Source organism: Protopterus annectens, chromosome 5.part1, assembly GCF_019279795.1.
Source record: "Protopterus annectens isolate FY-2018-M chromosome 5.part1, PAN1.0, whole genome shotgun sequence".
Taxonomy (NCBI): domain Eukaryota; kingdom Metazoa; phylum Chordata; order Ceratodontiformes; family Protopteridae; genus Protopterus; species Protopterus annectens.
In genome coordinates, this window is record NC_056736.1 from 387,278,166 (window position 1) to 387,422,344 (window position 144,179).

The window sequence follows — 144,179 nt, forward strand, 5'->3', positions numbered from 1 at the left end:
TTTTTTAATGTTACTGTATCTGCATTCCAACTTACTATGTTCTGAATTTTGCTAGGTACTCATTTTGTATATACTATAGTTGATTGAAAGACCATGATGTATTTTGTAGTCATTGAGCTTGGGTCATAGCTGAAAAGGGTCAACAGACCAGTCCACTTGCCTGGAGAGCAAACAGTAAATGCATAAATAAAATAAATAATTTATAAGTAAAACATTGTAAATTCAAATGAATATTAAAACAGCAACAAACTATACAAAAATTACCACAGGAGCCACATTCAATAACAAGCATACTACCTGTCAAAGCATCTTGAGAAAAATTATTGGGGAAAGCATTAATGCTTGCATGTATTCTGATTTTCAGTTCTTGAATTTGCCACCAAACTGATTCCTCTTGTGATAATTTTTAATCCTGTGCTACCTGAAGCTGCCTCATGAGTGTCAAATTATTTTTTTAACCAGGGTCTACAGCTTATGTAGTCACAGTAAATTTAAATGTGAAAAAAAAATCTTTTAAGTTGAAAATGTAAAATAGCTTTTTTGTCTTTTTTTATATAAATCATCTTCTTATATAAAAAACAAGAAGGAAGCAACATAAAATGTAAGCAAAATAAATAAATTGCATATATATATATATATATATATATATATACTATATATATATATATATATATATATATATATATACTATATATTATTGACATTTGATTTCTAGGAAAGTCCAACTGTGCAGGTGCCCATTCTATTTTAAGAATAGTATTTTTACAGTCTTTAAAAATAATGCAATAAAAAAACAATAAAAATTGCATAAACTGTGTTTTTCTAACAAATCACAGAGGCTTTAAGTCATTAAATAATGACATACATGAGCTTCAAACTTCATATCCTTCAGAAATTGTATGCTAACACAATTGCTAAGTTTATAAGAGCAATAATTAAAATTTGTCCCTCTTTTTGGACCTTTGTCCCCTAACTAGTTTAGGCTTTGTCCACATTTCTTGTGCTAATAGAATGAGAGGTATGAATTACCTTTGCAGGGTCTATAAATGAAGACCTGATGAGAAAATCTATAAGTATCTGGCAGCTAGAGACCGTTGCAGGAAAATATTGTGAGCATCATGCAATAAGTATGAGAAATTACTTGTGTTTCATAAATTGTGACATCAAGAAAGCTTTTTTCAAGTACTTAAACAGTTTAGAAAGGTAAATTAGGAGGGTTTAAATATTGCAGTGAATGACTATGTTGGTTCAGAGCCAGTACATCAGCTAAGGATGTTTCCTTAAAAATTTTACTCCTGGTACATCCTCTAATGATGTCTCTATCCGTAATAAAACTTTTGGAAAACAAGATCCATGTCCTGAAAGTTCAGTTAGCATCTTAAATAAGGCTTTAAGGCTTATCAAACCTTTGATAGCAACAGACCCAGATGGTTTAAATGCCTTCTTTTTGTCAACCATCTTATAAAGTGTTTTCGGATGTTTATTTTTCCTACTCTAAGAATGCCTAAAACTAGTTTCTGTCCCAGCCATTTGGTGGATTGTTATTATTCTCCCTGTTTCTATCAGGGGAGACACTGCATCAATAGATAACTGCCAACCAATAAGACTTACCTGTATGCTTATTAAACATTTGTCAATAAATGTGGAAGGCTATGCACAGTTATAATATTTAAGGTCCTCTGCTTCCAAGCACAAGGTACAAGGTTTGTTCCTGACTTCAGCCAATGTCTGCCTGGAGTTTGCATGCTCTCCCTGTGTCTCTATAGGATTCCTTCCAAAAATGTGCTGGGCATCTCCACCTCAAACTCATCCTCAAAAAAAACTGAATGGAGTCACGGCCAACAGCACAAGAGATTCTTGATAATGCCTATCAGGGGAAGACTTGTATGTACCAACTGTTTTGGGCATCAGCTGTGATGCATAAAGAGAACACAGCTCACAGACTATCTGTTCTCTCAGTGCTAGCCACTCAATAGCATAAAACTGTATCTAGGTGATTTGGTTAAGTTGACCAATGTTGGCAATATGGGCATGATTACTTGCCGGTGATACGTGGTTTAAGGATATGGTTTATGGCAGGGACCCATGCTAACAGTGGGAGGGGTCTGTATGTCTCTCTTGGCCAGTATGTACTTGCCATAAAGCCCATCAACCCTGGCTCAATAACCTACTGGCTGGCTGCTGTCCAGTTGCAGATTGGGTTACCTGGGATAGTTTTGTTGAGTGAAAGCGTAACATAAAATCTGCCAAACATGAATTAAGGATTGCTAAACTCAATACAGGCTCACTCACAGGGTGCACCTCGGAAGTGGGTGAGGCAGTGCAGCAAAACCACTTGGCTTGGGTTCCAGAGTTTACTACTCAGGGAAGAATAAGCTACAAATGGTGTGGGAATAGCAGTAAGGGAAGAGTCTTCAGAAGACAATGAAAGATGTCATTAGAATTAGTGCTAGGCTCATTGTAGTCTGACTCCAGTGGAAGGATAGGGTATTATTCTTAATCTCAGTCTGTGTCCTACAGCAGTTTAATAATGTTAAAGAAAATAGTGCATTCATGCAGCAGTTGCATAATTTGCTAGATAAACCAGGATAACATAAATTAGTATTGATAACATGAAAGCTCATATAGGCTCATACATGCCCAACATAAAATCTGAGTAGACTTCCTCCTAGTATGAAAAGGGCAGAGTCAGATATTGTAAATTCATCCACAGTGAAGCAGTCAGCCTACATTATGAACCATTAGGGGCCATGTGATGACCCACGACTGGACCAGTAATCAAGGATCCTCAATCCTCACCACTGGCAACAGTGGGGGACATACACTGGTGTAATGACAGCCCAGGTCTGGTTTCTCCCTCTTTCTCCAGATCCCCAATAAGACTCCCTGCTGGCACAGCTGAAGAGTTGAGATCTCAACTGAGTGGCCAAGCCAAGACCTCCAGCACCCTCTCTGTTCAACCAGTGCTTCATGTCCCTGCACAAGTAGTTGACACATGCACTCTTTGAGGTTTGATTTATACACACACACATACACACACACACACACACACACACACACACACACACACACACACACACATACACACACCCGTGAGAGGCTAACACAGGTTTACTAGCTATGCCCCCTTTTGCCCAAACTATAAGGTAGTTATCACTGCCACCAACCAACTCATTATCAGCTACTTTAGGGCCCTTAACAAAGGGTGTCCAATCTTACTGTTTAATGTTACTATTAACACAAATGGTAGTTTGACCAACAGCAAGGCTATTAGGAGTGGCCTACATAGTGTCACCAAATAAATATGCAAATACTCTCAGAATATCTCTACATAGATCAGCCACAATGAAATGTTTAAATATATTTAATAATAAAAGAACAAGATAATATTGACTATATATTCTCAGTGACATCAGAGTTTAAAACCACAGGAAATATTTAAAACAACATTGCAGGACAGTCTCCAATAAATAAAGTAAAATATCTAAACTGAGCTTTGCTATATTGCTGACTATATCCAAGACAGTTATACTGTAATCTAAGAACTTACTACATAGCAAGGCAGATGTGTGTATGGATCTTCTAATTGTTGTCAGGTCAAAGACAGAATACAGAATGCTGTGTCTCTTTAAGAGAGTTCTTAAATTAATATCTAAAATATTACTGCTGGGATAACTTGTAAAATGGCATAATTTCTTGGTCATCTGACACCTAGTTCCCAGGTCCAAAAAACCATTGATGACAACTGGTAGCATTTAGTATCTACCTGTAAAAATACATACAGATAGGCTTTTCCTCAGATCTTTAGCAGATGCTGGAAGTCATAAAACAATAAAACACTTCCAAGACAATACAGAAAGTTCCCTAGTTTTAGGCATTTCCCCAGATTCACTAACCGTCCGTGCAGGACTAGCCTAGTCCTGCACAGAAGTGCCCGTGTATTAGCAGGATGGCAGCGTGCCATGCATAATAATGAAGGCACGCTGCCCGAACTCCTAGGCTTACACAGAGTGTGTACAAGTGCAGGGGGCATGTCTGAGAGCAGAGCTCTCAGAATAAACATGCCCCCTGCAATGTGGAACAGCAGAAGTTGTTAAGAAATGAGCGAGATTGCTCATAGGTGTCCTCATATCCCCACCAACAGTCCCTCATGTGTACAACAGCAACAGGACATATAAATTAAAAGAAGAAACCCTTTTATTTTTTTTTAAATCCGATTAAAGCTAACTGTAGGTGCGCAGGTATGCCCATCGCTTAGCTACGGGTAATGCAGCTTAAATGGCTGAAGAGGATAACAAGGAAGATATATGCAAATGAATCAGTATAGCAATAGTGTAGTGGGCAGAGCACGTGCTTTACGAGTAGGCATTCCCGGTTCAAGTCCCACTACAGCGCATTCCTTTTTTCATGTGAAATCTGTATATGAACATTTTTTTGGCTGTATAATCTACTAAATAACATTTAAATGTGAACTGGAGTACTGCAATAAATGCACATGTGAAGTGTCAGTGTCATAATGAACAAGGCACTAGTAAGCAGGGTTAAGCACAAATAAGCAGTAGTAAGCATATATAAGCATGAGTAAGCATGTTTAAGTGCTGCGCGGGGGTAAGCATTGCCTACACAGATTAAGCAAAGTAGAAGCTAACTAAATGTAAGAAACTGTGACTGGATGTAAGTACTGCTTAGCGCCGCACAAACCCACACAAACCCGCCTACAACTGCTCTAAATTACATTAATCACTCTGTATCCAATGGCCGTGTTCTGCCCAGCAACAAAATAAACAGCCTCTGCAAGTCTTGAACCCAAGACCGTGCACACTGCAGTCACAGTAGTTAATCACTATGTCATCATAGCAGTACATAAGATTGAGGTTTCAACAAATAAATCCTCACCATAGGAAATCAAACTGAGCATGTAAAAGGAATCTATGTACAGTGTGATGTTGTATAACCGGCTACATAACATAAATATGTGAACTGGAGTACTGCAGTAAGGCTAGATGTGAAGTGTTATTGTAATAAAGTGATGAAGTCCCCAGGACCCCATACAGTGTATATACACGTGAGTCACGGATACCAGACACATACATAACATGTAACAAATAATACATCAATGCCAAAAGGAAAATATAATGCAAACTAAATATTAAGCAATGCTAAGCATTGCACAGCTCAGCTTAGTTGGGGTAAGCAATGTGTAGGTCAGCTAACTCAATCTGCCCAATGGTATACCCCTTTAAGTAATGCCAAGATTAGGTAAGCAGATGTGCCCATAGGTTAGTCTTTTCAAAATCATCCAATAATGGGAAAGTGTGGGAAATCGGGTGTATTTAATCCTCACAGACACCAATAATTCTCATACCTGATTGCAGCTCCCTACTGTAGGCAGAATGACTGGCATTGGGGAAGGCACTTGATTTAGAGCACAGTGCTGGGGCACCCAGGAGTCCAGATTCATGGTATGGCTTCTGGTAAAATATGAGGAGAGACTACTGCAGGGCCAGTACCAGGGCTTTCAGTATAAAGTGCAGGCCTGGGACAGGCTCACCCATGACCTCACCAGTGCCACTGGTATCCCCTGGAATGGTGAGCAGGTCAGGCATCACCATGCTGACCTGAAGCAGTGGAGGGGTGATCTCTTGTACAGTGGATTCAAGAATCAAGGCAGATGGCCGATGCCCCAGCACTAAGTACCCATTCTACTACATAGATAATGATTGCTTAGCTTGTGTATACTATGGATAGGTAATGGCTAAATTTCAATGTATTTCTCTGACAGCTGCAGATGAGTGGGCTGTGAACCAGCAAGCCCATGCTGCTAGGCTGCAAAGGCTGTGTCACAAGGCAGGTTAGTAATATTCCTGCATGTACTGTCATAACAAATAAATATGTTCTGGAGAGTGTTGTACCAGTAAAGAAGTGTATTGTGTATGGGCTGTACTGAATAAACCAGACAATATGGCAGGATGACTGTCATATAGGTTGCATGGAAATAAAGGTGTAAGATCTTGTGAATAAAAGTATACCCCTGGAGTGCTTGTGTACATCCTGCTTTCATATGTTGTTGTAGTGTTGCATCTTATAACTAATACTGTTGTATTAAGCAGTGTTCCCACACTGTTGAACACAGTTAAAATGTGTAAAATATAACAATGTTGGAATTCCCAATAGGTCAGTCATATAGAACAACTAAGGGAGACTTAGACAGAGACCATTGGAATGCTTTTACACCAATTCCCTTATAGCACAGTGGACTGTGATGTCAACTATAATGTTTTTACCAAACACAGCAGAGGTTCGAATCCTGGGACTGGTAGTAAGTTGTAGGCATAATCGTACCCAACAACTGTACAAACATTGCTAGAATGTTCAGATAGTACACTGTAAACATAATCATAACCATCAACTGCACAGACTGTGACAGAATGTTCAGGTAGTAAGCTGTATGCATAGTCATACCCCTCAACTGGTCGATCTGTAAAGCATGTCCAGATAACTGGCCCAAATCTGCTGCCCAGTAACCTGTTCCCCTGACAAATCAGTGTGATGATCCAAAAAATGTAGGCAGCTTATACTACATACAATGGATAGTCAGACCTGAACATAAAAAGAGAATTATATGGAAACAAACCTGCCATTGTAGCATCTCACCCAAAGTGAATGACAGCAATTCTCAATATATGTCACATTAACACCTGCATCCTGTCATGCCTTGACCAGAGTGTGTGCAATAATAGATTGTAAGGTATATGTATAACAGCAACATGGAATCTGGGAGTATGTCTAGAACTTGTCAGGTAGTGTTAACAAAGATTTGCTCCAGAGCTATAATAGGTAAGAGGTGTAGACTGTAGGTACTACACAGGTCATGTATATGCTTGTCTACAAGCATGGAATCTGGAAGTATGTGTAAAAAGTGTCAGGTAGTGTTAACAATGATGTTCTCAACAGGTATAACAGGTAAGAGGTTTAGACTGTAGGTACTACACATGTCACATATATACTTGTCTACAAGCATGGAATCTGGGAGTATGTGTAGAAAGTGTCAGGTAGTGTTAACAATGATGTTCTCAACAGGTATAACAGGTAAGGTGTAGACTGTAGGTACTACACAGGTCACGTATATACTTGTCTACAAGCATGGAATCTGGGAGTATGTGCAGAAAGCGTCAGGTAGTGTTAACAGTGATGTTCTCAAAAGGTATAACAGGTAAGAGGTGTAGACTGTAGGTACTGCACAGGTCACATATATACTTGTCTACAAGCATGGAATCTGGGAGTATGTGTAGAAAGTGTCAGGTAGTGTTAACAATGATTTTCTCAACAGGTATAACAGGGAGGAGATGTAGACTATATGTAAGACACAGTCCATGCATATACTAATCTACAAACATACCATTGTACCAGGTAAGGACATTGGGTAGTGTAATAATACATGTAAGGGACAGATCACTGCAGTGACTAAGAAAGTTGTGAAAACTACAGGGATATATTAGTTGTTAATTGACCTCTGTCTCTCACTCCCTCCTTATGTGCAACAATAACCTTATTACACACCTCAATGGGAACGTGTACACTCCAAACTTTTGTTAGGACATATGTCCTATTGGTTTATAAATATTCACATTTGGTTCTATACATGTGCCATGTTAAAATACTCCTATACTGGTGACCGGTTGCCATCAATGAAACCTGCATGCTGTTGTAATGGCACTGTTGTCCCATATATGCATGTGTTCTGCTTGATCTGCATCTGTTGTAAACTGGTGTCTTGGGTTAATGGGAATATCCATGCATGCTGTTATAACTAATCCTGAATGCTGTTGGCTATGACTAACTGATATCTTTTTTAAAACTGCAACACCATAGCTCGTATGTGAAGGCTGACCAACCTGTCCCACCTCAGCTGGCCATGGCACCAGGCACCAGCACGTCTGGGGCCCAGCCTGGGACCTCCTCCTCCATTGGCCCTGCACCACCTTCGGGTGGAACCGTGGTGGGGGATGGGGCTCGCCAGGAGCGGGGGTGGAGAGGTACCTTGTCACCCGCTGTCAGGTCCTGGCCGTGGTGTATAGTGAGCTCGACAAGGAGATTCCAGACCAGCTACACCAGCTTGAGGGCCGCGTGGCACAATTAGTGGGTGAGCCTGCCCCTCCTACCCGGCCCCCAGCACAGCCACCTTTGGGACCATGAAGGTGCAGTTGTGAATGCCAGTGGTGGGGACCTCAGTCCCACTGTTTCCATTTGGGGGCTTATGGGCTTGTGACTTCCAAACACCCCTCTCCATCCAAGGTGTTTACCCCCCACATGTGTCATATACTGCACCTGTATACGTCTTGTTTCTCTTGTCTGTTAACCTACCCATCCTACTTCCTCAAATATTCCTACTACCCCTCCCCAACATCCCACTCTCACCTGAAAAAGAAAAAAAAGAACAATTTGTTCCCACAAAATAATCTCGCCCCATACATAGCTGTCCATTTCACACACATGCCCACTGGGCACATGTAATCTGGTCTAATTGGCATCACAACTTATTATTGTTGTCCTCACTCCCATCCAGGGGTTTGAGTGTCCAAATCTACCTCCAAATTCAGTGTATATGTACAGCTGTTGCTGTAAAAGAAATGGGCAGCTATGGATCTTTCCTTCAGCCTTCCTGCACATCCCTGGCTATTTTCCCTACTGTCTTTCCCTCTTTGTGCCCCTTTTTTCACCACTTTCCTATCAACCCCTTTTTCTTTTCTTTTAAAGAAATTAGCACAGGGGTAAGTGAGAGTAAGCACTTTTAAGCAGAAGTAAGTGGCTTTAAGCCTGTTTGCATGGCAGTAAGCAATGCCTACACTGGTTAAGCAATGTAGAAGCTAACTGAGTGTAAGAAGCTGTAACCGGAGGTTAGCATTGCTTACCTCCATGCAAACCCATATAAACCCGCTTACAATTGCTTAAAAGTGCCTTAGTCACTCTGTATCCAACAGCTCTCATCCTGCCCAGCAACAAAATAATTTGTACTCTCAAGTTGCAAACCCCAGGCCCTGCAGACTATAAGCAAAGCGATTGACCACTAAGCCATGGCAGATACGCATACAGCTGCTGTTATCACAAACATATCATTCAGCATAGTCATTCAACAGTGTAGGAAATGTATGTAATTATGTAGATTAATACAAGCAACCATCTGTACATTGCTCAAATACAGTATTTCGAGCAGTCTATGTATATCAAAAAAACAGTGCCTGTCCAATCATAATGTGAAAACAGTAGTCTTGCAAAAAACCTAAGAAAATAAAAAAAGGGGCACGTCGAGGGGGTGTGTGGGCATGCTTCATGCTCAGTATGTCACACCTGGGACGTCGGTTGCATGGAACCTGGAGATGAGGCTGGGCAGGTGTGTGAGCAAACTGCTGATTCTCAAACCCTGGCAGGATACTACAAGTGGGAGAAACAGTGTAGGCCAGCTAAGTCTAATCTTGACAATAAAGCAGGTCCTTCCTTGGTGGGATGAACCAAAAATTGTGAGTCAAACCATTGTCTAACATGTCTCGAGAGATGAACAAGGCAAGGCTCATATGTACATGGACTAAATGGATGAAGAGCCTGAAGAAGCTTGGGTCGAGACAGTATACTGGATGAGTAATGAGAAGTGGAGAGAGAGGGCAATGTGTGGAGGTGTATTATGGCTGGGCTAGCAACTGGAGAATGGATGGTTGATGTGTACATGGAGCTCGGGGGGCAGAGAAGGAACCATGGGTATGAAATTATGGAAGATATATGCAAATGAAGCAGCACAGCAATAGTGTAATGGGCAGAGCATCCGCCTAATGAGCATGCAATCCCGGTTCAAGTCCCATTACAGCATAGTCTAGTTTACATGCCAAAACACATAATAACCAATTTTGTTGTTGCAAAACCCACTAAATAACACATATTTATGAACTAGAGTACTGCAGGAAATGCACATGTGAAGTTTCAGTGTCATAATGAATAAGGCGCTAGTAAGCAGGGCTTAGTAATTATTAGTAAGATGGCAGACCTGTTTTGCTAGTTGGGGGGATGTCAATACGTGCAAGCCTTATGTTGCTTGAGCCACCTCACCCCCATTAACAGCGCCTGTGTTTATATATGTCTTTGTTATGTTCTCTATTATATCTCTATATATCTGTATATACATATCTCTGTATAGATCTGCCAGGCAACAAAATAAACAGCCTCTGCAAGGATCGAACCCAGGACCCTGCACACACTACACAAAGTGATGTACCACTAAGCCATGACAGATACACATAAATTTGATGTTTTCTGAAACATATCATTCTGCCCAGTCATGCAACAGTACAGAGAATGTATACCAACATCTAGATGTATGTGTGTGTGTTAATATATTAATATTTAAACAGATACAACATATCTATATATGTATATATATATATATATATATATATATATATATATATATATATTTAGAAATATTTACATAAGTATATATATATATATATATATATATATATATATATATAAACATATATACATGCAAATGCCTACATCGACACATATATATGCACCTATATGTCTCCATATACACAGCAAGGTACATATATGTACACAGATATATATATATGTAGGTATATACGGATATAGTCATACATATGTAAGCTGATATATATATCTATATAGGCATATGTGGCCATACATCTGTAAATAGCAATGGTAGATTAACAAAAATAGATATGGCCACATGCACCGTTAATGTAGTTGAAAGGCCCCAAACAATATACGACTTGTATGAATAGGCATAACCCCCCAGCCAAACACATCCGGCCTGCAATACACTACCAAGTGTTGCAGATCCCATTACTCCAAATGCAGTATAGCAGTACTTACAGTCTGTAGTCAGGTCAGGCACATCCCCCTCCTGTATGTGCCCTGTTTCCACAGTGTATGTTGTTAGAGGTAAATTCCCACTCCATCTGAGATGCTGTTTGCCATACAACAAAATTGTATTTATTACTACTTGGTAGTACCTTGATTAAAGTGTAGCTATCATTCTACATATTTTGGATTAAGCACTTGGGCTTCAGACCAGTTGTTTTACATTAGGAAGGTTTGTGGCCTGCACTGTGGTGGCAGGACAGGTAGCTTACATCCTTCTAAGTTGGGAACTGCTGATTGAGGGCTCAGTGTCTGTTATTCTAAAAGTGTATTAATTCTGGTTTAAGCACTTGGGCTTCAGGCCAGTTGTTTTACATTAAGAAGGTTTGTGGTCTGCACTGTAGTGGCAGAACAGGTAGCTTACATTCTTCTAAGTTGGGAATTGCTGATTGAGGGCTCAGTGTCTGTTATTCTAAAAGTGTATTAATTCTGGTTTAAGCACTTGGGCTTCAGGCCAGTTATTTTACATTAAAAGGGTTCATGGTCTGCACTCTTGTGGGAGGAGAGGCTTGACTCTGCCCTTCTGAGCTGGGAATTTCTGGTTAAAGGCTTATAGTGCCTGCATATTTGAACTGTTTCTTACTGAAATTGGTACACATTGTTTGCTGTAGCATAGACTAGATCCAGGCCTGATGAATCTAGCTTTGTTTGTATACTTGTTGTTTGTTTGCTTGTTATTTCCCTGAAACACTAATTCCACCTAAAACGTGGCTTTTCAGCGCTTCTGTGGATCCCTAGTGATATCTGCATTGCTTACTGTACTTATTTCCTTGTTTCACTTGAAAGAAAGTTACTGTTTGTCATTTTTGCATTTAAGTTACCCGTAACACATTGCATTTAAGTTACCTGGCACTTGCTCACTAAAGCAATTATATAAGTCAGCACTAAAAAATTAAAAGCACTACACCCTCACAAACTCCCCTTGAGTACCTTGTTCCCCATTGGCCCTTTTTTTCAATTATAAAGGAATTCCCAATACTATTCTAGCATGTCCAAAGGTCAGTTGTCAATCTCCTCTCCGGTCCAGCTGGTGAATCTGGGAATCTTGAGGCAATGTTATAACTGCCTCATGTACACAGACAACCCTCTCCTCCTCCCAACAAATTCCAACACATGTGAGAGATGCAACCATATAGCCATACTGGAAGCTAAGCTCTCTCAACTCAGTACTGGCGAAACCAGTCAGGAGGAGAAGGAAACCACACTCACTACAATTCCTGTCTCACATAGACTTACCACGACAGTAAACCAAACACATAAACACACAAAAACATACTCGGAGGCTCTAAATAAAAATCTGCCTAAGCAGCAGAGACCTCCAAAGCAGACACCCAAGCAACCGCTACCCCAAAACAAAACACGTGCAACACATAGCTCACAAAGCCAGTGTATCAAACAGTCACAGCCCTTAAGGCTAAACAACATACCTGATACACTTGTAATAGGTGACTCTATCGTCAGGCACACTGACATCCCGCTCACCAGGCTGAACAAGGAGAAGGTCACAGTGAACTGCCTGTCAGACGCTAGGTTCCGCCACATAACACAAGCACTCAGGTCACTCCAAGGCAAGTACAAATATGACTAGGTCATTGTCCATGCTGGTGTGAATGACCTGAGACGTACCTCCCTGGACTACATGAAAAGAGACATAGAAGAGCTCTCTGAGCATGTAGCCCAGGCCGGTATGACCCTGACCTTGAGTAGCATCTTACCCTCACCAAGAATGATGCCACAATATGAAGAAAAAAGGATCAATTTCAACAATTATCTTAAGTATTGGTGTCATTCAAAGGGGATCCAATGCCTGTCAGCCTGGGATGACATGCTCGACAAGCCACGATGCTTTGCTAGGGACGGCTTGCACCTGTCACCCCTGGGATTTCAGATATTGGCAAAGGCTCTTGCTACCCCCATAGTGCCTTTTTTAGGCAAGGCTCAAAAGACAAACCCACCTCCATAGGTATCACAAGGGATAAGAAACTAAGAGTAATGCTACTCAACGCCAGAAGTCTAAACCTCAAGATGCACACTCAAACTCTCCTTAGCATGGAGAACATCGATATCTGTGCAGTAACAGAAACTTGGTTCAAGGCTCCTGAGAGCACCCCAGCACTACCAGGTTATACCTCATACCATGCTTTTCGGCCCCAGAACTTGGACCGAACCACAAAAGGAGGGGGAGTATCAATATTCGTCAAAGATACCCACACTTCCAGGTTGGTGGCACAGCATGAAGCATCAGAGACTATCCATGTGCAACTAACAGTGGGTAAAACTGCCTTCCAGTTTATAGCCTGCTACAGACCACCCTCCCAAATCCAGAAACCCCACTTGGCCTTCCTGAGAACACTGGAAAATATGAAGGTCTCTCCAAACACCATTATATTGGGCGACTTCAACTACCCAAACATAGACTGGGAGCATTACTCTAGCTCCAACACCCTAGCCCAAAGGTTCCTAGAATTTATAAACTCAAATGCTATGGAACAACTTGTTACCACTCCCACAAGAGGGGAAAACATACTGGACCTGATCATCACCAACATGGGGACTCTATGCTCCAGACCAGAAGTGTATCCCTCACTGGTAAGATCAGACCATAAACTAATCTCACTGGATATTCACATCCCGACTCCACCCCCTGCCCTGAAAACCACAGTGAAAAACTTCTCTAAAGCAAATTTCACACTCCTCAAAACCGAGGTGGAATCCTTCAAAGCCCCCGGGCCTGTGGAAAATACGGCCCAGACCGCAGAATCCTTTATAAACGCATTCTATGAACACCTTCAGGAATGCATGGACCATGCAACCCCAAATAAAACCAAGATCCAATCCTCCAAAGGCAGGCATCCTGTCTAGTGGACCCCAGCCATAAACAAACTATACAATAGAAGGAGGAAGCTACTACATGATAGAGCAAAATCCCAAAAAGGGAAGGCATCTCTGATCAGTATTAGCAAAAAAACTACGGGCACTCATAAAATCGTCTAAGGCCAGCTTCGAGAGAAAAGTTGCACAGGACACTAAGGATAATCACAAGGCTTTCTTTAGTTATATTAGGAACCTGGGTAGGAATTCCCAGATATGCTCAGAATTAGTCCAAAATGACAAAAAATACACCGAACCCACAGACATTGCCAACATGCTAGCTGACAGGTTCAGCGCAAACCCCCCCCCCCTCCCCACCAAAAGGGCAAATATCTATCCCAGAAGAGTGCTGCCCCCCTGACATCTCAGATTCTCAGGTAAGAGCTGCCCTCTCCAAAGCAAAAAACACAGCATCAATGGGACCAGACGGTGTCCTGGGCTGCATCCTACATGAACTCCAAGAAGAGCTAAACCCAAACATAAAACTGCTGTTCAATCTCAGCCTTACTACAGGATATGTACCCAAAGAGTGGCATACAGCAACAGTGGTCCCTCTCCACAAAGGTGGTGCCTCAATGGATCCTGGAAACTATCGCCCCATAAGCCTGACTAGCTTGGTCTACAAAGCTATGGAAAGGATCATCATGGACCTCATAAATAAATATATTGGGGACCTACAGACACTGGATCCTACCCAGTTCGGCTTTGTTAAGGGCAGATCCTGTCTCTTAAACCTGGTTGATTTCTTTGAAACAGTCACCAAGGCCATTGACGAGGGGAACGTGGTCCACACAGCCTACCTGGACCTCGCAAAAGCCTTTGATACAATACCCCACTCAGTCATTATAGATAAGATCACCAGCTTAAATATAAACCCCTATGTCACTAGATGGGTTGCAAACTGGCTCAAGGACAGAATTCACGTGGTTTGAATTGCTGGAGCCATGTCAGACTCCAAACCAGTTACAAGTGGCATCCCACAAGGCTCAGTCCTGGGACCTCTCTTGTTCGGCATATATTTCTCGGAGGTACAGACCAACACGGAAGGACTGTGGCTGACCAAGTTCGCAGATGACTGCAAACTGGGTGCCATAATCGACTCTCCAGCCGACACAAGCATCCTCCAAAAGGGCCTCATAGAAACAGACAACTGGTGCCAGAGCCATGGCATCAAGCTAAATGCCAAAAAGTGTATAGTCATCCCCTTTGGCAAAAACAAAGTGTCCACAAATTACCACATAGGTGGTTATCCATTAAGTACAGAAGAAGTAATTAGGGACCTGGGGACCCAAGTTGATTGCAATCTCTCATTTGACAACCACGTGGCCAAAGTGGTTAGAAAAACATTTTATATAGCCCACCTAATCATGAAGGGATTCACATCTAGATCAGGGGAGGTCATCGTGCCTCTTTACTCATCCCTCATCAGGCCCATAATTGAGTACAATGCCCCTTTTGGGATGTACCTTACCAGACACCTGCAGCAACTGGAAAGACCCCAAAAGTACTTCACCAAGAGGATCAAAGGGCTCAAACAGATGCCATATGCTGCCCGGTTAAAGAAACTCCAGCTCTACCCAGTGGCATATCGCCTGCTCAGAGGCGATCTGCGCCTGACGTATAAAGCCATGTCCAACCTGGAATTAATGGACATGCTGCACCTCAAAAAATCCAAATCCCATCGAGCTATGCGCTCGAGAGACTTGAACCTCAGCACTGAAATAAATAGGACATGCTGGAGGGACATTCATAACCCAGAGGCTCCCTTCACTCTGGAATAAAATCCCAGTCCAGGTTAGGCAGAGTCCCTCACTGACTCTCTTCAAGAGGAATCTTGATGAGTGGATGGGAGATCGTAGGTTTACCCCGGGTATCACTTCTGTGTCACTGTTAGACAGAGGCACAGTATACTAACCTCGAAAAAGGGCATAGCAAAATTAATTTAAAATGGGTGGTGAAAGCAAAACACACTCTGGCTCGGCTTATAAATGCCCTAGGGCAGATAGCCTAGTATGAACCTATGAACAGATCTAGTTCCTGCTCACAGTGAATGAAAAGGGCCAACACCAACATGATGTTCCTAGATATTGGAGTGTGTTTCCATGCAATTGGCTATGGGAATGTTACCACAGCTGTTCCACATGTAATAAGCTAGGGGAGGCCTGCAATTCATGCAGAGGCCATCAGCTGATCATGAGCATCACTTAAAATACACATGCTGCTGCCTAAGCAAAGCAGGTGCAGGTCTACACATCCACCAGAGAGGGAGTGGGAGAGGCAGACAGAGGCAAAGACAAGTCAGGGAGGGGTGAGAGAGTAAAACCCAAGCATGTTTGTGTCACACACTTACCAGCACAGGGTATCAATCCCCTGATGACTATGTTGTGCTATCACAGTTCTATGCAGGGATGCACACACATTGACACACTTGGCAGGGCCAGGCATACAACTCATCAGTAGTGGGATTGCCACAACACATCATTGTGCAGGTATCACATGCACCACACGGGTCATACAGAGGTTGTATGGGCAAAGGGTATGAGGAGGTGTCTGACATCAGACAGTATGCTTCAGTATGCCAATGGGGGTTGTAGTGAGTTTGGATGTGAACATACGCACCATACAACATACACACAAACACACAGGGTGCCAGTACTGACATGCATGGGTGGATGTCTGCACGGGTGTGTGGTGGTCGACTGTGCCAGATGGCTATACAAGGCTATGCGATGGGTATACCTTGGCATCAGGCCACATGACAATGGTCTGCATTGTGGCTCAGGGCTGTAGTTTCTGCATTTGCCCACACAGGTGGGTATTGTATCCCCCATCCAGTCACCTGGATGACTATTGTGTGTGGTCAATGCTATGCATTACTTGCCATGTATGTGTTCCTTAGTCCATGACATGGACGGTGTCTGGGATATGCACATCTCCAACATGCATGTACAGTGACATATGGAACTGTACCTGGGGTGTCTGGCCCATGTTATGAACACACATTATCATCAAATGTGCCAATCATGCCCACCTGTGGCAGGAACTGGTAATGGGCAGCAGGTTTACCCTGCACCTACATTGATAGCATGCTAATGGCATTCCCTGGTGTCAGTGGCACCTGTCCATACAGGGCATGTTGTCAGGCATGGTATGTCCTTTGTTGGTCACATGTGATGGCACCACAGGTGTTTCAGGTGTCCATTGGGGAACATGAGGGAGGTGCACCGTCTGCATGTATATCCATATTGGCAAGATGGACAGGGTGCCATGCCCTCTGTAGCCAACTGCTATCACTCCATAGTTACTATCAATGGCCAATATGCAGTGTATTACCCACATACTGGCTGTTGCCTAGGCATGTGTGTGTGTATGAGACATCGGTTGAGAGTGTGCTCTGGGTAATACTGGGGTTGCTAACTGTGATTGCATGGTCTTAGGTTCATAGGTTCATAGGTTCATAGGTTTATACTAGGCTATCTGCCCTAAGGCATTTATAAGCCTAGCCCAAAGTTTTGTGGCTTACGCCACCCCTTATATGAAAAAATACTGTGCCCATTAGCTTGTTGTGCCTCTGTCCAGCAGTGACACAGAGATGATTCCCGGGGTAAACCTACGATCTCCCATCCACAGGTCAAGATTTCTCTTGAACAGAGCCAGCGAGGTGCTCTGCCTCACATGGACCGGGATTTTATTCCACAGCATAGGGAGTCTCTGAGTGATAAATCTATCCCTCCAGCACGTCCTATTTATATCCGTGCTAAGGTTTAAGTCGCTTGCTCTAGTGGTTCTGGTGGATTTGGATTTTTTGAGGTGGAGCATGCCCATTAATTCCGGGTTGGACATGGCCTTGTATGTCAGGCACATGTCACCTCTGAGCAGACGATATGCAACTGAATAGAGCTGGAGTTTCTTCAATCTGGCAGCATATGACAGATTTTGGAGTCCCTTTATCCTTTTGGTGAGGAACTTTTGGGGTTTCTCTAATTGCTGCAGATGTCGGGTGAGATACATCCCGAATGGGGCATTGTACTCGATCATTGGTCTGATAAGTGAAGAGTACAGGGGAACAATGACCTCACTAGATCTGGATGTGAATCCCTTCATGATCAGGTGGGCAATGTAGAAGGTCTTTCTAACCACATAAGCAACGTGAGTGTCAAAAGAAAGGCCACTGTCAACCTGGGTCCCCAGGTCCCTGATAACCTCTTCTGTGCTTAGTGGATTGCCACCTATATGGTAGCTTGGGGTTACCTTGTTTTTCCCGAAGGGTATGACTATACATTTTTTGGCGTTTAACTTCAGGCCATGGCTCTGGCACCAGCTATCTGTTTCCGTGAGTCCCCTCTGAAGGATATCCGTGTCCGATGCACTTTCCACTATGGCGCCCAGTTTGCAGTCGTCTGCAAACTTTGTCAGCCAAAGTCCTCCCATGTTGGCCTGTACTTCTCAGAAGTAGATGCCGAACAATAGGGGGCCAAGGACGGAGCCCTGTGGGACACCACTTGTGACCGGCTTGGAGTCTGACATAGCGCCAGCAACTCTAACCCTGTGGGTTCAGTCCTTAAGCCAGTTTGCAACCCATCTTGTGACATATGGGTTTACATTTAAGCTGGTAAGTTTTTCTACAATACCTGAGTGGGGTATTGTGTCGAAAGCCTTTGCAAGGTCTAGGTAGGCTGTATGGACTGCCTTTCCCTCATCAATGGCCTTGGTGACTATTTCGAAGAAGTCGACCAAGTTCAAAAGGCATGATCTGCCCTTGACGAAGCCAAACTGGGTCGGGTCCAATGTCTGCAAGTCCCCTATATCTTTGTTTATGAGCTCCATTTTGATCCTCTCCATAGCTTTGCAGACTAGACTTGTTAAGCTTATTGGACGGTAATTACCAGGGTCCGTAGAGGCACCGCCTTTGTGGAGTGGGACCACAGTTGCCGTACGCCACTCCTTGGGCATGTATCCTGTGGTAAGGCTGAGATTAAACAGCTGCCTTATGTGCGGGTTTAGTTCCTCATTGAGCTTGTGTAGCACACAGCCGGGGACACCATCCGGTCCCATTGATGCTGTGTTTTTAGCTTTAGAGAGAGCAGCTTTCACCTGCGCATTTGAGATGTCTGGGAGGCTACACTCCGCTGGGATAGTTATCTCTCCTTTTGGGGGGGGGGTGAAGTTTGCACTGAACCTGTCTGCCAGTATGTTGGCAATGTCTGTGGGTTCAGTGATTTTTGTATCATTTTGGACTAATTCTGAGCATATCTGGGAGTTTCCACCCAGGTTCCTAACATAGATGAAAAAGGCCTTATGATTGTCTTTTGAATCCATGGCAATTTTTCTCTCAAAATTGACCTTAGTTGATTTTATGAGTGCTCATATTTTTTTACTAATAATGATCAGGGGTGACTTCCCTTTTATGGATTTTGTTCTATCATGTAATAGCTTTCTCCTCTTATTGTAAAGTTTGTTAATGGCTGGGGTCCGCCAGACTGGACGTTTGCCCTTGGTGGAAAGAGTCTTGGTTTTATTTGGGATAGCCTGATCCATGCAGTCCTGGAGGTGTTCATAGAAGGCATTTGTAAGGGCTTCCACAGTTTGGGTTGTGGTTTCCACTGGCTCAGGGGCCTTGAAGGATACCACACCAGTCTTGAGTAGTGTGAAGTTTGCTTTAGAGAAGTTCTTCACTGTGGTCTTTTTTGTTTGGGGTGGGGGCGGGATGTGGATTTCCAGTGAGATTAGTTTATGATCAGATCTCACCAATGAGGGATATACTTCCGGTGTGGAGCATTTTGTCCCCATGTTTGTGATAATGAGATCTAGTATATTTTCTCCTCTCGTGGGAACAGTGACTAGTTGTTCCATGGCATTTGAATTTATTAACTCCAGGAACCGTTGGGCTAGAAAGTTAGGGCTTGAGTAATGTTCCCAGTCTATATTCAGGTAGTTGAAGTCACCCAATATGATGGTGTTTGGAGATACATTTATACCCTCCAGTGTCTTCAGGAAGGCTGTGCGGGGTTTCTGAGTTTGAGAGGGTGGCCTGTAGCATGCTACAAATTGTAGAGCAGTTTTACCTATGGTTAGTTGCACCTGGATGGTTTCCGAAGCTTCGTGCATTGCCACCAACCTGGAGGTGTGGGTATCCTTTATGAATATGGATACACCCCCTCCTTTTGTGGTGTGGTCCGGGTTTTGGGGGCGGAACACATGATATGAGGTAAAACCTGATAGTGCCGGGGTGCTCTCAGGAGCCTTGAACCAGGTTTCAGTTACAGCACAGACATCAATGTTCTCCATACTGAGAAGGGCCTCGAGTGTGTGCATTTTGAGATTTAGACTTCTGGCATTGAGCAGCATTACCCTCAGTTTCTTCCCATTTTTGTTTTCTAGGGTGGTAGGTTTAGAATTTGAGCCTTGCCTAAAAAGGCACTATGGGGGTGGCAAGAGCCTTAGCCAATATCCAGAATCCCAGGGGTGACAGGTGCAAGCCGTCCCTTGTGAAGCAGCGTGGCTTGTCAAGCATGTCATCCCAGGCAGACAGACACTGGATCCCCTTTGAATGACACCAGAAATTAAGCCAATTGTTAAAGCTGATCATCTTGTCTCTATATTGTGGCATCATTCTTGGTGAAAGAAGGATACTGCCAGGATCAGGGTCATACCTGCCTGGGCTACATAATCAGGGAGCTCCTCTATGTCTCTTTTCATGTAGTCCAGGGAGGTATGTCTCAGGTCGTTCACACCAGCATGGACAATGACTGTGTCATATTTGTACTTGCCGTGGAGTGACCAGAGTGCTTGTGTTATGTGGGGGATTCTAGCGCCCGATAGGCAGCTTACTGTGACCCTCTCCTTGTTCAGCCTGGTGAGTGGGACATCAGTGTGTCTGACTATGGAGTCACCTATGACAAGTATGTTTGGTGTTGTATTTGGCCTTAAGGGCTGTGACTGCTTTGCACACTGATTTTGTGGTTTATGTGTTGCTTGTGGGGTGTCTTGAGGTAGCAGTTGCTTGCGTGTCTGCTTTGGAGGCCTCTGCTGTTTAGGTAATTTTTTACTCAGAGCCTCCAAGTATGTCTTTGTGTGTTTATGTGTTTGATTCAGTGGTGTGGTAGCATTATGTGAGGCTGGTTTTCTGTTGTGTGTAGTTGTCTTCTCCTCCTGTCTGGTCTTGCCAGTCCTGAGTTGAGAGAGCTCAGCCCCCAGTTTGGCTAAATAGCTGCATCTCTCGCAAGTATTTGTGTTATGTGGGAGGAGGAGAGGGTTGTCTGTGTACATGAGGCAATTGTAACATTGCCTCAATATTCCCAGATTCACCAACTGGGCAGGAGAGGACGCCAGCATCTGGCCCTTCGACATGCTAGAAAAATTAAGAAGTTAGGTATGAGACTGAATAAGAGAGGACTTAGTAAGGAAGTGGGTACTCCTGGGGGGGTTTCGCAAGTGAGAGACTTTGTATAATATAGAAGTGCTTAACCTGCAAGGAAGATGCTTTTAAGACAAGTGCTGAGCTTTTTTTTTTTTTGAAAAAAAAATTTTTAGGAACAAGTGCTGCGCTTTTTAGTTAAGGGATATACTGTTTAGGTTACTAGTAGAGCAGTTCTAAGGGAAGCTGCAGTGCTGTCCTTTGTGTTGTACACCGACAGGTAGCATGCTGTCTCTGCAGGGTATCCATCGATCATTTGGCTTTGACTGTTACTACATTTCTGCATAGCTGGGGGTGGCACACCTGACTGTTTCGACATTTCTACACAGGAGTGAGGGGGGTACACCTGACTGTTATTACATTACTATGTAGGATAGGGGGGCACACCTGACTATTACTACATTTCTACACAGGATTGGGGGGGCACACCTGACTGTTATTGCATTGCTATGTAGGATGGGGGGCACACCTGACTATTTCTACATCTCTACACAGGGTTGGGGGCACACCTGACTGTTATTACATTAGTATGTAAGATATGGAGGGCACATGTGACACTTGTACACATTTGCTATGACTGCCCTGGTATGTCAGGTACTCCATTTCATTCTGTATTGCGAACTATCATGCTGACTAGAGGCATACCAGTGTACTACAGCTCGTGGCTTTGGTTGCCCTACATATTATTATTGTCTGACTTCCTACCCTTCAGAACTAACATCCCACTGCTTGCCCTGCTGTAGTCTGTCTGTGTAGGCCTGGGGGGGGGGGGGGGAGGTTAACCACAGCCATCACTCAGGGGCTATGGCACAGGCTCTGTTTGAGTTTGTCTACACCTGTCCTGCCGGCTGAGACTGTTGTTAGGTATGTGAACCATCCTGACTGGCATGTGTGGGTCATATGGATACACATTTCACTCAGCACATTTCCTGCGGTGGGTTTTGTCACTCTGTGTAGTACTGGCTACTATGGTAACTCCAGTAAGTGTTACAGATGTCATGGTGCCACTATGGGTGTCTACTTTCTGCTGCCATAATATTCTGCCACCCAATTCCCTTGCATGCTCACATACATACCATAGCTACAGGTAATGATACATTCTACTCCATTTGGCAATTGGTAGGTTGATTAACTTAACTTGAGGGTGTGCCAGACTTACGGATGGTGCTGGAGGGCTGTCTATGTTGGATGCATATAGTACACTCCCTATACATGGTTGAACACAGGTAGTGTCATGCTTGGCATCCCTTTTACTGTATGTGCAAGTCAGAGAGAGGTGTCATTGCCTGGGTCCCTACTGTGTCAGTGCATGTGCTATGCATTGTCTCTTTGCCGCAGCCATGGCATACTGGGCACTCCTCCATCTGCCTACTGGGGCAGGCTCAGGTTGTTCCTCCTCCGGGTCACTCTGTGCCTGTGCAGGCCTTGGCATGGGTGGGGAGCTGTGTGGCCCTGCCCCATGCTGTTCCTGCTGCAGCTGTTTCTGCAGGATCATATTGTGTAGCATAGCACATACCATAACAATTTGGGTACATGTAGCTGGTGAATACTGCAAGACTCCACTGGATGTGTCCAGACACTGGAACTGTGGCCTGAGCACCCCAAACACATGCTCCATTATATGTCTGGCCTGTGCGTGTGCCTCATTATGGCATTGTTGTTCAGGTGTGTGTGCATTTCTGATGGGTGTCATCAGCCATGGCTCCAGTGTGTACCCAGCATCCTCCACTAGGTGACCGTAGGGGATGTCCCTATTGGCAAATCTCTGGTACAGCTGCGTCAGATGCCATATGTGGGAATTGTCATAGCTTCCAGGGCAGCCAGCACACATATTCATTATAATGCCCTGGGCATCACATACAACCTGGCAGTTGATGGAGGGGATGCCCCTGCAGTTGATGTAGGTCCTACCCTGTTCACCGGGTGGTGCTTTGATGCATATGTGCGTGCAGTCTATGGCACCCACTACCCCAGGATATTCTGTTATTTGGGGGAAGAGATGTATATTGCTGGTCAACACCTCACGGGTGTTGAGGAAATATGCATGCTCACTGGTATGTGCTGACATAGCATCCAGGAACTGGTGGAATACTCTGGATGCTGATGCCTGTGAGATCCCCATGATATCCCCAGTTGTGCTTTGGGAGTTACCTGTGGCTAGTATACCTAGGCCTACACATACCTTGGTATCCACTGGGATGGGTTCATCTCGGTCAGTTTGGTGTGTCTGGCACAGCTCAACAACTTGCTGTAGGAAGCCTATGTCCACCCTATAGCGCTCCACTATCTCCAGCTCTTGTACCCCCTGGTAGGTTACCCTGGGTCTGTACACTCTTCTCCATCTCCTCAATGTGGGCTGTTCATCAGCATTCACATCCTCACCACCCTCAGCCTCTTGCACATGTTGTTCTATGTTGCCTGCTGCCTCATTTTGTAGGTTTGTTTGTTAAAATTTCCCCACTTGTATACACCAGTGGTGTAGAGTGTTGGAAAAACCAGAGTGGAAGGTGTTTGCTTAGTTTATAGTAGTGTTCTGGGCTGGGCTGGTCTGCTGCCTGTGTAATTGGATAAATCTGATACATTTCACCTGCTAGCTAAGCTAGTTCTCCTTCATTACCTTCCTACTGCTGTTTTTCCTTCCCATTGCCTCCCTGTTTAAGCCCATGTGTGCACCAGGCAAAGTGCTCAAATGTGCAGAGTGCTGCTATTTCCTGGTTTAACTTCTTTTTCTTCCTGTAAAACCTGGTGTGCCCACTTAGGCTTTGTAAAGAGTGCTAGGCAGGTTTAGACACACCCCCTAGCTTAGCTGTGTTAAGCTAGGAGCAAACACGAGCCACAGAACTCCAATCCACTTACAGTATGCCTGACACACACACACACACACACACACACACACACACACACACACACACACACACACACACACACACACACACACACACCCATGATGTCACCTACCTCCTAGGCTTGCACCAAGCTATTCCTACTCTTACACTGTTGGGACCTGATTCACATGCTGGGGAGAACTGGGATTCACTATCCTTCCCCTCATTTGCATAGGATTGCCTGCTAATGCATACTTACATGTCTCACACTGAGCCTCCCCCCTTAGCAACCACTACTCACTGGCCATGTTGTCCTCTGCCTGCCATTGACTTGCATGGCAGAATACTGATTTTAGTTAGAATGCTTATTTTAGGTTTATTTTATTATTTTCCCCCGATCCCATTTACATGCCACTGTCCTATGCTTAAACTGCCGAGATCGTCTACAAAGAAATAAAAGTTGATTTTTTATTTTTATTCACTGTTTGCAATGCCAGTGGCCTTATACTTGGCCATTGGCATGCTTACTACATGATATGCAGCCTTTATTTGGAGCTGTCATAGCTCCATTTTGGATTTTGCAGAAATGTACTCGGTTACAGATTGCACTAGTCTTGCATGGACTGTTGCGAGCTCCCTGGATTGCGAATTCACCTCATTTGCATGGATTTCACCTGAAAATGGGGTGATTTGTATACCAGGGCTTAGTCCGTGCAAGATTAGTGCAGGAGTGCACTTGCACTCCCCAGCAAGCTGTTCCTGGATCGCACAGCAGACATATTGCCTGCTTGAGCTCCTGCCCCGATCTTGCACTCCATGCAAGCTTTTGAGAATCCGGACGACTGTGTTTCCTTGCTGCATGAAACTGAAAGATATCATCTTTTATTGCATAGCCATAAAGTAATTTAATTCCAGCTATTTTTCTGAAGTTTTGCTGGACTGAAGTTAGTCTCCTGTGTTCCAGTTTCCACCGTTAAAATATATACATTTAAACAATTACAATAATGCGTGTACATTTCTGTTCTATTCCAGTAGGGCATACTGTGGTTACATCTTAAGCACAAGCACTTTATGAAATATCTTTTCAACACACGTCTGTACAAACCTAGTTTGATATATACATGACATACAGTTCTAATGCATTTGTAGCACATGCATCTTATATGAATCATGTTGATTTTCACAAGTGACATATAATTATTTACAAAATTCCAGATAGCTGGGCTGGCAATATCTCCTTTCATCACAGACCACAATAAGCTGCAATCAGCGGTCAAAAAGAAGGATCTAAGTTTATCAGAGATTAGACTGAAGACCTGTAAGTTGACTGCATTGAAAGCACAATAGTTTAAGGAAATACTTAAAGCTCTAGCACCTCTGGAAGAAGAAAAATAGGGAACTTAAAGAATAGCAGCACTTCAAAACAACATGTGTGTGGGGGCCACACAACAGATATGCTGTTGAAATAGGTATGGAAAAGGGTATATAAGGCAAGCTAGTAAAAGAATGCAGAAGTCCAGTGAGTTATCAAAAGAAATAAGGAGTTCAGGAAAAGGAGTGAGAGAAAAAATGGACCAGGCTAAGAATGAATACTGGTTTACTAACAAAGAGTCTAAGAGAACAGTCACAATAGCAAAGAATAAGGCATCAGGGACAGTCTATCAGCTTCTGGAAAGTGACTCAGCAGACTGCACAAACTCAATGAGGTTCCAAGGGAAAGATAGAATGATAAAGTAGATAGTCATTGAACACCTTTTTTAAGGGATGCCATCACTTACTCACTAGACACAGGACATCAAAGTCAGATGGAAGGAGCACCTCAAGCTGCTTCTGAATGAAGAAAATCCTGCCTATGCTGTACTGATCTAAACAAAGCCTACAAAAAAATGGAAAAAGAGCCCACCCTAGGAGAAGCAAAAACAGCATTAAGAAAAATGAAGTCGAGGAAGCCAGCAGGTTCAGTTGAGATGCCCAAGATCAAAATGTTGGGTGAATTAGGGGAGAAATGTCTCCAGATGGTTTTCATAGCATTATAGTGAAAAATATGTATCTCAGTGGGAATGGGTGTGCACCAGGGTTCAGCTCTGAGCCCACTGCTGTTCATACTGATGATGGGCTACATTAGCAAACAGGTTGGAGGGGGACAGATCAACAAAGTTGCTGTATGCAGACAATGTGGCATTATTGGTGGACCCTGAGCAAGAACTTCAGCAAAGGATAGGGAAATGGAATGCAAAAGTGAAGGCACATGGGATGTAACTAAGTACAGGTAAGACAATGGCAATGACAGCAAATTGGAGAAATCAGAAGAACCTGAGAATTGAGATAGAAGGGAAGATAGTGGAATAGGTTAATGTATCTGGGAGGGGTAGTTGACAAAAAGGGAAGTCTGAATGAAGAGGTCAAAATTAGATTCAGAGGGGTTGCAGTCAGCTGGCATAGAGTGTCAGGTATAGTGTATGACAGAAGAATGCCAAAGAAGCTGAAAAGTAAGGTGTACAAAACAGTATTGCGACCCGTACTATTTTATGGTACAGAAACCTGGTCAGTAAAGGCATAGCAGATGAGACAGCTAGAGGTGATGGAAATGAAGTGCCTGAGAAGGGTGGTAGGATGCACATTGTAGGACAGATGAAGAAATGAGGACATAAGAGCAAAAGTCAAAGTAGCTCCAATTGCAGAAAAGATCAAGGAGAACAGATTATGGTGGTTCGGGCACATGTGCAGAAAAGCAGAAGACAATCTGGTGAAGAAGATTTGGGACAGACTGGAAGAAGGTAAGAGGAAACAAAGACATCCAGCAAAGAGGTGGATATATTGTGAGAAAAGATCTGTGACAGTCAGGCATGAGTGTCGAAGAAGGCAGGAGTGTGGCATTGAATCATGAGAGATGGTGACAGTTAACATGACACCCCAACCCCACGTAGGTAAATGGGAATAAGGGCTTGATGATGATGATGATGATGATAATGTTAAGCAGAATTAATAAAGAAACTTAGGATATGAACAGCTAAAGGTAATACAAAACCTTTGGTAAATCACAATTCTCCTACTATTGTGAATCAGGATACAAATCTATGGTACTAGTCCAGACAGAGAAAACCAGTACTATATTTTAGGTAAAACTAAAGCAGTAGATGCTTGTATGTGAACATATACTCTTGTGAACCACAATATGGCATTTACTAGAAGTAAGACTACAAATCTATGGCACCAGAACAGGCAGGAATAACTAGTAAGAGTACTTTTAATCAAAAATACAGCATGCTTCTTTGTATGAGCACAGATCTTGTAGTTTAATCAAATGCTCTCACTTATTGCAACACAGCTATAAAATCTGTAGCACCAGACCAAGTAGAAATTCAAAATGTTACTCTGAATTGGGCTAAAAGTAAAAAAAATGCAAAATAGTATAGAAGACCTGTATCAGATCACAAATCATAATAAGTGCAACTGAAATAAGCAAGCAAAAATGAAATGTCCATGTTTCCTCCCTTTTGTGACAAAACACTGTTAGGAATGCATGGAAGACCTCAAAACCAACATAGCTATTTTCTCAGTGTTCAGGGCTTTCTTCTAAACTAGACAGGCCAGACCTTAAGATTTTGCTCATCCAGAAATTCACTTTAAATAAAAAAAATGCTAAGCTGAAATTGTGAAACCACAAAAGGCTTCCCTGGTTCATATTTTTGTTTGCAGTGGAAAATCAGCTGCCATGCTTACGAAGTGTACAAAACTGGCAGCAGTTGTGAAAAGTTTTCAGTGAAGAGTTAAAAATTCCTTCCACTATCTACAAAGGTAATTGATGTTTCACTCTGATGGACAGGGTACAGATCTCCATACAAAAGTCCTGGGTATTTCAAGGTAATGTTGTCTGCTGCAGTAAACTTACTTTTCCCTGTTAGTTAGCATTTTTCATTTGTTCTTAATACTGCAAAAAGTCACTTTATGCATTAATATGTCTGTATGCCTTCCATATTGCTTTGCACATATCAAGTCCTTGTGTTAACTCAGCAGATAACCAAGATAGAGGGCTTGGTGACTGGAACCTTCTGTTTTTGAAATCCTTTCTCCGTCCCCTTTGAGATAGCGGATATATGATTTTTTTTAAAGTAAGGCAAAAAGTGCACCTCCGATATTGAACTTCAACTACAGTACAGGTACTTCAGCTAACATATGGTATATTTAGGTCTCCCATCACCAGGGCCACCGTCATATCTATTATTGCTTTGTCCGGTTCTTCTACTAGAACAGGGAGTTTTTTTTCTGACACCTGTGCAAACTATAATGCCATCTCAGCCTTGAAGGTGATTTATGGTACCTTCTCCCATCCTTGTTTACCTGGTAATTCTGTTACACTGATCTATTCCCTTATGTAGGTAGGAAGTACGCCTCCAATGTAGTTTGTATACTTCACACAAAGGGTATAACCTTTTAGTATTCTGATGTCACAGCCATAGTTAGCTGCATATCAAGATCTTACTTTGGAGCGCTCTGTTGCAATATCAATTGTTTTGTAGCCAGAGGCATCAGATTCATCACAAGATTTCTAACTGCCCCATCTATCAGTGGCCCCAATATAATACTTATTATAGTAATAAAAAGGAGATCATCATGCCTTATTTGTTAGGTCTTTCCTACTGCACAAAAAACATAACCAAACCATTTTTATTGGAAAATATAATTATTTTTTTGTTTGATTTGATGCTTTTTTCACATTGCCAATGCTAGATTTCTCTGCACTGACTTTCACTGAATATCTGCCATTGTCATATCTCTCAACCTTCTTGTGCAAGAAATCTAGATAAAGCCAAAATAATGAGGGGACAAAGGCCCAAAATCAGGGTCATATTTCAAATATTGATCTTACAAACTTAGAAAGTTGGTAAAATAACAGGGTTTGCATTAGCATGGACATGTGTCTGAAACTGAAGTGTTTGCCATTATTTAGTGACTTTAATGATTTTCCAGAAAGTCACACATTTTATGAGAAAAAGACCAAAAATATGAGGCAAAAATATAGACATTCTGTGCAAATCTGAACAGCTGAGAGCTATGGTCAATATAGTTATCTAATACCTGTACAAGTTACACACATCTACAAGTTACACACAGCTACTGCCTTTCCGCATGAATCTACAACATCATATTTCCAATGACATGTTTCAAGTAAAACTTTCAGCTTCATGTCCTGCCAACACATAGCCAAGTTGTCAGAGAATCATCTGATACAGAAAGTGGTACAAACATGAATACTCTCCTTAGCACCATGCATCTGAATAGCCCCAAAACCCTGGAGGAAAATGGGTAAAAACCACACAAGAGCAACAAGAAAAATTTCTGGGCTCTTCTTCTAGAGAGAATGAGGAAAGAAAAAAGTAATATACTCTTAAGAATTTTTTTTCGATCGAAATGACTATCACTGATTGGACGAATTTCTCAGAAAAAAAAACAAGGTCTTTGATATGGTTTTCTTAGCACAAAAGGTGATGATGAGATGCTGAAAAATCTAAATCTGGACAAGTGTCACTCCCACATCAGTTAACAAGGCTGACAATTCAAATCTAGGTTCATTTTAATAGTGGCAATTGGCAATTAATTTGCTAACTTCAGAATGTTTCTCTGTATTCCAGATATTTACCTATTATCTCCACTCCACTGGAATATCTGTATCTCTGGTAGCCAGCATCCCCAGTCAGTCGAAAATAGTCAGCCCACCAGCACCTGTATCAGTCGGTGAGCCAAAGTCATTAGCAGTGCATCTGAAAGATATATGTGTATAATTGTCCAAGATTACTGAACTGTAACCCTCTGCAATCCCTGACATGAGAAAAGAAGCTGACACTGCTCCATTACTGACAAGGGCTGGTCATTTAAAGATTTCCATGTACTACTGTCATCATTAGATTTAATGGGTCTAACAGTTATCTCAATTACAAAACCTACCAGATCATAGGAAGTGGAATTTATAACTAAAGAAGTAGCATTGCAGTTCACAGTACCCCACTTCATACTGAACAGTTTCTTTCCTATCGAAATGCATAGTTGTATACAGCTAAATTCCTACGTACACTTATACATTTTGTGTACTACTCTTCACTGAAGTTACGTACCTAGTATGGATGCCAATGTCAGGATAGCAATCCAAAAAGTGGAGACTGAATAGCTGAAAGATCGACTTGTAATACAAGATGCCATTTATTGCAATATTCCCTTTTCTCCAAAGTACAGCAATCTTGGAGTTGGTATATATGAGGTTAGGGGTGAGGGTAGGGGGGCTTGCCCCCTCCTGCAAAAATAATTTTTCAAGAGAAGAGCAATTTTTGAGATTTGCTCTTTTCCTGTGTTTTCCGTCTTTTTTTTGGCTTTTCCTGCACTTGGCATTTCGAGTGCCAACATTTCAATAGGGAGGCATGGATGCCCATAAATTGCCATACTAGACAATTTCTTCTGCAGTACAAAGCCGAGCAGTGCATCAGAAGGATTTCTTTCATTAATCTAATGTGCACACGGTTAAAAAATCTAAGTTCTAAATTACATCAATATTTCTAATGTCAATGTATGCAGACGATCGACCTTGTATATATCAATTAGTTTTAGACGTAGAAGAATTTTGCTGGTAATATATGTGCTATGTTTAGCATAACTGTATAGCAGCAGAATATGTTGCACTGACTTTTCAGAATGCAGTGTAAGTCAATATATTATTTTTAGTTTCACTTACACTATAGTGATGCTCAGCAGTGCATTATGTGTCATGTGCAAGGTGACTTTTGGTGGGATAAGGAATTCAACTTTTTCTCCACTGCTGTGTGATGTCAGAGTTGGCATATTTAAAGTGGGGGGGGGGGTGAAGGGGGGCTTGCCTACTTTAAAAAAGGCTTTTTTTCTTCTTTTTTTTTTTTTTTTTGCTTTATTTCAGTGTTTGTTACATTATTGGCTTTGGTATACTGAACTGGTGATTTAATAAAGACCCCATTAGAATAGTAAAATACTTCATTAGCATATATCACACCTCTGCAATTGTATTTACAAATGCCGTTGAACCTTGGTGTCGCTCAGTAAAATAAGGCTGCACTACTGGCCAGTAGTGATTTGTCTAGTATGTAAAGTAACTTATATGGCTTTGCACACTGAGAGATGTGCCTATGAATGGAAGCCAAGGCCTTATTCAATATGGCTTTTTAGGCAGTATTTTCCATACCTACCATTCCATTACATTCCATATGCCTTCAATAATATTTTTAAATAACTCTGGTTAATTCTGGATACGTAGACTTTTTTTAAGTTACCTGAATAAATACACTAGCCACAAGTGCCTGTTTTCAGGTACACCCTAGAAGCACTGTCTGTTGAAAGAATACCCATTGTCACACAGAAGCCAAATGGACACTGAAAGAGTCAAACCCAGGACTACAGGATTAAGCCAGACAGTAACTTATCATCTTAATTCTTTGTAAGAAATTGATAATTTGAAGATGAAATAGTCCCCCTGAAATAGATAGATAGATAGATAGATAGATAGATAGATAGATAGATAGATAGATAGACAGATATGTATGTATATTTACACATGTGCACACACACACACACACACACACACACACACACACACACACACACACACACACACACACACATCACATATATACATACATTACACATTGTTTTTACAATGTAGTAAAAACACAGTAAATGCTGCTTATATTCCATCTTTCCTAATCCACTGGGCGGTGAGGTTTCCCATGTTCTCATTAATATTCAAGAAAAGGCAGAGTACAGGTAGTCTGAACACCATCTCTGAGGAGATAATTACTGTTTTATTCCATTGATTCAAAAATAGAAACTGGGTTTTACATCTTGTTAGTGCAGAAAGATAAGGTCAATGTTTGCAGTGACAAATGTACTCATCTGTAATGTTTTAATGCCTCTTCACTTCAGCAAACACAAAGAGCTCTGTGAGACCATTCCGGTCTCAGTGGTAAAGGTGTTCTGTTTTTCATATTCCCTTGCTTGGAAAGGTCACAGAATAGAAAAAGTTGCACATCTTCAGTGCTACAGAATTACTGTATGACAAATCATTGTTTATTAATGACTTTTCTACTCAAATGCCAGCACAAACTTTCCTCCTCGTCCACTGTTGCCAATTTCCAGCTTGTAAAGGTTTATTTTAAGGAGAATAATGAGGGTGCTGTCCATCTTGACCAAAGTGCCCTAGAAAAATTTGTTTTCTTTAGTCATGTCCCTGGTTTTAATGAAATTGAAAATATGGTGATATATGAACAGCACATTAATAAGCACTGTAAAGTGGGTAGAGTTTTTCATCTGTCCTATTCTGTGTCAGACATTTATGTGTGTCTGTGTGTTTTTTTTTTTTTTTTTGCAATGTTAATATTATTTACACGTTTTTTAAGGGGTGACACATCTACTTCTGTCTAGTTAATTAATTTGCTCACAATCACAAATTGTGCAAGTGTATCAGTAGAATTCAGTCCCCTATTTACAGAACCCAGCCCATTTCGAGATGACTGCCTTAACTTACAAATCTGTCAGCCAAAGCAAGACTGCATTGCTGCAACTAATAAATCAGTCAATCTCATCTTTTTAAGTAAATGTTCACAGTAGGCAAATGGAGTGTGAGAGACTCAACCCCAGGATTCAAGTATTTAGCTAGTTAGCAGCTCTTAGTTTTAATTATTTATACTGAGCTGAGATAATTTCTGGGCTCTTTTGATGTGCATTAGAAAAAGTTTATGTGACTGTGTGCCTTCCCTTTTGTGCATATAGCCTTTCTGCGGAGATTTAAAACTGAAGACAACAGAAGGAATGATAATACAGGATTACACAAGGTGTTGTGTGTGGGGGGGCTGCCAGGATACAAAAGGTCGGCGAGTATGTGCGGGAAAGAAAGAGAAGAGGGCAAACATTTTGATAAAGTAACAACTGGACGGTGAGACAAAATGAGCTTTAAGCTTCACAGCTGAACCATGTAACCATTGTGTGCATGTCTGTATGGGTCCTACAGGTGAAACTGGTGAGTAAGTGTCTACATGAACACTGTCAAGCTCTGTCCTAGCTCTATGTCTTGGTATATTGGACAGGTGTGACCCATGCATGGTAGAGGTGGCAGTTCATCATTGTCATACCCAACCATGAAAACTGGCTCTGCCAGGAGTTGCACTGGCATGTCCACACCTACAGTCAGATGCACTGCTGCTACCTGAATGTGACTGATGTCTGCTGGACGAGCTCTAATCACGAGGATTCCCAGGACCATGACCCCATGGCCTGCCATGTCTGGGTGTGGACACCTCAACCACTGATGGAGCAGTGGAAGTAGTGCCACTATTGTAGTGTGATCAGGTATGGCCACATTGACTAACAACAGATGATGTGGCTGACCTATCCCAACAAGGATGTCACCCCCCTCCCAGCAGAGGTTCTGTCACAGACACCGCCCATTCCAACATGTCATTCATCCAATCCATTGAATTGGCAACACGGTGGAGGCAGTCATGCATGTCAGCCTGTCCCACATCTATAACCCTAAACATTTCCCTAGAGGACCTATGAGAACAAACCTGTGCCTCCATGATGACCTTAAACGTAAGTTGAGTGGCACGGGAAGACACGCCTGGATCAGTTTGAGGACAGACAGCAGGCTGCCTCCGAGCACCCTTAACAACTCTCTTGTGTGTCACTCACCCATACTTTGTCTACAGCCAGCATCAACAGGTACTGAAGATGCAGTAGCCACACTTCCCTGATCGAGTGTCTCACCCGCCACCTGTCCAATAACTGAGGGCTCACTGGAATGGGTTTGCACAGGCCTGCTAGCTGTGTCTTAAGCAATTACAGAGGAGGGCTGAATGTCAACCTCAGTGTCAGATTCAACCTCTGCAACCCCCGACTGTGCCTCTGTTTGGCAACCATCATCATCAGAGTCTGCTGATACTCTGACATCAGGTGGTAAGAGTCCTACACTTCCACTGTCAGGATCACCTGTGATAATAAGCAACAAGCACAGAAATAAATTAATTGCTACAATACTATAGTCAAATGTATGCTAACTAACAGTGATGCCACTGCTACAGATAGTATAGCAATACCCACAACAGTCCTGACACCCACATCACACACATGGATAAAAGTTATATATTTCTTTGGACTGTTTATCACCACTGACAAAGAAGCTATTTAGCTTACCATGTACAGCTGATGCTATGCTTCCCATGGACAATGGTCCTGAAAGAAGTTAACCAAAAGTTAAGGACAGTATCATCACAATTAACAGTAACACAGGGGGTAAAACCTTTTGTCCATTATATGTCCATTAACTATATTTTCAACAAGAATTTGTTGACAAGTCCAACTTAAGACCATGTGTAATCAATCAAACTGTGTTGTTAACTATAACAATCTACAACCCACTTTTGCCACAGTGACTTGTCACACATCTTATTGGCCATACCTAAGTATTCTTTTGGTTAAATAAACATTACTGTCTAATGGTGAAGAACACCCAGCAAGTTGTTACACCAGATGCATGTGTGATACCTGTTCTGATGATGCACAAAGTACATACATATCTGTTTGACAACACTGATGGCATGGATAACATTTGTGACAGTGTGGATTGTGCCAAACACACACACACACACACACACACACACACACACATATATATATATATATATATATATATATATATATATATATATATGTGTGTGTGTGTGTGTGTGTGTATATGGGTCTACTTCAGAATGTCGACCATTCAGAATGCCGACTTTCATATGGTCGTCACCATATGATCGACATTCTGAAAGAGCAACATCCTGAAATAGCACCAGTTACCTACCTGTAAACACAGTAAAACTGTGTTATGCAGGGGGGCAAGCCCCCTGCACCCTCCACACCCCCTGCTACTTAAATATTCTCACTCTGAGATCACACTACATTAAAGGAAAGGGGAATCTCCCAGTCCCGCAGTGTAGCGGGATCTCCACTATCATTTGTCGGCCTTTCAAATGTTCGCTCATATGGTGTTGGCCATATGAGTTTCGAACATTTGAAAGTTGAAACAAATGAAGGGCTCCCATATATATATATATATATATATATATATATATATATATATATATATATATATATATATATATGCCATGCACACCAGTCACCTAGCTTTTATTGATCATAATGCCACATACAGGTATAGCAGTGTCTATCCTAACGCCTGAAGCAGATGTTACAGTGTAAGAATAGTGTGTGTGATTACCCTCATAGAGTGTGGATATGTCATAATAGTTGAACAAGTGTGTTTCTGCATAACCATCTCTGATTACTCAAAATCACACAAGTTATGTCAGAGACATGGGATTACTGATGGTATTATTCTGATATCATCCATGACTGTGCATGCTTATTTTACTGTTGTCCATGAACCTTTACCTGTGTCCTACTTGCTGGAGACCTCTGCTGAGATTACACTCATAGTCAGGCATATCAGTTTGTACAGCTTCACAATATGCACCCTGCCCCAATTGTATATAACATCCCTGATAGATGTTCATAGGTTCATAGGTTCATAGGTTTATACTAGGCTATCTGCCCCAAGGCATTTATAAGCCTAGCCCGAATTTTTGTGGCTTACGCCACCCCTTATATGAAAAAATACTGTACCCATTAGTTTGTTGTGCCTCTGTCCAGCAGTGACACAGAGATGATTCCCGGGGTAAACCTACAATCTCAGCATTGCTCATGTAAGGCTGCTTGTCTCACAAAAACTTCTTCCCCATTGTTATGTCACCTTATGTGACAGTCACATAATAGACATTTTCACTGTGTAGTCCGTACTGTACAATACTGATATGTGATTGGTGTTCTTGCTACTACTGTCTTCCATTGATATGCCCTTATCTGCTGTACATTAGGTCATTTCACCTGTCCTCTTTCACTGTGTTCATTCCTACAATTTATGTGTGTGTCCCTATTCAATACACACACTTCCCCTGACTGTTTATTTTGGGTCTATATCACTTTGTCAAATGACTATTTAGCGAATGCCTCTTTGTCAAACAACTATTCAGCAAAAACACTAACTGTCAAACTAACTTTTCAGCAAAAACTTTCCTAGGGCAAATTAACAGTAATCCACCATAGCAACTGTAAAAAAAAAAAAGTAACACCCATGCAGGGTGCCTATGCCCCTCATACTTTCAATGTGGGGGGCTGTTCCCCCTCACACCCCCCTAACTAAATATACTAACTCCGAGATTGCACTACAGTAGGGAAAAGGGCAAATTCCAGATGGTGGCCAACCATCGTTTTGCCCTAGGAATGTTTTCCCTGAAAAGTTAGTTCGACAATCAGTGTTTTCCCTAAATAGTTGTGTAACAAAGAGGCATTCATTAAATAGTGATTCGACAAACTGATAGGGGCCCATTTATTTTAGACTGCAGTCCATTTACCCTTTCAGATCATTTACACAACTTTTGTACAGAATGCTGGAATGGGATTTCACAATACTCTGCACTGTATAAACTGTCCTGTACTGTGTTTGAACCATATACATAACTATATGTTAAGCCCTGATAATCATTGTGGCATTCTGTGTAATCCCACTAACCTTGTTTGTTCTGAGGTAAACAGGTTTGCTATCTGTGTTGTTTTACGTGGTTTCCTGGCCAGCAACACTATTTATGTTTAAATGCAGAGAGTGGCATGAATATGTAATTAGCACTGCTGCAAACTGCGGAGACATGAAAACTCAGTGTAGGCTTCTCACAAAGTCTACACAGAGTTTAATATATTTATTTATTTATTTATTTATTTATTTTGTAGGTGATATTCTATATCTCTGTATCAATAAGTTCAGTACAGGGGGGTATACAGTAGATTTAAATACTTAGAAACATAATCTCAGAGATCTGACATTATGGATACCACTATTACAATCATAACCATTTAGCACAGAAATACTGCATTAGCTTTAGTATATCAGACTGCTTGGTGTAAGTTTTTTCAGAAGTTCCTCTTTTCAAAAAAAATGTAGTTTTCATAGGAAACAGGGTTTACTTTCTAAAGTCACAGAAGCATGTGCTCAATTACATTCTTGCATCAGAATGAATAAACTGTGGGTTCCTAGCTTAAGACTGGAAAAGCATATATCTTGTAAAAACAAGATCACTTAAAAAAGTGAACAACCCCTCATATTAGTCTCAGTGCGAAAAATTCTGAATTAAGCCAGTGTTCTGGGGATAAATCCAAAGCACATTCTTCCCACTGGAGTTATGACTTTCTGTAGTCTAGTGACTGACCAGTTGTGTCTTCTCACACAGGCATATAACTCTATATAGCCATGCAGAGCTTGTCTAAGTTCTGACATTACACATAATCATTATGCCTCTCCTCATGCCTTAAACAACAAAGCTCACTCTCATTCTTATTATGATCCTTAAGTCACAATACATAAGTCACCAGAGTGCAAGTAATACTTGAAACAATGCTGTACTCATTATAATGTATGTATGAGTGACCTTTGCAAAGTCATATGGCTTACTAGTAAGTGTCAGAAACTGTCAGGCTAACCAGATGCAAGATTTCACAGAAAACTGCAATTTTAAAATTAGATCGCCTACATAAACAAACTGAAAACTATAAACAAGCTAATCATCTACTAACTGTTTTACGTCAGTAATAAAATATCTGATGAGCAACTGTATTACACTGGTCATTGTAAACAAAACTTTAAAATTAAAAAAAAAATTAGTAAAATTTCACCAATTTAAAACCATCTATCTCCTTATGCAGAGCTTATCAATGAAGCAATTTTTGTGCATAAAAGAAGCATTACTGAAATCGCGAATATCAACATATATAGTGATAATAAGCTTTTTTAAAACATGTTAGGTGGTACGCTTCCAACTGTGGTTGATTCATAGGTAAATGCTAAGCTATTGGTCTGTAGACTATTACAAGCCTAGCCAGTAACCAGAGGTCAGAATTAAACCCTATTCCTTGTAACTGTGAGGTAAAGCCCTGAACCATTATGCTAACCCCCTCACCCTAAACTAAACTTATCCTGAGCTTGTCACTTGTTACAGTAAGCCTGAGATTAAATTGTAGTTTGGACATAGTTTTATAGGTGAGTACTAGGATAGCTGCCCATGTGGGCCATTTTAAGCCTACCGAATTTCCCCTAAGGTGAAACTCAAACTCTGTAGCTTGTGTCTGTGAGGTAAATATGTTCTTCATTATGCCAGTCACCTGATAATTTAAAAGAAAGATTATCAGGGAAGAGTGCTATATAAAGTCTACCTAAAATACTACCAACACTATAGTGTACATATTATCACAGGTATGTACAACACTTTGAATACACCAACAATATTTTCGAACAGCTTTCAAATTTATGTAGATGTACATAAAACAAAAAGTATGAAGTTTTTGCTGACATAGAAATGAGACTTTAGAACTGATTTCATCACAAACAAACTTGCCCAGAATTGAACTGCAAATGCATATAAAAATACACTCAGTTTATTCTGTACCCAGTTTATTTAATGTGATGTTTAACACATTTTCAAAATACATAACAAATTTTCAGCTGACATCCAAAAGGTGTAAAATTATTGAATTATAAATCAAGATGTTGATATTTACAGATCTGCCAATGCTGTGATTTCATGGCAGGTTCTCTGCAGTAAGAAATCAATCTCCATACTGAGCCTAATCCCAGGAGTACCTGGTACTACTGCTCCAGTTCCTGGATCTGAATGAGGGCATCCTGAAGTTGGACTACATGGTGAAGCAAACTGAATGGTTTCCAACTGCATAGGAGGCATTTTCAGTTTACTAAAATTAATACACTTCAATACGATCTGATGATAGTGGAACACAGCAGTTCTGCTAAAAGATCACACAAATGGCTTGATATAAAAAGCTGAATGTCTACATGCCTATTCCACTGATAGACGTGTTATAATTTGCTGACTCCGTGAAGAGGTGTAGATAAAAAAAAAAAAAAGTGCCTTACCATTACAGGTTAACCTCTACATCAAACCCGCCATGTTTACTGGTATTCAAAAAGAAGGGCAATACACCATTGCTTCAATAAATGTCATGCAGGAATTACATGATGTGACCCAATGAGGACTATGGATGCATAAGTGCTGATATAGCGTAGACCTGTCAGGCATACTGCAGCATAATGAAACCGTGCATTCATGAAAACCACAGTTACTGTGCAATTCAATAGACTGCCATATAAGAGGTCATATGACCTGGGTCCATCGGCATGCATGTGATGTGCTTCCCATAATGCGCACTCACACACTCGTTGAAGTGCCAATATGTGCAATACTGGCATGGCTGAGGACCCATACAAGGGCTAGATAGCAAAGCACCATCTTTCTTTACAGTATAAATTGGAAAGAAATGGGGTGATAAGTCAGGCAGAAACAGGGAAGAGCAAGCAGAGGAACACATAGAATGATAATGGTAAGAGAAAGGTGGAATGGGCAGGGAGGATAACTTTTTTTGTAGGATGGCCCTTTTTTAATTTTTAGAAAAGGGGTTGGGGGAGGGAAGCAGATGGATGATGATGTGAGTAGGATGGAGGGTACAGAGAAGGCAGTTGGTGTAGGCACACACACACATATAACAAAAACAAATACTTGTAGGGAAATGCTATTGCAGAAGGGGGGTACACAAAGAAAAAATGTAGAGATACAAAGGGTGAACAAATAATGATGTAAAGGAATGAACAACAAACAGAGGATGGTGAGTGACACAAAAGGAAGGGGATCTCTGTAATGAAGGATTGGGTGGTTTGACAGCCTGCCAAGCTGTTCCATATGAGAATCTGCCTACACGTCAGGCACCTCTGTGGCTGACATAATGGCTGGGCTCAGCCACTGGTGTTCCAACAGTGAAGGCCAAGCAGATATTCATCTCTGATAGCCACATGAAGATGTACTCTGGGATGCCAGTCCAAGTCTTGAGATGCTGGTCCACCTCAATCTTAACCAGATGCCACACTTCCCAACAGGTAACTCAAGGGGATCCCCTTGTTACCACTCTGTGGTGATAAGCCTGTGCCCCCACCAGAAATTTGACATCAGAGGCCACCAGTTTTCCATACAGATTACCTCCCACAGGATGACCTTTGCCACCCTGCAGATGGCCACTGCAGAATAAATTAATACAAACAGAGAGAAGGAAAACAACAAAGAAAAAAATAATAGAAAAGGAAATGACAAAGAGAGAAAAATCTGGATATATTCACATTGTAAGGAAGCAGGAACAACAATTTTAGGGCCTTTGAAAATAATGCCATCTTCCATCAATATCTCATCTCTGTAAGGAAAATAAGTTTGCGTTTCAGGTGGTACACTAGATTGCTTTGATGGCCATTAATGTAGTGGTTGAGCTTTTGCAAAATGGGATCAGTCTTTGTATGATCTCTCAGCTGATCAAGATTCATGGTAAAAAAATTACATACTCCCATGACATCAAAGTCAAAATTATCTGCATTAAAAAACACTAAAGGTGGAAGAGTGTCCACATTCACTAAGAATATTCACACCTCCAGGCTAGTTGCCCAACACAATGCATCTGAAATTCTCCAGGTGCAACTAACTCTAGGTAAGACTGCAATCCAAATTGTAGCTTGCTACAGATCCCCCACCATGCCCTAAGATTCTCACTACACCTTTCTAAACATACTAGAAAATATTAAGATACAACCAAACACCCTAATACTGGGTGATTTCAACTACCCTGCCATTAACTGGGAAAACTACTCAGGTACCAACACCTTTTCCCAACGGTTCTTGGAATTCATAAATTCCAATACGCTGGATCAACTAATCCATTGTCCCACCAGGGGCTCCATTATCCTAGACCTGGTCATTACCAACATGGGAGATAGATGCTCTACACCAGTGGTCACCCCCTCTCATTGGTCAGGTCTGACCATAAGCAAATCACCCTTGACATCCACATCCCACCGCCACTCACCCCGCCCCCCAGTAAGGAAACCTCTGTACAAAACTTCTCCAAAGCCAACTTCATGCCACTCAAGTCAGAAGTGATAAACCTCATGACACCCATGCAGACAGGAGCTGAAAGTTCAACTGCAAATCCTACACTAAGGCACTGTACGAGCACATCTACTCATGCATGAATTGTGCCATCCCAAATAGAACCAAGACATTTTCCTCCAAAAAAACGGAAGCCAATCTGGTGGTCCCCTGCCATAAACAAACTATACAACAGAAGAAAGAAACTGTTGCAGAAAAGAGGAAAATCCCAGGATGCAAAAAACTCCATTACCAGCCTCAGTAAGAAGCTGAGATCCCTCATAAAATCCTCCAAAGCTAGTTACGAAAATAAAATTGCCAAAGATTCCAAAGACAGCGACAAGGCATTCTATAGTTATGTCAAGAATCTAAATAGCAATGCTCAGATATGCTCTGAGCTACAACAGAATGGCATTAAATATACTGTTCTGAAGGATATTGCCAATATCCTGGCAGATCAATTTAGTGCCAACTTCACCACTCTCTCACCCCCTAAAGGGCCCATCTCAATACCAAAAGATTGCCAAATTCTGGTAATCACCCTGGGCTGTGTACTACATGAACTACAAAATGAACTGGCACCTCACCTGTCATGTTTAATCATAGCCTCACCTCAGGCTTCGTGCCCACTGAGTGGCACACAGCTACAGTTATCTCACTCCACAAGAGGGGATCCACCTTGGATCCTGGGAACTACCGTCCCATCAGTCTGATGAGCCTGATCTGCAAGGGCATGGAACACATTATTATGGAACTTATAAACAAAGACATTGGCAACCTTCAAACACTGGACTCCCACCCAGTTTGGGTTCATGAAGGGCTGATCTTGTCTCCTGAACCTGATTGACGTCTTCAAATCATTCTCCAGAGCTGTGGATGAGGGTAAGGTGGTCCACACAGCCTATCTGGACCTCGTCAAGGCCTTCAACACCATCCCCTACTCTAGAATCATAGATAAACTTTCTAAGCTGGGCATAAATCCCTACATCACTCGATGGGTTGCCAGCTGGCTTACTGACAGAACCCACACTGTAAAAGAAGCCGACTCCAAATCCAGCTCCAGACAAGTGACAGTGGATTACCTCAGGGTTCAGTCCTGGGACCGCTCTTGTTTGGCAGCTACTTCTCTGAAGTACAGGCCAACACTAAGGGACTCTGGCTAACAAAGCTCACAGATGACTGCAAACTGGGAGCCATTACTGAATCCCCAAATGATGTGGATAATCTGCAAAAGGGCCTTACAGAAACAGATGCTTGGTGCCAGAGCCATGGGCTCAAGCTCAATGCCAAGAAATGTATAGTTATCCCCTTTGGGAAAAAACATGTACCCATGAATTACCACATAGATGGCAGTACACTAAACACTGAAAGTGTGATGAGAGACTTAGGGACACAAGTGGACAGTGGTCTCACCTTCGATAATCACATTGCCACAACAGTCAGGAAATCCTTCTATGTGGCACACCTCATCACTAAGGGCTTTTCATCCAGAAAAAAGGAGGTCATTGTCCCACTGTACTCATCCCTCATTAGACCCATTATAGAGTACACTGCTCCATTTGATATGTATCTCACACAACATCTGCAAAAGCTGGAAAGGCCATAGAAATACCTCACTAAAAGAATCGCAGGCCTAAAGCAGATGCCCTATGCTGACCATCTAAAAAAACTCCAGCTATACTCTGTGGCATATCGTCTACTCAGAGGTGATCTCTGCTTAACATACAAGGCCATGTCAAACCCTGAGCTGTTGGACATGCTCCACTTAAAGAAATCCCAATCCCTCAGAGCCACATGCTCCAGGGATCTATACCTTGTCATCACAATGAACAAAACATGCCGGAGGGATAGGTTCCTGACCCAGAGACTCCCCAGACTCTGGAATAGACTGCCCATTCATGTCAAGCAATGTGCCTCCCTGGCCCTCTTCAAAAGGAACCTTGACGATTGGATGGGAGATAGGAAATTCACCCCGTGAATCACGTCAGTCACCCTGCTAGACAGGGGTACAGGGAAGTAAATATTGTGAAAAGAAATATGCAGCGAACTGTTATGGCTAGGCTTGTATAAGCCCAAGGGCCGATAGCCTAGTACAAACCTATGAACTTATAAGCTGTTCCATTGTATTTCTGGATGATCTGGAGGAGGTATCAGCCAGATAAAGTAGTTTGCCTTTTGTATAGACTATTTTGAAGTTGTTCTTTTGCAAGCTGAGCATCATTCTTTGTAATCTCGCTGAAGCTGAATGCATAGGCTTCTTTAAAATAGTGACTAGAGGTTGGTGATCAGTTTCAATCTGAACAGCTCGACCATAATGCTCTCTGGTACTACTCCAGCTAAGATCATGCAACATTTCTGCACATCAGCTCTCTCAAAGGCGCTGTCAGCTCACTGAAGTCTGGTATAAACTTGCCTAAATAGTTGACCATACCAAGAAAACATTGTAGAGCTTGAATATTATCTGGTGCTGGCATCTCAAGAATGGTTGCTTGCTTGGATGGGGTCTGGTCGCAAGCCAGTGCTGCTAAATAAATGACCTACATATGTAATTTCTGTCAGTCTGAATTTGCACTTCAGAGGATTGAGCTTTAAGTTCACTTCACATGCTCTATCTAGAACTTTCCTAAGGTTTCTGTCATGCTCTGCTTCACCATTGCCTCCAACCAATAAATCCTCTACTATTATGGCACAAGGATAACCTGAAAAACATGCTCCATTGGATGCTGAAAGACTTCACTAGCAGAATTTATTCCAAATGGCATCCTGAGAAATCTATATCTTCCAAATGGGGTACTGAAAGTAGTCAGTAGTGAAGATTTGCAATTAAGCATTACTTGCCAAAATGAACTTGTTGCATCCAGTACAGAAAAAACAGTGGCATTCGGTATTAGGGCTGTGACTTCCTTGAATGCACGCATGGGATGATGTGGTCTCTTTAATGTTTTGTTCAAATCTCTTGGATCAATGCATATTCTGATTTTGTCTGAGCCTTTTTTTGTGGGCTGCTACCATGGACAACACCCATTCAGTTGGTTCTGTAATTGGACAAATTACAACTTGCTGCACCATTTTGTCCAAATGAGCTTTGACTTAATTCTGCATAGCTATCGGAACTTTTCTTGCTGGTCTGACCACTGGACCGATCTCTGGGTCCAACTTCATAGAGTACACAACTGGAAGTTTGCCTAAATTGTCATCGAAAACATCAGCATACTCTGAGAAAATAGCTTCAGTAAAATTGGAACTAGGATATGTGCGTATATGATGAACTTCTTTGGTAAAGGAAAGCAGATTTATTCTCAAACTGTCTCTGAGACCCAATAATGACTGCACAGGTCTTCAAACTACATAAAATAAGGGTCTATATTACGTGATCGAATGCTTAGGTGAGCGAACACCTAAACATCGACCACATAATATCAAACCCCACAACAGTAAATGCCACCATGAAACAGAACTGTCAGCCACCAAAAAAAAATGTTTACAGCCAAACTAAGTGGGGATCTTTGCCCCTGACACCCCCCAACATGGGGGCTATGCCCCCCACACACCTCCTAACTAAATATACCAACTCTGAGATCACTCTACAGTGGAGAAAATGGCAAAACACAGCGAATGGTCAAGGGGAAATGTTTCCCTGTGCCAATCTGGCCATTCGCTGTTTTCCGCCTTTGATGTTATGTGGTCGATCTTTAGGTGTTCGCTCACCTAAGGATTCGATCACATAATATAGACCCCAAAATAGTAAGCTGTAACAGTTCCTAGCCAAATAACATGAAAGCACTACTGAGCCTTCGGTTTGAATCTCTTCACCTCCATATGCAACAAGTTTTGCACAACTGGCCACATTAAGTTGCTCACCAGCTCTCATGTTAGCAGATGTGTCTGCTGAGATAACATTACACTTTGAACCAGTGTCTACTTTAAGGTCGGTGGATTTACCATTGATCTGGACAGTACAAAACACGTCGTTCTTTGCCAGCAAATTTACTGTATCAACCTCTTCATCAATTACTGACACACCGTCTTCATAGAAAGTAGAGTCGGAGCTCTCTATATGATCAATTTGCTTTTTTAAGTGAACTTTCTTTATAACTGTGCAAGGTTTACTGGATTTGCAAAACATTTGAAAATGGTTCCATTTTTTTACACTTGTGGCATTCCTGACCAAATGCTAAGCATTTTTCTCTTTTAGACTCATGATTGGCACTACAATTGCAACAGTTAACAATAAAGCATGATTTGGGTTTTGCTGACTCACCCTTGTACTGCAATGAGCATGTCCTTTTCTTGGAACTTGCTGGAAAACTACAGGTTTTACCTGGGGAGCTTGCAGGGGTGGCGGGTGCCATGTGCTTAGGCCTGCTTCTGCTAACCACGTGTTGCATGCTGTCTGCGTTTGCTCTGGAGCCTGCTGAAACCATGCTCTTATCACAACATGTGGTTAGCAGAACCAGTCTCCAGAGCTATGGATGAGGGTAAGGCAGTCCACACAGCCTATCTGGACCTCGGCAAGGCCTTTGACACCATCCCCCACTCTGGAATCATAGATAAACTTACTAAGCTGGGCATTAATCCCTACGTCACCCAATGGGTTGCCAACTGGCTTACTGGCAGAACCCACACTGTAAAAGTAGCTGACTCCAAATCCAGCTCCAGACAAGTGACAAGTGGAGTACCTCAGGGTTCAGTCCTGGGACCTCTCTTGTTTGGCATCTACTTCTCTGAAGTACAGGCCAAAACTAAGGAACTCTGGCTAACAAAGTTTGCAGATGACTGCAAACTGGGAGCCATTATTGAATCCCCAAATGATGTGGATACTCTACAAAAGGGCCTTAGAAAAACATATGCTTGATGCCAGAGCCATGGGCTCAAGCTCAATGCCAAGAAATGTATAGGTATCCCCTTTGGGAAAAAACATGTACCCATGAATTACCACATAGGTGGCAGTACACTAAACACCAAACGTGTGATAAGAGACTTAGGGACACAAGTGGACAGTGGTCTCACCTTCAATAACCACATTGCCACAACAGTCAGGAAATCCGTCTATGTGGCACACCTCATCACTAAGGGCTTTTCATCCAGAAAAAAAGGAGGTTATTGTCCCATTGTACTCATGCCTCATTAGACCCATTATAGAATACAATGTCCCATTTAGTATGTACCTCTCAAAACATTTGCAACAACTGGAAAGGTCGCAGAAATACCTCACTGAAAGAATCACAGGCCTAAAGCAGATGCCCTATGCTGACCGCCTTAAAAAAACTCAAGCTATACTCTGTCACATATCATCTACTCCGAGGTGATCTCTGCTTAACATACAAGGCCATGTCAAACCCAGAGCTGTTGGACATGCTACACTTAAAGAAATCCCAATCCCTCAGAGCCACACGCTCCAGGGATCTAAACCTTGTCATCACAATAAACAAAACATGCTGGAGGGATAGGTTCCTGACCCAGAGACTCCCCAGACTCTGGAATAGACTGCCCATACATGTCAAGCAAAGTGCCTCTTTGGCCCTCTTCAAAAGGACCCTTGATGATTGGATGGGAGAAAGGAAATTCACCCCTGGGATCAGGTCAGTCACCCTCTAGACAGAGGTCCAGGGAAGTAAATAGTGTGGGAAGAAATGGCCAGGGAATTGTTATGGCTAGGCTTGTACAGGCCCTAGGGACAATAGCCTAATACCAACCTATGAACCTATGAACTTGCAAGCATACTTGTGTACCTTTCTGCAACTTCATGGATTTGACAAATCTCAATAGCTTTGCTCAGCATTAAATCACTGTAATGAAGCAAAATCTTTCGCACTGCAGCACTATTAATACCACATAAAGCCTGTCCTTTATTAACTCATATTTTAAATCACTAAACCTGCATGTTTTAGCTTTATTTCTCAGGTCAGTAATATAAACTGAAAAAGTTTCCCCTGGTTTTTGATTTCTTGTGCAAAACAAATGCCTCTCTAATGCAACATTTGTCTGGGGATTATACATTTCCCTGAATTTGTGTTTCAAACACTCGGGGTCTTCCCTTGATTCAGCCTGTACAACAATATAAAAGTTTTCACCTTCTCCCTCATATACTGCTGGTGCATACACAAATGAATGCTCTCTATCAATGGCCTCTGATGCAGCTAGGTTTAGCAAATGAATGCCCTAGTGCATTCATCTTTGTCAGAATAAGCTGCTTGTATAAAAATATTGTACTCTTGCTCAAATGTTTTCCAATTCTTTGCAATATTCCGATCAAATACAAGTGGTGATTGTTTACGAAATCCATCTGCCATGTTAACACATAGTAGTGAAGACTTTTGCAAGTATGCATGAAAACACACACATATATACATATGCTAGAAATTTATACCAGTATTTGTAACGATGTCCAATAGCACAAGCCTCTAAATAACTAAACTTTGCGAAATAAGTCTCCTGGGCACAAGAATACTCTTAAAATTACTGTCTTCTTCTTTTGGCTTTTTCCCAATTTGGGGTCGCCACAGTGGATCACCTGTCCACTCATGACTGGCAGTGGAGTTTTTACAGTGTCGAGATTCCAGCCCGGCACCCAACCTTCCACAGAAGGCACACACACACACACCTAGGGCCAATTTTAGAGTGTACAATCCACCTAAAGCATGTCTTTGGGATGTGGGAGGAAACCGGAGCACCCGGAGTAAACCCACGCGACGGCATGCAAACTCAGCATAGAAGGCATCCCAGCCAAGGATTAAACCAGAGAACCTCTTGCTGTGAGGCGACAACACTAACCGCTGCACCACCACGGCCACCCCACTCTTAAAATTACTGTACTATAAGAAATCACCTCTTGTCAGTGTAAGAGATATTTCAAAATGACTGCACTGTGCAAATGAACTGGGCAGAAGAACCTCAGAGTAGAAAACATCTAAAAGTAATTGCGCTTTGAGAATAAACAGTACACAGCACACTGAAACTTTCCCACAATGACTGTACATTGCTAAATAACTCTGTACAGTGCAAGAATCACTCTGTAATGGTGGCACTCTGCGAATAGACACACCCAGCACAAGAAACTTTTTGAAATGGCTGTATTTTGACTGCACTTTACAAAATAGTTGCACTTCGAACACAATAAACTCTTCAGAATAAATGCACAGTAATACACACACACTGTAAGCAATTTTACACACTTAACGGTACTTCAAATAACTAGTCATACCCTGAACAGCTTCAATCAATGCATAATAGTAGTTTATGCCAAAACACAGTACTTTGCCAAAAAACACGCCGCTGCCTTGCGTTATTAATGCTTATTGTGCCCTTTTTGCCCTTTATTATATTTCTTTTGCTTGTTTAATCTTTTTTTTCATGCCCATTATACTTTTCTTGTGCTCATTTTACTCTAAACATGCCCATTTTACTTTAAAAATGCTTGTTTTGCAATTCCGAGATAATTCCAAACTCCTTATGTGCTTTTCTGATAATTGTTTTAACAAATATCTTAATTTTAAATATCTTGTTTAATTAATAAACTTTTACATGCCTCTCACTTGTTTAATAATGTGTTTTGTGCACTTGTAATGCTCTGTTTTTTTCATTTTAATAAATAAATCATTTGTGCAAGTTCTCTTTACCTTTAGTATGTTTCTGGCCCTTTTTTGTACTCAGTTCTCTTAGTTTACCTTCACTGTTAACTCTGCACCTCGTAGCTCTGAAAAGCAGGCTCTGGAATCCCAGTTTTGACACCATGTCACTCGTCCAGTTGAGATAAAACAGACGAGAATTCATGGGTTCTGTTTAAGCAGCTTTATTATGTACAAACACATCAGGATTGAGGCTTAATAACTTTAATTTAGATAAACATATAAACAAACTAGCTATTACACTCATACATGCTCAGTCTCTGTCTGCACTCTCAAAATGGCACTGAAGATAGCACATGCTTGTTATTTATATGCACGTGCTGTCCTTCAAATGTTTCTTAAAAGTACAACACACACACATACACACACACACACACACACACACACACACACACACACACACACACACACACAAACACACACACACACACACACACACACACACACACACACACACACACACACACACACACACACACACACACACACACACACACACACACACACACACACACACACACACACACACACACACACACACACACACACACACACACACACACACACACTATTCTACAGTTCTGTATACACATACTCAGAGCTATAGCATGCTCATCTAACACCTGGTGTGTGTGTCCCACCTGGCTCCCCTCAATTGTAAAATGAGAAGACAAATCAGAAGCAAAAATAAATAAATAAATACATGTATACATATATACATACACACATTCTGGTCTTCCACATTAAATTGCAACAAGCCACATACTAAAATTGGTTTACATTTACAATTCCAAGGGAAGGTCCGGCGACCACAGGATGTTGAATTATGGTTGGCTGACCCATGTTGCCAAACCTGCAGTTGTGCGAGTCCTGGTTCAGAAAATGCACAGTGCATTCACACAGATGAGGGTGATCTTGTATCAGGAAATTTATCCTTTTCCCCACTGTAGTGCAATCTCGGAGTTGGAATATATAATGTGCCGGGGGTGTGGAGGGGGGTGCAGCCCCAGGGGGGGTGCAAGGGGGCTTTCCCCCCCTGCAAAATCATTATGTCACATGATGTGCACTGTTGGACTGCAGTCTACGGATGTCAAGAAAGGTCGAATTTGCAACAGGAAGTGTGTTTGCGACATACTGACTTTCGCAACATTCCGTGTTCAACTTTTTAGTCGACATTTAAGGCAGGAATGTCTTTTGAGTGTCGACTATATGATAGTAAACTGTTAAAAACACCAGAGTAAATTGTAATAAGTTGTAGCAAACAATTTGCTAAAATTACAATGCTACCTACTAAGCGCTTCACCCCTGACAGCAATAACAGTATCTGCATTCATTTCTTTTTTTTTTTTTTGGTTTTAAAACAATAAATAAACAAATCAATTGTAAAACAAATAACTATTTACATAGGTCCACAGCTGATCAATACATCAAAGTTGTACATAAGAACAACAATTAATATTTTTCAAGCAAGTCTTTAAGTTTAAGCCAAAATTAGTATGAATGTGTAATATTAGAAGTTCTCATCTTTATAGTATGCATTTCACTACTGCAAACAATTTTTTCCATACTATTAAATTCAGCACTAGAGGAGGTAACTTTACTTTTCCAGTTTTCAGTAATTAATTACTTTTCCAGCTATAGCAAGAATAGACCAAAGAAGAAGCACTTGGGTTTTTGGAATTATCTCAGGAATTGGAGCATTAAATAAAACTAATGATTTAGAAATAGTACCTCTATCTGACCATAGAACTTGAATGAAGTTATTAATTTCTTTCCAAAAAGGGGAAATGACCACATTCATATACAATATTTGTCCACTATATGCAGATTTTAATATTATTTTCCTATATTTTTCAGAGAAGTCTTCATTATTAATTTTTGAGGAATAGTTCCAATAGGAATTGTTTAAATATGTGAAATCTAACTTAAGAATTTTACAAATTTGTGACAAATACGATTTATTTTTCATTGCATAATTACTGATATTTATTAAGAATTCCAATAATCTGGGGAACAGTTTCTTATCTAGGTTAAATATTTCATTAATTTCTGTGTTCACAAAGTCTCTAAATATTTTTAAAACTAACTAGTTCTCAGAAACTTGATTGTATTTATTCAACTTTCAACTATATACATATATATATATATATATATATATATATATATATATATATATATATATCAGTACCATTTAAGAACTGATGCCAATAAATTAAGTTACTTTGTTGTTTCATTACTAGCATTCTGTTAAAGTTATGAGTTTCTAAGCAGTCATTTGTATATGCAATTGGAAGCATAGAAAATAATAAGTCTTTAATAAAATGATTAGAATATGTGAACTTTTGGAAAAAGGAAGCAATGTTAAACAGTATTATTTAAATAGGAAATTTGAAAAGTGGGTGTAATTCCATTTACCCAAAAGTCTTTTAATAACCAGATACAACTATAGGGACTATTTGATTATGACTGGTTGTGATATATTTATTATTTGCTAATAATATTTCTTGATGTATTTGTTTCCATTTTGAATCATAAGATAAGTTTATCCACAATGCTATAACCTTTACAGTTGATGAAGTAGCATACAGTTGAATATCAGGGAATCTTATTCCACCATTACCCCAACCTTTTCTGTTCCAATCAAAGGAAACTCTTGGTTTATTAGCATGCCAAAAAAGTTTAAGTAGAATATTATTCATCTTCTTCATCATTTTTTTTGGTAGAAATAGTAATAAAGATTGTAACACCAACAATATTTTAGGAAGAAATACCATCTTAATAAGGATTAATTGTTCTTCCATGACAAGCAAGAATTTGTTCCAATTTGTAACTAAACTTAACATTTTATAAACAACCTGTTGAAAGTTTGTTTGTATCATTGCTTTTCTATTAGACATAATGGTTATACAATGTATTTCATTTGACTGCTATTCCAATTGAAGTTAGAATATTTTTGTATGTTTTTTTATCTTTTATTAATTAATAATGGACTTATTTTATTATGATTAAATCTTAAGTTCAAGATTTCTTCAAACTGACTCATAGAACTAATCATATGTTCTAATGAATTCTCTATATTTCCTATTGTTAATAAAATATCAGCAAAGAGTTGAATCTTTAATTCAAAATCTTCTTTTATTTTCATACCATTAATGATCTTATTGGATCTAATACTATTAGCAAAGAGTTCTATAGCTAATGCAAAAAGTAAAGGTGATAATAGATAGCCTTGTTTTGTGCCTTTTTACAATTTAAATGAATTAGAACAAAAATAACACATTTTAACTTAAGAACAATAGTTATTGTATAACTTAGAAATTAAGGCAATTAGCTCATTTGAGAAACTATACATTTTAAGTGTTTTAAACAGGTATGACCAATTAACTGAGTCAAAAGCCTTATCTAAATCGAGACTAATGATAGAAAGTTCTTTTTTATTTTTATTTGCATAGTCTATTAATGTATGTATTCTTATAATATCAGGTACTTTTTAAAATAAACCCAGTTACCCAGTTTGATCATTGTTAATTAGTTTAGGTATAAATTGATTAATTCAGTTAGCTAAAATGGATACGAACATCTCACAGTCTACATTTAAAAGTGAAATGGGTCTGTATGGTGAGCACTTTCTAGGATCCTTATCTTATTTTAAAATAGGTAACATAAGGGAATATGTCCATGATGGGGGGACTTCAGCAGTTGTTTTTAATTCTCTATAAACCTTATCTAATATTTTAACTGCATCATCCAGTAGTATTTTGTATAGTTCTGGTATAAGACCATCTAAGCCCACTGCCTTGTTATTTTTTTAATTTTTTTATTTAATCTTTTATTTATGTCAAAGTGAATGGTCTATCATTTTTTTATTTATTCACTTGCTATTTTATTATTTTATTTCCCCTTAGGAAATGTTTCAACTATATCATCATTATTTAGGTTATTTGTATTATTATTTATATTTTTATAAAATATTTTAAAGCCCTCAAGAATACCTTTAATATCTGTTCTTCTTTCTTTTATTATTCTTTATATGTGTTACAATGTCTTTGATATGATTTAGTTTATTCATTTTCTTTAATCTAAGAACACTGAATATGCCTGAAGTTTATGTTTTTCTAGGTTTATTGAAAATTTATGATTTAGAATTTCAATATATTTTGTATTTAAGTTTTCAAGTGCAGACTGACTGATAATGTTATGTGGTTTTAGATTTAACTTTAGTAATAATTTTTTAATGAAAGTTTATTTACATCTTTATTAAGTAAATATGTTTCCTGTAGAAATACTATTTGAGATTTATGTAACTTCAAGTATTTGAACAGACTCCACCTCTGGCTTATTCAATCCATTAATATTAATAGATATGCATTTAAATCCAGACATTTATATAAGAGAGAAAAAAACACAGATATAATGAAATCACATTTGTGTACAGAACGTATTATATACTTTATATATAACAATATGAAATCTTCAGCTATGGACAAAACTTTTGAAACAAAATAAAAAAATACCTAATGATAAAACCCTAAAACATTCTACCATGCAATAACGTATTCCTAGTTTGTTGAAAAAGATGAACAAACTACCTCTTAAACTCTCCATTAGACTAACAATGCTTAGTTCAGGCTTCTGATTCATATTAATGTGTCTCATATTTTTAGTATGCATCATATTAAAAAAGCTCATCAGTGAGTTATTATGAATAAGAAAAATTAAACATGGTGTTCAGAATCTTTATTATAAGTTGACCAAACTGAATATCTCCACAGTCATCTTTCCCTGTATCTCACATTATCTCCCTGGTCTACTATAAGGAGAAAGTCAGTTGTTATTTTCATATTTATTAATTTGTAGGTCAGATGATTTATATTTTTCTATTTTATTTACTATGTCCAAAGTTGTTCATAGGATCATAAAATCATAAGTTAGTACCAGGTTAATTGCTCTTATGAGTCATTCCAAGCCCAGCCAATTTACCCGGTGTGAGAATCAAACTCTGCACCTTGTGCCTATATACCTTAACCACTATACAGCAAATGTAAAACAAATCCAAGTGGTTGCAGCTGTCGACTTTAAAAACCAAGCCACAAAATACCAAGCAAAGGCAGCCACCAACTCCACAATGGGAACCTAATAATCAATCACAAACTAATGATCCAAAAAGAAGTGCAAAAACTGGTTTATTTAAGCTTTAAAATTACAATATTAGCTTTTCTTCAGAATAACAAAACAAAGATCCAAACATGGTTTATATTAAGTTGACTAAAACTAATTGAAAGACTGTCAATGATTTTTAACCAATAGCGATTCAAAAATAATTAACTTGCTATGCTACTCTTACATATTTAAAGACACAGTAAGGAAAAGCTGGAAAAATTAAAAAGACAAACCACTTGAAAATACTAATATTAACTTATTCCGGTGAGTCACAAGGACTACTAAAATCAATGAAAAGATCAAAAACAACTGATAGTAGCTTTCATTTAAATTAAATAAACAACTCAAAATCACTGTAGGAAAATCACTGCATAACAGTCGTCTCATAGAACACAGACATTATTTCCTTGAAAGTGTAAGCTGTGTTTTTTACCATAAGTTAGTACATAGTAAAAAAAAATTATCCAAATTATTTGTACATCATGTACCAACTAAATAGGTAGCATTTACATTTACATTTATTTTAATTATAATTTCTGAGCCTTTTCTTTAAGCACGGGGATCAAAGAAAGTGAGTCATTTAAACCAGGTGGATGATTTGCAAACAACCTCAGTTGCTACATTTTACTTCTTAATCTCTATTTTTCCTTTCCACACTCATCCCTGTAGTTGCATACAATTTTTTCTAAAATAGTGAAAGAAAAACTCTTAAATTCCTTACACACAAGGGTATGTTTGTATAGAGCATAATTAATGTTACATCTAGAGATATCATAATAATGCTCATATATCTGTTTTTCAAGTTGTCACTCTGTTTTTCCCACGTAGAAAGCTGTACAGGTGGAACACAGAGGAAATGAGTTAAGTAACAGTCTGGACTCTGTTATTTACCCCCAAAGGGGTAACTGTGCTAAGACTAGCTTATTTAGCTCTGCTAACATAACCGTCCTGGGTGCTATTGCATGTCAAGTATACTATCAGTAGGAAGCATTCAGAAATACATAATAACTGACAGTGATTTAGAATGCAGTTCATTGTATTTTGCTTATTATCTAACTTGTATTCTTTGACATCTTAGCATATGATTCAAAATATTATGATTATTTACTTTTAGACAGAAAGAAGTAACCAGGACAGTTATTAGAATGTTCAAAACTCATGGCTCTAAGTTGTTTCAAGCTGATTTTCATGATAAGGGCCTGAAAATGAATAGTCCATTAGTTACAATTCACATAAAAACTCTTGCAAGTGAATTCGCGCCACCTCTACATTGTACATCAATCCCTCAAACCGCTCCAAACCACTCAAAAAATAACACTTAATGGTTCAGTAAGCGCTATTTGAATGAGATATTTAATATAAAGTAGACTGTCATTTTTTAAGGAGACATAGCATATAAACTTGCATTAAAAGGATGACAGTTATGTGTGATCCAGGTTTAACTTGTAAAAGTGTGAATGTTAATCTAATTATTTAATATCATTCCAACAATAACTTTTTTATATATGTAAGTTATACTTTAATACTTTGTTTATAACATAGCATGTCTTTCCTGGGTGCTATTGCATGTCAAGTATACTATCAGTAGCACACTACTGGACCATTTTAAGAACCTACAATGTAACTTAACATATGTCTTTAGTATCATTTGTTGCCTCTTGTATTATATTTAATAGTGCTTTACCCAACTATGACAATATATCAGAAAGTGTGCCACCTAACATAAGTTTCATGATTAACTGTTAATAAAATTAATTGTTTAACCTTTTAAACTTTAAATGGAAATAAGTGGCTTTAATTACATAAATAGTTAAGAGAATCAAACTCTAACATTTTAAAAAGGGAACTAGTAATCATTTGAAGTAGCGAAAGAAAGAAATACATGTTTACCTTGCAAAAAGCAATATTCAGCACTTGTTCATAAGTATTCAAGCACTTCTTTAAATTAATAAGAATTCATAACCATGAAATATATTAATTTTCATATGTTCTTCATTTTTTTCACTGTTTTTGTCTTTTAGTAACCAACCATCTCTTGTTGCATTTCTCTTCAAAGAAGTTGATAGATTCCAGTCCATTTCTTCTGTTTTTTTCCCTAGGATTTTATTTTTCTGTATAAAGTCCATTGTATCTTCCAAGGTGTTAAAAATCTTCTTTCCTTCTGGAAGGTGGGTCATTATTTTTGCTGGGAACAAGATATGTGCTTTAATGTTGTTTTTCTTTAAGCTTTTAACAAGTTGCACACATGCATTTCTCTTTGGTATCACTAATGTTGAATAGGCATTGTCAAATCTTATAGTACTTTCTTTAATTTTAACTGAATAATTAGATCATGCAGCTTTTAAGACTAAATTCTTATCTTGACTTGAGAAAAATCTTACAATCACTGACCTTGGTGAAGGTGTTTTTTTTTTTTTTTTTTTTAAAGATGAGTTGGAAAGTGATCTATGTGCCCTTTTGATACCTAAGGAAAAAGCTTCAAGCAGGTTCAAAGTTTTAGGCAGCTAGGTATTAATGAATTGAATCATACTGTCTCCCTCTTCTTTTTCAGGAATTCAGTAAATCCTGATGTTATTCCTTCTAGATCTGTTGTCTAAGTCTCTATTTTTTTCCCCAGAATAAGTTGTTTTGTTTCAGAAGAAATTCAATGTTATTCTCATTTTCAAGTAATCTTCCATCAAAACCAGACATTGCCTCTTCTATACTCGAGATTTGTGATGATTGTTGCTTATGAGATTCCAATCAGCACTTCAACTTGTTTTTTATATTCCTCTTTAAAATTGTCCATTTTGCTTTCTAATTTATCTGTCTTTACAAATAACTCACTGATGTTACTTAGTATGGCCTTGTATGTCTTCTTTCATTGCACTGTCCTGTACACTGGGCTTAGAGTAGCTCATTCTGAGACAATTAGTTCTTTCTAATTTTCATGACAGGAAAAAGCAAATAAAAAAGTTTCAAACTTGTTATTTTTGTAGTAAATCTTTCAGGAGATGTTCAACTATAAATCCATCAAGTTTTGAAATGTTCAATTTCAGTTTTTTAGTAAAAATCCTGTCAGATATGTTAAAATGAAGCAGAGCTAATAAAAATACAGTGCTGTTAACTGCTCACCATTTGGCCACGCAACCGACATTCATTTCTGAATGGAAGTACTACTATAAAGCCTCATTGGAAACTAGAGATCATGCCCCTACCAGCTTGTGCCAGGGTGGCTGCCCACTTTACCCTACCCTAGCTATGCTTCTGTATGTACTGGAGTAGTCATGATGCTGAAAGAATGACAGAACACAGAGACATTTAAATCACAAAAGACAGATGTTCTGCTGGTAGCACTACAAACATATGGCAGGCATAACCTGGACACTAATAAGTCATATAAGGCCTTGTAGGACCAGGTGTGGCAGAAAATGATGCAGTAGATAAATGCTACTGGGAAAAAAAACACACAGTACTGCAGGTATGTGAGAATTTGACAGACATGATAGTACATGCAGGAAACATGCCATAACTGATAGCCAGTGCTAGATCTTCTATGAGAGTTGCTCTTACAATGCACCATCAGCTCACAGAGATAGAACATTTCCTAGTACACTGAGAGGTGACAATGACCAGACATTGATTCCAGGAGGTGGTGTGGATCTGGGAATGAGATGCTGCTGTGTACCATGTGTTGGATACAGGCAGCAGAAACTCTGGCAGCATCGAAAAGATGCACAACCTCTGAGGTGCACACACATGGCATTGGAGAAAGGCACATGAGTGTCCATCAATGACCTCAGAAACAGGTGTTGCATGATATTGGTGTTATCTTAGGCAGCGAGAGCAAATGTACAAGGCTGTGGTCCAGGTAGGAATGGCCTCTTCTTGGACTATGCCAATAGTGTTTGGTGTGCTGTAATGCCTACATGAAGATGTCCATGGCCTCTGTGACTACCTCCATTTATTAGGAAATGGCATCTCAATTGGAAGCCATTAGTGAGTCTTAGTGGCTGCTTGTACATGGGAGGCATAGTCAAGCTAGGGACATTTGAACATTGAAGGGGGCATGGCTGGTATTGCACATGTGGCTTCCTCCACAGTTACCTCTATTTCTGGCTACGGCTGCTAACATGGCTTTGGATAGCACTTTTCTAACTCCACTATTGCCTCCACCAATGGCTGTGGAAGGCCCTGTGGATATTTGTCCAGCTTCACTGAAGTCTCCCACCATGCATCACAGTCATGTTTCCATAGTTAAACAGTGATGCACTGCTCAGTAAATGCCCCATTGAATGCCCTTAGTTAGTTAGGCCATATAGACACTTACCACAACCACACAGCAGATACAGTACTACAATGTAACATACAGAGCACACACAATGTGGCTGGCCCTGGTGCACATGCCTCCATATGTGCTTTTGCAGGGACAGCTGCTATACCTGGTCAGCACTTTACTCCTAGAATCTCCACACCATCACCTGAGGACATGATCCTTGACACCCCCAACACCCTAGCCAAGTGCAGGTTTACTGCAGGCACCACCCATTTACCTTTCCACCTATGATAATGTTATCTCATGCCATTGTGAACACCCCCCCCCCAACCTGCACAAATGATAATTACTGAAGCCTGTCCACTCCCTGGATCATATGTGTTAGGCAATGTCTGATGCACTACATGGCTAGTCTATGTACTGTAGTGCATACCCTGTATGTGTAAATACAGGTATCACTTTTGATCTGTGTTTATTCTGTCAAAATCCATAGTTGTGAAACAGATGCTGCCTCTTTGCCAGTGCCATTTCATACTGCTCCCATCACTGCCTCACATGGGGAGCCTGCTACAGCCATGTCCTCTTCTGACTCCTTACCCAGCTCCTTCTCCCCTGCTGCCACACCAGTGTCAGCCAGTGCTTCTGTCTCCCACACAGCATTACTTTCTGTGTGGCTCAGGACAGTGCTGCGGTGTACCACAAGATTTATCCAGGTAGGGAAAATGAGACCTCAGCACTCCAAACCCACAAAAGATGATGTTCTGTGTCAGTACCAGTGTGGTGTTGCACAACCTCTTCACCTCTGTCCTGGGGGCTGTAGATGGTGGTCTTCTGTCATAGACTTGAAAGCATGTTAGGACTTACCTGTTACACACAATATTAAACACCATCATGAGTGGTCTGCTGTGTATTGTCATGTCACGGGACTGTCATGTGCTCTGGGATTTGTAATGTGTGCAACTACCAAACAAATGACCCACTGGAATGTCCCTCACATGAAAAGCTGGTGTAGGTTGCACATGTGTCATACGGGAATCATGGGAACTGCCTGTATGACACAGATATGTTGTATATAGAAACTTTGCATTGCACATCTCTTGACAGTTAATGGAGTGGAAACACTTCCATTCAACAAACTGGATAGTATGTGAACCAGATGGTGTTTTAAAATAATGTGGGTGTAGTTGTTGTTCCCTAACCTCAAGGAAATGGGCTATGTCATAGAATGCACTCATGGTGGTGTTGTCTCCTCTACTATCTGTGGGAATCACATATGTTCCACATGCATCAGCATCAAATTTAGGAGCTGGGTGCAGAATTAGGAAGGCTTATGTCTACAAACCTCCTGTGGTGACCTCCAGTTAGATACCGAAAAGTGTCTGCATCAAGAATGGTTAGTGCTACACAAACCAGCTTTCATATGATATATCTGTCCACATAGTAGTGGTCAAGTATGTACTTGTCATGCTGATGATGGTATGTCAGCCTCTAACTGACTCTTCTGTGATGTGTAGGATGAGATCATGCAGTATCATGGACACTGGCATCCAAAGTGGCTACTAATACATTTTGTCTAGCTATAGCAGATGCTTCTTGTAGTGTCATAGTGCAAGTGATAATTCCTTTTCACCAAGAAATACTGGTGCACAGAGGAGCTGATTGCTGCAGCTCATCACACTATTTTTATATGTCTTTGAATCACCCTGCCATATCTGTTATTGTCATTTGCACATGCCTTAGGTCTCATTAGCATGTTTATATTCATCTGTATGTCATTATGTGGTCATATGCATGTGATGTATACTGCTGTTTACAAAGCTTTTTCCCATAGTAGCTGTCACTCACTAGGCTGTCTCACATAACACCGTATGCAGATTTTTCTTGAAGGTTTGGAAATATGAATCTACAATAAAGTCCATTGTATTTTTTTTTATTATTTCTGGTCATTTTATTATTATTAATATTATTATTGTTTACGATAAACTGGCAAACTGGCATAGATTTCATACTTATTCTTAAAATAGACATTCTATATTGCACTTTAGAGTTATATATAAATGAACAACAATACTACCTTGGGTTGTTGTTTGTCTTTCGGCTTTTCCCGGTTAGGGGTCACCACAGCAGAATTCCGGTCCGCTAATGATTGGCAGTGGATTTTTATGGTGCTGAGTTGCCAGCCCAATGCCCAGCCTTCAAAGAATGTACACCCATTCACACATGCACCTACCTGCATGTCTTTATATGTCAATCGACCATGGGGAGGGCATGCAGACTCCACACAGAAGGCGCTCCAGCTGAGAATCAAACAGGAGAACCTCTTGCTGTGAGGTGACAATGCCAACTGCTATACCACTGTGGCCTAACCAGCTGAAACAATAAGGTAGAAACATATACTACTGATTCATAAGTAATAATTTTGTATATTTATTTTATCTACCAGGTAGGTGACCTGATCTTTTAGGCACCATTTTCTGCCAGAGTACAGGTTATAAAAGAATTCAAAAACAACAGAAAACAGATAAAATTAATAAAATAAACTCAGTTTCAAAAGCTGAAAAGTGAATTGTTAAATCTGAAGAGAATAATGACAGAAATCTACTGGAGTTTCATGGCAAATTTGCCAGAGATATTTTGGCAAAACCAGAATTCACCGAAACTGTATTGCAGAAGAAATGACTCATTGATCATATAGTTCTCTGAATCAAAAATTGTAAATTAATGATGACATGCAAGAAAACAGTAAAAAAGGCAATATTTTTCAGAGGGCAAGCCCCCTGCACCCTTCATGTGGGAGATCCTTCACTCTTCATGTGGGAGATCCTTCATCACTCGTCCTGCCACATAGTTATTACAACTTTGAATTTAGACAGTGTTGGGGGTAAGCCCTATAACCTAACATGCTGCTACTTCAATTTTTTTTTTGGCTCATTTTATCCCTGCTGCCTGCCGATCATCAGCCTCCCTCTCAGTCAAATGACCCTTTCATTCCTTCTTCGCCAAGTGTGAGAGTCAGCCAAGATGGGCCATCATCTAGGCAGACATGAGGAATGTTTTGAGGCTTATTCTGTTTTTTTGCGACCATAATATCCCTTCAAACAGTTGACTATGTGAAGGAAATGTGTGCAATGGGCTATCCATAATGGATATTCCCTCACTTCCACAAATGACTCTTTGCCATCAATCACCCTCATGCAACAACCCAAAGCAGAGAAATTGCAACTGCCCAGAATGTCCTCAAGTGCTCACCACCCTCCCCACCCCCAGTGAGAAGTAAGCAGGCCACAGCCATTCACTCTTCCCCCTCCTTGCCTAGCTTTGCCAGTACCAGAGCATCAGGTTGAACCCTGGTCACCTGGATAACAGTCATGGCTCCATCTCTCTGTGGTACAGAGCTGCCATTACCTTCCAGCTGTTCTATTAATGTGGTGAGGGGTATAGTAGCTGCAAGGGCATCAGGCCTTCTGTAAAGCAAACATTAATGCATGACATAGTATTGCAAAAATGTGTGAACTGAACAGTAACTTTCTATCAACTATATATAAGAAGGGTTCCTATTACAAGACCGAAGACGCATTCTTTCGAATGTGTCTTGGTCGAACATAAAAGAATGAAAAGGCAAAATATCGAAGCAGTTTTTAAGCAAATTCTTTCCCTGGGAAAGAATTCACTTGGCCGCTTCGTTACTTTGCCGTTTTCAGCACTGTAGTGTGGTCTCGGAGTTGGTCTATTTAAGTACGGGGGGTGGGGGGAGTGAAGCCCCCCCCCCCACGTAATGTAATGTTTTAAAGTGTTTTCTTTTTTTTTTTTTTTTGTTGGAACAGTGATTTTTTTCACTTGGAAAAAAATCCCTGTTCTGACAGTTTGACATTGTAAGCTTTTGATTAATCACTGTTCGCTTTTTTAAGTGTTTGGCGATGTAATATAGACCCTATAAGAAGATGCACTGAATTTCAAGACAGTATTTTCAGTAGGATGTGCACTTGGCAATTAGTTTTGATGTACTGGGTTCTTAAAGAAATTACATTCGACAACCTGACAATAACCCAGTCCATAGCTGAATGCTGCCTGCCACCAAAATAGTCAAAGGCACTTGTTGATAGTGCCTACACTGCTCCAGTGGAGTAATGGCATTTACTGCTCCTTTCCAGGTCCCATCTAAATAAAGAGAAAGAAGAAACTAGAAAGATATAATTCTTATGGTACAGGGAATAGCATTCCATATAGGTCAACCAATAATACTGAAAGTTTTGGAGATACAAAAGAAGCTGTGCCCTGACTAAAAAAAATATCAGGAATGTGGAAATAGACCTGATGGTTCTACTATGTATATGGCTGGCTTGAGTCCACAGTTTAACAGTATAAAAATGATTGCATAGATAAGGAGGGATGAGTAATCCTGAATGTGGTGAGGGCAAGCTGAGTTATTTAGGGAGATGCAATGATGTTCTTTTCTTGGTGTATTTAGCAAGAAACTGCACATATTGCTCAGTAAAGGCTGTAACCTATGTCTGTAATAGAGCTATAGGTAAGTAAAATGATTCTCTAGGAGGTGCCAATAACACCTTACAAAGTACAGAGTCTGCATCACTTAAGAGGAGGTGGAGAACAGTGTAGATTGTTCTCAAAAAATTGTCCTCGTGGAAAGGAAATCTGAGGTGATGGTGTAACCATAGTTTAAGGTTTTAAAATGAACACATTTTTTAAGAGAAGAGAAATCAAAGTTGTTGTTTTCCATTTTGTTGGAGTATAGGCATGGCAGGGGCACCAAAGAAAACACACACACACACACACACACACACACACACCCACATGTGTATATATATATATATATATATATATATATATATATATATATATATATATATATATATATATATATATATATATATATTAATATAGTTAGAATGCTTTGGTTAGCTGGACATTATGCAGGTATTTATTCCTGACTGGCTGCATTTGAGCCTAAAGGGAATGTTCATACCAGGAGAAAATAAAATCCTTCATCTCTCCCATGCAACCAAAGTAATATAGATATTGCACTGTGAACATGATTTTTTAAGGGGTTTTTTTCCCATTTGTGTACAGTAAGTAACTAGCCTGCTCATTGGAATACAACATATCTCATGACTTGGAAGCTGTATGAAAATCAGATTTGGAGTTTTAATAAAGAAATAGAATGTAAATAGAGTTAAGGAATTCAGAATTAATTTTAAAAATATGTTATGTCTTTTTAAAATCTCATAATGAAAAGGTTAATATTTTCTTGTTCTTGCTTCAACAGCATAAGGATTTATGCATTCATGCAGCTGACCTGGAAGTACATATTTTTAACTCCTGGATCAGACATGCTTCCAAGACATTCCTGTAGCTGGTTTGTGGAATTTATTTTAAAGAAAATGGCATAACATCCATTTTACTACATGATTTGGTCCATTATATTTACAGAGTTGATTGTTCTCTACTGCCCCTTGCAAGAGCTCTTCTAGTCTAGAGAAGCTACTAGTTCTGAAGGCATGACTTGAGTCATCTGGGGGTCAGTTCTTCTCCTCCTGGCCACCATAGCTTTGGAATCTACTACCAGAGTAGCTTTACGATTGCTCTGTCCTGGACTGTTTTAGAAGTTTCCGAAATGTTTAGTTTTTACATGAATGTTAATGATTATCCACACACATTCCTGCTTTATGTATGTGCTCTAATTTACATTCTTTGCTTGATGTTTCATTTTTAAGCTTACTGTAAGGTGTTTGGTGATTAAGAAATAGAACTGTAGCTGATACTGATATTGCTTCTCTTGAAAGCAGACGTGGCTGCTAGCCAGCCAGTTTCTTAGTATAAAGGTAATTTGATCTGTGGAGTGATCACTATTTAGTGTAACCAAGCCACTGCGTACAGGAAAATATGAATGAAGTTTAAAGTGATCAACTGTAGAAGGAAAACTTAGAATTATAGAAGGAACTAGACCACACTGCTGGAAAAATAAAGCACAACACAGACCCTTTTCCCCCAAAGAATAATCATATACGTACTTGCCCCAACAAAATGGTGGAGCACTTCTGAACTCACTTTATATTACCTCAAGGCAAAAATCTTTCTATCTTAAGAGAGGGACATTCAGTATTCCAAATGTTTAGCTTCTACGCTAGTGTCTGCTTTTATTCAATCAGGTTTGAAGAGGCAGAATTCCCCTGAGAGGAATGTGTACTCCTGCCAGGACCAGATGTATTATACCCCAGAGTCCTGAGATCTGCAACACATTCCTTCCATCCCTTTAGTTTCTGCTACATTTTCAGCCTTTCGGTTACCCAAGGTATATGTCTCTAGATAGGAAATCTCCTGTTGTTCTATCCATACACAAATCATGTTTGTCTACCATTCCTTCCAACATCAGACCTATCTCCCTGTTTTTGTCACAATCCAAACTTTTAGAAACGGCTGCCTCTCAGTAACTAAAAGCCAACATATGTAGTTTTGGACTACTTTCTGAAGAGCAGTATAATAACTTCCAGTGCCTGCTGCATCATTTCCACTCTGCTTTTCATAATTAGTTATAGTTACAGAACAATGAAGATATGTGGGCTTGTAGTGGCCCTCTTCTTCAAACTAGTTAAAAATTTTGGTTCTGTGTCCCAATACCTCCTAGTTGCTGAAGTTATCAAATACTGTCTGGATTCCAATGTTAACCACTGATTTGATAGCTTAGCAGCAGATCTTTCACAGAGATAGCAAACAATGACGTCTCTTAGACAAAACCATTCCCAGACAAGGTTTATCTAGCTTTAGTATAGAGACCACAATTTTTGTTAACTCTGTTACTGCTTAAACTCATTTTTACCCACATGATATATATACCAAATACACACCTCAACCTCTTAGCACAAGAAATCTGGGCAAAGCCTAGAATAATGGGGGACAAAAGTCCAAAATAGGGACGGATTTTAAACATTTCTCATATAAAATATAAAAAAGTTTCTGGAATAACAGGATTTGTGATAGCATACATTTTTCAGAGGGATATGAAGTCTGAAACTTAAAAGCACGTCATTATTTAATAATTTCAATTGTCAGAAAACCACAAATTTTATGAACAATGACCAAAAATATGAGACAAAAATCTAGACATTCTACAACAATCTGAGCAGTTGAAAGGTATGACCAAAAAGATGGCAAATCCATCAAGTTTTATACCAACTGTGTGAACAAAATGGTTCAGAGGATGTTATATTCCAGCAATTAGAAGCAAAAAGCATTGCATATGCTTTACAGTCCAGAACTTAGTGCAGGTCGCAGGCACTAACTCATGGGCACATGTATAACATCACAACAATGCCCAGTGTTATGACCAGACTACATTTCTATCATTAATGAAAAAATAATAAATTGTTACAGGCTTTTAAAATACCACCCAGTATTACAGGTTTCACTTAATCGTGTAAGCTCATTTTGATCAAGCTGTACAAGAGTACCATCGGCATCTACATATCCTTTATCAGATGACTGTTTCCCCTGCTCTTGTCAAGGAGGTTCAAGACTGGCATTCCTAACAATTCCATCTGACAGTTCATATGTATTCTGTCCTTTTCTCCTAATAACCAAAGTTGCCAGGTGAACTTGGGCTGTCCTTTTTTTCTGCATACATGATTTCTAATCCAGGCCAGAATTTCACTTCATTAGCTCCTCTTTCCCTATCTGTGTATTCATTACATTTGTCCTGCTCTGTTTAACAGCATGTACAGCATTTCATGGTGATACAACCTATTTGTAATGAGTTTTAGATGAGCAGTGTGTAATTGTGTATGCATATAGCAGTTCAGCAGATGATATTTGAGTTATTGCATGGGAATTTGTTCCATAATTATGTAAAAATGTTATGAAAGATTGCTAGGGTTTCCATCTGCGTTAGATGTTTGTAGTGCTTCTTTTTAACTTCTCTGAAATTACTAACTATCGTACTCTTTTTATTATTATTACTGTGGGGCTTTTCTCCCGAAGCCTCCATTGAAAAAGGACAGATCTGTCCAGTCAGACTTTCCTGGTAAACATATGTGAAATAAAAATAAATAAATACTCATTTTTTCCCACTGGCCTGAAGGTAGTACAAAGCATACCTCTCAACTGTACAGATTTTTGCAGAATGTTCAGATTTTTGCTTAATATTTTTGGTGTGTTTCTCTTAAAATCTGTAATTTTCTGGCAAATAGCTGAGGATTGAAGCCATTAAATAATAGGTTCATAGGTAGGTACTAAGCTATCTGCCCAAGGGCATTTATAAGCCTAGCCAGAGTGTGTCAGCTTTCGCCACCCCATTGATTAATTAACTGATCCTCTGTCAAGAAGAGCCAATGAAGTGATCCCAGGGGTGTATTTTCTGTTACCCATCCACTCGTCAAGGTTTCTCTTGAAGAGTGTGAGTGAGGGGCTCTGCCTAATGTAGTTTGGAATTTTGTTCCAGAGCATGGGGAGTCTCTGTGACAGGAATCTATCCCTCCAGCATGTTCTATTTATTGTTGTGGCAAGGTCTAGCTCACTAGAGCATGTGGCTCGCAGTGACTTGGATTTCTTTAGGTGGAGCATGTCCATCAATTCTGAGTTGGACATGACTTTGTAAGTCAGGCAGAGATCACCTCTGAGTAAGAGATATGCCACTGAGTACAGCTGGAGTTTTTTCAGTCGGGCTGCATAGGACATATGTTTGAGGCCAGTAATCCTCTTGGTGAGGTACTTTTGTGGTCTCTCCAGCTGTTGAAAGTGTCTTGTGAGATAAATCCCAAATGGGGCATTGTACTCTATGATGGGTCTGATGAGTGATGAGTAGAGGGGCACTATATCCTCTTTATTTCTAGATGTGAACCCTTTAGTAATTAGATGGGCCACATAGAAGGATTTCCTAACTACTTTGTCAATATGATTGTCAAAGGAGAGATTACTATCTACCGAGGTCCCCAGATCTCTTATTACCTCTTCTGTATTAATGGGGCTGCCACCTATGTGGTAATTCGTGGGTGTTTTCTTTTTCCCAAATGGGATTACTATGCATTTTTTGGCATTTAGCTTGAGGCCCTGACTTTGACACCAGGTGTCCGGCTCAGTAAGGCCCTATTGGAGGATGTCCGTGTCAGCCAGAGAGTCAATTATGGCTCCCAGTTTGCAGTCATCAGCAAACTTGGTTATCCATAGTCCTCCTGTGTTTGCCTATACTCCTGAGAAGTATATGTCAAACAGTAAGGGTCCCAGGACTGATTCTCGCAGGACACCACTTGTGAGTGGTTTAGAGTTGGACCTGGAGCCCACTATTCTTACGGTGTGAGTTCTGTCTGTAAGCCATTTGGCAACCCATCTTGTGATGTAGGGGTTTATGTTCAGGCTGATGAGTTTTTCTGTAATACCTGAGTGGGGAATGGTGTTGAAAGCCTTGGCGAGGTCAAGGTAAGCTGTATGAACAACCTTTCCCTCATCTATGCCCTTGGTGACTGTCTCGAAGAAGTCAACCAGATTTAGTAGGCATGATCTGGCCTTAACAAAGCCGAACTGGGTCAGTTCAAGTGTTTAGAGGTTCCCAATGTCTTTGTTAATGAGATCCATGATGATGTGCTCCATAGCCTTGCAGACTAGGCTAGTCAGGCTTATGGGGTGATAGTTACCAGGGTCAGTTGTGGCCCCTCCTTTGTGGAGTGGAATAACCATTGCTGTGCGCCATTCTATGGGCATGCATGTAGCCTGTGGAGAGGCTGAGGTTGAACAGCGTGTTTAGGTGTGGGGTTAGTTCGTTCTGTAGTTCGTGCAAGACACAGCCTGGGACACCATCTGGCCCCATTGACGCTGTGTTTTTGGCTTTTGAAAGGGTTATTTTCACCTGTGCGTCTGTGATTTCCGAAACACTACACTTTTTTGGTATTGTTGTGGGCCCTTTTGGGGGTGAGAGGGGGGTAAAGTTTGCACTGAATCTATCTGCCAGGATGTCGGCAATATCAGTAGGTTCACTATATTTTGTGCTATTTTGCACTAATTCAGTGCATATCTGCGAGTTGCCACTTAGATTCTTAACATAGCTATAGAAGGCTTTGTGGTGATCTTTTGAATCCTTGGCTATTTTTCTTTCGAAGTTAGCCTTGGATGATTTTATGAGGGACCTTATTTTCTTACTGATATTGATCATGGATGTCTTTCCTTCTTGGGATTTGCTTTTTTTCTGAACTAGTTTCCTCCTTCTATTGTATAGCCTATTTATGGCAGGGCTCCACCAGACTGGTTTCCTTCTCTTAGAAGAGTGAGTCTTGGTTTTGCTAGGGATGGCATGATCCATGCATCCTTGTAGGTGCTCATAGAGTGCATTTGTAAAGGTTTCTGCATCTTGGGCAACATTATCGTTTAGCGTGGGGGCTGTGAAACTTACCACCTCTGTCTTAAGTAAGGTGAAGTTTGCTTTAGAAAAGTTTTTTACTGTGGTTTCCTTAGTTGGGGTGGTGGTGGGGTGTGGACATCCAGAGTGATTAGTTTATGGTCTGATCTAACCACTGACGGGTTGACCTCCGGTGTGGAACTCCTGTTGCCCATGTTTGTGATGACCAGGTCCAATATGTTTTCACCTCTGGTAGGGGAGTTTACCAGCTGATCCAGGGTGTTTGAGTTGATGAATTCCAGGAAGCGCTGAGCCTGGGAGTTTGTACTCGAGTAGTTTTCCCAGTTAATAGCACATTTGAGTTTGACTCCACATCCTTCAGAAAATCCATGCTAATAAAAAACATATTATTCTATCAACTTTCTAAGTTTGTAAGAGCAATATTTAAAATCTGTCCCTATTTCCCCACCATCATTTTAGGCTTTGTCCAGATTTTTTGCTCTAAGAGGTTGAAAGGCATGATACAAAGACAATTTTCAATGCACAATATTCCCATCTCTCAAATAAGATTGAAAATCTGCTAACTCAAACTGCATGATCTGAGATAAGATCTTTTGGTTTATCTTCTCTACTGAAACTGTAGAAAGGAAAGTGAACACTACAGCTGATGTAACTTTAAAAGTCAGTTTCTGGCCATGTACTATAGCAATCTATCAAAGTAATGGCAAAATGATAATCCAAGCATTTATCAGGAAAAGGTCTCACTAGGTTAGCTGACAGTTTTTCTCATGCTGAAGTTGGAAAAAGTACTAGCTGAAGAGATGATGTAAGCTCCCTACTGCAGTGTCAAGATCTGTAATAGCGAGCCACAAAATTATGAAAAAAACGAATGAAAACAAAGAAGAACAATGACTATCGAACATCGCTTTTCTACTTTAAAGTTGTTTTTTTACAAGTGAGATCTCTCCTGCACCCCTGATATATATATATGTATATATATATATATATATATATATATATATATATATAAATATGAGTTCCCTTCACACAGTCGACATTTCAGAATGTCGACATTCATATGGCCGAGACCATATGATTGACAATTGAAATGTCGACCATGCAGAACCGGCATCTCCGTACAGTGCGGAATGGAAAGATTTCCATCTTCCGCCCTGTAGTGCGATCTCAGAGTTGGTATATTTAAGTTCCGGAGGGGTGTGGGGGGCATAACCTCCCTGCTAACAGCGTGAAGGTAAGTTTTTTGTGTTTTTTTATTTTTTACTTTTATGATCGGCATTTTGAATGTCGATCATATGGTCTCGGCCATATGAATGTCGACATTCTGAAATTTTGACCATATCAAGTAGATCCATAATATAATATATATATATATATATATATATATATATATATATATATATATATATATATATATACCTACTCTAGGACTGCCATACCATGAAAAGAAGTAAATCTTCCAAGGAATAGCAGTTTCAGACCTTAGTAAATATAAATCTATATTTCAGCCATTCACATTTGCTGTTCCAGTACTTGCACTAACGTGTCTCAGAATTCCAAATGGTTATTATGGTGTGTGCAGAACAGCTGTTTTTTAAAGACTTTGACTTACTCATCTATTCCGGGTGAGCAGTCTAAACCTTGCCTTCCCTGTTTTATCCTTATTATTCCTTGGGGATTCTCATGTGCAAGTTGTGCGTGTTCCCAGCAAGCAATGGCAGCCATGTTATATATAGTCATCAGCTATGGATACCCATTATGAAGTATGCACTTAGGTATAAAATTAAAGACATTTAGGATGCTGGCCATTTTCCCTTTACAAAGTTACAAAATTGTACTTGAAATGCACATCTTACTGTCTTGAATTCTTCAACTGTAATGGAAGACAGATTTGCCTGAGTAAAGCAACAACTTCTGCGTCATCCTAAGGTTCACCTTTAGCAAGCAGTAAAGATAAATCAGACAGGCATTCAGCAGCACCACCATTTTCTGAATCTAGTTTGTACTGACTCATGCAGTTGAAATGCAATAGTATGGTAGATTATTTAGTAACCCAGGTGACAACTGTTGATGTGAAACCTCAACCCCATTTAAAATGGGAAAAAGGGAGCTGATAGCAAATACAATACATTCCTGTTCTTCCCAACCTTTGGGTTCTAAACTGTGTAGTAACTGGGTTGCATGCTTAGTTCCCATAAGTATATTCATTTCTCTGTTACCCAGGTGCAAGCAAGGTCTTCTTTTTATTTATTTATAATTTGGTAAGTGAACTAGTCAAAAGGCAATTTTCAGCTATGGTGCAAGACACAAACTGAAGATAATACATAGACTAAAAAATAGACAAAGTTGTACAGTAACAACATAAAGCCAATACATCTGTATGTTATTTATACTTTTAAATTCAATGATATTATTTACAGTATGTACAATTAAGGTAGGCATTTTTAAACAACAGGGTACTGCCTTCCTGCTTCCGTAAGTGTTCTGGATTCAAATGTATCGATTTTCTCTTGTTCTATCTGCATGATACTGTGTAAGAACAGCAGCAAGTCCCTAGCCTGAAGTATTGGCAGTAACTGTGGCAATGAAGCGTCAAACAGGGCAAATGTGGAACTAATTGCAATTGGTTTAGCATGTCAAAACATTGTTGAGTAGTAGCAGACCAAGTAAAAGTACATATTCCCCAATGTGATGTACCTGACTGGCTCCATAACTATTGTACAGTTAGGAATAAACTTGGCAGACCACAAACTAAGCCTGAGAAAGGACATCATGTATGTACATCATTTGGTATAAGCACTTCTGCAACAGCCATCACATGACCTGGATCAGATATTAGGCCAGCTGAAGACACTATATGTACCAAGAAAGACAGGTGTGTTTCCATAAAATGACACTTGGGTAAGTTTAACTGTAATCCAGCTGAGTGGACACAACAGATTTTTGTTATGCAACTAACATGAAGCTCCCTGGACAATGAGCTAATTCAGGTAACAATGTACACTGGGTAAATTTCTCAATAATAGTGGGCATTATTATTTATTTATTTATTTAGTTTAAAACAGTTACACTCTGACTGAAGCAAGACTATCAAGTGCATGCTTGAAATGAAACAGGCTCCCATATGTAATTAAGGAATGAAGTCACTGCTTTCATCAGAAATGAACAGCTGGTGATAAGCACTTTGTAGGTCCAAGACAAAGAAAACTCTCATTCTCACAGTTCTTCAAACACTTCCTGCATGTGTGGTAAAGCATAAACTGTACAAGAAATGCCTTGTTAAGTAGAGCCATATCAACACACAGGTGAATGCCTCCTGTCTTCTTTATTGTCAACAAAGTCAGTGATAACCTTTCATAAGCACAGATTATTTCAATGATATACTGTTCTACAAATTTCATCAGCTTCTGTGAAACAACAACTTTTACAGAATATTGTAGCCCTCATGTTTTTTGCTGTGTGAGTTTAACATTTGGCCATATGCTTACCTTGTATACACATTCCTTTGCACAGTCAGGAGAATTAATACTGGTAGCACTACAGCAAAAGTGGCATGACCATTTATAAAGTACATGTTCAAAGCTGCAAACAGATCTCTCCCTAGTAAACCAGTACCTTCAGTTATAACATAAAAATAAGTCTATAAATACATGAATGGCTGAAAACAGCTTAAAACACTTAAATGAATACTGAAAAATGTGAAAAGTCGATAAGCCATTTTTAGCCATTCATGTATTTATTAATTTATCTGGTGTTATCACTTGGGTAAGTTTGTTCATTGCCGGCTTTTGAAAGTTTTATAAAAAAATAAGTCTACACCACATTTAACTCATATTATTTTCAGTTACTGACAGGCACCCCAGTATTGGCATTGACTCTTTAAATAATTCTTCAGTATCTGTGCTGGTAAAACTAGAGTCTCATCTGCAAAATACTTCAAGTAGACAGGCTCAGGTTGCATGGACACAGGGATCTTACATCCAGCATTAAGGAAAATAAAAGTAAATGTACCTGTTTGGAGAAGTAGTAGTCAATGAGATATTAAACAAGTTTTTGTCTGGAATGGCTCGGTATAAATTAACCACAGTCAGTTTAGTTACACCAGGAGTAAGCACTTCAAGAGCATCTCATATGCAGTAAATAAGTACAGTGCTTTTTTTTCTGGCTTCTAGCATCTCAGCAGTGTTAGCAGCCAGCATATAATTGCCAGAAGTATGAATCCACAAAGTGAAATAAATGGCAGACTCACCTGAGTGCGAAGGCAAGGTGCAACTGTTGCAGGAAAATACATCCTCATTACCAGACCAAGAAAATATAACGAGTATCAGTATCCAACCAGGAAAAAATATATACTGAAAGGACTCCAGTCGTACTCAAACAATTTATTCAAAATAAAAATAATAAAAGAAAGGGCATCTATTATAGGATGAGTTGAGATTTAAACAACATATTTTACATTTTTATATATTATGTTTAGATTAAACATTTATCACACCTTAGCATTATGTAAATGTTTATGGTTTACAATATAAACTATGAATTGTTTGAATTTTTATATGCATTTTTATTAACAGTTTCTAAGTTAATAACACTAATGTGTTAGGTTCCTTAAATTGTGTATGTAATGTAAAGGGTTAATTAAGGAGGGTATTTAAGGAGGCGATGTGCAAGGCATTTTTTGTCTGATGAAGTCTCTGTGGTGAGACAGAAGCTGTTATGTTATTTTATTATTTTTTATTTTTTAATAAATTACTGAAGCTGTTCGAGTGCCTCTGGAGTCGTTTCAGTATATAATACATCCTCATCACCACTGTTATATTCTAACAATATGAAGCAAAGAAATACGTGCACTTACAATGATGAACTTGGTACAGCTCCCTAGCAAACACTCATTTACACATGCATAAGGTGACAAGAACAACTACTACTATGACAACACTACAGAGCATTCTTTAAATTCTTTATTTTTCCAGGTTATTTTTCCCTCCATATTTGATGACCATTAGACCCTCTTCTACTGGTCTTGAGACTATTTGTTCTCCTGTCACTCACAGAGTTCCCAGCATGCAAGTGAGAGCCAACTTGAAGAAGTTGTTATCCAGGAGGTTACACAGGTGATTGTGCCTTCACTCACTTCTGACATAATTAAGTTGTTTTACTTTTGAAACCCTAACCCCATCCTTGGTGGCACCCACATCACCGCATTGACCTACTATGTCCTCAACATGTTATGGGTGCTCCACCCTCATAATAATGACTGCTACCATCACCAGATTGGTAAGTCAAGCGAACATCCCTGGTTAACAGCTTCATTACTTGCAAGTCTCACTTTACATGTGGTGAACCAACCAAGTGGACCACCACCTCCTCTCCCCTCTCCACAACAGGCAAGCCAGTGCTAGCCATTCATTCCTACCACTCAACAAGCATCTTAGCCTGATATTTGAACTTAGGTTATTCAGGTCATAGTCTGCACTAATATCCTTCTGCAATGCAAAGCAGACTAGAGCAATCTTCAAATGATGATTTAAATTTCACATCATCATCATCATCAGCCCACTTTTTCCCATTTTGACATGGGGTCAGGGTGTCACACCTGTCAATCTTTCAGTTCCATGCCACTTTCCTACCTTCTTCAACAGTCATTGAAGATCTGTTATGCAATCCATCCACAACTGGCTGAATATACTCATTTCCTCTTCACATCTTCCCTTTTCTCCCAAGTTTGCTTTACCAAATTGTTTTCAGCTTTCCTACATGCAGCTAGACTACTGTAAACTGTTCTCCTTGACTTCTGTTTAACTGGAGTTATTTTTGGTTCAACTCTGATATCCTTGTTTTTTTATGTGCCCCACAGTGAGCATCCTACTACCCATCTCAGGTACTTCATCTACATCACTTCAAGCTTCCTCAACTGGTCTGCTATCACCTCCCAGTTTCTGTACCATACAAAAGTACTGGTCACATCTCAGTTTTGTAAACCTTATATTTTAGTTTTTTTGTCATTCTTCTGTCAAACACTATTCCTGACTTTCTGTGCCAGTCTGTTGCAGCACCTCTGATTATCATTTAGACTTCTCTTCTCTTCCACCACCGCTCCCAAAAACCTGAAATAGTTAATTTGCCATTCTGCGTCTAAGTTCAGCTTCTGATTTCTGTCATTTGTTGCCATGGCCACTTTCTTGTCTGTACTCAGTTTTATTCCATTTGCCTTCAGTCCCCTATCATTTGCTGAAGGTCCTGCTCAGAGTCTGCTTGTAGTGCTACATCATCTGCATGCAACAGCTTTGGTGATCTGCCCACTCTGACCTGTTTGCTGATGTAGTCTATCACCCACATGAATAGCGGTGTGATCCAAGATGGACTCTGATGCACACCCACTCCCTCTGGGAACTCCTCTTTGAACCCAAACACTGTTCCTATTTATACTGAGCCTTTGTATATACCCTGAACTAATTCTACCCGTGTTTCCAGGACTTTGAACCATCAAAGGATCACCCAGATTGTCTTTCTTGGGACTTCATCATAAGCTTTCTTCATCTTTAGAAATGCCAATTTAGACTCATCATCTCCATCTTCTTTTCCATTATCTATCACACTGCATCCTGATCTGAAGCCAAACAATCTCCCACCTTACTCTCCACTACTCTGTGTATTCATTTACCAATAACCCTTTCCAGTATTTAACATACAGTGTATAATGAGTCTGATGCTTCTGTACTGCCTGCAGTGAAGAAAAAACATTTTATTCTTGAGTACTGATACTAGAATGCTTGTTTTCTGGTCATCTGGGTGGTAGCTCTTTCTCCATATCATGATAAATATCCGTAGGAGCCATTTCTTCCCCAGTACACCCAACATCACAGTCAAATGTAGCTGTTTCACTCAGAGGTTTAAGAGTATGGGCTGCTGGCCATAGACCCTCTGGCAATCATGGGTTTGATTGTCACAGCCTCCATTTACCTCCCATGTGATTCCAAGCAACCAGGTGTTGCCTTTCCAAAGGGATTGTGTCCAGTAGACTTACCTATTTAACAAATGCAGTTATTATTATATCTGATCTGACTTCATATGAACCTGCCTCTTTTCCTGACTTAATTAGTACACTTTGTACTTCTAGGGTGGGTTCTCCTTCCACTTTCATCATAGACTATACATGCAGATGTACAGCATAATCGGATGCTCCATCAGGAAAAGTGTAAAAGGATCAGTTCCTTTACAGTAAATCAATTATTTTTTTAAGATCATCTCTACCTTGGTACATTTATTTGTCTCTCTTTGATATCACCTAGGTGTAGTTTAGCAGATAGAAATCCTCCTATACCTTTCACTTTCTAGGAGTCATCTCTAACTGGGACATTAAATAAAACAACTAAAATAAAATACATTTTAATCAGAAAAAGCTTTTGTCTCTTCAGATAGGCTTCTTCCAACTGACAAAACACAGTGTGATTCACAGAGGTCATTTATGCAAATGCCCTTCAATATGACCCAGAATGAGCCTAGGCAGATTTAGTAATAATGAGATGTAAATGTGGAATGATGTAACTCAAAGTATGCTAATGAAGTATTCTCTACACCATTTGTGATTCAGAGTGAAATTTTCATGCTTGTTTGCACTGTCTGCAGATACGGTATTTAAAGGGAAGTCTCGCCATACCTATACGAGTTTCAATCCCTGATAATACTTGCTTGCCTTGGCTGGAACAAAACGTTGAGCCCAGCATCACTCACCAGCCAAGAAGGCAAAAATATAAACAAAGGATAACTTATTACAACTTTGATTATCAAGAAATTCTTGATAGGTTCGGAGTAGACAGGGACATTATAAGGGTCTTAGTGGAAATGTTTGACCCCCATAGGAGTACTGATGGCATGCATAGACTTCCTATCCATGTGGACACTAAGGTATGTATAGCCCTCACTATACTTGCCACAGGGACCTTCCAGAGACAGCTTGGGGACACATTGGGTATATCACAAGGTTCTACCTAGAGGATACTGCAGCAGTTCCTGGATATACTCTTGGCATGTGTGGATCAGTGCATCTATTTCCCAGTGACATCTCAGGACTGAGACAGAACATTTCCCTGATGTACTCGGTGTGATACATTGCACCCATGTTGCAATTAGGCCCTCTCCTGGTCCAAAGGGTTAGTGCATGGTATGCTTTCACTGTTCATCTGACATTGTCTCTCATCTTAAAATTATTATTTTTTTTATTTTATAAAAGTTACTCATATTATTGTTTGGTAAAGTCATGCATGAATGCTCACTGACTCCTGTTCAGGGATGTTGAAAGTAATCACATAAGTAATCACATTTTTCTCTGTTTTGATGAATAAATTCTGCTGCAGTGCTTTACTTAAGTTTGGAAGTATTGAAAGTCCTCAACATTTCAATATTTACTGAGTAACATTGCATTGCAATTGAATAAAGATGTATTATACTGCTTTTTTACATTATACCATTTCTTCTCAGATTCTCTTTGCTGTGATACTGCACATCAGATTATTTTTTATGTTGTCATACACAATCATTTGTGACTTCAGAGACATGAAAATATCATCATTTCTGCAGTGGTGAGGGTGAAGTGGCAGCAGTGAAAGCTTACATGGCAGGATACTCATTTAAATCTGTAATTCTCTAATATTTCTCCTGAAACTTTTTGTGTATTAATACTTTTACGCTGTAGGTAAGTGACACCTGTAGCAATGGTAATACACATAGCATTGCTGTTAATGACTGCAGTGACATGTCATGCAGATTTGTTTATGCCTTCCTTCATAGTTTACATAGTAGGATTACAGTTATGAAATGTATACATTTGCAAAGTTGGCTCCTCCAACAAAATTGTTTTTATGTTATTCCCCTTCAAGTTAATCATTCAACTGTGTCTTGAAGGTGAAAGTGTAAAGTTACAGAATTGTTGGACATGATTCACAGCAGTTCAAGATTAAATAAATCATACACATCTCCTAAAGACTACCATGAGAACTGAAAGGTGAGTTGGTCTAATGTCATTACCTACTTGATGCAAGTGATCCTGCAGACACTATTCTGACAGTGCTGCATGACCATGCTCATGACCACAAATGGGAGGTTCTGCTAGGTGTGCATGACTGCTGATGTGCCCTGCATGAAATCTGTTGTGCTTTTTCACCTAGACTACTTACAATACTTTGCTGAGAACCATTTGTATTGTTATGTGATTGCCCCCTCCCCCCATGTATCAAGACAGTACTCTGTCCTCTTCCTCTTGCAAGACTGACTCTAGCTTGACTCTGGTATGTTTTAACTGGTGGAGGTGCTTACTGAAGCTTGGTGTGTCACCATACTATGCATCTCTGTGGTCATACCAGTATCCCTACTCTGTGCAATTTCCAAGTACTGATGAAAATTCTAATGCATACCCTGGATGATTCTGACCATTTCAGATGACTCTCTAAAGTAGTGCCCTGAGCCCTAATAATGTTACAATACATTTCCCACTGGGCAGCCAATGCTTTACACATTTCTTGGAGTAGCTGTAACAAATTCCTGCTCTTGGCTCCCCTTTGTTAAGGTACTGCTGTGGAAACTGTTACCTCTGAATGTCTGCCATCATCCTGAAAGTGTTCCTCTGAGTTTGGAAATACTGGTGTTGAAGTGTATGTTCGTTTCACCTATACAAGGATGAGTATAATGGCATCATGACATCATGACACTGACTCTGTGATGCACTGTCACTTCCTGCAGAACTACTAACATGGTATAGGGTCTGAGATTCTGCCATTAAACTTGGGGACTGCCTACCTTTTTCTTCAGGTTGCCTTATAAATGTAACTATTTTATCATCATCATAATCACTAAATTCATTCATAATTGTCCATATTTATTGGTATAGTGGAACTGTTTGTTTCTGATGCTGACCCTGTAAAAAATTATTTGAAAATATCACTAAGAATGAAATAGCACACACCACTGTATACTTATAAAGGGGTGAGTGGGGCATTTACCATACACACTGCCTCCATTGCCATTCTTTGCTGATATACAAGGTTCAGTTATTAATAATTAATTATCATGCATTTAATGTGATCATTCCTTTTCAGCATTCAGTTCTCTATATAAATATATGCCACTGTTTTTAAACCAGTCTTCATGAGCAGAGTGTTACTGCCACAGACATTGGTAATATCCAGTGTCCAGTCCATCTCTGATTATTCAGGTGTCACTGTCATCTGTGTCATAGTCATCCTCATAAAATATTCCTCATCTGGCGTTAATTAAATAATTGTCAGAGCCCCCCCCCCCCTCCCCGTACTGATTATGGAGATTGCATTCTGCCTTGCATTGCTTCTGGCACATCCAACCATATCACTTTCCCTCTTCTTGCACTGTGTTAATGATTGGTTTCTGCCACCCACTGTATTAATATCAAGAAGTGCTTCATTACAGGCTTTGGTCTTCTTGACTTGTTTGGAGCCCCCTTTGCCAACTAGAAGTTTCCCATATGTCCTATGGGCTGCCATGATGGCACAATTTTTCTCATGGCTAAAGTTATCCTTTCTCTGCTTTGATCCCTTATTTTCCATCATTGCTGCATGTTAGAAAATGCCATAGTCACACAGCGAAAAGTGTTTGATGTAATCAGCTTTTAAACACAAAACATGGCCAAGAGTGTCTGCCACCCTCATACAAAATGTTAGCTAACACAAACCACATAATTATTTATAGACATCTCAGTGAAGACAAGTAAAATTGTGATATATTACCTGTAGTGCAGTCAGGTCATTAGAGCAATCAGCCTTTTGACCTAATTCATCCTTTCCCTACCCTGTACTATTCTCAAGGATCCATAATATTGTCATTTTTTATTCATCACTGTCACTCAGAAATCTCCCAGTAAAGATACATTCAGGTTGGCTCAACAAAACATCCTTAACACTGCAGAACTTCAAAATTAAATGACTGCATTTCTACCATGTATGCACAGCACTAAATGATACCAAAGTAATGGTTATTCTCAGTGATCACTAATCGTTTTGCACTGAAATCCAACTTCTAAATGACAATAATTACAACAACCATTCATTGCCATCATAATATGCACATCATATAAGTAGAAGTAGCATTTCTTACCATTAACTCATTAATTCTACATATTTTTAAGTGGTTCTTATTAAATTACAGTATTTTTAAATTGTTTGCTTACTTTAAGAAGCTTTCAATATCCTAAAACATTTGCTGCCAAATTCAAGTATTGGCAAATTAATATGGCAATGTTCAACTTTTCCAAATAAATCAGGGCCATTTACACATATTTTATGCAAATGAGGCCTTTTTTGATTTATCTCTATGAATCATAGTAATGCACAAATGTGTACAGCCACATACTGGCATACATTTCTTTTGGATGATCATGAATGCTTGCCCAGACTCACATGGACAAGCTACAGCTAGCTCAGCAGCCCACAGGAGTCCTCGGCAGTCCCAAGCTTCCCACAATAATGCAAGAATGGCCCTAGACAAACCTAAATCAGAATGCAGTTTAAAAAAAAAACAAAATGGAGTCATCTGAATAACAGTTTCCACGAACATGAAGTATAATCCCTACCTACATAATTTCATCTCTCACATCTTAACACACATATTAATAAATACCCCCCAAAAATGTTTAACTGCTGCTGTCTAGGAAATTATAGACCCATTAGCCTAACTAGCCTGATCTGCAAGGCCATGGAATGGATTACTCTGGACCTCATTAACAGAGACATTAGCAACCTCCAAACACTCGACCCCACACAGTTTGGCTTTGTCAAGGGGAAGTCATGTCTGTTAAATCTGGTCGACTTCTTTGAGACAGTCACCAAAGCCAAGGACAAGGGGAAGACAGTGCACATGCCTACTTTGACCTGGCCAAATCCTTTGACACTATTCCCCACTTGGGCATAGTAGATAAACTCTCACAACTAGGCATCAGTCCATATGTTACCAGATGGGTAGCAAGCTGGCTCACTGATAGAACCCACCTAATCAAAATAGGGGAAGCCACCTCAAGCAGTCAATACGTAATGAACTGCATACCCCAGGGATCAGTCTTGGGGCCTATGTTATTTGGGATATACTTCTCTGAGGTGCAGGCCAAAACCAGTGTGCTTTGGCTGACCAAATTTGCAGATGACTGCAAGCTGTGCACAGTCATCAATTCCCCAAGTGATGTGGACGTCCTCCAAGAGGGTCTCACCCAAACAAATGACTGGTGACAGAAACATGGCCTCAAGCTGAATGCCAAAAAATGCATCATCATCCCCTTTAGAGAGAGTGACATCCCCACATATTATCACATTAATAACAATGTCCTAAGTACACAATCATTAGTGAAGGATTTGGGCACCCGGGTTGATAGCAACCTGACTTTTGACCACCATGTTGCTTCCATTGTACGGAAAGCTTTTTACATGGCCCACCACCTAAGTAAGGGTATCTCATCCAGGGACAAAGAGGTCATAAAATCCCTGTATTCTTCCCTTATAAGGCCAATTATTGAGTACAATGCCCCCTTTGGCATGTACCTCGCAAATCACATGCAGCAGCTGGACAGACCACAGAGGTTCCTCACCAGGAGAATCCAGGGCCTCAAATATCTACCCTACACAGACAGGCTAAAAACCCTGTCCCTCTACTCAGTTTCATACAGACTCCTTAGAGGTGACCTCTGTCTGGCATACAAAGCAATCTCTGACCCCGCCTTGATGGAAATGCTGCATATCCGCAAGTCAAGCTCCACTTGAGCAACCTGTATGCGTGACCTCAACCTGGTCTGTAATATCAATAGGACTAGTTGGTGGGACAGATTTGTGTCCCAGCGACTCCCCCATCTGTGGAATAGACTCCCTCTCCATGTCAAGCAGAGTACCTCACTATCCCTTTTTAAGCGCAACCTGGATAACTGGATGGGAAACAGAAAATACAATCCTGGGCTTTCACCTGAGTCCCTGCTGGACAGGGACTCTGGGTGCTGACTTGTCTTAACATGGGCTAAACTCTTGACTAGGCTTATAAGGGCCTCAGGGCTAATAGCCTAGTAACCTCCTTTGATCCTATGTACCTAATGAGACACATATAAATGGCATTCAGGTGTAATGTTCCAAAAAATGCACTATATGCAATGACCAGCAGCAGCAACTGTACATCATATACATAATAATTAGTCAATATATTTCATTTTTTTATAAAAGATGTAAGTGAAAAGTGAACGTTTCCTTTAAGAAAAAAAATGTGTGTGACAAAACATTTTTGGTTAAACCAAACTTGCCAATAATATCAGAACCCACATATATCTATATCTATACATATATCTGTATCTATATCTACATATATAAAGATTTTTAGAGCATTGTACCTGAATGAACTGCAGTGGAATCATTATTTTACTGAAAACAAATGTAAAGGATATGTCAAAATTAACTGCAATATTCATAAATTGTGTTTTTAGTACTGTACTGAATATCAAACACAGAAATGCACTGAACTTGAGAGGAACACACTACCCTTCCAAGCACTCACAAGCAGTTCCCATATGCATTCATCTGGAGTATGCATAAGCACTGCTCATATCCTTCTTCCAGAGTACAGAAGTACTTCCGAAAAGAATATTCCCATTGTACGCATAAGTACTTCTTGTGCACAACTTTTACTTCACTAAAAATTTATATTACAATGTAAAATTGTTTTAAAAAATTAAATGTCACGTAACATGATGTGTGGATTTGAATATGTTCTCTTTTGTCTCTACCCCTTTCTCTGTTTTTATTATTTTATTTATGCATTTCTTTCTCATTTTTATTTTGTTTCTTTTCCATTTAATTTGCTTTTTTTTAACAGATTCAAATCCCTCAAGAGCAGTTCAGGCATGTACACCCCAGGTTAGGGAGCACTCACTCTCTGCCTGTCCATGGATGTCCTTGCAGGGTCAGGCTGGTGGCAGTAGACCTGCAGGTACTCCAGCATGTGGCAGCCTGGAAAGCTTCACAGCAAGCGGGCTTTTTAACATGGTAGAGGATGTAATGGAACAGGTAATGGACAGATGGATTCAGCCTGTCAAAGCCTCTCTTCGGTGTGCTGAAGACATGCTCTCCCAGTTGGTGCCAACCTCCACACCACCACAGGCCCCTCCCTCCTCAAAATCAAGGTCCTTCACTGCACCACCATCTGGCAGTGGAAGTGATTGAGGCTCTGCGGACTGGAGTTTCCTGCACCATCGCTTCATCAGCACTTCTTCCCTTATCCTTTATCTGTTACCCTCTTACCTATAGCCCACCTACACTAAACTATTTAAAAAAAACACGTAATAGGGGGTTTGATTCCCCAACAAAAACATGGTGTCTGTCCTTTCCCACTTCCACCAAAACAAACCATCCTAATGGTTTCCTTGTGTGTTCCCCTCTATCTCTGTCTTCCCTTTTTCAGTCTCTCCTATCTCCCCTTCCTATTCTTTAATAAAACCATCACAGTGTCCACATAAGGGCACCCCTATATAAAATATTGTAAGCCCCTTTATTTTTTAAGAGCAAATTCAGTTCTAAACCCTGTGCAGTCTATTGCTTACCTAATACCTTTCAAGCACGACTGCCCTTAGCCATGCTCGCCCTTGATCCTCAAAAACAAATGCATAAAATGAAGCCTCAGGCTATTACACACTAATTCTCAAGTTCCTAATGCTAAATTTTACATACTTTACACTTTCTGCCATAAATGGTTATGTTTTTTGCTTTTACTCATTCATTGCAAATGACCTATGCTGAGGTTATTTACGTATCTGTCTAGCGCTACTCGCAGATAAATGCTATGTAAGTGTGAAGTCCTGGAATATGAATACCAAGCACAAGGTAATTCACATTTGAATACAGGTCTGAAAAGTTCACATGACAAATCCCATATTTAATATTTTAACCTTCTTCTTTTCAGATATGCTTTGAAATTTTCCTTGTCATTCAAATCTGGCAGGCTGCAGGCATCTAATTTTAGCTGCCAGCAGTATTCCATCAAATTAAATTCATCCTCAGCATCATACCTAAAATGTTTAATATCATCAATTACAACAAACTTAAAACCTTTATTTTCCTTACATGTTTATCATTTATTTATTTATTTATTTGACGAGGTTTCTTTATCAAAGCCTTAATCTTAAACTCATCAACATAAGTCCTTAACAACATGCTTGAGATATATTCACTGTTAAATTTCACCAGTGAACAGGGAGTTTCAAATCTTTTGGCATTTATTTTATTATAAACATAATTTACTAACATTTCTGGATAACCACTTTGTTGAAATTTCTCATATAAAAACACGCTTTCTATTGTATTTAATTGGACTTCATTAGTTAATCTGCTGACCCTCAGCAGCTGACTTTTAACTACACACAGCTGAGCAATTTAAAGCAGACAAGAACAATACAGTAGGTCAGCTGGGGAACAACTTTAAAATAATGCTAGCAACAGTTTAAATACATTCTTTCATAATATAACAACCATAGCTATGTCATAAAAGCCTTTCAAACAATTCAGAGGTTAGCAGTGCCCAAAATAGCAAAGTAAAAAGAAAACAGGAAAATCCATTGTAAACAGTTTTCCTTGCTGCAAAAGTAACAAAAATTAAAAATAATGATTTCACTTGATGTAGTAGGGACTAATAGGAGTAAAATCCATTTGAAACAAGTGACAATCAGGTAATTCAGAAAGGCCCAATCATACAGATCAGAGTACACAAGTCAAATGGAGAGCAATGCTGCAATTTAAAGCAAAATAAAGCAGATAAATTAAAATTTAAAGCAGGTAATTCAGAAAGGCCCAATCATACAGATCAGAGTACACAAGTCAAATGGAGAGCAATGCTGCAATTTAAAGCAGATAAGAAAAGTAAGTAGCCAATCAGACTACAGCTTTTAAAAATGCCCACAGCAGTTTAAACATCCAGAACAACAATAATTCTACCTTCTTTCACAAGATACACGAGATAATTACCACTTCTAAGTCATAAAGCCCCCTAAACAGTTGGTATCAGCAAATATTAATGAACACACTGCTTTTAAAGCAGAAAGGCATAAAATATTTTTCTTATAAAAACTCACATGGTGACTTCCCCTTTTGCACAATGTGGCAACTGATTTCATAACTGACCCGCTTTGCATATGTTACAGTCACAATGTATATCAATAACCTGAAATGAAATCTACTACAATAGCATAGAGGCATTAAACATAGGTATGATAACCATAAATTACTCAATAACCTTTAATATACATTATTCAGAGTCATCTAAGTAGCACAGTTATCAACAAAACGAATGAACTCCTACAGTATTCATATAGTATATTAGGATAACATTTGTTTATGAATCTGAGGAAATGATAATATTCAGATACAATGCCCTTTATAAACTGTCAGACTTTTCGTGTGTAACAATAGCCTCTCTTTTGTGTGTATTTGCAGGGATGCAGATAGGCAACACATGATGGCTATTATTATGTATAATTCTGTAGAAAATAATGGCAAAAATGAATGAGTATTTTTATTTAAAATAATGAGCCAAGGTATATAAGCAGAAATTAATAATGAATGTATAGGCTACCTGTGTTTGCTCAGCTGTCCTTTTATTAGGTAACTTTGTCCTTGTCCTTGTGGTCTAACTCCAGAATTAATTGATAAATACAGTATAACCCATGACTTCAGCACTGATTATTGCTTAATTAAACTCTACACTGGCATCCATGTGGTTACTTATGTGATGAAGTGCAAATGTTATTATGTCACACACTGCTTAAAAGGGTTGTGTTCTTTTATGTACTTAATGTGCGGCTTGACAAAATATGTCTGTCCAGCTAACTCTTAAAAAGACTTTTTTTTTCTTTTTTGCTTTATAATCAACTCGTAAGTCTTGCCTGAAGTCTTAGCAGTATTGTAATATTTGGCAAACACAGCAGGAGAGAATGGGCTTTATTATATTTAAAGAAAAATAAACTTGTTTTATTACATTAAGCATCTAATAGTACAGAACAGTACAGCTAGGGTACATTTTATTGTCTCAAATAATACCACCTCATACAGCTTGCAACTTGCTGCTATGATGATATTACTTGACTTCTACTAAGCATTTTAATGCTTCAAAATACTTCTAAGTCAATTATCTGAACAGCCTCCAAAAATCCTAAGTTGTTACAAATACCTTTGTGTTCTAGTACCAAAGTGATGAAGTAAAATTTTAATGGCAGCAATGTTCCCTTCATTGACTGGCATATCTTTCAACCATCCAGAATTTCACATAATGTCTATATTTTGGCCTCATATTTATTTATTTGTTTATTGATTTATTTATTTATTTATTTATTTATATTTGTTGACTGGGAGTGTCCGACTGGACGTAGATCGATTTTCAGCAGAGGCCCGGATTGAAAAGCTCCACAGTTAAAATAAACAGACAGTAGTTACGTTGGATTACATAGCGATTAACAATTTACATAGCAATTACTTACAACATATTTACAGATGAAGAACATAGTACACCTGTAGACAACTAGAATCTTTATCTGTGAAGTACATAATAGACATTAACAAATGTTACAATAAGAAGCTCCTGCTGCATAATAAGTACTGGGCTTATGAGCATCTGAGCTTGCTATTATCAAGGTAGTTAGTGGAGTGGAAAGAAAGGCAGTGGTTGGATGGGGTGGGTGATATTGGAGTGGGAGTTGCAAGGGCATAGCCAGCATGTTTTTAGGTGCACTTTTAGTAAAGTTTTGAAGTGGGTGCATGATGGTACGGAGGTAATTGTAGGTTGGAGGGAGTTCCATAATTTGGCTATGGTGCAAGAGAATAGTGGTTCACCAGCAGAGTTATTGGCTTTAGTGATCTGCAAGTGATTTTTGTTGCTCATATTTTTGTTGTTCATATTTTTGGTCTATTCGTCATACAATGTATGTTTTCCTGGCAACCATTGAGGATTGCAGTCACTAGAAAACTGACAAGACATTTGACTTTCAAACTTACCTTCAGAAAATTCTTGTTAATGCAAAAGCTGTTATTCAAGTAACTTTCTAAGTTAATAAGAAAAATATACAAAACCTCCCCCCTATTATTTTTGCTTTTGTCCCTTATTCTAGTCCAAACAGGTTGAGGGGTATGCTGACTGCTTAGATATGATATTCCTGCTTATGTCCTTTTTCTTAAGAAAGAATATTAATTCAGCTTGCTTGCTTGGTATTAATGTACATGTTTGAACAGTAAGCCCTTTGTTATTCTTCCTGTAAGTTGTCTTTAGTGTTTTCTGAAAGTTTTCTTCCTGGGTTGACACCTGAAAGAGTTGGGCAATGGGATTTACCCAATGAAGAAAATAAATAATTAACAAGTGACTATTTTAACACAGTTACTATGTACAATAATAATGTTAATTCAGTAATTAAGGACATCAGTCAGCTGTTAAGGATCTCAGTAATTCAGTTTTCTTGATTCCTCATGAAACATAATAACCATGTTAAAGGGAAACTCCACTTAGAAGCTGGAAACCAGTATGCTTTCATCATATTTTTCTCTTCCCTACCTCCTCACAGCTTGCCATCAGCTGTCACCAGCTCTGCTCATTCATGAGGTCTAGCTGTCCCACGGTCCATAGCTCTCAAACTCTTAGAGCAAGAAATCTGGACAAAGTCATAAATAAAAGTGGGACAGAGGCCCAGAAAATAGGGACAATTTCTACATATTGCTCTTAGAAACTTAAAAAGTTGATAGAATAACAGGTTGTATGTTAACATGAATTTTCTGAAGGGTATGAAGTCTGAAACTCAAATGTTTTTCATTATTTTCTAACTTCAATCTTTAATGGCCTGCCACTAATTTGCCAGAAAACCACAATTATATCAAAAACAGACCAAAAATATGAGGCAAAAGCTGGGCATTCTGCAAAAATCTGTACATTTGAGAGGTATTCCCACCTTAGTCTTATAAGGGCTCAACCTGATCCATATCTGAAGCTGGTGCGAAGATTTAAGGTAATGATGCAGCATCATACCACTGCCAGGGAGTTGCCTTATCCCACACCATTGTGCAGCAGTCTTCCCAGCTCCACAATGGCTACCTTCAGGGGGTGCATGCACACTCTGCATATGCACAATTACTCTATGAAGCATTATATCGTTTGCAGAATGGAGGCTGCTAGGATTCTAACAGTGCTGTTGCAATGAGCATAGGCAACCTCCCTCCTCCCCAGAATGATGAGCAGGAGTTGGCCTCTTACATCTGTCTTCCCCAGCTGATCCCTCCAGAGCTCATGCTGCTAAATGAACACAAGTCATCCTGATGCTATTTGTTATCTAATCTGTGTCTCTTTATAGTTTTCACTTTCCTACTCTTAATGTTACTGCTGCATCTGTATTCTTAGCAATCTGTCTCATATTTTTTAATACCTGCTATTTTATTTTATTTTTATTTTTATTTTATTTTACATTTGTTAACCGGGAGAGTCCGAATGGATACATGTCCATTTTCAGCGGAGGTCCGGGGAGAAAAGCTCCACATGTACAAAAAGATGACAGTCAATATTCATGGTTACATTAAAATATGTAACATCTTAAAATTTCAATAGGAGGTTATATATATATACATGGTTACATTGAAGTTTAAGATCATTATAGGTTTATAGTATTACATAAGTACAGCAATCATAGCAAAGCATTTGAGTGTATAGAATGGCATGATACTTAGATAGATGTCATGAGTGACTACCCGGAGAAAAAAGGTGGTTAGTGAGAAAAAGGTGTTTAGTTAAGAGGAGAGTTCCTGGAAATTGGATGTAGAAGGGTTGAAGACATATTTGTATAAAAGCTAGGATAATAGGATAAAAAGAGGAGGTAAAGACAAGGGATTTAAATGGTTAGAGTAGGGAGTTAGAAACACAGCATTCTAAAGTTGAGTATAGGAAATTAGGTTAGATTTAGTGAATGTTGTTCTGAAGGTTATAGAAAAGTAGATAAAATTAGGGTGGGTTTAGGTAGAAGGTTTATTCCAAATTGCATCATCTACCTTCAAGAGTTGCATGTAAGTTTATTATTTATTTATTTGATCTGATTTTGTTAAACAAGGTAGAGCACTAGTGTCTGTTGACTGTTTACAGGTTCAGCCCAGAAGCAAAGAAATAAAGACATGGATTTTCATATACTGATTGAAAAAAAGTAGTTAAAAACACAGTAGTGCATATATGATAAATGTGTGACCAAACTTTAAATATAGTGCAATCAAGTGAGGAAAGGAGTATGATGAGTTGGAGGAGGCATTGGGAAGAAGTTACGTAAGTAGAGGTAGGGATCTAAGGAAGCAGATATGAAGTATATAAATTAGTTACGGTTATGGAGTTGGACATTTGTGGGTTGTATAAGTGTTTAACTGTTATTGATATGAAATGTAGTTGTAGTGGGTAAGGTAACTGAACTGGATTTGCAACTGAAGGTTGCATCTTTGAAAAGGACGTAATAACCTTATTTTCTAAATATTGTGAAGGAGTTTATTTCCTTTAAGAGAGCTAGGAAGGGAGTCTCAGATTTGTGGACCAAGACTGGAGAAATTCTGATCAGTGCAGTGAAGTTCTGTTTTGGGATTTTAGAGAGAGGTTATGTTAGGAGTGAGGAATACTAGACACCAGGGGTACTCTTTAAATTGTGATTAAAGGGACTTAAAAATTACCAGAACAAATTCTGAAACATGAAGGACATGAACAGGGAGAGCACTAGATATTAGGGTTAACTCTTTATAATTGTGCCTTAAAGCATTTAAAAATATTATAGGATCATAGGAAATTACCAGGCTAATGGCTCCAGGGCCTTTACAAGGCTAGCCAAGTTCAACCCATATTCCCAAGAGTGTCTGGTTCAAGCAAACACTACAATCAGCACCTATTGCACCTGTCCAGGAGGGACACAGGTGGAACCCCTGGGGTGAATTTCCAGTTACCAATCCAGTCGTCCAAATTCTGCTTAAATAGGGAAAATGAGGAGCTTTGTTTAACATGAATAGGAAGCTTGTTCCAACATTGGGGCAACCTCTGTGAGACAAATCTGTCTCTCAAGCAAGTTTTGTTGATGTCACATATCAGATTAAGGTCCTTTGAGCGAGTGACCCCTGTGCCATTTGACTTGCGAATGTGTAGCATTTCCATCAAAGCTGAATCAGAGATTGCATTATATGCAAGACACAGGTCACCTCTGAGAAGTCTGTATGACACAGAGTAAATTGACAATAATTTCAGTCTGTCCACATAAGACAGATCTTGAAGACCATGAATTTTCTTCAGAAGGAACCTTTGTGGTCTCTCCAATTGCTGCAGGTGTTTGGAAAGGAACATGCCAACGAGAGCTTTGTACTCTATTTTTGGCCTGATGAGGGAAGAGTATAGGGGGGTTATAACCTCTTTTTCTGGAAGCAATGCCCTTACGTATGAGATGAGCAATATAAAATGCCCTTCTTACCACTGTAGAGACATGGTGATCGAAGTTAAGGTTGCTATCAACCTACATGCCTACATCTCTCACTACTGACTACATGCTTAGGGTATTGCTATTGATGTGGTAGTTTACAGGAACATCAGCCTTGCTGAAGGGGATGATCATGTATTTTTTTTGCCTTAAGTTTAAGACCATAACTTTGGCACCAGTCATTATTCTGTGTAAGACCTTCTTGCATGATGTTGACATTGCTAGCTGTTTCAATGATCACTCCCAGTTTGCAGTCATCAGCAAACTTTGTCAGTCACAATCCTTTAGTTTTACCCTGTACTTCAGAGAAGTAGATTCCGAACAGTAGATGTCTCAGAACTGATTCCTGTGGAACACCTCTGGTTATGGGTCTGCTGGAGGAGGTGGAGTCCCCTATATTGACCATATGAGTTCTATCAGTGAGCCAGTTTGCAACCCACCTGACAATATATGGGTTGATACCCAGTTGGGAGAGTTTATCAATGATGCCTAAGTGGGAATTGTGTCAAAGGCCTTGGTTAAGTCAAGGTGGGCCATATTCACAGGTTTGCCCTTGTCTAGGGCTTTGGTGACCGTCTCAAAGAAGTCCACCATGCTTAACAGGCAAACAGCCAAACTGCGTGGTACTGAGCATTTGAAGATTTCCTATAGCTTTTTTAATAAGGTCCATGATGATTTGTTTCATGGCCTTGCAGATAAGGCTGGTCAGGCTAATGAGTCTATAGTTTCCGGCGTCCATGGATGCACCCCCTTTGTGCAAAGGGATGACAGTAGCTGTTTTCCATTAAGTTCCATTGGGATGAAGGCAGTGCTTAGGTTGTGACTGAAAAGCATGCTCAACAGTGATCCTAATTCCTGTTTTAGCTCATGTAGAACACAGCCCAAGATGTTGTCTGGTCCCATAGAGACTGTGTTTTTATCCTTGAAGAGGGCATTTAAGACCAGCTCCTCAGAGATACTAGGTGGGGGACACATGTTTGGAATGCTTTGGGGTATATGTGGTGGGGACAGGGGAGTGAAGTTTTCACTGAATCTGTCAGCCAGCAGGTTTGCTATATCCTCAGGTTCTAAATATTTAGTACCATTAACAATGAGTTCAGTGCAAATCTGGGCCTTACCTTTGAGATTATGAATGTAACATGGAATAAGTTTGCCAAGGGAAAGCACTAGAATCCAGGGATAGCTCTTTATAGCATGTTAAAGGCACTTCCAAATATTAGACAAACAGCTTTGTGGCATGAAAGACATGGAATGGGGAGCATTAGACACCAGAGGTAACTCTTATATCATGTCTTAAAGTTACCAAATTATCAACTGCACTCGTGCACAGTACTTTAGCAGAAATTAACTCTCTGCACAAAAAGTAGATACAAGTGATAGACTGGACATATTACCTTAAGTCTTTCAAAACAAACAACAAAAAGTTAAAGTGAAGGGGGATGGTATGATTCAAACTGTGCACCATTAACACAACAAACAGAGGCCTAACCTTCTAACACTAACTGACAGAGGCCTGACCCTCTAACACTAACTGACAAGTTAGTGTTTGAAGGTATGTTTTATACAATAAATATGAAACTCTGCTGTCTGACAATATTCACTGATTACAAAGCTCCATGAGTTATGATGCAAAAGACATGTACACAATGCAACAGCAGGGGTGGTCAGTAAAATCAGGAACAGTTGATAGGGATGGAGGTGTATCCATGTGGGGAAGGCTCCAGGGCAAAGCCGGGAGCGCTGCTGGGCCACCACTGTTAACTACAGCAGGAAAGTGCTGATTTGCAATTATAGCAGTTAAGGGAAATGGTTTGCAGATTAGCTAACAATGAGGTATTCCCTCATTGCAGCTAATGTGTCTCTGAATCCCAATTTCCCTAACCACGAAACAGTTCCTGTTGGCCATAGCTCTTACCACCAGTGGTGGGATTCTTTCTAAACCTGTGGTTGTATTTCATTAATATTAAAAATTTTCCCTTCTAGAATTATATTTTATATAACTTGCAAATGGTTCTACAACTAACGCAAATAATATTGGGAAACAAGGCAATCTTGTTTTGTTCCTTTGTTTATTTCAAATCCAAGAGACAAAAAAGATCCAGTTTTAATGTACTCCTTGGAGTTATTACATAGGTTTCTTAATAAAGTAGTAAGTTCTTCATAAAATCCATAAACCTTTAGAGATTTAAATAAATATGCTCAACTAACTGAATCAAATGAAGCCCTAACCTTATAATTGCCAATTTAGAATTATTAATTTAGCATAATCTATAGTAGTTATAACTCTCTAAATATTATCTTGAGTCTGTCTGTTTTTTTACAAATCTCATTTGATCTTCTCTTATTAAGGAATTATTTATTTCTTTCATTCTGTTAAATATTGAAATAAAAAATGTATTTAATAAAAAGGTTTGTAAGAGGCAAGTAGTTCAGTATCTTTATCTGGTTTTAATAATGGTGTTATTAAAGAAAACAAGTTCATTAAAGGAGAATATCATTACCTTTCTTAAAAAAAAATATTTCGTAGATATATTATTCCTTGAGGTAGTAGTTTGTTTATCTCAGTATCTCAGGAATTATTCCATTAAATCCTCTGACTATTATTTTTGAGTTTCTTCAACTGATCTTTTATTTCATTTAGTAGTATGTTCTGTACTTTGTTCAGGGTTTATTTTTCCTTTATAGTACTGGCTAAGAATTCTGTTAACTTTTTACATCTTGTCAATTCTTCTTATTTAATACTTAACAGTATGGGCCGGATTCTGCAAACTTCATAAACTCCCACTCCGATATCAGTGCTAAAGTTGCAGATAACAATGTAAGGTATAAAAGTGCCATAGTGAACTCAGAATACCTTTGCACACAATGGAGTGTTGCAGTAGCAATGGCACACTAATCATTACCTGCAAGTAATCCGTAAGTAATGAAAAATCACTGCCAAAGAGTGATGCAAATTAACAAAGTTACAGAAAGATTATCACAATTCAAGCATCCTGACAGTCTTAAATACATTTCAATAACAGAATCACTTTAGTACACTTAATGGCAACTATGGAATACAACTACCTCCATTATTAAAAAACTGCTAACTACCATTTACTAATAAAATATACTTGCTTGCACTTATGGATTCTGATAGAATCCATAAAATTTCTAATAAAAAAAAATGAATAAAGGCAAAGGGCAATTACGGCCACATCACCACAGCTAACACTAGGTAAGAATAGATGTGGGATTGTATACGGAACACAGGTAACACACACGCCAAAGGAAAGTGGGAGACAGAAAAGCAGATGTGGAGCGCAGGTGAAAAACAGGGCCACACAAGAGGGAGGTTTAAACAGGAAAATCTGTGGGAAAGTCAGAGGGGCATGAGCAATTTTTTTTTTGTGGGAATACTCCCCATTTGTTATTTTTTTAAGAATAGAAGAAAAGGCAAATATAGGGAAAGAGGAGAAGAAGACCATCACAGCAGGTATACCTATAGAGCAAATATCACAACACATGACAGGCATAGACTGGAAAAAATAGTAAGGACAGATAAGTTACACAGAGAGCACACTGCACCACATGGGCAATGGAAACAGTTGTCAAAGAGGGTGGTATGCAAAGAGAGTGGGGATGCATACCAGCCATAGTGAAATGCAGAACAACATATCTACCTATGCACTATCACATTACAACATGTTGCAAAGTGTGAGAGCCATACCTAGATGCATATGACCAATGGTAGATGTGTTGCAGGGTAACAAATAAAGGTCATGGCACAAATTGGATAAATAAACACACATCTAATTCATCCGTGAGCAGTGCAAGTGTAAGCCAAGCAACATGCCAGATGAGCAAATGCAGATCTAACAATGCTAGATAACTCCAGCAGAGGATAGAACCAAACTTTCAACCATGCATGTAAAAAGTAAACAACCAAGCACAGTGCCAAAAAGAACTATTGAATCAAAGCAGCAAAATGGCTGTTAAATACAAAATTAGGTGTACACAACCCAACCAAATGTGTAATGGAATGCATATATGTGGCACACATATGCCATGTTAGAGGCAACACATTGGTGTAGGCATATAGTTATGACTGTCAGTGGCCTAAATGGAATGTACATGAAAGCAAGGTCAATACACATACACACACCAATAACATGTAAGAATATTTACAAAAATCTAACACTACAGCTTAAAAAAATATATCAGGTTGTGCACATGAATTTCAGCACCATACACTGGTTAACACACAAGTATAAGGAGAATAAGGATGCTTTGCAAGCTGTAGTCAGCAACTTGTGTGCACATGACCTGCACCTGTAAAATGGCCACACATTTGGCACATGTTCACCATGTCAAAACCATAATAAATGTCAATGGTCAATAACTGCATCAAAGGCAAACATATCTGCAAAATATAATATGGAAATATGAAGATGGAAGGGAGGTTGACAACCTCGGCCCATATCAGGGAATAGCAGGACAATTTAAGTTGACAAACTGCATATCCATGTGTACAGCACAGAGGGTGCTGCAGTAGCCAACCCAAAATACACTTACGCAAATGGCAAATGTATGTCACATGGACAGAATGGATCCAACTATGTGCAGAGTCATGTACATTCAGTTAATGTGTACAACTCTTTGCAGAAGGTGTAAACATATGTGAATAAGTAATAGGTTCATAGGTAGGTATTAGGCTATCTGCCCGAAGGCATTTATAAGCTTAGCCAGAATGTGTTGGCTTCCGCCGCCCCCTTAGATTAGTTCCCTGTGCCTCTGTCCAGCAGATCCACTGAAGTGATCCCCGGGGTAAACTTCCGGTTTCCCATCCACTTATCAAGGTTTCTTTTGAAGAGTGTTAGCAAGGAGCTCTGCCTAATGTAGATTGGGATCTTGTTCCAAAGCGTGGAAAGTCTCTGGGACAGGAATCTATCCCTCCAGCATGTCCTATTTATTGTTGTGGTGATGTTTAGATCCCTAGAGCATGTGGCTCGAGGGGATAAGGTTTTCTTTAGGTGGAGCATGTCCATCAATTCTGGGTTGGATATGGCCTTGTATGTCAGGCAGAGATCACCTCTGAGTAGGCGGTATGCAATTGAGTACAGCTGGAGTTTCTTCAGTCGAGCTGCATAGGGCATCTGTCTGAGGCCAGTGATCCTCTTGGTGAGGTACTTCTGTGGTCTTTCCAGCTGTTGCAGGTGTCTTGTAAGGTACATTCCAAATGAAGCGTTGTACTCTATGATGGGTCTAATGAGAGATGAGTAGAGGGGTACAATGACCTCTTTTGATCTGGATGCGAACCCTTTTGTGATTAAGTGGGCCATGTAGAAGGATTTTATAACCACTTTGACAATGTGATTATCAAAGGGGAGATTACTACCTACTTGGGTCCCCAGATCCCTTATTATGTCTTCCATATTTAGGGGACTACCACCTATGTGGTAGTATGTGGGTACTTTGTTTTTTCCAAAAGGGATGGCTATGCACTTTTTGGCATTTAGCTTGAGGCCATGATTTTGACACCAGGTATCCATCTCAGTGAGACCCTTTTGTAGGATGTCTTTGTCACCTGGAGAGTCAATTATAGCCCTTAGTTTGCAGTCATCTGCAAACTTGGTCAGACATAGTCCTCCTGTGTTTGCCTGTACCTCTGAGAAGTATATGCCAAACAGGAGGGATCTTAAGACTGAGCCCTGGGGAATGCCACTTGTAACCAGTTTACAGTCAGACCTAGCTCCTGCAACTCTCACCATGTGGGTTCTGTCCATCAGCCAATTGGCAACCCATCTTGTGATGTAGGGGTTTATGTTCAGGCTGGTGAGCTTGCTATAATCCCATAATGGGGAATGGTGTTGAAGGCCTTAGCGAGGTCTAGGTAGGCTGTGTGTACCACCTTTCCCTTGTCTATAGCCTTGGCAATTGTCTCAAAGAAGTCCACCAGGTTTAGAAGGCATGATCTGCCCTTAAGAAAGCTGAACTGGGTAGGGCCCAGTGTTTGGAGGTTCCCAATGTCTCTGTTAATGAGTTCCATGATGATGTGCTCCATAGCCTTGCAGACCAAGCTAGTCAGGCTTATAGGGCGATAGTTCCCAGGGTCTGTTGTGGCCCCACCTTTGTGGAGTGTAATAACTGCTGCTGTGTGCCACTCTATGGGTACATAGCCTGTGGAGAGGTTGAGATTGAACAGTATGTTTAGGTGAGGGGTTGGTTCATCTTTGAGCTCATGTAGGACGCAGCCTGGAACCCCATTCGGTCCCATTGATACTGTGTTTTTAGCTTTGGAGAGGGCAGTTTTAACCTGAGTGTCTGTGATTTCAGGGACTCTACATTCTTCTGGTATGGTTATGGGCCCTTTGGGGGTGAGAGGGGGGTGAGGTTTGCGCTGAACCTGTCTGCCAGGATGTTAGCGATATCGGTCAGTTCAGTGTATTTTGTGCCATTCTGCACTAACTCCGAGCTGATCTGAGCATTGCCACTAAGATTCTTCACATAGTTATCTTTGGAGACCTTGGCAATTTTTCTTTCAAAGCTCACCTTGGATGATTTTATGAGTGATCGCAGTTTCTTGCTGATACTGATCAGGGATGTCTTCCCTTCTTGGGATTTTACTCTTTTCTGTACTAGTTTCCTCCTTCTATGGTATAGCTTGTTTATGGCAGGAGTCCACCAGACTGGTTTCCTTTTCTTGGAGGAGTGAGTCTTGGTTTTGCTTGGGATGGCACAATCCAAGCATTCTTGTAGGTGCCCGTAGAATGCATTAGTAAAGGATTTTGCAGCTTGGACAGCGTTATTCTTCAGCATGGGGACTTTGAAACTTTCCACCTTGGTCTTAACTCATTACATCCAAGTGACGCCTCCAGGTGCATCTGCAGTTACCCCCTACTGCTTCTCTAGGAGTCAAATATTACTTTCATTAATAATTCCAAAACCACACTACATACAAGGTATCAGAATATTTTATCTTGAAGCATACATGATGGCAAACACAATTGTACTGATATTTGACCTCTGTCAATGAGTATTTACTAGAATTGTAAGGTGATAACTTCATTTTTAAAGGCTTATGCCACACCCACTAGGAGTTAAAGGTACACACTCAAAAGACTTGTACTGGAGGACACGTGAAGTTTGCTTTTGAAAAGTTTTTCACAGTGGTTTTCTTGTCCTGGGGTGGGGGCGAAATGTGAATACCCAAAGTGATTTGTTTATGGTCAAATCTAACCAGCAAGGGGTTGACCTCTGGTGTGGAACACCGGTCGCCCATGTTGGTGATGACCAGGTCCAATATGTTGTCACCTCTGGTGGGAGTGTTGACCAGTTGAACCAGGTCATTTGAATTTATAAATTCTAGGAAATGTTGGGCAAGGGAGTTAGTACTTGAGTAGTTCTCCCAGTTAATGTTTGGGTAATTGAAATCACTCAATATTAGGATGTTTGGTAGGACCGTTATGTTTCCCAGTGTTTCCAGAAACATGGAATGGGAGTCCTGGGACATGGTGGGTGATCAGGAGCAAGCTACAATTTGATTTGCAGTTTTGCCCATTGTTAGTTGCACGTGGATGATCTCTGAAGCATTATGCTGTGCCACTAACCTGGAGGTATGGGTATTCTTGGTGAATATGGATACGCCCCCACCTTTTGTATTTCAGTTTGGGTTCTGTGGCCAAAATGTATGGTATGAGTTGTAGCCTGGTAGTGCTGGGGTGCTCTCTGGAGCCTTAAACCAGGTTTCTGTTACTGCACATATATTGATTTTCTCCATACTGAGGAGTGCCTCGAGTGAGTGCATTTTGAGGTTTAGACTTCTGGCATTGATGGACGTTAAATATAACAAAAAAGCAAACACAGCATAATATACTGTTACATAATAAATTATCTGTACCACTGTGTATGCATTAATGCTACACTGGTGTTTGATGCAGTCAGAAACGGAGGACTGCCCATAGCTATGACATACCTCTATATGACCCCATATAGCATCAGCATTGCTAACACATGGCACACAACACCACACCATGCCAGTGGGACATCATGACAGCTGTCATCCAAAACAGATGGGACATGACATATCCTTCTGTTGCACATACATGATATGGCAGTACACAAATCCAAACCATACCACGGTGGTAGTGCTGGACTAATGATAACATTTGTCACCTGCCAGTTGTCCTCAGTAAAACACAAGTTTACAAGCTTATTGTTGCAGCATTAGCTACAGGCTAATTGCCACAATGCATGGAAAGCTGAATGTGGGAAGAAAGTGTAATGTGTATAATCTCCCGTTAATTATCTCTGTTCCAGTCCTGGCATCGTCTCCTCCAAGTTGCAGCAGGTATTATGTATCGGGCAGACGTAGGTCTGGCTTCCTCATCATCATCATCATCTGAGGACACTGGCAGTGACCTGGAATGTGCTTGTCATCTGCGTCTGATCAGTGAACGTCCACTGTCAAGATGAATCGCAAAACATGACACAAATGAAAAGCAAATGTCTATGACACAGCACATTCCCATGAAGACTATAGCTAGCCTTAATATGAAACTGATGTGCATATCTGCAATCTAACATACTTAATTGACATACCATCCACTGGTGAGTTCTGTAAATACAAATATGAGAATGAAGGTGTAGTAGTATACATCAAACTTCTTATTTAAAACACAGTTCAGTTTTAAATGGTGCAAACATCAGCAAGTAGCAGAATTATAATCAACACAATTGCTGCTAGTGAATGGCTCCTAATGCACATAACACAGTCCCTTTGTCACTTTATATATAGTTATGGACATGACCAGTAACAGAACATGTCAGGGAAAATGTATCCATTACCAGTATGAGTAGGTCAATCAAGGCCTTGCAATGGCATGCACAACACATATTAACAGTGAGAATCATGACATCACCTGTACATTTGAATATTGGCTAGCATGAAGCATCATAAGCATATGTAAAGCAAGCACATGTAATATATCCTGACATTTGAACGTAATCATGCTCAACGCTGACTCATGCCACATTAACATAAAATAAAAACTTGTAAATGTCAAGATAACATTATTATTGGGACCTGTACTGTTCAATAATGTTGTCTGTCTCAGTTAACTGTCCAGATGAGTGTCTGACAGCATGTCATTACTCCCTTTCTTTTTCCATAGCATGTCTTTCTTGAGCAGTTATGTCTGTGTGTGAATGCAAATCCTCCATTCACCACCTGATAGTCTAAAGGAAATACCATATACCACAATCCCCAGAACTATTACTAGAGAACATGTCTTCAATGCACTTTCCAAGGCCAAATACACTGCATTGATGGACCCCAATAACATCCGGGGATGCTTACTAAATAGCATGAAACATGACCTCTCTGGTCTACTTGAATCACTTTCACTTGGAGCCTACAGTCATGTTTTGTGCCCAAGGAATTGAAGATGGCTATATTCATTCTCCTGTACAAAGGAGGTCCAAACACCAATTAAGGTAACTACAGTCCCAGGTCTGCCAAGCCTCATATGTAAGGCCATGGAAAGAATCATCATGGATGTGATAAATGAGGACACAAGTAACCTACAAACATTGGCCCCATCACAGTTCAGCTTTGTTAAAAGGTCATGCCTCTTAAATCTGGTGGACTTCTTTAAGAGGGTCACAAAAGCAATGGATGAGGTCAAGACTGTGCACACAGCTTACCTTTACTTAGCCAAGGCTTTTGATACAATATGCCACTGACGCATTATACACAAGCTCACTAAATTAGGTATAAATCCTTTTATCACCCACTGGATAGTCAAATGGCTCAATGATAGGACCCTGGAGATCAAAACAGCTGAGGCCACTTCCACCATGAGGCCAGTCACTTGCAGAGTCCCTCAGGGCTCGGTACTTGGCCCATTCCTTTTTGGCATCCATTTCTCTGAAATGGAAGCAAATGCTTAAGGTTTATGGCTGACTAAGTTTGCAGATGATTGCAAGCTTGGGGTTATCACAGACTCCCATGTAGACAAAAGCATTCTTCAAAAAGGCCTAACAAATGGTACCAAAGCCACAGTCTTAAAATCATTGCTAACAAATGCATAATTGTACCCTTTGGAAAGTCAACATTCTCAGCTAATTACCATGTCAATAATACACCCCCAAGAGTCAACCCAGTGGTCAGGGATCTCTGAATATATGTAGATAGTAACCTTACTTTAACTACCACATGGCCACAGTGGTGAGGAAATCATTTTGCATTGTGCAACTTATAAGTAAAGGCATGGCATCTTGGTCCAAAGAGGTCATTATCCCACTGTAGTCTGCCTTTTTCATAACAATCATAAAGCACAATGCTCCCTTTGGTATGTACCTGATCAGGCATATGCAGCAACTACAACTACCTCACAGACTCATTACAAAATGAATACAAGGCATAACGAAACTGCCTTAACTCAGAGCAGCTTAATGACCTTTCCCTCTACTCAGTCTGATACAGATTGCTGTGGGGTGATCTATTTCTGGCTTTCAAGGCATCCACAAATCCCACAGTTATGAATCTTGTGCCTATTCATAAATCAAACAGTACCAGAAATACAAGGTCTAAGGATGAGAATTTTGTCTGTGACTTAAACAGAACATGCGGGAGAGACTGATATGCTTCCCAGAGGCTTCACCTCCTATGAGCAGGCTTCCCATCCATGTGAAGTTGATTTAGTATATTACCCAGTTAAAGCACAACCTAGACCACTGAACTGGAATAAGAAATTTATACTGGGCCGGGCACCCATGTCCATTATGGACAGATGTACCTTATAGATGCTTCACCCTCAGTGTCCTATTTGGGTACAGGACATTGTTATTATTTAACGAAAACTTGACAAGGCTTAGAAAGACCCCCCAGGTCATTTTCCTAATAACAATCTATGAATCTATAAGCTGCAGTCTCTGCATGTAATGAGTCATATGAACAGCCACCAAGCGACATTGTTAAAATGAGGACAAAGTGAGATGACAATATTGTGTAAACTAGAAAAGTCATATGGCAAACATCTGATCCCGGCAGCATGATAATTGGCTCAGCACACATCAATATAATGACTACATCAGTAACAAATACCAATTATGTTCAGTTACCACAGCCTGTGACACATGAGAATCTAATATCTGTTGCACTAACAGTATAGTATCTGTACAACTGTATGCATTACCTACCTACAGTTAGTACCAATCAGTAGTCTGCAAAATGCAAACATCCTGACAATGCTTGCTGATTATGAACTGTTGCAAAGAAATGCATATCTGCACAAATATCACCAAAGATAGGATACAGCAAGTAGCAACAAAAACACACAAGGTATCGTACACAGATAGAATACAAATGTCGAACTGAAGGACATCGTATATAGTCTGCAAACCACTGTGTGAACACTGACACAACAGACAGCCATTCAGTCTGTGAATAGGCACGATATGCTTAACAAATCAGTGATTTATAAACACATTAACACATACAAGCACAGCAAACAATACATTATAAACAGCAGTCAAAGCATTAATACTTGTATGCAAAATGTCCACTGCAAAACATGTGGCAGTTACACAAACCCAGCCATCATTTAGGTTGTGGGCTACATTTCAAAAACTATCTGCAGTAAAAAATGCCTTGATGTTAAATGATATTTCAACATTTGTGGATTTAAATCAGAGTTTTAAGCACAGCTATAATGTGATTATTTTAATTTCCTTACTGATGCATGATGGGTTGTCATGCATTCTAAGCAATATACATGGTAATATGAAAACTACACGCCTGTTAACAAGGATCAGATGCACTTCACTTAACAAAACAGAAAAATTAATCAAAATACCTCTCTCCCTACACTGCTCCTCAAGCCTGTGCATCTGCTCGATGCACAGGGCACTATTTCTAGTCCAGCCTTTATCGCATGGAAAAAGAAAAGAGCAACTATGAATGATGTATTCATCAAATAACATGGCTATACATTTTTCAGATCAGGTTCTAGAAAATGTACTTTTGAAGAACATCAGATAATCACCCTACACGTTTTGCAATATTACACAGACTTTTACATCTTTGAGCACAGGTTAGAAGACAGGAGAATCAAACCTGCAACTGTAAGGTACATCCAAACTCTAACCTTGACAATTATTTGCCCAGGTAATCTCTCTTTACTAAAAGTGTGTGTTGTGAATGCATTGAAAAGACTCGGTGTTATGACATTACCTGGATGGAAGATGAGCTACTAATATGGATCCTGGCTTAAGATTTCAAAAAATAAACGTGCTGGGCACATAAGTGAATGATTTCATGTCAGCAGTGTGGTCACAAACATTAACAGCAATGGAAAACATACATTCCTCAGACAGTGAGACAGTGTCATGTATCACAGACCTGCTAACATAAAAAGTTGGCAACAACTATTGCAGATTCACCAAATGTAGAAACCATGAACAGCACAGATATAAATCCACTTTATTTCTCCTTGAAGGTGCATACACAGAGGCGCTAGAGGAAATAAAATTGATTTATATCTGTGCTGTTCGTGGTTTCTACATTTGGTGAATCTGCAATAGTTGGCAAGTTTTCCATTTTTCTGTGTTGTTAGAATAAACTTAAAAGTTGCTGTACATGGGGGACACAGTAAGTTATGTGGGTGGACCAAGGTATTCCTTGGCAAACTATACATCTCAAAGCAAAAACATACATCACTGTATCTCCCTGTCCTACATTTCAACTGTAAGTCTGCCTATCTCACTCTGCAAAAGATAAGAATGATGTGGTTCTTGAAATGAATTTAACAATTAATTATAAAACAACACTTGATAGCGCTTTGGAAAATAATACCATAGTGCACAGAATTTTGTCAGACATATAACAGTCTGTAGCAAGCTTTATTAACCCTGCAGTTAAAGAGCTGCTGTTAAACCATTATGGATTACGAGTATATTCATAGTAATTAAATAAATAACCGAATTATTAGTAATCATGGACAAAATATACATTAGTATCAATAACATAATTGCTATGTGTGACGTAAACCAAGATAATTTAATATGTCTCTCCCCTTTGGAATATGAACGGACAGCATGCTAAAGTGTAGACATACTGGCTGGTTTCCTTACAGGTGAGCTAAAAGGCAGCATGCATTTCTTCTTAATAAATAGGTACTGCTTGTGTTTATCTGTATTCCTGTGGATAACAGATGAATTAAGAAGCTTTCAGCAGCTAGCAACACATAATTGAAAATGTGTAATCATTAGGACAGGCATTTCTCTTGGCTTAAACAGTACAGAAGTATAATAAGAATGTTCACTTTATTAGGAGAAACAAAGTTAATTATGTGTCACTATTAAGACATATAGTGCAACAGTAGGTTCATAGGTTAGTACTAGGCTAACAGCCCTTCTGGGCCATTTTAAGCCTAGCCAATTACCCCATGTGAGAATCAAACCCTGTACCATGTAACTGTAAGGTAAACACCTTAACCATTATGCCAACCTTCCACTCAGGTGAAATTGTTGTACTGTAATGGATAACTACAAAATGTTTAGTCACCATCAGTCTAGACACTATAGGCGTCAGCTATAAATGACTACAGTTGATGTGTGAAATTATGTCATTATATGTTGGAAAACACAACTACATCTACAAAGTTCAGAATTATGTATATTATAAACATTAATAAATAAATTAATAGCAGGGGAATTGAATTGATACTTATATGAAGAACAGTTACCACATCTCCATAATCAACCTGATGAGATAATTGTTGGAACAGCTACTTTAAAAGCTATATATCTGATTTATTTGGGCTGCAGCTATATTTCTAAATTCTGTAGAAATATTCAGCTATACATAGGATTGAGACACTTACTGTAGGAATCCATTGACTGTCGCCTCATCATAGCACGATGAACCTACACTCCAGTCTGGTAGATCCCCATACATTATCCCTGCTCCCTTGCAATCCACTTCCAAATGTCTATCATCACAACGTTCCTTAGCCTGGCTCTCATCCAATGCTCCATTCCAGTGTAGACAGTTAGCATCTGGATGGTCTCCTCCTCAGTCCAACTGAGGCACATAGACACATTGCAGCCTCTTGGAAGTAGCCATCTCAATACTTCAATGGAAAATGTAGGATAAATGCAAAAATGGAAAAATGCTTACTGAAGTCCAGCTTAGTTCAGAGTAGCAATGGTCTGATCTGTAAATGTATCAAAATCAATATTTAAATATGGCATTTATGTAATGTCATCACAGCATTGGAAGATAACAAGCACGTGCCACACATGGTACTGTTTATCAGTACCTATTGGGTACTTGTTCAGTGCAACTGGGCATTATACCACATTTAGAGAATTTACAAAGATGTGTGCAAATGGGATTCCAAAACTTTAAATTGTAATAAACCTCATTAATTATGTATTGGGCAAATGGTACTTAAAGAAGGGTGCACATTAGGTGCTCTTACTTTCATGATACCTGAATCAGAGGCAGATGATAAGGTAAACTGGCACCTGCTAGCATTTCTGTTTTGGGGAACATTATATCTGTTCTTACTCATGCTCAAAGATACCTGTTTAGATTTATTTTTATTGAAAATGTGTGCTTTAAGAGAAATGGCTGTAACTTACTGGAGTGATGTTTGGTTTAACTTTATGCATACAGGTGTTGCCATCTTCATTAAGGATGTGCAGTAATTTCCCCTTATGCAGTTGCATAGACAGATTTACATAGCAAAAGTGAACAGTACATAAAGACAGATTTATGGATCATCCATATATCTTACGGGTAATTCTGTGCATTCTGTGATTAGGGTGTGGAAACCTATGGCTTCCAACATTATTCATATGTACTGTGTTATTTTGCTGTTATGTTTATTTCTTCATTGATGTTTCTTAACAAAATTCTTATAACTACTGGCTCAGTATACAAAGAATCCATTCTCTCTGTTGCCTGATTACAGATCCTGAGGTTTTCTGATGCTTTTAGTAAGTTATTCAATTGTTAGTTTGTGTAATATTTTAAATTGCAATACATGCAGACCCTTGCGGCATGATGCTGTTGTCTTTAGACCTCTGTTTAACAGATATGTAGTATAAAGGGTTCTAGTCCCACAGACAGCTTCTACAGATATCACAATTTATGTTTCTTTTACAACTGTTAAGTATGCAGGCACTGGTGTTACTTTTTATATGTCACATTAGTATTTGTCACAGTCAGTGTTTCACAGACTTTTGCGTTGCACAGAAATGCATACTGTTTATGGTAACATACTCAGTTCACATAATCATCTGCATAACTGGGCTCCCACAGAATATGATCATGTCTTTCAGGTGGGAAACAGGGATGACAATTTCTCCCCACAGGAAAATGACATCATACTGAATGCTCTGAGACAACATGGATGGAGACTCCGTGGATGTACAGGGAATACAGTATGTAGAAATGAAGTGTGGACTGATCACCAACATGATTAATGCAGCTAAAGCCACAACAGATCCCATGAGGCCTGTCAGTGATGCTGCTCTGACACGATCCTCCATGCTGCCAACGGGTTACAATGATATGGGTGATTGAGGGATGTCACCAGTGGTGTACCTCCATTGACCCCCCCATGACATCACAATATTTCTAGCCTCCCTGCATACAGCAACAAATACCCAGTGATGGGATAGTAGCAGGAGTTCCAGGCCGAACATGTATGTCTTACTTTCCATGACATGGATAACTACAGACTAAATCATTGTATTTTTCTGTTGCTTGCATATTCATGTATTATCATTTTGGATTTACAGTAGCAAAATTGAACTGTGCACACAGATCCCTACAGGGTGATGATGATGAAAGTAAGTGTAATGTCATGTACTCACACAACTGCAGCACAGACAGAGCAGTGCAAGGAACATGTTTAATGGTGTCTGCATTAATATTAACAGGTCCATCAACTTCTGGATAACACCAGGGATCAGCAGGTGAGTGTCTCCATACTCTGTTACTGTGACCACTACCTGTTGTTGTCTCAACCTCATGCCATTGCACTACTGTGTACTGTCATACTGATATTTCCCTAACATTGTACACTACATGTACATCCAGTGGGGGGCTCAAGCCATACAGGTTCAAGTACAGACATACAAGGTTGGTTACCACAACAGGTTCATAGTTTGCAGCAATGTGTAGCACACCTGTGATACATGATATTAATGCCACTGTTTTTCAGTACAGATGCATCCAGTCAACAGGTGCAGCATCCATCACATGAGTATTTGCAGCCCCTGTTAATGTGTTGTATGTCATGCTGTCAGTATTCTGTCGTCTGCATACATGACTATGCTATCTTTCTCTTTACTTTCCCACTGCAGGATCCACAGTACAACACACAAACTCACAACAGCGGGAGCCTATCAGTCACATGCTATTAACTTTCAGACTTGTCATTGCTGTTACTCCTCTAGCTATCTTCCATTAATACTGTGTCTTTCTACGATTCCTAGGCCAGACTGCATCATCATCAACAAGTGCATGAGCAAGTGATATATCTATTAAAACCTACTGTATGCTTTAACAAGGTTCAAATGGTTAAAAATACAAAAACAACCAACTGCTGAAACCCAAGCTAAAGCACAACTAGAAATCGAGGCCAAAAACTGCTTTATTCACAAATATTAAGCGCTTTTGTGTGCATATAACATACACTTCATCAGAATTAAAGACAGTCACAAATAATGAGTTTAAATAACCCTCCTATAAAGTCACAGGACTCATGGCACACCTGGAAAGTTATTTAAAAACATATTACCCCTAGCCCTAAAAAATGGACACAACTATAAACATACATTGTAAATACTTTAAAAAATACATACAATACAATAATTTAAATATAATGAGACATAAGTCTCAAAACACAAGCTATAGATAAAGAATCATTCAAACCTGGGGGTAAAGTGGCATTTAATTTCAATTTCCAATGCAATTCCCTGCACTCTACCATATCATGCCACGGACCTCCCAGCAAATTTTGATGTATGGTGTCGATACCAAAAAATAGAAAACTATGGTCTGGATGCTTTTCCAAATAACTATATAAAGCATTTGTAGTTTTCATATGTTTAATATCATAAATGTGTTCATAGATACACTCTTTAAAACTATGAATAGTCTTTCCAACATAAAAACTTGGGCACTCTTTACATAGTGCCACATATACCACTCCTACTGATTTACAGTTGCAAAAAAATGTGTTTTAACCTTAATACCATTAATAAAAACTTCATTTTTTTCTAAAATGTATTGACACTGGTTGCAAGTACCACACTTATAAGTACCCCAAGCCCTGTCACTAACAGTAGTAAAAAGTTTGTCATCAAATTCCAACATATTCTTTATGCACTTAGCTTTTCTAGTAACAAATACTGGTCTAGTCCCCAAAAATATCAGCAAACCCTTCAAAAGCTCGAAAAATTGTCCAATTTTGTTTAATAATATCATGAATAATACTATATTCCTCAGTAAAAGTAGTAATAAATGAACAATTATAGGTTCATAGGTTCATAGATTAGTACTAAGCTAACTGCTCTTGCGAGCCATTTTAAGCCTAGCCAATTATCCCTTGTGAGACTCAAACCCTGCACCTTGTGTTTGTAAGGCAAACACTTTAACCATTAGGCCACCCTTCCAACCCCAATGTTCTCTCTGACATACTAAAGGTTTACTTTCAATTAAAATAGGAGTCACTTGTCTCTGCTGTCTCTTATGGAGGACTTCACTACATATTAAGTCAACTAAATCAGAAGGGTATCCTCTAGTTGTAAACATCCCCTTTAAATTTTCACATGCCTTAAAGAACATATCTTCACTACAAATCATACAGGTTAAGCTTATATACTGACCCTTAATAATTCCCCTTTTTTGGTGCATCGGATGACAATTACTATAATGTAAAAGACTATTCGAATATGTTGCTTTCCTAAAGACAGTACTCTGTATACATTTATTAGTGCTATCCTTGTACACTAATACATCCAAGTAACTAATACTTTCAGTATTATAACAGTAAGCAAACTTTAAAAAGGAAGTGGTGGAATGCAAATACTCTAAAAATCTGTCAGTGTCAATCTTGCTAACATCCCAAGCAATAAAAATGTCATCCAAAAACCTGGCATAAAAATGCCAGGGTGGGACATTGTCATTGTTAAATATATATTGCTTTTCCTACTGTAATCAAACTATGTTAGCAAACATTGGGGAACAGCTTGCGCCCATCGCGACACCTTTTTTTTGTTGAAAAAAACTGACCATCCAAATGAGCAAAATTATATTTCAACATCATATCTAATAAAGCATCAAGAACATTAATTTCATTGGCATTAAAAACACCAGATTCAAAAATGAAATCATGGAACATTTCCATCCTAATATCTTGGGGAAAGACATTGAATAAATTTACTACATCAATGGTAACAAAGGCCAAACTAGGACTGTATTTAACCTTTCTCAATTTAGATAAAAAATCCCAAGAATCTTTCATTGCATGGGGATAGCTAGATACCAGTGCCTTTACGTTTTGGTCTATGTATACAGCCTTATGATGAGTGATGGATGTTCTAGCACTCACAGCTGGTCTCATAAGGGGATCCCATAAGCACTTGTGTATTTTTGGGATCCCAAAGAGGGGGGGACCACTGGAAATTTAACTTGTAAAAATTCATAAATCTCTCTAGAAATTTCTTCTTGTTCCAACATATCTTGCAGAATAAATCGAATTCTAGAATAACAAGAATTCATATAGCTTAAAGATATCTGCTCAGAAAAATCTTCATCAAATACATAACCAAACATTTTGTTCAAGTAATCAACTTTAGTCATGATAACAATCCCTCCCCCCTTATCTGGCTTCATAACTCTAATCTCTTTGTTACATATGAGTTATTTCAGTAAACATTGTTCTATAATGGGCAAGTTTCTTTCGCACATATTCAAATTGCTACCCCTTAACAGTTCTCAATAATTTTTGAAAAATTGTATGAATTTAATTTTAAAGGGCATAACTAATACAGGGTTAAAAACACTACTTCTTAAAACATTAATTTGAATGGCATCGACACCATTAAATAACAATTTAAAATTGAGCTTTCTTAAGTATAAAACAAAAAGAAGAGCCGCTAGGAGTAAATGCTCTTGTGAGAAAAGCCAAATTCAACAGGTAACAAAATAAGAGACAGCACAAGAGCAAAACAATGAAGGGGTAAAATACGAAAATATAATGTCCCATGAACCAGATAGCTCCAATCTCAACAAGTTCAAAACGGACAAAGTCGAATCTGATAAAAAATATATATTTATTGCAATAACAGGTTAGCGCTTTCGCTAAATAGCTTCTTCAGACCTTCAAATAAAAGAACTCTGCATTGATTTAAATACACAGCATGGCGGGAAATGCATGAACATTCCTTAAAGTGACATGCAAACATATCCTTACATCAATTGCTTATTAATAGAATGTAACATAAGTCTAATAACCATTCAAAAACTTATAAAATCAATTATATATATAAGATATATAAAATGTAAGACTCTAAAAACATAAGGAGATAGATTAATTGGTTGTCATCCTTGTGGTCACTGCTCTTTTTGTAAATATATATTCACAACAAAGGAATTCACTAGCAAGAATACAGGCAGGATATTCAACATTAATCATTTTGCCAATTGCAGCACGGACTTGGTGATCTATTTGGCCACATGTACATGTCAGGCATTTTATATTGGTCAAACTTTCAGACAGTTGCATATTCGTATCTCTGAGCATTTAGGTGACATTAGAAATGTTAGGACTACCAACTCTCTGTATAAACATACTGTTGTACACAAGACGGCTCATTTCTCCTTCATTTGTATTGAAAGATTGTTGGCCACAGAGCATTTAAAACTGGATGGCACAAACTGTTAAACAGCAAGGAAACTAAATGGATAATTAAATTGGGTGGTTTGTTTCCACCAGGCCTTAATGATAAGTTATAAATTATTTGCGACTAATATTATAATATGGTTATAAACATTTCTATTTTTAATTTCCATTTTGACATAGTTTTCACTGGTCTGATATATCTATCATTACTATTTAATATGCAATTAGTAGTATAATTTTGGAATATATGTAAGTTTCTAATTATGATGGTTTATTGTGGACTATATTTCTCTTTTTTCCACTGTTTTATTGTATTTACATTTTGTGGTCATGTATTAGATCAATGTCTCATTTAAATGTAGCTAAACAGGATATGATGTCATATGCTTTATTTCAATTATGTATAAATAAGGACTGTCTAATCATTTTGACCATACCACTGAAGAAAGCTAACTGCTGAAACCGGTTTGGTTGACAATAAATCAGTTTTTTTTGCTACACATACTCAGGGTGCTGGATTTTGTTTGCTGTAGACATGGTGATACAGTCTGGACAAGATGGTGACAGTCATGTAGATCCAGCTACAGCCTCAGATGTGGAGGGAAACTTGTCTGGCCATTCTGACAATGAGGGGACATTGGATGGTGAACAGGTTGAGGGTGGTGAACAACAGACCCAAGTTGAGACTGCTGCTGATGTTGACAGTTCCTCACAACACTTTGATACTGGCCATCACAGTAGGCGTAGGCGTGCAGATGGTTTGCATGGCCAGGTGTCAGAAGGTGTCTGCCTACTCCTACAGGCAAATGAATGTTCCCAGCAATGTCATGGATCTGACATCCATGCACTTGCCCATTCTACAGATCATGTTTCACACCAGCTGGCTGTACTGCATGAAGGACAGGAGCACAAACACAGTGAGGTAATGGCATATTTGGCTGCTCAAAATGAAAGTATGCTATCTGTGGCACAATCAGTAGAAACCCTAGCCTCTACAGTACTACAGCAATGCCATAGTATAAACAGGGTTCTGCATGCCCTGACTGCTTAGCCAATTGTAACATTGGAGAGGCAAGCCACCTCTGAACAGAACCAACCTTGCCCATTGGGCATCATTGCCTATACTCCAATGTGTACACACTTCTACTGCTGGCCCAATGCAGTCATGTATTTTACCCTAACATGGTGGTGTCACTCCATCAGTCTCCTCTGCAGAGGAACCTGGTGTAAGTGTTTCTGTACATGGTAGGGGGCAGAGCAGACCATGGTGTGAGCCATCAGTATACATACATTAGACTGTGTTAGAGTAACACAGACAGTTGATCTACTGTATCCAGTACTGTCATTCTCACCCTGTGGTGATGATGATTGCTGTGCAGATCACTGACAATGTCATCTGTCTGTGCTCAGTGACATGTCTGATGTCATTGGAGTCCAGCAGTTTAATAAACATAGCTGACTACATTTATTACATTACTTTATCCATAATTTACAGTGATATATTTGGCTTGGGATAGCAAATGTTCTGCATTATGTTCATAGATTCATAGGCTTCATAGGCAGTTACTAGGCTAGCAGCCCTAGACCCTTTACAAGCCTGGCCATGTTAATCCCAAGTATCCCCATTTGTTCTTTTTCGGGTACTTTGCAGAATGGATTTATGAATAGAGCAGGTTGGTAATCAGCACTGGCTACCCCTGTCCATGAGAGACATGGGTGACATCCCAGGGGCAAATTTGCAGTCTCCCATCCAATTATCTAGGTTGTGTTTGAATAGGGTCAATGAGGAGCTCTGTTTTATGTGAATAGAGAGTCTATTCTAGAAAAGTCTCTGGGAGACATATCTGTCTCTCCAGCATGATCTTTTGATGTCACAAGCTAGGATGAGATCCCTACAGTGAGTGACTTTTGAGCCATTTGACTTGAGGATGTGCAAGATTTCCATTAGGGCAGGGTGGGAGATTGCCATATAGGCAAGGCACATGTCACCTCTCAGCAGCTTATAAGATACCGAGTAAAGTGGCAGGGCTTTCAGACTGTCCACACAGGTCATGGTTTGGAGTCCTTGTATTTTCTTAGTGGGAAACCTCTGAGGTCTCTCCAGCTGCTGCAGGAGTCTGGTGAGGTACAAGCAAAAGGGTGCATTATATTCTATTAGTGGTCTGATGAAAGTCGAGTACAGTGGAGTTATAACATCCCTTGACCTGGATGCTGTGCCCTTGCTTATGAGGTGCATCATGTAGAAGGCTTTCCTTACCACTGTGGAAACTTGGTGTTCAAACTTCAGATTGCTGTCAGCTTGTGTTCTCAAGTCTCGCACCACTGGGTTGGAGCTCGGGGGGGGGGGGGTGCTGTCAATATTGTAATTTGTAGGGAATGCCATTTTGCTAAGAGGAATAATAATGCATTTTTTGCATTTAGTTTTTAACCATGGCTTTGGCACCAAACATTTGTATGTGTTAGCCCTTCTGCCAAAATGTTGACATCATTGGGGGACTCAGTGATTGCTCCCAGTTTGCAATCATCAGCAAACTTGGTGAGCAAAAGGCCATCTACTTTGGCCTGGACTTCTAAGAAATAGATGCCAAACAGTAAGGGGACAAGCACAGACCCCTGTGGTACTCCACTGGTGACAAGTCTACTGGTGGAGGTGGAGTCACCAATTTTTGACAGAGTGTGTTCTGTCAGTGAGCCAATTGGCTACCCATCTAGCAACACAAAGGTTAATCCTTATCTAAGAGAGCTTCTCCATGATGCCAGAATGGGAAATTGTGTTGAAAGCTTTGGCAAGGTTGAGATAGGCTGTGTGCAATGTCTTACCTTTGTCCATGGCTTTGGTGACATTCGCAAAGAAGTCTACCAGGTTTAATAAGTAGGATCTGCCCTTAATGAAGCCAAACTGGGTTTGGTCCAGCTTTTGCAGGTCGCCTATTTTCATGCTGGTAAGGTCCATGATAATTCTTTTCCCATGGCCTTGCAGATTAGGATGGTTAGACTTATGAGTCTGTAGTTCCCAGGGTCAGTTGATGGCCCCCCTTGGTGCAGGGGATTACTGTTGCTGTTCTCCATTCTGCAGAAACATAGCCAGTTCTCAAGCTATGATTAAAGAAAACACCAAATGGGTCTACTAGTTCTTGTTTTAGATTGTTTAGTAATAACTTGAGATATTATCTGGTCCCATTGTGGTCCTATTTTTGACCTTAGCAAGCACAGAGATGACCTATACTCTAGCAATACTAGGCAAAGGGCTGGTGTCAGGTATGCTTTGGGATATGGTAGGTGAGGATGGGGGGTGGTGAAGTTTACACTGAATCTGTCAGCTAGCAGGTTGGTGATATCTTCTGGTGAAATATGAGTGATCCCATCTACAACCAGTTTGGCACATAACTGGGCATTCCCTTTTACACTTTGGATGTAGTTAAACAATGCCTTATGATTATCCTTGGCCAGCATACAATTTTAGTTTCATAATTTGCTTTAGAAGACTTTGAAGATTTCTGATTTTCCTGTTTAGGCTTAGGAGGGAGCTCTTCATCCGCAGAGTGATATCCCTCTTTCTTTTTGACAACAGTTTCTTCCTCTTATTTTATAATCTGTTTATACTTGAAGTCCACCATGGTGGCTTGTTTTTACAGAAAGACCTGGTTTTGATCCAGTCAGGTACAGCAGATTTTTTGCAGTTACTTAAGTGTTTGTACAGGGCATTTGCGTACACTTCTGCATAGTGATCATTGGTGTCTACGATTGTGGGTGGTATGACGCTTTTTTTATTATTGCTTAGTAAGACGTTTTTTATCATTTTTGTTCCTGTGAGGGTGTCCTCTCCACTAGTTACTTCAAACAAGATGGATCTGTGGTCTGACCTAACCAGGGAGGTCCTCATGCATGGGGAAGTACAGTACCCCCCCCCATGTTGGTGAGTACTATGTCCAGAACATTAGAGCCCCCAGTGGGGGTGCAGACCATCTGTTCCAAAGCAGTTGTGTTACCAAAGTCCAGGATCCTCTGGATGAGCATGTTTTTGCTTGTGTATATCCCCCAATCTATGGAAGGCTAGTTGAAATCTCCCATGACTAAGGTTTTGGGCTGTATGGTGAGAGATTCCAGTAAATCGAGGCAGGTGGTGGGCTTATCCTGGTTCATGGTGGGGGATCTATAGCTAGCAATGATGTGGTATGGTACTTTCCCAATAATTAATTGGACATGGAGTAGTTCTAGAGGGTCATGCTGTTTGATCAGTCTCAAAGTGTATTTGGTTTTAATGAAGATGGATACACCTCCACCTTTGGTTCTTCACTCTCATTTTGAGGTCTGAATGTGGGAATGGCATTGTAGTCTTGTACAGCTGGGGTGCTCTCAGCAGCCTTGAACCATGTCTTGGTAACTGCACAGAAAAAAATCAGCATCCTCCAAGGTGAGGAGTGTTTTCAGGGAGTGCAGTTTTGTATTTAAGCTCCTAGCATTAAGCAGCACGAACCTGAATTTGTCTCAATTAGATTTTATGATGTTTGAAAATTTGTTGTTTTGACATTGCCTAAAAAAGGCACTAAGGAAAAGGCAAGGGTCTTTGCCAATATCTGAAAGCCTAGGGGGACAGGAGCAGACCATCTCTAGCAAAGCAGCGAGGTCTGTCTAACATATCCTCCCATGTTGACAGATACCGGATCCCCCTGGACTGATACCAGAAGCTGAGCCAATTGTTGAAATCAATCATTTTTTTTGTTTATATTGTGGCATCATCCTGGGTGTGGGTAAGATACTACTTAGAGCTAGGGACATACCTGTCTGGGATACAAAATCAGAGAGTTCCATCATGTCTCTCTTCGTATAGTCCAGAGAGATACGTCTCAAGTCATTCACTCCAACATGGACTATGACAGAGTCATAACTGTACTTGTTATTCAGTAACCTGAGAGCATGCATGATTTGTTAGATCCTGGCACCTGATAGGCAGCTGACCATGACCTTTTCCTTGTCCAATCTGGTGAGGGGGACATCTGTGTGTCTCACTATGGAATCACCTATGACCAAGACATCTGATGTGTTTTGGCTTAGGGGCTTATTTGTTGAGACACGGATGTGTGTGTTGATATGTGTAGTGATTTCTTTATGCTTAGTGGTGAGTGTGGGTGATGTGCATTTGGGAGATCTCTGTTCTTTTGGTAGGCTTTTAGTGAGTACCTCCACATAGGTGGGTTTATGTGTGTCATGACCTTATTTTATGTGAGAGGTGAGATCTGCATGAGAAATGAAACGTGTGCTGACAACCTGCTTTAAGTCTAGTTTGTTTTTATGTGAGATAATTGACTCCAATTCCACAGTGTATTTGCATCTCTTACATAAAATGCCAGTTGCTTTATGAGTAAACGGTTGTCAGTATACATGAAGCAATTGCTACATTGCCTCAAGATACCCATATCAATCAAGTTGGCAGGAGAAGTGATGGGAAACTGCCTGTCCATTGTGGAAGGATTTTTATGACTGTGGTACTTAGGAAGGAAGTGGGCTAGATGGACTTAGTCATGAACAGCAAAAATGAAACAACAATTCAATTAAATGCAGTTAATAAAGTGCAGTGCTGGCTTAAGGCAATGAAACACAGTTTCAAAGTGCAGAGTAGAAACAGTCACAAACAGCAAAACTGCAGTAGTAATTCAATTAAACAGAGTTAACAAAATGCAGTGTTGGCTTATAATATACTTATTTTTCATTTTTTCAGTAGATGCCCTGGATTTCATTGCAGATGCACTCCAGACCTCTGGCTAAAGTTGGCAAACACTGAGCAGCTCCAGTAAATTGAGTGCAAACCCCCGCAAATGAGAGGCTTACATACAAGTACATTTGAATAGTTTTAACACAACTACCAATGGGAAACCCCCAGACTGAGTCTTTCTCCAGCAATCCCCAACTCAGATGGGTCCTGAGCTGCACATTTCTGCCACAAGGCTGCAGAGAGGCCCTCTTAATGTAAGATGGCTGGTCTAAAAGCATAATGATACCAAATACTCTAGATTCAACAGGTCTGAATCTAGCTCATGTGATGTAAGGCAAGGAAACACAATTTCTAGATGTATTTTATTTTATTTTATGTTATTTTTATTTATTTATTTTACATTTGATTACAGGGAAAGTCGAAATAGACATGTGTCCTTTTTCAGCGAAAGCCTAGGGAGAAAAGCTCCACATAGTACATACAGTTTAAGAACATTTGATTAGAACTGACAAAACAGCATGATACAAATACTAGATAACAGAATTTAAACATTCATGAACCTGTCCGTTAAATAAGTTATAATACAAGAACATAGGGTCGCGAAACATAGCTGATACAACATGAAATCTTAAACAATTTCTATAAAGAATCAGAAAATTAAAATAAAGTGCAGGTAGGCATAGAATAGAGAAATGAGAGACATTTACATTATGCAATTTCTATGTAGGACTTAACATGGTTATTTACAGGTTCACTGTTCTTGTTTGTCATCAGAGCTAATTAACCTGTAGTAAGCATAGTGTTAGTATCAATGTAGTAGAGGTATTAGTATTGTCTGAGAGAGATGGTTTAGTCAGGAGCAAGGGCACAGCCACTTGTTGGATAAGTGAGTTTTTAGCGTGTTTTTAAATTGAGACAAGGCTGGAGTAGATGTAATGTCATGTGATAGTGCATTCCAGATTTTGCCTGTGTAATTTGAGAAAAGGGTTTCTCCAGCTAGGTTTTTTTGCTGTATTGATCTTAATGAGAGGTAGTGGAGCATAGAGTTTTGGCAGTGGAATATGGTTGAAGTAATTTTTACAGGGCAGGTGTTTTCTCAGGTTGATAGAAGATTTTATGGGTCATAGTTAACTGGTTAAAGAGAAGGAGATAGGGGAACTCCAGACGGTTGAGTTATGTGAGTGCTATATAGTGGTGTGATCTAAATGGTACCTACCTATGAACATATATGATTGGATGGGTAATAGGAAATTCACCCCGAGGATCACTTCTGTGGCTCTGCTTGACAGGGGCACAGGAAAATAATGTTCTTGGGTGGCGAAAGCCAGGATACCTTTTTGGCTAGGCCTAGTACCTACCTATGAACCTATATATGGTGTGTTTGTAGCATATTTGGCAATTTTGTTGGAGCAGGATTAAAGTTTTGCTAACTCAGATTTTCTTAAATTTGTGAGTATGGGAGATTCATACAGCAGTGCAGAGATCAGATGAAATTGGGCAATAGTAGCATTAGTGTTTTTTTGTGAAGTAGTGTTTGTTCCTATACAGTGTTCCAAGTTTTTATGTACTTTTTTACTGCTTGTGATATGTGGATGTCAAATTTCATGTTGCAATCAATTTCAACTACTAGAAGTTTGGTGTGAAGTGAGCCAGAGATTATAGTGTTATTTAATGAAACAATGTTAAATGTGGTAGTGGGTACAATTGATTTAGTGGGATGGAAAATCATGTTTGTTTTTTTGGGGTTCAGAATTAGTTGGGAGTTTGTTAGCCAGGTCTCTACTGCTAGGATTGATTGTTGTGTTAGTGTTTGAAGTTCCTGTATGGTAGTAGCACCACATATCACTGTCAAAACATCTGCATATTGTATGAGTGAGGCTTGTGGGGTTGAGTTATGGAGGTTGTTTGTAAATATTGACAAGAGAAGGGACCTAAATTTGAGCCTTGTGGGACTCCTAGGGTCATTGGAAGAAGAGGTGATAGTGTTTATTGCCAAAGTACTGCTTGCTGGAGCCCAGTTAGGTAGTCCTGGAACCAAACAAGGGTAGATTGATATAAGTTTAGCTCAGAGAGGACATTTAGAAGTTTATTATGTGAAACCATATCAAAGGCTTTTCTAGGTCTAGGAAGAAAGTGGATACATACATACATACATACATACATGCATACATACATACACACATACATACATACAAATGTTTCAAGCACGGGCATTAAAGCCCTTCTAGCTTGCCAGTATGCCAAAACACTTGTTCCCATAATAAATGTCCAGGCTGTTCTTAAAAATATCTAAACTAGTACTTGCTTTAATGTGATTTGGTAGTCTGTTCCAAGCATCAGCTACTCTGTCAGAGAACCAGTTAGTACACTTCTCATTCCTATAGAATCTCCTACATAGGATATCTGATGATTCTCTAGTACTTTTTGATAACCCCAAAAATTCCCAGAGGTAGTTGTCCCTAAATGCCCTATATACCTGAATAAAATCTCCTCTTAAATATCTGTAACAGACACTGTACAAGTTCAGATATTTTAGTCTTTCATAATAACTTAGATTTTCACATCCATGGATGCCCTTAGTATATTTTTGCTGTACTCTTTCCAGTTTATTCATGCTTGTTTTCCTATAGGGTTTCCGTATTGTTATTCCATACTCAAGTTTGGGTCTAATGTAACTAACAAACAATGACTTCATTATGTTTGATTTCCTAGACTTTATAAATCTTTTTATACAACCTATAGTTCTATAACTATCATTAACCAACTGGTTGATATGATTAGAAAAACTCATAGCTGAATCTATCCATATACCCAGGTCCTTAAATGAGTTTACAATTTCAATCACTGTGTGCTGTATTAAATATTCACATTTCAGTTTATGTCTCCCAAACCTCATATGCTTAGTTTTTGATGTATTTATCAACATATTATTCTCCTGTGCCCATATGGTCAATTTAGTCAAATTATTTTGCAGACATGCCTTATCTGTAACACTTGTAATCAGTTTACCCAATTTCAGGTCGTCAGCATATAGAGTGTAGAACACCTCAGATGAAAAAGCAAGGTCTGAAAGATACAATCTAAACAAGTAAGGGCCTAGTACAGAGCCCTGTGGGACACCTTGACTGTAACCAAGGATTTCACCTGTCCAGTTGGTGTGTGATACTTGCCATGTCCTATTTGTAAGCCATGCAGCTATCCATCTTATCAACAGTACATCAATACCTAGTTGTACTAATTTATTGATCAGTGTTTTGTGCATGACCCTGTCAAATGCTGAAGTTAAATCTATATAAATCACATCACAGCACAATTTTTCATTCATAGCTGTTATTATATTGTTATAGAACATCATGTTATAGGTGGTAATAGATCTATTTTCAACATATGCATGCTGATATATGGTTTCAAATCCCAACCTATCCAGTTCTGGCAATAACTTATCCAGTATTACCTTCTCCATTATTTTTCCACAACATGAAAGTAGACTTAAGGGTCTATATGATTCTGGGATTGTCCTACTCCCCTTTCCCTTAAAGACAGGTTTAGTAAGTGTATGTCTCCAATCTTGAGGAATCTCCCCATATTTGTATGACCTAGTGAATAATAGATGTGATGGCAGTATAAGTTCTTGCTTAAGTGTTCTCAGGTCATTGTTACTTATTCTGTCTCCTCCCTGTGCTTTGTTTGGATCTAGTTTGCACAGTTCTTTGTCAATATAATCTAATTTGATTCCAGTATCTGGGGTTACCTGGGAGCTGCCATGGTGGTGCAGTGGTTAGCATTGTCATCTCACAGCAAGAGGTTCTCCCATTCGATTCTCAGCTGGAGAGCCTTCTGTGTGGAGTCTGCATGTCCTCCCCATGGTCGATGACGTTAAAGACATGCAGGTAGGTGCGAGCATGAATGGGCGTGCCTTCGTTGAAGGTTGGGCATCAGGCTAGCAACTCGGCACCGTAAAATCCACTGCCAATCATGAGCGGACCAGAGTTCCGCTGTGGCGACCCATAACCGGGAAAAGCCAAAAGACAAATCTGGGGTTACCAGGATGTCACTAGGACAACTTACCACCCCTTTCGTGGAGCCAAACTGTTTTGCATAAGATTTTGTAAATATATCTATAATCTGTTCTGTCTAAGAATACATTTTGGAATCTGCACAGTTTATCAATTTCTGTATCTTTACTCCTTCCACATCTTATGTATCTATAAAAAGGTTTCCTATTATGCTCAGTATCTTTATAGAAATTTTCTTCAAATTTTTCTTGATCTTGTCTAACTCAATGCTTAATCTGTTTCTCCAGCTCGTTTATTTCAGTTTTCAAAGTTGTAGTTCGACCTCTCTTCCATTTCTTATATTTTTTTGTCTCTCACCTTAATCAGGTATCTTGTTCTTATGGAAATATACCCCCCCCCCCCCGATGTTGTGTGCCTAAATCCTGATGTTAAACTTTTTTTTTTACTTTTTGCACTCAAACAATTTCTCTTTCAAAACGTTTCACATTCCATCTGCAGTTTTTCCACTGAACACCTCACTCTAGTTAGTTTTATATAGTAACTGTTTTGCTTCCCTATAATCTGTAATTAACTTTCTGTACATTTGCTTAGATTTCAGTTTGGCAGAATTATCTAGCAACAAATTAACCTTTATGACCCCACTGCACATCAATGGTGGTAAAACTTGTCTTGAAGTTACAGTAATTTCTTTGGGAAGACAAACAGCATCTAGAATATTCCATCCCCTAGTAATTTTCTTACAATCTGAAGCATTTGTTGTTCCTGAATATACTCTGTGAATAATATCTTACTAACATTGTTGAATCAACATTATTCCAGTCTGTTTCTGGTAAATTTAAATCCCCAGCTAATATTATTCTTCCCTCCTGTGTTTCATGTAAGAAATGTATGAATTCCTCTATGTCATCTGCACTTGACTTTGGTGGTCTGTACACTCCAACAATTATTATATGTTCCAGGGTTGTCTTTATTGTCACAGTTACACAGTGTATAGTATTGGTGTTATCACTTAACATGTAATAATCACAAGTCTCATAGCTATCTTTAATCCCTATCATAACACCTCCACCTGATTTTTTGTTAGAATGTCTGTTATAGTAAAAACATTTATACCCTGACAGAACTGGTTTCCAGTCATTGTTCTTTAACCATGTTTCACAAACTATAACAACATCAATCTTGTGGGAACGTAGCAAATTTTCTAATAAAAAAATTTATTATCAATGCTGCTAGCATCAACAACCATCAGAAATGCATCAAATGTTGCTATCTGTGAACTGTTACATTTTTGACCTGGCAAAAATCCTGGCTAGTGTTTGTCAGATATTGCAAAATATCTGCTGCAAAAATTCTCTTCCCTGATCTAGACAAATGCACACCATCCTGTCTGAACACGTGTGCCCAAAAGAAGGCTTGGATGCTCTACACATTTCCATTTTTAAAACAGGACATGTTTTCCATGTAGGTGTTTATCCAAAAAATCTTTTCATTCACAGTGACCTGACTATCCTTTCTATAGGTGATTTGTGAAAAATATGTCCTAACACCAGTACAAGCTATACTATCTAGGAGGGCTGTCAGTTCCCGACTAACAGTCAGAGAATCTTTGTTGGTGACATCATTTGTAACAACATGAATAAAAACAGATCCATACATTCTTACATTAAGGTGTTCCAAGGCTTGTTTCACATCTTCTATTTTTGCTCCTGGCAAGCATAACACTACTCAATGTTCATTATCATCTTTGCAAATATAAGTATCAGTTCCTCTAATAACTGAATCTCCAATTACAAGAATATCTTTGTTGACCATCTCTGAAGAATCTTCAGCTTCTAATACAGTCATTTCTGCTCTATCAATTGTTATGAAGGATAGATCTTCATCACTATTAGTCTTATTAATTCCACTGTTTTCATTGCACATTAAATTCTCATCCAGCTGGCATTGTAAATCCACAACTTGAGCCATGTAGTCAACATCTGTCTCTTCTTTTTTCTTACTGTAATGTTCTTCAATCCTTCCACATCCAGTTTTGATTTCTTCCTTTTCACCTGCCCCTTGCCTCTTTTTTCTACCTTTTCCATTGGAAAGGTGATGCCTTTTTCTGTAGACTGAGGGTTTTCTGATAGACAGATATCTTCATTCTCTGTCACCAGTGTGTTACATAACAAAGCAGAATCCTTTTTACTACGTATTCTCTTTCCTTTAGTCATTAGTCAGTTTCTTTTTCTTCCTTGTTATTTGTTGAGAACTTCTTCCTTTCTTTCTTTTTTTGTTTCCCTCTAAACAAACCAGATCCTCAGATGGCTGAGTACTTGCATCCACAATTCCATAGTTCTCAGGGGCCTCATCATGTTTCATAGGAGTTGAATGTTCTTTGCAGAAAATAGATGCATCATTTCCTAAATCTGTTCTATTTGTTCTATGTCTAACATTATTTTGTTCATCAGTCCAGTCATTAATATATGATACAACAGTTCTCCAAGCCATGCCAATTGCACATGTGCAATCATCATCATTAAGTCGAGATTTGCTTCTAACAATGGTAAGCAAATCATCCAACTTTTGACACGAGGAACAAAACTCATCAGTGTTATCAGCTGTTACCTTTAAATATGCATAGCATTTATTACACTGTACAAGATACTTGTGCATTAGCAAATCATTAATTGCATACTCATTTAAGGAATCCATATTCAACTTTAATTGAATAAAATATTGCAAAGGAAAAAAAATTACACAAAGTCAGTAGCAAAGAATTCAAAGGAACTTAAATCAACTTCTATGACAAAAATTATACCAGCAATATACAACTAAATAATAAAATACAATAAATACAAACATAACAGCTGTTGTGTCTGTGAAGGTTGACAGTATTAATAAATGTCATTAGTGCAGTGGCACTACTGTGATATGGTTGGAATCCATGCTGAGTATTGGATAGTAGTTTGTTAGTATGCAGGTAGTCTGCAATTTGTTTGTGAATGATTCTCTCTAGTATCTTAGACAGTGGTGATAAGATTGTGATTGGGTGGTAGTTAGACAGATCTGTTGATGAGCCTTCTTTATGAAGTGATATAATGTGAGAGGTCTTCCAAGTGGTAGGGACTTGGTGTTCTACTATGGATTTATTGATAAGAATGGATACTGGGTAGGCAATACCCTCAGCAGTTAGTTTTAGGAAATCAGCAAGTAAGTTGTCTGCAGCTGGTGTGGTGGATTTTAGTTTCTTAAGCAGTTTTTTTATTGTTTCTGTAGATACAGGTTGCAAGGAAAAGGTGGTCTTGTTTTTCGCTAGTATAGACATACTTGAGATAGGAAAGGGGGTTATAGGAAAGGGGGTTTGATTGTTATACATGGCTAAGAGAGTCTCAGTAAAGTATTTACTGAATTGGGTAGCAATGTGGTCTATATTATTGTTAGTAGTAGAGGGGTGTGCTGACTTTGCATGGTAGGAGTATACTGTTTTATTGCTGACCAGAATTTTTGTGGGTTATTGTGGTGCTTAGTTTGGATTTTGGAGTAATAATTTATTTTGTCTTGTTTAATTTGCTTCTTTGCTTTATTTCTAAGTTCTCGGTAGGTTTGTAATGCAGATTAGGATTTAGTTTTGTACCAGTTTTCCCAGGCCTTGTCTCTTGTTTTTAGTAGAGACCTTGTTTCTTTGTTTAGCCATGGGGCATAGTTAAAGCTTCCTTATTATATTGACGAAAGTTTAGCTTGTCAAAATGCAAAACATTGACAGCTAAACTCCGAAACTGCAAGACTGTGAATGGCCACCTAAGCAAATTTTTTCCCAGGGAAAAAATTCACTTGGCCGACGGACACCACAAAAACATTTAAACCCTAATTAAGTGGGGGGCTTCACCCCCACACCCCACCAAATTAAATGTACTAACTTTGAGATCGCTCTACATCAGGGAAAAGGGCAAATTCTCGGTAATGACCAAGCTAATTTATTCCCTTAGAAAAAATTTGCTTAGGTGGCCATTCGCAGTTTTGTCATTTTGCAGTTTAGTTGTCGATGTTTAGCATTTTGACAAGCTAAACTTTCGTCAATTTAATAGGGAACCTAGTTAGATTTAACTTGTATAGTCCTGGTAGGGGTCTGTGTGTTTAAGATGGCCAGAAAGGTAGTATTAAAATAATCTACCACTTCTTCTAAGGGAAGTAGTTTAAGTGGTGTTCAGTTACTGTGTTTAAGAATGTTTCTAAGCTTATTGGTGTTAAGGCATTTTTTTGTTCCTTATTTATTGGTATATAGTTTGTTTTGTTGGATTAGTTTGTTGTCTAAGTAGATAGGTTGGGAATGGTCACTGAAAATGTCTTGGAGACAATCAGAATGAGAGGAGAGGCTGTTAAGATCCAGTCAAGAGTGGAGTGTTTATTGGATGGTTTATTAATCCTAGTGGGTGTTTGTGTGAGTTGGGTGAAGCCATGTAGATTTATGTAATTTTTGAGATTATGGGAAATGCAGTCTGACCAGTCTACATTAAAGTTGCCCATGATTATTGTTTCCTGAGGCAATGTTTTTGTGGTTCAACGCAATATATTTTCTAATATTTGGATATTATCCCCTGGTGGGATATAGACACCTATTATGTTTATATATTTTTGGGTCTATATTACGTGATCGAAAATTCAGATGTTCAAACACGTAATGATTGACCCCAATAGAGTGAACCAGCAAAATGAAAATGTCAAACAGCCGGAAAAAATAACAAAAACCCAAAAAAACATTAAACTGCTTTATGCAGGGGGGCAAGCCCCCCTGCACCCCCCACACCCCCGCTACTTAAATATACCAACTCTAAGACTGCACTAAACAGTAAACGGAAATCTCCCCTTATGTAGATTTCCATTTACGTGTTTGACATTCTGTCATTTTGCTCAATTGGCGTCAATCCTTAAGTGTTCGAACATCTGAATTTTCGATCACATAATATAGACCCTATATTTTTGAGGTTAATGTTCAGTTTGGTAAGTACTGCTTCAGCATTGTCAAAGTTTGGTATTTTATCATCCAAGGTTTCTAAAGAAAGGTAGCTTTTAAAGAGTAGTGCCACAAATCCTCCTGTTTTACCTATACCGTCTCAATGTATGATATTGTAACCTGGTGGGAGAATTTCATTATTGGAAATATTAGGTTTTAGCCAAGTTTTGGTAATGAGTACAATGTCAGGAGAGTATAGAGGGAGGTTGGCATGAAGCTCATAGATTTTGTTGTTGATACTTCTTATATTAATATTTAATAGTAGGATATTGGTTTGGTTTCTAGGGGGAATGGTTGTTGACTGACAGTAGTTGCTATTTTGTGAAGTTGAGTTGCTCAGATTGTGGTTTGGGTGTATGTCTCCACTGTGAGTTAGTTTGGATACTATATTAACTAGTTTTTAAGATTTTGACTATGCACTTATCATATTTCTGAGAAATGCTACTGATGTTCGTTTAAGGGAGTAGGGAGTAGTTTGTATAATGAAAGGCTGTGATATTAAGGATAGAGCAAGATATAGAAATTTTGACAGGTTTTGGTTTTAGTGGGAAAATATAAGAGGTAGAGTGGGAAGGGATGGGCTGTTCTAGGTTGGTATGATAAGAAGAGCTATGTGTTGCTAGTGTTAGAAGTATTAGAGTGATAGTATGTAAGTATACTTTGTACCTATATTGCAGTGGAGGTTGGAAGAGAGTAGTGTTTTTTTTTGGTATGGGTGGAGTTTTGTGATTAGGCATTTTATATAAGTTGATTTAGTCTAGTTTGAATAATTTGTTTCAGTATTTGTAGAGGGAGATGAGTTGAGTAGTGTCATTTGCAGTGATAGTGTGTAGGGTAGAATATTTTGATTGGATGGCCTGGCTAGAGGGAGTGACAAGTTTAGAATAAATTTAGGGAAAGAGGGGTGGGTGGGAGTGGAGTAGGGTATGGGGAGCAGAGTGAGCCCGAGCATAGTGAAGGTGAATGACATGGGTAGGACCAGAAATGGATCAGCATGCAAGCTCAAAAAAAATCTATGCTCAGATAAATGCAGGGGATTGGTCTGCACTAGTATATGCCTAGTTTCAAACAGAGCTTAATTTATTCAGCACCAGTATCAATTTTAATGTAACAGCTATGGAGCTGCATATCTCCTTGAGTTAGGTAAGCTGTTTAAGTTGGGTTAATTGTAAAATAAGGTGGGGGTGGGAGCCACTTAGCTTATACTGGTCTCAATTCTGGTGATGTACAAGCACCTTTAGAGTACAGCAGTACAATTTACTTTTGAAAATGCATTACACATACAAGTTTAGCTGGTCGCTGTTTAAAGACCATGATATTGTTCTGTTATTTTTTGCACATCACTTTAACTTTACTTTCAGACCTTATATTGTAGGGAATATTAGGTACTGCAGATGGATTGCTTTTAAGTCAGGGTACCTAAAGCTAGGAGACAGAGAGAAAGGAGGGGGAGAGGTGATGTGTCAGATAAACAGTCTGTGCTAAAAAGAATGGAGTTAACAAATGACCAAGCTACAAGTGGATTAGTAATAAACTAAAACAGTCTGTTTCATTAATACATTATACAGCAGTACAGAAATCAGTATGCTGAGCTTATCAGATACAAAAACAGTTAAAACGGGAGGAGTAAGAGAGAGAGTGAATTAAAGGTCAAAGTGAGAGTGTTTATTAGGATACTATTAGATTACCTGCAGTGGTACCACCTATGCACAAAATTGCAGCCCTTCGAGCAGCTGTGAACAATGGGAGACTATGGACAACATTTCCGATAGAGGATTTTGAACTGGAGAAGCTTGCTTATATGCAAGCAATGGGGAGCTCAAGTGCAGTAACAAATGTTTTACAACAGAAGTAAGAATTCCAGCAATATCAGGAATCCTCAGAAATAAGTTCACTTACCCTGATGTTCACAAACAACTTTGCAAAACTTAGAAATATTTTGGCAGACTCACTCAGAACAGCTTTTGCAGTATCAGGAGGTTAGAAAATATTGGAATATTGTTAAAACAACCTAAGAGTAGTGCAGTAACAAACAGATGGAGTTTTTTAACAAGTGAAAGCTGAAATACAGTGATAAATTCAACCAAATAAATAAATATAGCACAGAAGTATTAGCTATTACTGAAACAGAGCAAGTGCAAAAAATATACTTATATCAGTTTTGTAGGCTAGATGATTTTAGAAGCAATCCAAGTCTTGCAGTTACAGGTGTCCAAACCAAGTACAAGGAAGCTCTGAATAAATGAGCACAATCTCAAAAAAATTTAATTCTTTTATACGAGCAAGAAGAAAGACTTTCAGAAACTTAAACCATCAGTCCAGTTGGATAAAAACACAATAAGCTATCAACCAGTAGTTCCCACCTTGGATGTGTTGAATTAAGCTCTCTGCAACCACCAGAGTGCCAAAGAACCCTTCCAATGTGAAACAAGCTGGCTTTGAGCTCAAGTTTAGCAAATGTTTGCAACAGAAGCAACAATTCCTGCAATATCATGAATCCTTGGAAATAAGTTCACCAACCCTGAGAAATGTTTACAGCATGCAACAAGTTTGAAAACCTAAGAAATATTTTGCAGACTCACTCAGAACACCTTTTACAGTATCACAAGAGGTTAGGAAATATCAGAATATTGTTAAAACAACCTAAGAGCAGTACAGTAACAAATAGGTGGAGGTAAGAGCAGTACAGTAACAAACAGATGGAGTTTCTTTAACAAGTGCAGGCTAAAAAACAGTGATAAATTCAACAAAATAAATAAATGCAGCACAGAAGTGTTAAATATCACTGAAACAGAGCAAGTGCAAAAAATCTATTTATATCAGCTTTGTGGGCTAGATGACTTTAGAAGCAATCCAAGTCTTGTTGTTACAGGATTCCAAGCCAGGCACAATGATGCTCTGAATAAATGAGCCTGTCCTGTGTTGTTTCCCTTTTTAGTGTATTATAGCACAGAGATAGGAATATGTTACACTGATGTGTCATCCACTGCTGCAAAAATCTGAGTCTGTATGAAGAACTGTGTCATTTGTGCCCTGAGCTGATGATCCCTGTTGTGACAGATGTGTATATGTTCATAATGTTATATATTGCGATTATGGTGTTATGTCTGATGCCCAGTGTGTACATCTAGTGGGTAATTGCCGTTAAATGCAATCTTTGCTGTTGTGGTGGGGAAACATGTAAACATCAATATTCAATCTGTGTACTTTTGTATGTGTGGCTTGTCATGAAGCAAAGTGTGCATTAGACAGTGATGTTTTGCCTGACCTTGCACTTGCAGTCACACCCTACATTGCCTACGCCTATGTATTCTGCACCCTATGTCCACCTGCTCCTCCTTCTCTGATAACTGTGGGATGTCATCTTCAGACATCTGGTGTTCTTGGGGTAGTTCACCCACACCTACAACTGGAAGACTGTCATGTGTTCTAATTAGCATGTTGTGCAGCATGGCACAACCTGTGCTCCCTTCTCAGGTTTGTATTGCTATGCAACCCTGGATGTGTCCAGACATCTGAACCTAGCTTTCAGTAAACTAAACACACACTTTGTGGTGTTTGTGGTTGTTGCAAGTGCTCTACTGTAGGCCTCCTCTGCAGGGTTGGATGGTTCGTGATACAGGGTCATTAGTCATGGCTCAAGCAGATAACCACAGTCATCTATTGTGGGGAGTAAACACATTTGGTCAGCATGGATATTGTTGGGAGGGCTATCCTTAGCTTACATACTAGCTGTGTTCCTATACTTATCCAGTAATTGTCCCTTAAGTATTTCACCTTGCCCTAATGCAGCCTTCATCCACTTTCCCTCCATAAGGCACCATGATGGGCACTTCCAGGGTGTGTTGCCATGATGTCTGTTATGCTGCCATCTGCAGTATACACAACCTAGCAGTTCAGGGATGGCCAGCCCTTTTTGTTTATGTAGTCTGCTTCAGGATGTACTAGTGTCTTGTTAGGTATGTGTGTGCAATCTATTGCACTAAGTACATGGGGGATGTTTGCAATGCTGTAAAACTGGTGCATTACAGTTCTCCACTCCATGGTGGTGGATGGAAAGTGGATGTAGTCATCCACATTGCAGCACACTGCTGCCTGGAATTTTGCTACGATAAATATGGCAACTGTCTGTAACACTCCCACAGCATCCCCCATGTGTCTCTGGAATGTCCTAGATGCAAGTATACTCAGACTAAGACACACTTTGGTTTCAAGGGGAATGGGGTTTCCTCATGGAATATGCACATAAATGTGTGGAGCACATATGTTACAGACAGTCTACACCAGTTGCCTGTCTAACTGATACCTGTCAATTAATTGCTGCTCTAAAAATTGATTTGGGAGGGGGTTACAAGGAAAAGATTGAACAAAGAGAGTTCTTATTGCAGTTAAAATTAGGAGTGGACAAACCACCTGGTATCAATGAAACTATTAACTTAAAATGTTTTTTAAAATGTAGAAGGTTAAAAATAAACTAAGAAAGTAAGAGGAATATATTTTATGTGTAGTGTATATATACGAGAATTGTACTGCATCTTTAATTGAATTAGAGTATTTTAATTGTTTTATAGTTTTAATTAGTTAATTAGTTTTAATTAGTTAATTTAGTGATAGGCACTTATATAAAAGAGATTCTGTGTTATGTAAATTTTATTCTGAAGAAGTCTCTTTTGGGACAAAAGCATGATTTGTTCACTAAAGTTTGTGGTTGCTTGGTTCCTTGTTCCTTGCTCTACCTTCCTAGTGGATTTTTGTGAGGGGGTTTTGGTCTTCTGTTTATCATGTGGGGACATTTTTTATATTTTGTTGGCGTTTTGTTTTCCTTTGATGGGTGGTGTGAGCAAGGATCCACTTATGGAACTTTCTGTTCATCCTACCCCTTCTACCATTGATGCAGAACTGCTTACTATTATACGCTCCACTAATGAAATGCACACATCTCTTAAACACCTGTTGAATTTTTATAAAGCAAGCTCACACAACAGGGTGTACTCAACTAGTTTGGAAGATGAGGATTGTGAGAGAACAGTTGTGGAGAATGAGAGTCAGCATAAAACTAAATTTGTGAGTACCAACATTTTCAAAGATATTCATTCTGTTTTGAATTATAACTATGATCCTTTTGCTGGTCCTGTAAAAGGTATGGACATTTCAAAAGAGAATGATGTGAAAACAGAAGCACGAACTCTGCTAGTTAGCCATGAAAAGCTATTAAACAGATACAGGGCACTAGTAGTGGAAACCAAATACTTCAAGAAATGTATTGAACTGAATGCAGTGCCTAAAGGTCTTAGATTCTTTAAATGTCCCAACTGAGTTTCATCATCAGATGATTTTTTAAGGACATGATATTGTTTTTTACTAAGTCGGGGCTAGAGTTTTTACACCTTCTTATCTCTCAAAATAAGAACAGGATTGTGGACATTTGCGAGGATGTTCTTAAGGTGGAACAGTCTTTACAAAAATGAATCACAAAGTTACCAGATCTAAGAAATTATTATTTTAATATGCTGGGACAAACAGAAGTTTTTGAGAAAAGGCTTGTTACTAGGAAAATAAAAAAATTCCCAGGGATGTTACAGCTTATATGAATAACACTGCTTTTTTGCATTTTTCGAATGTCAGGAAAATACACTTAACTTTCAATAATGAGAGAACCACATCAATAAACTTTGGTTATAATCCATCCAATCAGGTTGAGAGAAGGACTGACAAAACCTTAGTATGATCTAGGAAGACTGCAGGTTTATGTGATGATACTCACAAAGATGGCCCTGACAACTTCAATATGGTTCTGGAAAAAGAAAATGATATTGAGAAGTTACCATTATATTCACCTTCCCATGAAGTTCATTATTCAGTGGAAGGGATTCCTTTGGGAGCTATTCCCAAGAATCTGACTATTCAGAAGGGGGACAAGGAAAACATGACACAGAAAATGTGTACAAGGATCAGAAAGAAGACCAGTGCTTAAGTGAAAATATAGTTGGGCATTTTGGTAAAATTTACAATTTATCTGACTGTATTTTGACTAATGAGCAAATAGCAGTTTTAAGTTTACGTCTTAATTATGTTCCAGCAAAAAGAATGGATTTAGGTAGAATTTTATTGGATTTAAAACTTTTTTGTCATAAATTAAATCTTAAGTTTATATTTACTGACACCACATTTGAGAAAAATAAGTTTTGTAAGCCAAGTACATTTAATCCAAATTTAACAAACACGATTAGAGTGTTTGAATTCTGTTGTGAGGAGGATATTAGAAAATTATGTAATAGTAAGGTTGCTATGAACTATTTTAATCTTACTAGCGCACAGCTTATGGCTTTGAGAGAGTTAACGAACCTTATCAAATTAAGGTTTATGAAGGCCAATAAGGGTGGGAGGTTAGTTATCATGGAACAAGCTAAATATATTTCAGCTATGGAACATATGCTAAATAACACAGAATATTTATGTGTTGATTTCTCCAACATGTTTGATAGTTATAAGCCGGTGGGGATTCAGCTTTGTGAACTTTTAATGGAGGGTTCTGTTCCTCCAGAAATGTATGAATTCATGGTTGTTGACAGTCCTGTGCTGGGGACTTTATTTGGAATTCCTAAGGTCCACAAAGACCCTATGAATCCACCCTTTCAGCCTATAGTTTCTTCCACTAATTTGTTATATTAGGCATTTCTTTGGTTTTAGACCATTTCTTGAATCCTGTTGTTTAACATATGGAATCCTTTATTAAGGACTCATGGAATTTTTTGAACAAATTTAGATAGTTTAATTTGAAGTACAAGTTTGATTTGCAAAAGAATGTTATTATTACTGTTGACATTAACTCGCTTTTTACCAGTATACCCCATGATAAGAGTGTTGATTATGTTAGGCATTATCTATGTTCTATAGCATAGTTTTCTACTACTGACATTCATGTTTGTTGTAGTCTTTTGGAGCTTATGTTACATAATAATTATTTTTGTTCAACAAAAGTTGTATAAACAACTGAAAGGAGTAGCAATGGTGTCTGCAGCAGCCCCAGCATATGCTAATGTTGTTCTTCGTTGGTGGGAGCAAATGGTTTGGAGGCTTAGGTTTCTATGCATAAAATAGTGTTTTATGTTAGGTTTGTTGATGATTTATTTTTTTGTGTTAGCAAGTAACTCAGATAATGTTTTTCAGTTATTGAATGCAATTAATATTGAGTCTGAGTTTTTGAAGTTTACCTTGGGTAATGTGGGAACTGAGGTTAACTTTTTAGACGTGACCATTAAGTGGGATATGGCTGAGCACAAATTTGAAAGTGAAGTATATAGAAAAAATACTTTTTTGAATAGTTACCTTCATTATTTAAGCAGAAATCCAACCTATATTAAAAATAATATTCCAAAAGCCAATATATACATGCTTCCAGGATGACTATGGAAGACCGAGTGTTTGAATAAGAAATTAATTTTATTATGCATTTATTTTTAGAAAGGGGGTACTAGGAGAGTTTATTGAAGTACATAGCAGATGATATTAAGAAACATAGGGCCATGGAATTTCAACCAATATTAAAATATGGATTTAAACAAAGTTCAAGAAGTAAGAACATTATTAGTCATGAAACGTTATGTTGTTTTGAAATGTCAGTAGGCACAAACCAGGAACGAGCACAGGGGGCGTGTGTCAGCAGTCCCAACACCTAAAACATGCCCCCTTCACTCTGAAAGTGCCATACAGCACTTTCTGACAATGATGAGTGTCAAACTATATAATATTAGAGCCTGGCTCTAATATTATATAGTAAGCCTGCAATAAACAGGCTATACAATAGAAGGAAGAAACTAGTTCAGAAAAAAAGCAAATCCCAAGAAGGAAAGACATCCCTGATCAGTATCAGTAAGAAACTGAGGTCCCTCACAAAATCATCCAAGGCTAACTTCGAAAGAAAAATAGCCAAGGATTCAAAAGATAACCACAAAACCTTCTTTAGCTATGTTAAGAATCTAAGTGGCAACTCACAGATATGCACTGAACTAGTGTAAAGTAGCACAAAATATACTGAACCTAATGATATTGCCAACATCCTGGCAGATAGATTCAATGCAAACATCACCCCCTCTCACCTCCAAAAGGGCCCACAACAATACCAGAAAAGTTTAGTGTCCCAAAAATCACAGACGCACAGGTGAAAACAGCCCTTTCAAAAGCCAAAAACACAGCATCAATGGGACCAGATGGTGTCCCAGGCTGCATCTTGCATGAACTACAGAACGAACTAACCCCCACCTAAACACACTGTTCAACCTCAGCCTCTCCACAGGCTACGTGCCCATAGAATGGTGCACAGCAACAGTTATTCCTCTCCACAAAGGTGGGGCCACAACTGACCCTGGTAACTATCACCCCATAAGCCTGACTAGCCTGGTCTGCAAGGCTATGGAGCGCATCATCATGGAACTCATTAACAAAGACATTGGGAACCTCTAAACACTTGACCCGTCCCAGTTCAGCTTTGTTAAGGGTAGATCATGTCTACTAAACCTGGTGGACTTCTTTGAGACAGTCACCAAGGCCATAGATGAGGGAAAGGTGGTTCACAAAGCCTACCTTGAGCTCGCCAAGGCTTTCAACACCATTCCCCACTCGGGTATTACAGAAAAACTCACCAGCCTGAACATAAACCCCTACATCACAAGATGGGTTGCCAACTGGCTTACAGACAGAACTCACACAGTAAGAATAGTGGGCTCCAGGTCTGACTCTAAACCAGTCACAAGTGGTGTCCCACAAGGTTTGGTCCTGGGACTCCTACTGTTTGGCATATACTTCTCAGAAGTACAGGCAAACATAGGAGGACTATGGCTAACCAAATTTGCAGATGACTGCAAACTGGGAGCCATAATTGACTCTCCAGATGACACGGACATCCTCCAAAAGGGCCTTACTGAGATGAACACCTGGTGTCAAAGTCATGGCTTCAAGCTAAATGCCAAAAAATGCATAGTCATCCCATTTGGGAAAAACAAAACACCCACAATTTACCACATAGGTGGCAGCCCCCTTAATACAGAAGAGGTAATAAGAGATCTGTGGACCCAGGTAGATAGTAATCTCTACTTTGACAATCATATTGCCAAATTAGTTAGGAAATCCTTCTATGTGGCCCATCTAATTACTAATTGTTCACATCTAGAAATAAAGAGGTTATAGTGCCCCTCTACTCGTCACTCGTTAGAACCATCATAGAGTACAATGCCCCATTTGGGATGTACCTCACAAGACACTTCCAATAGCTGGAAAGACCACAAAAGTACCTCACCAAGAGAATTACTGGTCTCAAAAATATGTCCTATGCAGCCCGACTGAAAACACTCCGGCTATACTCAGTGGCATATCACTTATTCAGAGGTGATCTCTGCCTGACTTACAAAGCCATGTCCAACTCAGAATTGATGGACATGCTCCACCTAAAGAAATCCAAGTCACTGTGAGCCACGCGGTCTAGTGAGCTAAACCTTGCCACAACAATAAATAGAACATGTTGGAGGGATAGATTCCTGTCACAGAGACTCCCCATGCTTTGTAACAAAATTCCAAATTACATCAGGCAGAGCCCCTCACTGACACTCTTCAAGAAAAACCTTGACGAGTGGATGGGTAACAGAAAATATACCCCTGGGATCACTTCATTGGCTCTGCTTGACAGAGGATCAGTTAATTAATCAATGGGGCGGTGAAAGCTGACACGCTCTGGCTAAGCTTATAAATGCCCTCAGGCAGATAGCCTAGTACCTAACTCTGAACCTATGAACCTATAAACAAGTGTCCTCAGACACTGAAATGTAAATAGCTAACATTTCAGTGTCCGCGAACACTGAAAATAAAAAAAAAAACACAAACACCTATAAAAGGTGCAGCCTCCAAGTGCACACCCACAAATGTATGCACTCTTGCCCTACATGCATGGAAGCAGTAGGGCAAGAGGAAAGGAGTAAAAAATAAAAAAATGGATTTTTTTTAGTAAGTAAATCCAAAGTTTAAGCGCCACGCAGCTTGTTTGTGAGGCGCTCCACTATGCTTAGCTTGGCTGAAATCCTGAAAATGATAGTGATCTCTGCCTAACATATAAATCTATGTCAAACCCAGAGCTGTTGGACATGCTACACCTAAAGAAATCCCAATCCCTCCAAGCTACATGCTCTAGGGACCTAAACCTTGTCACCACAACAAACAGGACATGCTGGAGGAATAGATTCCTGTCCCAGAGACTTCCCATACTCTGGAACAGGCTACCCATCTCTGTCAAGCAAAGTTCTTCATTAACACTCTTCAAGAAAAATCTTGATGAGTGAATGAGAAATAGGAAATACACCCCGGGGATCACTTCTGTGTCTCTGCTCGACAGTGGCACAGGAAAATAACTTTCTTGGGTGGCATAAGCCAGGAACCCTTGTTGGCTAGGCTTACAGAGGCCCTTGAGCCGATAGCCTAGTACCTACCTATGAACAAGTGCTACTGTGATAGAAAATGACACCAAACTGCTATAGCATAGTGGTACTTTCATGATACAGCAAGTAGAACATTCTCGGTTTGAATCCCCCCCTGCCAAATTATTTAATAAACTTTGAAGGAATTTGAATGATAGATGTCAATCATATGTCTCACGTATAGCACAGTTGGGGTGGGAATATGTAAAATATAAATGTAAAAAACAATTTATAACTTTAATGAAAAAAATAGATTTAAGCAATGCTTTGCTAGTGTAAGCATTGCTTACCTGCATTCAGCTCTGCGTAGCTGATGTAAGCGTTGCTATGCGGACTTGCACGGAGAAAAGCATAGTGCAGCATATTAAAACTGGCCAATCACAAAAAAGTGCAGGAAAACAACCCTATTTAAACCGCACAGGCAGGAATATAGTCATAAGCATTTGGGATTGCACACAGCAGGACCAAAATGGCTGGTGTTGGAGAAGGTGTGCGATTCTGAGCACAATGTTGGGGCATCCAGGAGTCCAGGGTCATAGGTCAGGCTCCTAGTTAAAAACCATGATGGCAGGCTGCTGTAGGGCCAGTACAAGGGCTAGTAGTACAAAGCAGAGGCCTGGGACCAGCTTGCATGTGATCTCACCAGTGCCACTGGCATATCCCGGACTGGTGAGCAGGTACGTCATTACCATAAGGACCTGAAGCAGTGGAGGGGTGCACTCTTGGACCAGTGGATCCAAGAAGCCCGAGTGCAAGATGCCCCACCTGTCTGTAAGTATGCAGTATTATGTATATCTAAGTATGGAAAAAGTTAAATTTATGACTGTATAGGTGTGATTAATGTGTGATGTCTCCCCATACAGTTGCTGCGGAGAGGTCCCAGAATGTGCAGGCTCATGCACAGCGACTGGCCCGGCCGTGTCGGCAGAATGGTGAGTACAGAATACCCCCTACAATTAGCAGCAAGACATCAAAATTATAGTAATGGTAGTACTGCTTGTATATATAATTGTGCTGTAAAGGTCAAGAACAAATGCTGTGTCAGGCTGCCAATGTTACAATGGAGTATTCCCAGCTGCTGTGTAAGACACATATCAGTATCAAACAAGGTACAATATGCAGGAGAGGAATATTAAAATATGTATGAGTGTGTCTGAGTGAACCTGCCAAGAAAGTGCCATGTCAGGGCTACTGTAACAGTTAGAAATGAAAAGCATTCCCATGTGCAGATCATGCAGGAATAGTAATTGTGGAGTTCTGAGTTGTACACAGATATGTATTAAAAACTAATAAAGGTGATCCCAAACACTGGTGTGTGTGCCATCTCACTTGTACCTGATAAATAGAAATATGTATGTCCTGCAGAATGCATTAACTGAGGCAAACTGATTTAGCACTGCTTGTCTGCATACTTTGGAATGGGCATGTCAAATAACTGGAAAAAAGCAATAGTACATATTCCCATCAGAATGTGTTTTACTTGTTTGTCTGCCAGCATTGTCTTGTGTTAACCTTTCTATTTCAGCCGTATGTAGCTGTGAATATACTGAGAAATGTATAATGCTAACAGGTGCAGACCTAAAACCTACACTGTGTACTCAGGAAACTATATTGCAGTATGTAGTTGTAAAACAGTCAAATGTACAATCCAGATAATGTGCACGTTTCACAAACAGTGATATCAACCTCTGTTGTGTATGCATAAAATGTACTGAAAATGGGAAACAAATAATGCGACATGTGATAGTAAAAGTACTGTGCACAAAATTATGTACTAGACAGAAATGTCGCAAACAAAACACAACACTTCCCCAGTAGCTCAGTCTGATCAGGACTAGGCCTGTAGTTCAAGTTTGCATGCACAGCATGGTTCGAATCTGGGGACTGCCACAAACATTTCAGTCTGGTTCTACAATTTTAAACTGCAATCTGAATAGAAAAAATAATGTACTGCAACACATGCATTTTCCATACAGGGCACACAGGTAAAGCAATCTGAATAGAAATACTAGTATGATGTGTATAACTATGAAAGGTGTACAATTGCTGTGTTGACCAGCCCAAGTCCTACAAATAGATGCAAGCTAGACACCACACTCTGCAGTCTGCCCAGACAAGCCCCTCAAGTGTCACGCTGTCGCAGATAGTTTCCCCAGTTGACAAGAAACCTGCACACAGAGAATGTCTCAGTAGATGTATGCTAAAGACGCAACACACACTTCAGAGCCTGCAAGTAAAATGTGAATCTGAGATATGTGTAGAAACACCAATGTAATGTGCACATAGTTCATTTGTACAGGCCCACAAGTAAAGAAATTAGTATAGAAACAGGTCTGATATTGTTGTTGTTGTTCTTCTTCTTCTTTCGGCTTTTCCTGGTTAGGGGTTGCCACAGTGGAACTCCGGTCCACTAATGAATGGCAGTAGATTTTTATGGTGCCAAGGTGCCAGCTTGATGCCCAACCTTCAATGAAGGCACACCCTATGCATGTCTTTCGAACACCACTCAACCACGGGGAGGGGTCTGATGTGTATAACTAAAATAAGGGTACAATTGCTCTGTTGATATCTATAGCTTTTGGTGTGCTGTAGCAGCCCTATGGCCCAGGTACAGTATAAGTGTGGTCAGAATGTAGAGTAGTGAATAGTAGTGTATTGACAAATATACTTGACAGCAGTTGTCAATTGAATCTGTTCCCTTCCCCCACCACTTAACTGATCCAACCATCACACTGAAACCAACATGGGTATGATCCTAAACAAACCTCTACCATTGGGACCATTGTTCCATTTGGTTTATCATTGTTTAAACTGTGTGCATACTAATGTCCCGTTGAATAATCATCTTATTGCCTGCCTGACATACCACTAACTGGCATGCTGTTGCAACACTAAATGCCATTCCATATATGTATGGGTTCTGTTTGCTATGGCACTGTTATAATTGCACTGTTCTGGGTTAATGGGAATATCCATGCATGCTGTTTTGACTAACATTGTAATGTGTTGTGCATGACTAACCAATATTCATTGTTAATTTCCACACCATAGCATATATGGGAAGGCAGATCCCAGCAGCTCCGAATCACCCACCCCACCTGGCCGAGGCACTGGGTCCCAGCACATCTAGGATCCAACCCAGACCTCCATCATCTGCTGGTCCTGCACCACCCTTGGGTGGAACTGCTGCAGGGGATGGGGCTTGCCTCCCCCTGCAAATGGGCACAGTGAGGATGTTGTCATCTGGGATGAGGTCTGTGGCAAGATGCGCAGTGTCCTCCAGATGGAGCTGGATGACTGCCAGTTCCAGGTGGAGGGCAGGCTGTTGCAGCTAGAGGGGCAGGCGGCCCCTCCAACTCAGCCCCCAGCACAGACACCTTTGGGGCTGTGAAGGAGTAGTGGTGACTGCTATCGGGTGGGGACATCAGTGCCACTACTACCATCTTGGAGGCTCATGAGCCACAAATTCCCAACCACCATCCCCTTCAAGATGTCTACCCCCCATGTGTCATACACCACCCCTGTCTGCTGTCTTGTCTGTCTTGTCTGTCTGGAAATCCAACCTCTCCTACCAAACCTCCCTCACCACACATATAATCCTTCCTTAACATCCGACTCTCACCTTACAAAAATGGCATCTGTCCCTCAAAAAAATACATCCCATACATAGCTCTGTATTTCGCCCAGAGGCATGTACCCAGAACACAATCTAAACCTACCAATCATCCATATTGCATGATGCCCACATACCTGCCTGTAGGGTGTGAGTCTCCAAATTCTAAATTGCCCACATTGAAAGCAGCTGTTGCTGCCAAAGAAATGCATAGGTAGGGTCCTTTCCTACACCCATCCTGCACATCCCTACTTGTTTCTCCTCTTGTTTGTCACTCTGCTTGCCCCACTTTCACCACTTTCCTATCTCCTTTTTTTCTTTTCTTTGTTGGAAATCAGCATGGATTTAAGCAGCCATAAGCGAACATAAGCAAAGCTAAGCTCACGTAAGAGTCGCTTAGCTCCAAGCAAACCCGCTTACAACTGCTTTAAAGTGCCTTAAACACTTTGTTTCCAAAAGCTCCTGTTCTACCCAGCAACAAAATAAGCAGCCTTTGCAAGTCTCAAATGCAGGGCCCTGCATACTATAGCCAAAGTGATTTACCACTAAGCCATGTCAGATATAAATACATATGATGTTTTCTCAAACATATCATCCAGCACCGTCATTCAACAGTAGAGGAAATGCATATATGTATATATATATATCTATATATATATATATATATATATATATATATATATATATATATATATATATATATATATATATATATATATATATATATATATATATATATATATACACATAGGTTTAAATCACATGTTTGACAGTACGATGTTTGAGTGTACAGATGTCCGAACAAAATGTTCGGAAATCAGAACACCGAACACTGTAAATGCCGAACTGAGCATTTCAGTGAAGTCTAATGTCAAAGATGTCGACAACACTGAAATGCTCAAATCTGCTCAACATTCTGCAACAGTTTTTGCAGGGGGCAAGCCACCCTGCACCCCCCATGTGGGGGGCTGTGCCACCCACACCCCCTACTTATATATACATACTCCGAGATCGCATTACACTGAGGAAAGGATACATTACCCGATCCCCACTATAGTGCAATCTGCACTACAATGTCGAACCTTGCTATAGTGAATGTTCGCTATTGTAAGGTTCGACAATGCATAATCGAACTTCCGGTTCTGCTACCTGACTTTTGCACCTTGGTTGATCGCACATAGTGTGATCGACAATGTTATAGTAAACCATATATATATATATATATATATATATATATATATATATATTAGGTATGGTGGTGTAAAGGTAAGTGTGTGTGTGTGGGGGACTGTAGTTTAGGGTTTAGGGGCGGGTTAGGGGAGGGGGGTTAGGCAGTGGGGGGTGTAGGTTAGTTTAGGTACTTGTGGCTTGGGGTGGGGTTAAGTGAGTTAGGGGTAGGTTAGGGTAGGGGTAGGGTGAGGTGGGGTGAAGTAGATACTTGGGCTAGGGGGTGGTGGGTTAAAGTTAGGGTTAGGTGGGGGGTAGGTGGGTGAGTGCGTGTGTGGGTGGTAGGGGGTGGGGTTAGGGGTCGGGGGGGCTAGTGTGTATGCTATGTAGTGTAGGCGTGTTGTTTCACGTTCCGTGGTGTGTGGTGTAATGGTGTTGGTGTAATGGTGTTGGTTGTTTTCGTTTTGGTTTTGTGTGTGATGGTGGTCATCTGGCGCGGGGGGAGTTTTTTCGGGAGGGGAATGAAATGTGTCGGTAATTAGTAGTAGACCCATATATATATAAATAAATATAAATATTTGTATACATCTATATATATAAATATATATATATATATATATATATATATATATATACATATATATATGTCTACATATATATGTTTATATATATATATATATATATATATATATATATATTATATATATCACTATATATATATATATATATATATATATATATATATGTAAAAAGATATATATGTATATACATGTATATGTATGTGCATATACATATCTCTCTCTCTCTTTCTTTATATATATATATATATATATATATATATATATATATATATATATATATATATATATATGCATATATGTGTGTGTGTGGTTCCTCTTCACAATATCCAAACTCTGGATCCCACCCAGTTCGGGTTTGTGAAAGGTAGATCATGCCTCCTGAACCTGATCGACTTCTTTGAGGCAGTCACCAAAGATGTAGATGAGGGTAAGGTGGTTCACACAGCCTATCTTGACCTTGCCAAGGCTTTCGACACCATCCCCCATTCTGGAATTATAGCTAAACTCAATAAACTAGGCATAAATCCCTACGTCACAAGATGGGTTGCCAACTGGCTCACTGACAGAACCCACACTGTAAAAGTTGCAGACTCCAAATCTGACCTCAAACCAGTGACAAGTAGAGTACCACAGGGTTCTGTCCTGGGACCGCTCCTGTTTGGCATCTACTTCTCTGAAGTACAGGCTAACACAGAAGGCTTCTAGCTAATGAAGTTCGCAGATGACTGCAAACTAGGAGCCATAGTCAAGTCCCCAAATGATGTGAACATCCTACAGAAGGGCCTCTCTCAGACAGATGCCTGGTGTCAGAGCCATGGCCTCAAGCTCAATGCCAAAAAGTGCAGTGTCATCCCCTTTGGTAAAAACTCTCTACCCATGAACTACCACATAGGCAGCAATCTACTTAACACCGAATGCGTGATAAGAGACCTTGGGACCCAGGTGGACAGTAGTCTCTCCTTTGATAGTCACATTGCCACAGTAGTCAGGAAGTACTTCTACGTGGCACACCTCGTCATAAAAGGGGTCTCATCCAGGAAAAAAGAGGTCATCGTTCCCCTCTACTTGACACTCATTAGACCCATTATAGACTACAACGCCCCTTTTGGAATGTACCTCACAAGACATCTGCAGCAGCTGGAAAGGCCACAGAAGTACCTCACAAAGTGGATTACTGGACTCAAACAAATGCCCTACACTGACCGTCTCAAAAAACTCCAGCTTTACTCCATAGCATATCGCCTACTCCGAGGTGATCTCTGCTTAACATATAAAGCTGTGTCAAACCCAGAGCTGTTGGACATGCTACACCTAAAGAAATCCCAATCCCTCCAAGCTACACGCTCTAGGGACCTAAACCTTGTCACCACAATAAACAGGACATGCTGGAGGAATAGATTCCTATCCCAAGACTTCCTATCCTCTGGAACAGGCTACCCATCTATGTCAAGCAAAGTTCTTCATTAGCACTCTTCAAGAAGAATCTTGATGAGTGGATGGGAAATAGGAAATACACCTGAGGGATCACTTCTATGTCTCTGCTCGACAGTGGCACAGGAAAATAACTTTCTTGGGTGGTGTAAGCCAGGGAACCTTGTTGGATAGGCTTATGTAGGCCCTTGGGCTGATAGCCTAGTACCTACCTATGAACCTATGAATGGAAGCTTGAAATGCATAAGCTCGAGACAAAAACCTCGAACTTCCATTCACTCAAAATTTTGATTGGGAAGTGCAGTTTTAGAGAAAAAAGGGTTCACTTATCTTTCTGCAGGGGGCCAGACCCCCTGCACCCTCTTAAATACACATGCTACGCGACTGCAGTATAGCGGAGGACTGAAAAGTCTTCTGTTTTGCGCTTACGCATATAGCGTGGAACAAGAGATTTCCCTTTCCTTCGCTGTAGTGCGATCTTGGAGTAGGAATATTTAAGTAGGGGGGTGGGGGGCACGTGGAATGTGCAGGGGGTGAAGTGCCCCTGCAAACACATTAGAAAGGTGTACATTTTTTTTATGTCCCCTTCACATTTTCGAGTTTCTTTAAACTCTTGATTCTGGCTTCGGGCTTATGAATTTCGAGTTTAGAGAACTTTGATCATATGAAGGGGAACCGTGTGTGTATATGTATCTTTGGAATGTGTACTGCTTCCACACTGTACATTCCCTATGGTAGACAGACTGTTCTGCATGATATCTTATTGATATCATCCTGACATTGTACAACTGAGATGGATTACTGTTAACTACTTGTGGCTATGTTATGTAGGGTCCTGGGTATGAGACTTGCAAGTGCTGGTATTGTGTTGCAAGGCAGATCTTTTTGGCTGTTGAGGAGGGGATGATATCAATAATTACAACAGGTACTTAATTTGGTTCCCCTCACCCCCATTAACGGCGCCTTTGGTCATATATGTATTTGTTGTGTTTATATATATATATATATATATATATATATATATATATATATATCATCTTCTTTCGGCTGTTCCCATTTCGGGTCGCCACAGTGGATCAACTGTTTCCATTTCTTTCTGTCCTCTGCATCTTGCTCTGTCACACCAACCACCTGCATGTCCTCTCTCACCACATCCATAAACCTCATCTTAGGCCATCATCTTTTCCTGTTACCTGGTAGCTTCATCCTTAGCATTTTTTTCCCAATATACTCAGCATCCCTCCTCAGCACATGTCCAAACCAACGTAATCTTGCCTCTCTGGCTTTGTCTCCAAACCTTCCAACCTGGGCTGACCCTCTAATATACTTATTCCTAATCCTGTCCACCCTTGTCACACCCAGTGCAAATCTTAACATCTTTAACTCTGCCACATCCAGCTCAAACTCATGTCTTTTTCTCAATGCCACTGTCTCCAACCCATATAACATAGCTGGTCTCACTACCCTCTTGTAGACCTTCCCTTTCACTCTTACAGGTACTCATCTGTCACAAATCACTCCTGACACTCTTCTCCACCCACTCCATCCTGCCTGTACTCTCTTCTTCTCCTCTCTTCCACACTCACCGTTACGATGAACTATTGACCCCAAGTATTTAAACTCATCCACCTTCACCACCTCTGCTCCTTGCATCCAAACCATTCCTCTATTCTCCCTCTCATTCACACACATATATTCTGTCTTAGTCCTGCTGACCTTCATTCCTCTTCTCTCTAGAGCATATCTCCATCTCTCCAGGGTCTCCTCCACCTGTTCCCTACTCTCACTACAGATCACAATGTCATCTGCAAACATCATAGTCCATGGGGACTCCTGTCTGATCTCGTCTGTCAACCTGTCCATCACCATTGCAAATAAGAAAGGGCTCAGAGCTGATCCTTGATGTAACCCCACCACCACCTTAAACACATCTATCACTCCCACAGCAGACCTCACCGCTGTCACACTACCCTAGTACATATCCTATATCACTCTTACATACTTCTCTAACACTCCTGACTTACTCATACAATATCACAACCCCTCTCTAGGCACCCTGTTATATGCTTTCTCTAAGTCTACATATATACAAACACACACACACATATATGTGTGTGTGTGTGTGTGTGTGTGTGTGTGTGTGTGTGTGTGTGTGTGTGTGTGTACATATATATATATATATATATATATATATATATATATATATATATATATATATATATATATATATATATATATATATATATATATATATATATATATATATA